The sequence below is a fragment of the Dromiciops gliroides genome, chromosome 6, assembly GCF_019393635.1.
Source record: "Dromiciops gliroides isolate mDroGli1 chromosome 6, mDroGli1.pri, whole genome shotgun sequence".
NCBI classification, from domain to species: Eukaryota; Metazoa; Chordata; class Mammalia; order Microbiotheria; family Microbiotheriidae; genus Dromiciops; species Dromiciops gliroides.
The window spans coordinates 198,517,210-198,629,069 of NC_057866.1; the positions used below are offsets into that span (position 1 = coordinate 198,517,210).

Consider the following 111,860-nt stretch of genomic DNA (forward strand, 5'->3'; position numbering starts at 1 on the left):
ATTTCTAGTGGATACAGATTCACTGAGCTTTGAACCTTTCTCAAGGCCTACCCACCCACTCCATGTGAGAGGAGGTGTCTCAGGTACGGCAAAGGATGGGTGATACCACACCTATAACCTAAGTTCTTACAATTTATAATCTTGACATCTGAAGGTCTTTAAGAATACCATATGTGGGGGTAAAGGGTTCTTGGTGGCTATTGATTTGTGGGTGGTAGTAGCTACACAACAGGTCTAGTTAGAGACAAACTGAAATGCTGAGTGTGACTTAGCTTTTCTAAACTAAGTTGCTGATCATTTGGTAGTTCACAAAATAACTGATAGTATTTCTCAGGTGTTTTGCTAGCTAGAAAAATCTGAAATATCTATCCACTCGGAACTGACCAAGGTCCTTATTCTTGTTCAACCCTTGAACCTATGCCATTAACTAAAAAACAAACAAAAAACCTTATGATTCATTAACACACACACTAAACCAATAATACAAATTTTTGAAAAAAAAATCAGAATTTATTAAGAATATTTTACATTTCACTCAAATATACTTACAACTCAAGGGATGAATACAGTCATATTTACCCTTGCAGGCACCACTGGCATAGAAGAAACTCCCATATTCATAACACCCCCCTTTCTCCCACCCCCATCCCATCCATTCATTATTGTCTATAAATATAGCAAACACTACCTTTTATTGTAAACAACAATATGCCATTAATGAGGTTTGGATACAGTGTTGGAGATTTTGATGTTGTTTAGCCTATTAAAATAATATCCTACTGGTATTTCTTTTTAAAACTAAGTAATTCTCTTTTTTAACCAATTTCTTCTAAAAGGTGTATCTTGCATTTTATTCAGTGCTGGACTGACCTGTTCCCTGGAGACTGAGGAGTGTACATCACGGCTTCTTAATCAATTTTGCCAAGTGTCAGTCCTACCTGTTTGGCTTACCACATCTACTTCACAATTCCTGAAATTTGCTCCTCGGTTTCTAAGCTGATGTATCTAAACATTGAGGAGAAATCTCTGGTACATAAGTCTGTCCCTCAGAAGGAGGAGGTGTGACAGGTGAGTGACAGGTAGCTCTAAGGGCCAAGTTAGTATTTTAGGCCCAGTCCACCCTGGATAAACAACACCTATTGTTTTGTTTCTTTAACAAACCCTATTTAGGCTCTTAGTGGCTTTCTAAATGTTTAGTACCCTTTGTAGGTTCTTTAGGGTCTTTATCTTGTTTTTCCTTTTCAACACGTTCCTTAGAATGAAAAAGTAAAAAAAAAAAATCAATAAAGGGAATTTCCTTTAATACAGTACAGCTCAGATCCAAGATCTCTCCCTGTTCTTTCCAAAGCATGACTCACAGTCTACAGTTGTGTAAAAACAAACAAACTGCAATAAACAGTTTTAGTAGATACAACTATGTCACTAACCATATACGTGAAGAGAGATCACATTTTACAGTGTAATGTAATCTGAACAGTTTTAATAAGTTTGCATTTTTGTTTCTGTTTGAAGATTAGATTACATGAAAGGTAGAGGTTTTTTGTTTTTTTGTCTTACATCAACAAAGGTATTCTGTGGACTAGCTAATGAAATGTAGACCATATGGTGCCTTGATACATAAAATACAAAAGATATTTAACATCAACCAAAATAATTCAATGTCCAATCAATAGATCTCAAACTAGAGCTACCTACACATCTTCCCCACAGGTATTTTACCTCATCCCTAGGATATTTAGACAGGAAACATACAGCATTCTAGAAAACAAACATCAACATTTGCTTCCGCAGTCGTCAAGGGTGAGTTTACTGCTTTATCGGTATTGTAGGAAGTCTTTCAGGAGCGTTGGAAGCTGGAGCTGGGGAACGAGATGGAGCCTTGCTCTTCCTATGCAGTTGCGGATACACAGCCGGCACAGTTGGCACAGAGAGCTCGGGGTGGCTATAAATAAAGCACAACAGAATTCTGTCAACCGAGGCCCATGTAGGTTTTCTGTGCTTCGCATTTTATCAAACCCTTCAACAAAATATTACACAACTGATGAAATGCTCTGTGGCACATTTTATTGACAAGAGGTCAGATCCCTGGAAAAAAATTGTCTCTCAAAGCTGAAATAAAAGTGATGGTTTATACTCCTAAATTTCTGGCTTCTGAAGTGCAAGATAAGGGGGTAACTTTGCTCTTAGGAATGAGGCTAGTATATGAGCCAAAGAAAGGATTGTGAAGGGGCCTGAAGGGGAAACTTAATCAAAAATAGTACTTTTCCAAACTGGGGAGAAGCATGTGATTTGAAATGAGATTTACTATAACATCTATATCTCAGAAGGGGAACATGCTGTTACATTAAAAAACAGCATGAAAAAAGAACAACAAAAAAACAGCATGAGTAACTCCATTTTGCCCTTTATCCACCATTTTGTGAAGCTAAGTTTCAGTAGCTTGTAAGTCACCTGATTTTGGAGAAGTCACAAGATCTAACTCCCAAATGTCTGCCTACTTAAGGAATGTCACAAAACTACCCCTTTCTCTCTCACTTCCCAATCTTCCACCAATAAGAAGCCAGGTGTCTCAATCCTTATACGGCTGTTTTTCTGTCCCTCTGAATTGTATATTAACTGTGTAGAAACCAATAGCCATTGACCTTGGCTACCATGAGTCTTGATCACTGTTTGTTTCTGCAAGCACATGGATTGCTAAATCAATCATTATATACATTTAACTACATGGTTTCTTTATTCCATAAACATGTATAAATTTTTACACATGGGTAAAAATGCTTCCTCCATGTGTTTAGATTGAGCTGATGAGATTTCAGGCTTTGGGAATGAAGGTGGGACCTACCTCCCATCACCCCCTTTTTATTATTGGTCTTGGTGTACTCAGCACGTAACACAGGGATGAGCACATTTTGGGGGTGTGGGGGAGAGGGAAGACCTGGACCTGTGATTTCACTGGTTTGCAGACCACCCTATATGTAAATTCTTTCTAGTAATATGAATTAGTCAAACTTGTATGCAACTTCATTCATAATTTACATCTTAGAGAATTATCTGGAACACTGAGAGCACCTGAGGCAGGTCTTGACCCCAGGTCTTCCTAACTCCAAGTTCAGCTCTCTGGCTATTTCTTCTGGCCTTTCATTTTGCACATAGTAGGCTTGTTGAATTAAAGCAATACAAGCTTCTGTAAACTACTAAGCAAAGACTAAAGCAGAACCACATGCTATTCTTTTCCAAAACTAACAAACTGAATTAGAGGTAGCTGGGTGGTACAATGGAGAGAGCAGCAGGCCTGGAGTCAGGACAGACCTGAGTTCAAATCCAGACTCAGACACTTGCTAGTTGTGTGACCCTGGGCAAGTCACTTAACTCATTTGTCTCAGTTTCCTCATCTGTAAAATGGAAATAATAATAGCATCTAGTTCCCAGGGTTGCTGTGAAGATCAAATGAAATAATAATTGCAAGGCACTTAGCATAGTGCCTGACATGTAATATTCATTATTATCATTCAGTGGAAAGACCATGACAAAATAATGCCAACAAGAACAAAATAAATCAGCACTAGGAGTATAGTATACACACTGATTACAAGGATATTTTAAAAGATACATGAAAAAAAGTATAAGCATAGAGATTAGAAGAGAATTGAGCCTGAGCTCATAAGGTTGCATATTTAAAGCTGGAAGGGGCTTTATAGATCAACTACTCTGCCCCCTTTAGACTGTCAGCCTTTTAAGAACAAGGATTGTCTTTTACTTTTTTTTCTTGGTATTCGCAGTGCTTAGCACAATGCCTAGTCCATAGTAGATGCTTAATAAATGTATAGTGACTGACCCCTCACTTTACAGAGGAAGAAAGTGGATCCCAGAAGCAAAGAGATTTGCCCAAGGTCACACAGGTGGTTGGTGTTATTGATATGTTGGTAATAAAAACAAAGAATAGTAAAGTTTTTGGTGAGCTAAAAAATGAGAAAATCAATCAACAAGACATCATTATAGCCACAGTCTGAATCCAGCTGTTTGTCTATTTTATCAGAAAAATAGCATATTTCCTAGAAACTGTGTTCTTCAGAAAATAGTTCTTATATTTATGACAGAAAACTACTTATACTTCAACAGGAACATTTTTATTCACTACTACATTTAATATTTAAAATAAAACATAAGCCATATTTTACTCTCTTCCTCAAAATTACTTCCTTTCTTTCTCCAGCTTTTGTCACAGCCCATTAAATCATTTTGCACTTTAATACCATTTAATTATATATGTGTGCATTTTTTCTTCTTTTTCTGTTGTTGTTTTTAGTATATGACATTGTTGTGCATCTACACCGGGAGTCTTGCTCTGTGTGACCTTGGGACTCCATCTCCATGAGTCTCAATTTCCTAATCTGGGAAATGAGAGGGATGGACCATAGGATCTCCAAGGTCACTTCCAGTTCTAAAACTCTTAGGACCTCTGGTGTTTCTGTGAATCATGTACTTCCACATGGGAGAAGATTAAGAAGAGAGATGGAATGAAGTTCAGAATGAATTCCACGCTGGATTTATGAGGAGTTCAAAGAATCACAGAATCCCAAGACCTTAGAGTCACAAGGGACTCCAAAGGCCATCTGATCCAACCCCTACATCACTAAAAATCCCCCCCCCAATAATGACTTTAGCAATTGGTAATGCACTCTCTGCTTGGAGACCTTGAATGAGGACAAATCTATAACCTGTTCTACTTTGGGGTTGTTCTAATTATCAGGAAGTTGGACATGTAGCCCACCACTGCCTCTCTGAAACTTCTGACCTTTGGGAGCAAGAAAAACAAGTTAATCCCTCATTGACAAGACAGCCTTTCAAATACTGAGAAGACAGTTTTTATGTTTCCCTTACGTCTCCTCTTCTACAGGCCAGACAACCAATTTTATCCACCATCAGCATGATCATAAGGCTTTTCATTATCCCAGTTCACCCTGTTCTGGATGCTTTCCAGGTTATCGGGGTCCTCTCTCTCCTAAAATGTATTGCCAAGAGCTGAACACGATATGCCAAATATGGTTAGAATCACTTAGAGAAGAAAGGAGGTCCCTTAACTGATTGTCTATATTCAGGAAAAAAACAAAAGCAACAACAAACAACAATGAAAGGGGTATAAATGACAATATATCCCATATTTATTAGTCCAGTCCCAATTTCAAGAAAATCATATTAGCTTTTACAAATGTTTTGCAAAAGTAATCTTTTTTTGGCTCATGTGACCCAATTTTTATTTGGAAAATAAAAATATAGAATATAGATTATGATAACAATGTAACTGACATTCCACAAGGAGCAGAATCTGAGGAAATCAGGTAGTTCAAGTTAAAAATAAGCCAGGTTTCCTTAAACAATAATTGCAAAAGTGCCTGTTTGTTTAGAAAGGCTGTGGAATATATTTCCTTGAAAATCTTTAGATACTTGGAAAGACTTAAGTGGATTTATGCCGAGAGAAGTAAGCAGAACCAGGAGAACATTGTATACAGTAACAGCAACACTATGTGATGATCAGCTATTATAGACTTAGCTTTTCTCAGCAATGCAATGATCCAAGACAATTCCAAAGGACTCATGATAGAAAATGCTCTCCACATCCAGAAAAAAAAAGAACTGTAGATTCTGAATGCAGATTGAATCATACTATTTTTACTTTTTCTTTTGTTTTTTTTCCTTGTGGTTTTTTGCTTTTGTTCTGATTCTTCTTTCACAACATGACTAATGTGGAAATATGTTTAATGTGATTGTACATTTATATCGGATTGCTTGCTGTCTTGGGGAGAGGGTTGGGAAGGGAGGGAGAAAGAAAAATTTGGAACTCAAAATCTTATAAAAACGAATGTTGAAAACTATCTTTACATGTAACTGGTAAAAAATACTATTAAGGAAAAAAATCCTTAGAAAAGAGTAGACTTTCCTTATCTATCTGTGATAGATAGATTTTCAGTAGGAGAGGGAAATAAGAGGGACACTTTAGAGAAGACTCCTAAGGTCATTTAATCTTTTTTTTTTTTAGTGAGGCAATTGGGGTTAAGTGACTTGCCCAGGCATTTAATCTTAATTGGGTAAAATTCTGTGAGCCATTCATAATTTCCATAGAGAATTATTTGCTTAAATCATTTACTTAAATAAACCTAAGACTAGTTATAAGATACAAGTATAAAAGTTTAGTTTTTCTGTACCCAGATGAACCAAACTAAATGACCCCTCAATCTATGGAACCAGAGTATCCTTGAGTAGTTAAGAACAATGGAGGCCATTCTAAGCTAACCTTCTATATGATAACTCTATGAAAACAGGGTCCAAGGGTTTCTGATCCAGTATGTGGCCAAGGATGATCAATATCACCTTCGAAATCTCTCTTCGGTACTCCCCCTTCTCTCCTCTGAAACAGCCACCATCTGTTGCAAGCCCTCTTGACCTCACACCATGGACTATTGCAATATTCTTGGGTGAGTTTCTCTATATCAGACCTCTCCTTGATCCAATTCATCAACCACTGAGCCACTAAAATGATTTTCCTAAAATGCAGATTTGATTATGTCACCATCCTATTCAATAAATTTCAATGACTCTCTATTGTATTTGTATCAAATACAAAATCTTCTGTTTGGCATTCAAAGACCTTCATAACCCAGCCCTCGATCCCTCCAGTATTTTTATACCATACTCCCAGGACATATGCTTTAAAGCAGGGTAACTAACCTCCTGTCTTTTCCCCTTATCTCTCAGCTCTGGGCATTTTCTCTGGCTGTCCATGATATTTTCCTCCTCATCTCTACTTCCTAGTGTCCCTGACTTCCTTTAAATCCCAACTAAAATCCCATCTTCTACAGGGAAACATTTTCCAACCCCTCTTAATTCCAGTACCTCCACTCTGTTAATTATTTCCTATTTATCTCATATATAGCTCTTTTGTGTAGTTTGCATGCCATTCCCTCCATCAGACCATAAGCCTGGGAACAGGAGTTGTCTTTTGCTTCTTTTTGTTTCTCTAGCACTTAGCACAGTGGCTGGTACAAAGTAATTGCTTAGTAAATGTTTATTAATTGACTGATTGATTGATGGTTTCGACAAAGGAACTTCTCGTGTTTGGGGTGTAATATAATTCTTCCTCATTATATTTCTGTTCAACTTCTCCACTGGGAGAGCCCTGCAATATTATGTTTTTCTTCAAATCTGAAAACTGCAAAATACACTTCATCACATCAACTTTCCTGCTCAATGCAATTCACACGCACACACAGACACACAGAATAAACCATGGACTTAAAAATTCCAAACATTTTCAAGTGTATATATAAAAACCGTCCATCTCTCCCCCTGCTCCCCCTGCTCCCCCAGCCCCTTACCTTCCTGCTGCAGCAACATTCTCTCTACGTTGCTGCTGGGAGTAGCTAAATCCACAGGCCGCTGGAGCTCTGTATTTTTAGCATTGATGTCAGCCCCAAATTCAAGCAGAGCACCCACGATCTCTAAACTGGACTGCTGAGCAGCAGCGTGTAATGGAGTGTCCCAATACTTGCCTTTTTGTACATCAGCACCTACATATGGAAAGGGAAGGATGCAGAAAGGACTATTAAAATCCTAAAAGTCCTACTAAACTTTTATACTTGTATCTTATAACTAGTCTTAGGTTTATTTAATTAAATGATTTAAGCAAATAATTCTCTATGGAAATTATGAATGGCTCACAGAATTTTACCCAATTAAGATTAAATGACCTTAGGAGTCTTCTCTAAAGTGTCCTTCTTATTTCCCTCTCCTACTGAGAATCAATCAGTCAACAATCAGTTACTGTGCTAAGCCCGGAGGGAGACAGAGGAAAAACAAAAGCAGTCTCTGCCCTCAAGGAGTTTACTGGGGAGCCTACAGGAATGAATGTATATGCATACACACATTGAGAAATGTATGTATGTGTGTTTATATTCACACACCTCTTTGTTCAATTTCTCCATTGGAAAGCACTGCAGTTTTATATTTTTTCTATTAATTTGAAAATTAAAATATCATCAAATCAACTTCTTACCTGAGGGAATTCACACACATGAATAATCAATGCATTAAATAGATTTACATATGTGTAAATATAGGTATACGTATGCATGCATGTATGTATATGTGTGAACATATAAAATATATACTGACTAGATGGATGATAGTGTTGGAGGGAAAGGAAGAACTAGAAAAGGCTTCCTTAAGGAGGTGATGCAGTAACTGCATACTGAAAGAAGCCAGGGATTCCCAGAGGCAGAGATGGGGGGGGGGGGGAGGCGGGCATTGCCGGTATAAGGGTGAGCTAAATAGAGGAATGTCTATTTGATCTTGGGGTATGTCATAGAGAGCCCGGGGAGTTTGCTGATTAGGGAGGGTAGAACCACTCTGACGCCTGTGTGGAGGATGTTCTAGAGAAATAATCACAAGACTTTGGTAAGAGACTGCCCACGTGAGGTGAGAATGAGAAGTTGAGGACGCTATCAAAGTGGACAACCTCGGTGGATGAGAGGACGGTGGCGCTCTCAACAGAAATAAGGAAGTTCTGAATTGGCTTAGAGAAGAAGAAGAGACATGGGACGGTAGCTTTCTGGCCTAGTGGTTTTAGTGAGGAATTTTTAAGGATGGGAAGAGACTTTGGCAGAGAACTGTACTAACCTGGGAGGGAGTTCCAAAGGGCAGAATAGTCTTAATGATTTTTTGTTTATCTCCCCAGCACAATGCTCTGAATGAAGTAGGTGCTGAATTAATATTTGTTGGATGACCTTGCCTGGAATCGACTCCCCCTCTTAATTTATAATACAGATAATTTTATCTTGAAAACTCACAAAAAATGAGCAGTTTAAACAAAAAAGTCTTTCCTATTGCTGTATTACTGTCTTGTTTAGGCAGATAAAGCATAGATTTCTTTTTAAAATGGCTTAATATACTCAGCATCATATGTGGAAAAGCAAAGTTTATTACTACAATGAAAATAAAGCATATAGAAAAGCCAAACAACAAAATTATTTAAGAGGCAGACTTGAATTATTCAACACTAATGCACTGTGGAAGGGTTACAACAGTACCCCAGCAAAAAGAATAACCAATCAGTGAGATCAGAGCTCCATCAGAGTGTTTCGTGAATAATGATAGCCTGGAAATACTTAGGAAGGTGGATTCCAAAAGGAGATGTCCCTCAAATGGGGGCCACAGGTTGAGCCATACATCCTATCCTAGCTGGAAAACTGAAGGTCTTTATTCTACTTATGATCTTGGAGTCTACTGGCAACTCACTTCCCTTCTCCAGTTTTTTGTCCCCTTTGATCTGCAAAATGCAGATACTAGCAGTTCCTGCCCCATTCTGCCTCATATAGTTGTCCTAAATATCTAATTAGGTAGTGTGTATGAAATTACTTTGAAATTTAAAGTACTACAAGCAAGCAGGACAGTTTTGAAAGTTACGCGTTAAACTTACTGTAGACTTAAAAGGGAAGGCAAACTATATGTAACAGAAATGTCCACTTTTATGTCTTGTTCTTTTCCATATTGTATATGGATATGCCCATTTTATTTGGTGTCTATAAAACTGAGAAGAGACAAAAAGTGTGGGGGGAAGCAAAAGAGAAGTAGTGAGGGGGGGAGGACAATGTTTCTGTTTTATTTATTGGGGCTCTTTCTGATATTTATAAGTCTTGGGAAAATCTGCCAGACCATTTGTAAAAGGGGCCTAACATCCACTAGCCAATGGGGCTGTGTTAAGACTTAATATTTTTGCTTTTTCTTTTCTTTTCTTTCTTTGTTTTTTTTTTGCAGGACAATGAGGGTTAAGTGACTTGCCCAGGGTCATACAGCTAGTACATGTCAAGTTTCTAAGGCTGGATGGTCAGGAAAGGCTGTTCAGAGATTGGGAGGCTAGAGCTAGGTCTTTGTTTTGTTTTTGTTTTTTGTTTTTGATGGGCAGTGAGGGTTAAGTGACTTGCCCAGGGTCACACAGCTAGTGTCAAGTGTCTGAGGCCGGATTTGAACTCAGGTCCTCTTGAATCCAAGGCTGGTACTTTATCCACTGTGCCACCTAGCTGCCATCTAGCTGCCCCCTAGAGCTAGGTCTTAAAGAAAGGAGAGGGCATTCCAAATGAAAGACAGCTGAGGTGGGACCCATAGGAGAGTGTGAACTCCAGTTTGGCTGGAGTGGAGGATTTGTAGAAGGTAATAGTGGAAAATAAGGTTATTTAAGCAATGGATCACCCCCAAACTGCATATAGTTGATTTTGTTTAGATGCAATCTGAGACAAAAACAGCTCCGGCCGTGTTATACTCAAATTTAGGCAACCTTATTTGGCTTCCTTTCCTAAGCAGCCATGACCAGGAAATACAGGGCCTATGCCCAGTATAACTAAAAGCAGTACTTAACTAACTGCTGATCATATTTGCACAGATCGAGAGAAGGATTATGTTTTCTTGTTCAAACTTTGATATTAGACTCACTAAGAATGAGAACACATATACATAGTAAGAATGATTTAACTAAAGTTTCTAGTAAAATAAGGCATTAGGTAGTTCAGTGCAGAGTGCTGGGCCTAGAGTCAGGAAGACCAGAGTTCAAATCTGACCTCAGACATTTACTAGCTGTAGGACCTTGGGCAAGTCACTTAACCCCTGTCTACATAAAAACTGGAGAAGGAAATGGCATACTACTCCAGCAGCTTTGCTAAGAAAACCCCATGGACAATTGATCCACAGGGTCAGGAAGAGTCAGACACAACTATCAACAAAAAGAAATGCTCAAAAGCAACAAATATATGGCTAAATTAATGACTGTCAAAATGCAAAACAAATCATGGAAAGCACTTGAATAGTACATGTATATATACATATAAATATATACATGTGAGTATATATACACACATATATGCACATGTGCATATACATGCACACAAACACACAAAACAACAATTTACCTGCATAAAGAAGCTTTTGGACACAATGGTATTGCTGTGCCATACAAGCCACATACAGAGGGGTGCCCAGGTGAGGAATGTCTTGGTCAACATCTATGCCCCAGGATATCAGAGCTTCGAGACATTCACAATGACCTGCCAATATAAAATATGGAAGAGTTCACTCTTCTTCAGAATGTCCTTCATTGCCCACCTCTCTCTTCTTGAAGCCATAAAATGCACTGAGTTCTTTGAACTGGACTTCCTTCTTCCCCACTGCACCACACATGTCTGGGATGGTAACAGTATACCTCTGCTGGCTGCCTCATGCATCGGTGAGGGAAGGCAGGACTCCAGCTGAGCTTTGGCACCGTACTCCAACAGTAGCTCGATGCAGCTAGCACTTCCTCGGGAGCAGGCATTGAATAATGGGGTCACACCATCGATTGTGGTTGCATTCACCTACAACGAATCAGAAAAAGCTGATAATAGGGCTAAGAAAACGAGATAAAGACTTAATTGTAAAAAACAAAAACAAAAACAGCTCAAATGGCCCTTTTAGAAGAAGGAAGTCCTTTTTAGAAACTTGAGAACTACAAAGAGGCCAATTTTCCAATGATAAATAAAATGCTTGATGGGAAGAGAGGCATTTAAAATTCCTATTGTTTTCTTTTTTGTTTCTCACCATTCGGGGCCAAGAAAAAAGCAATGATTTCAGTAGGGCATGACTGAACACTCTTTGCACCCCCAGTATATTCCCTTTTTTGTAGACTTAAACAGCAAAAAAAGTATCTTAGAGATACAAATGTAAAGACCAGTTTTAAAGTTAATTTTTGCAATAATCCAGGGTTGATCAAAAGAACAATGCAGACATTTCTGAGTCAAAGAGAGGAAGGACCTGGTTAAGGACTGTGAAAAAGATGACCACTTAAAATGGGTAGAATAACCAGTGCAAGATTGGAAAAGCTAAACTGGGGAAGGAGACACTCATCTATCCAGAAGGAAGTCTGAGAATCCAACTTGATTTAATCTGTACTGATTGAGGGCCAACTGTGTGCAAGGTATCAATCAGGTCCAGTGCAATGGGGCTAGAAAAAATGAGTTAAGACTTGGCTCCTGTATGCCTTCAGGGAGGTTATAATGAGGTTGGTGACCTTGCACAGCTCTCCCTCACTTAAATCCAATTCAGTGCAAGTCATGACATCACCCAGATGTCATGGTCCTTTTTGAGAACGAAAGACAAACAGCAGCAACAACAAGAAGTCTAGTAAAGCATTTAAGAAATACACATAAAATACAAGGCAGATTGTGGTCGATTTTGCTGAGATTTTGTCTTTTCTTTTGACTGGTCTGTGATTTCATTGGAGTACATACAGTACTTTCATGGCAGAAATTCATTTTACCAATGCAGATCAGAACCAGCTTGATTAACCAATAAACATTTGTTATGTGGCTATTACACACCAGGCAATGTGCTGGGGATAGAAACGGAGGCAAAAGCATAAGCTTTCCAACTTGTTATCTTAGAGAGCTGGCTTTGGACGCTGAGAGCTTAAGCGACTTGCTCAGTTTCATAAAGAGATAGATAGTTCTCCAAGGAAAATGTTACTGGGGAGAGGAGAGACTGGAGGAGGAAGAGGTTATGTTAGATTGAGAGAGTCAGTGAACACTTCATGGAGGGAATAATAATGACAATAATAGCAGCTAACATTTACATAGCGCCTCCTATGTGCCAGGTACTGCCTTCATTTAAAATTATCTCACTTGATTCTTACAACCCTGGGAGGCAAGTTCTGTTATTTGTCTCCATTTGCAGATAAGGAAACTGAGGCAGAGGTTATGTGACTTGCTCAGGGTCACCTAGTTCATAAGTGTCTGAGGCTGGATTTAAACCTGGCTCTTTTTTTTTTTTTGCGGGGCAATGAGGGTTAAGTGACTTGCCCAGGGTCACACAACTATTAAGTGTCAAGTGTCTGAGGCCGGATTTGAACTCAGATACTCCTGAATCCAGGGCCGGTGCTTTATCCACTGTGCCACCTAGCCGCCCCCTAAACGTGGCTCTTCTTAACTCTAGGCCCAGCACTCTATCCACTGCACTCCTGGCATTGGAGGTGGAACCGAATGATGAGTAGGCTTTTGAAAGGTAGAGAAATGAGACTAAGGTATTCCAAGGAGATGAAATAGTATAAGGAAAAGAAAGACAGCAGAAAAAATCACAGGGATCAGTGAAACAGTTGGAAAAGAAGAGAGGGTATGTATAGAGGAGTTGCAGGTGAAGGTAAATGAGGGGTCAGAACTTGAAGAGCCTTGAATGCCAAGCTAAGGAATTTGTGCTCTGTTCATGAGGCAAATAGGAGCCACTGATTTTAAGAAGAAAAGTGCTATGATCAGAGCTGAACCTTAAGAGGAATCTAGCAGCAGCTACAGGAAATGACAAGAGTGGATGGGCTTCAGGATGTTTTCAAAAAAGATACTTACATTGGCTCCAGCTTCGAGAAGAGTCCTAGCACAGGCAACATGATCTCCCAGGCACGCCTCATGCAGGGGAGTGACATGGTCGATTGTCACTGTATTTACATTATATCCCTAAATGTGATAGAAATAACTTTCAAACATGAGATGGAAAAAATTTAGGCAAAGCCACTTATTAAACATGAGAGTTGAGAGGAACAATGCAACGGAGAATCGGAGACTTGTAAAGTTCCTGTGCAGTCGTGATTATTTTGTCTGATAGGGAAAGAATGCCTGATGAAACATTTAAGTTAAAGATAAGATGGTGCCTTGTACCCAGTGGGTGCTACGAAACCGCTTTTGTCCCCACCCACCCCCACCAGACTGAGCCATCTTTATAACTTCACACCTATTGTGACGGCACTTTTGAAACCAAGGCTTGACATGGCATTAAATCCAAGTGTGATGCTAATACTTTGAGGAAAAAAATGACATTTATGATGGACTCTTTAGATCCCCTATTTTTTTTTTAACTGTTTCCAACAGAATGTAATGCTGCTCTGAAGCATCTCTAGGGATTTGCTGAAAAGGAGAAATGTTTAATTCTTTAGAAATAGGGTGCTTGACAAAGAGAACACTGCCATGCCCTTCAGCTGTCAGTGTCGATTATATTGTCTTTAAAGGCAATGTAAAATCATCTTAATAAAATTTGACATTTTTCTAAATGTTGTGTGTTGTGATTTTGGGGATTCTATCATTTTTTTCTTCCCTAACGGGCAGGGAGAGAGTGCTTCTTGGTGGTTATTTCTTGGTTTGGTGAAAGCTATAAGATATAAAAATAATGACAATAATGATAATAATAATATATGATATCAAATATAATAATAATATAATAACTACCCCAGGCAATCCAGGAGGGAGAAAACATCTTATGTAGAGTCCATTCCTTTTACAATGACAATAAAGGCCAAATAACTGAAGCATTCTTTAGCCCTAGCAAACGGTGAATTCCATTCAGAACAACTTTAGACGTGGTGCATTGCTTTGATGAAATCCCTGCTCTTTGACTGCCCAAAATAACTATCAAAACCTTTTCTAGGTTTATTTTGTGAAGCCAATTTACAATTATAGGACCTATAACTGGAAGTAGAAGGGATTCATAGGGTTATCATATTGGAGCAGGAAGAGACTTTCAACCCAATCTGCTCCAAAACCCTTATATTTTACAGATGAGCAAACTGAAGTTCAGAGAGGGAAATGACTTGCCCAGGATCACACAGCTAGTTAGTGGTCAAGGTAGGACAGAACCCAGTTCTCTTGACTCACTTTTGACAATCCTGTTTCTGCTACTGTACAGGCAGCTAGATGACGCTGTAGTACACAGAGTGTCAGGCCTGGAGTTAACAATACTCCCCTTAATGAGTTCAAGTCTGGCCTCAGATACTTCCTTCCCAGCTGTGTGGCCCTGGGGCAAGTTACCTAACCCTGTTTGTTTCAGTTTCCTCATCTATAAAATGAGCTGGAGAAGGAAATGGCAAACCACTCCAGTATCTTTGCCAAGAAAATCCCAGTATGAAATAACTGAACAACACTACTACCATACCACCAGTTATTTTCTCAGAATTTCACCAAAGATCTCAGACAGGGCCTACTGATAAAGGGGATTTAACTCTTCCAACCTCTTAAAAATTGCATACAGGCCTTAATGTGAAATGAGTATAAGAAACAAACTTTATCAGGTGGACATGTGGCTAGTGTAAGAAAAGTACTGTGACATTTTCCCCATCCAGAAGCCCTTCTCCTGGCTATCTGGTGAATCATGCCATCTTCTAACCTATCCCTGACGTCTTCTAGCCTATCTCCAGTAGCACCAGACACCACACTAGGATGAGTCATTCTCATGACTCCATTCTCAGAATGGAAGAGGAGAGATTGAAAACAGTGGAAGACACTAAGCTGTGGGGTATCTTAGTGTCCCTTTTATTTTACAGGTGAAAAAAGTGAGTCCCAAAGGCTAGGTGACTCACCCACAGTCACACAGATAATCAGGAGGATAAGAGATAAGATTTGAACCTCCATTCTCTGACCCTCTCTGCAGTATTTGGGGGCGGAGGCTCACTGCATTACACCGTCTCTTTCTCACTAGTATACGGCAGGCAGTTTGGACTGAGGATTCCTCAACTCTCCCATCAAACATTTCAGGCTTCACTGGGAAGGAACTGAGGGGAGTGGTACCAAAATGCTCATCTACCATAATGGCAGGTTTCAGTAGATATGCTAATGTAACGATTGGAATGACGCCACCTGCTGGAGACTTACTGTAGAAAAGCTCTGCCACGAAGTGAAGGTATTTGAGGACAAGAGCAGGAGTCTTTTCTTTGGCATCAGGAAGTGACATCTGCTTGTGGGAGGAAGAAGGGGGGAGCCTGCCACTCTGACTGGGGCTCTTGCCTGAGGACTCTGGTAGAGAAGGGAGCGAGAAATGCGCTCTCCCTTTAATAGATGGATGAATGTAGGCTTTTCTCTCTCTCTTTACCAAATTCTTATTTTCCTTAATAAATGCTTAAAAGTCTAACTCTTGGGGCAGCTAGGTGGTGCAGTGGATAAAGCACCGGCCCTGGATTCAGGAGTTCCTGAGTTCAAATCTGGCCTCAGACACTTGACACTTACTAGCTGTGTGACCCTGGGCAAGTCACTTAACCCCCACTGCCCCACCAAAAAAAAAAAAGTCTAACTTTTGCTTAAGCTTATAATTTATTGGCGACCACTCATTAGATATTTTAGACAGACTTAGCTAGAATTTTAGCCTTTAACACTAAGGAATACCTTAAGCCGGCTCTCCTCTTTAAAGGACTATGTGACTCTTTCTAGGGAATTGCACTTCAGAACCTACTGACCTTTCATGGGTTCCTTTGTCTAATCAAGTATTATATAGAGCAAAATCTCCATGAGGTTCTTCCCTATTCAGAGGTGATAAGGACCTTAGCAATCACCTATGCCAAGCCCATCATTATATGGGTTCATAAGTAGGGGATGATGCTAAGGGTTGATGGTTCCCCTTAAGGTCACACAGCTAATTAGTGGCTGAATCAGGACTAGAAAGAACCCAAGTCCATTATTCTACTTCACCTCCTCAGCGTTAGAAAAAAATTCCTGAGTGGCAGGTTGGCACAGTGGGAAGAGTATTGGGCCTGAAAGTTGAGTGGAGGTCTCAGAAGACTACAAGCTCAAAAAATGTCAGCTCTGCAAAGTGACACAAGGGTGGGAGCACAGGCTTTGGGCATTATAAGCATAGTGGCCAAAATGAAAAAAAAATTCTACTATGTTTTGGCTTGGTACAGCTAGGTGACTCGGGATAATGCTGGACTTGGTAGTCAAGAAGATCTGAGTTTGAATCCTGCCTCTGGAACTTACTTAGCTGTGTGACCCTGGGCAAATCACTTAACCACTCTCAGCCTCACTTTTCTCCCAGGGTTGTAAGGATTGAATGAGATAATAAATTGTTTTGCCAACCTTAAAGTGCTCTATAAATGCTAGATATGGTTATTATTGCTGCTGCTGCTGCTGCTGCTGCTGCTGCTGCTGCTGCTGCTGCTGGTTGGTCAGACTGAACCTGGAGTACAACGTTAAGAGTGCTAGGTGTCATATTTTAATAAACATATTCATTGATGAACTGCAACATTTCAGCAGAGACTGGCTTGGGATGGCAACGAGACTCAATAGCATGTTTTAGCAGGATTGGTTGAAAGAATGAAAGATATTTAGCCCAAGGAAGAAAAGAATTGGTGGAGGGAGAAGAACATGACTTGTCTTCAAACATAGAGAAGGGCTACAGTATGGAGTCATGGACTGGACTTGTTTTTCCCGGCCTCGGAGGACACAACTAAAGCCAAGTTGCAAGGGCAGATTTTAGCTCAACAGAATAAAAAACTTCCTGATAATCAATCAGACCCGACCAAAAGCTGCTTGAAGAAGACCAAAGTTCATTATTTCAAGAGCAATTATGAAGAGGTTAAACTATATCTATCAATCCACATTTATTGAGCACCTACTAAATGTGCTAAATGCTGGGGATACCAAGAAAGGCAGAAGTCAGACCCTGCTATCAAGGAGCTTACAATCTAACAGAGGCTCTTATCCGAAGCCCCTTCGGACTATCAGGGGCCATGATTCTGAAGGTTCTAAACAGCCTAACACACTGAGCATACTCAATATGGTACTTTAACATACGGGAAAAGAGATCTCTTTTCAGGATTCATGTCATCTCTCACCTGTGACAGTAAAGTCTTCAGAGCAAGAAGACGGCCTTGACTTGCTGCTTCATGGAGTGGTGATCGATCTGCCCAAGAACCTACGGGAAAAACACGAACAAACAAAAATCCATGAGTCAAACTAATCCCTGTTACTCCTGTAGTACCCCCAGTGAAGGGGCAACAGAGTACCCCAAATATCTCTGCTAGTCCTAGTGGATCCTGAGAGTAAGCCGCTGCAAGTCTGCTCTAACTTTCTGGATGTGTTCCCAAACTGGGAAGGATGTGTCAGGCTCAGACCTGTTGTCTTAGAACCACAGTAACATCACTTGGACATTATTCACTAGAGTGCACTGACTTTCTTCAAAAATATCTCAGTTGTTAAGAATTAGTGATTTACACCGGAGAAAAGCACTTCTCTACAACATTTGGTAATGGTTAAAAAATAGAAAAAAAGCAAGTCAATCGAACAAATGAGACAAAGAAGAATCAGAAACAATGAAACTCAATAACTGAATGTTCAAAAAATATAGATTACCTAGGGAAAAAATTCACTATTTTATAACTTCTAGGAAAACTGGAAATCAGTCTGGTGGAAATTAGCTGTCAGACCAACATCTTACAACATATTGTACAATAAACTGAAAATGGATACATGACCCCAGCTTTTAAAGGTTGTCTTATAACAGATGTATCCTAAATAAACTCTCCAGCCTCTTGTGGGAAACTCAGGCTCAGGGATATGTAATTGGGATTTTTTTTTAACTGTATCATAACATTTTGGCATTAACAAACGACATCCTAGACTGGGATAATGCACGGTCAAGAGAACAAAGGAATCTCGTGTATCTCCAGAGCTGAACTTTCCCATACAAAAAGTGACATTTTAATGTATACTCACTTCATGGCTTGACTCTTTCTTTCTTTCTTTTTTTGTGGGGCAATGGGGGTTAAGTGACTTGCCCAGGGTCACACAGCTAGTAAGTGTCAAGTGTCTGAGGCCAGATTCCTGAATCCAGGGCTGGTGCTTTTATCCACTGTGCCACCTAGTTGCCCCCATGGCTTGACTCTTAACCAACTGCTTCCCACTTCTCTCTCATTAGCCATTTCTTTATCTCAGTAACAGCTGCTCCGGTAGCAGCAGCAGCTGTAGGGTAGAGCTCAGCTCAAAAACCAAGCTGACACCTATTTGAAGGAAGATTTTAATTTTTATCCTTAAAAGGTCATTGCACATATAGTAATAGGAAGGATGTCAGCAGTTCCAGGGACGAGTAGCTGACCCTGTTGCTGTTACCACTTGAGTAACAGCAGATTTTTGGCAATGCTTGCTCACTTGAATTATCTCCAAGAGTATTATTACACTTTATGGTGTTAGTGGTAGGAAGGAGGGGAAGAGGCAGGCTTCACGGTCCTGAAGAAAACTGGGACCTTCTGGGCACCAACAGGCATGCCCTGTGACATTTGTGATGTGGACTTTGGCTGGTGAATTTGAAGCAATGTCTCTTGGGTTTCTCTTTGTCTTTGAAGGACCAGATCAGAAACACCAGCCTGAATGATCTTCTTGAGGTCCCCCCTCCTTTTTCTATAGAAAGTCAGTCTTGTATACTGGATAAAGTGATAGACTTAAGAGTCAGGAAAACACTTCGTGGCTGTGTGACCCTGAAAAAGTCACTTAACTTCTAAGGGACTTAGTTTCCACATCTGTAAAATGAATGTGATAACCTCTAAGGACTTCTGCAACTCTATATGTATGATCATATAGAAATTAGTTATTTCTCCTTAGCTTAAGGAAAGTAAGACAACTTTTCAAAAATCTTCCCAATTCTGGTATGAATCACCTCCATGAAAACTCCTTAGACTTTTGTGGACCTGAGCAACTACTGAAAAGCAATTTTCATAGTCATTTCAAAGTCTGATGAGGGCACCAGCTGGGTAGGGCAAAGTATATTGCAGTTTGTTTCCTTTCTTTCCACACAGTCTCACAGACTCTTAATTTCTACATTCCCCAGGGTTTTTCCTTTAAAAAAAAGTTTTATTTTCCCAAATAATTCTAAAATTTTTGCAGCTATGTGACATTGCACAAACTAATTTGGCTACAGCAACTTTGGGGCTTGAAATAAATTAGTGAAGCCAGAAACACTGCTCTGAAGAGGCTGGGGTTATAGAAAATCCCTGGGATAAAGGATAACTCAAGGAAATTTCAAAGTAGAAAAAAGGAAATTCAGTCTATTTTTGTAATGAAAAAAGGTCACATGAAATAAGTATGTTTATACTTATATAATTTCATATTTAGGGGTAACTAGGTGGCACAGTGGATACAATGCTGAGCCTGGAGTCACAAAGACTCATCTTTACTGACTCAGCTGGCCTCAGACACTAGCTGTGTGACCCTGGTCAAGTCAATGTGATGAAATAATGAGATTTAGCAGATACTCAAAGACCCACCTGGAGATTAATCTAGACTGATTGAATCAAGTAAGAGTGATTAACTGCTGATTAGCCTACTTCAAGTTAACTGGATTGTAATCACATCTTGAGAACCAATGGATTTTGAGGATGCCAACCAATCAGCTTGAAGCAGTGTGTAAGGACCGCCTCTGTTCCAGACCTATAAAAAGCTTCCACAATCAGTTTGCTAAGGAGTTCCTGATTAAAGCAGGCTCGTGGAGGAGGACTTGAGGAAGAACCCAACCAGGCTGGAACTCTATGTAAGATAGGCTTTTTCTTAACTTTCTGAACTCCTTGTGAATACCTCTATGCTTTAATAAATGTTTAATGCCCAAAGACTGGTGCTGAAGCTTCTAATTTAAGGCGACCACAGTTTAGATTTTAAACATCACATCATTTAACCCTGTCTACCTCAGTTTCCTTATCTGTAAAATGAACTGGAAAAGTAAATGGCAAGCCAATTTCCAAGAAAACCCCAAATGGGGTCACAAAGAGTCAGACACAACTGGAACAACCACAAATTTCATATATAATATTTTAAATATAAAAATATCAGTGGCCAGGCACACAATAAGTGACTAACAAATGTCTGTTGATCAACTGATATCAAAAGGGCAGGTAAACTTGCAGGAGGAGACAAGAGAGACAGAAGGTAGCATTGGCCAGCTGGGTCAAACCACAACTTTTCACTGGACTGTGGTGGTGACAGCAGTAACTGTCAGAGCCCCCCACAGCCATCCTTGAGCGGAGCAACCCTGCCTCTGAAGACACAGCAGTCCTCATCCCCTCTCTCTGCTCCTCAGTAGCCACATCTATAGAGAACCTGGAGAAGAACGTTCTTGCCCCCCAAATCCCTGCTACCATCAAACAGCTCATCACCAGACAGTTTTATTGATGAAAGATGCTTTGGCATCAGCCTTGCCGCTTTCACCCTAAGGACCACAAAGCCTTTCCATCTGACTTGAAGCCAAAATCTCCCATGTGCGTTGGCTCGTCCCATTACAATGTGAGCTCCTGGAAAGCAGGGACCGTCTGTCCGACTTTTCTTTGTATTCCCAGAACTTAGTACAGAGTTTAGCACATTATAAATAATTGACCAATGCTTTTCCCTTCTTTCATTCTCAAGAAATGTCTATTCATATCATGCAGAACAGTGGGATTCCCAGGAACATAGTTTGGGAAATGCTCATGTAAAGGAAGGACTCGGGTCTTAGAGCTATGTGTCTATTTCCTAGGTGATAGGGGGCTTATTGCCCAATTCAAAAGCAGGGGATTTTATTTTATCTTTTCTTCTTTGTACTCCCTACCTTAGACAGCTGTTCTGACAAAAAAGCTCTACATAAAATAAAGGTGATCTGTGAGTTGCTGTTCTTTGGAATACCAGGAGGCCGGGATAAATGGTCAATTTGTTTACTCAGTTATTTTCTAGATATGAACCAAAATAAAAATCGAGGGGTAGGCAATTCAGTAATTGTACCAAATTCCTGTGTGTTTCTCTTGGCACCATTTCTTATTTCACTTCCCCTTAAGTAAAACCCTATATTTCAAATAGTAATTATCAGAAGGGGCAGTAATCGGGGCAGCTAGGTGGCGCAGTGGATAAAGCACCAGCCCTGGATTCAGGAGGACCTGAGTTCAAATGTGGCCTCAGACACTTAACACTTACTAGCTGTGTGACCCTGGGCAAGTCACTTGACCCCAATTGCCCTGCAAAAAAAAAAAAAAAAGAAGAAGGGGCAGTAATCATCTGTTTTGTGCCAGAACAGGGACTGAGATTTATACAGGAAAGCAGAAACATGGAGAGTAATGGTCCCTAAGACACAGCCAGGGATGTACTGCTGCTGGCTTGCATAGGCTTTTGGATAACAGCTGATGGTTACACAGGCTTAGAATAATAGCTGATTGGTAAATTTTCAGTGTGAGCATTTATATTTCAGAAATCAGCAAATGCAACAAATACAGGCCTGATCTATTGTTTTGTTAATTGTCTGGACTTAAGAAAGTGATGGAGAAAATGTTAATAATGTAAATGAAACTTAAAAGTGTGTTGTATGTACTAGCATACTAATCCTCTGTGTATGCATGTATATGTGTACATGTGTATCACACACCTGTGAAATCATAGATATTTTCAAGTATTCGAATTATTAACTTGAATTATCTTCCTTAACAGGTGAGGATAATTACAGATAGATTAAAAACTTTTTTGGTAACTTGAGCCTAAAGCACACTTTAAGTGTGTCAGTTATTTAACTCAACATCATTTAAGTGGATGCTAGGTAGTGCAGATCACTGGACCAAGAAGCCCTGAGTTCAAATTTGGCCTCAGATACTTACTAGCTGTGTAACCCTGGGTTAGTCACTTACTCCCTTAATTTCTTCATCTGTAAAATGAGCTGGAGAAACTAAACAGCAAACTGCTCTAGTATCTCTGCCAAGAAAACCCCAAATGGGGTCACAAAGCATCCAATAGACTGATACAACTAAACAACATTATTAATTTTATTTTACTTTATTTTATTTTTTTGCAGGGCAATGAGGGTTAAGTGACTTGCCCAAGGTCACACAGCTAGTAAGTGTCAAGTGTCTGAGGCCGAATTTGAACTCAGGTCCTCCTGAATCCAGGCCCTGTGCTTTATCCACTTCGCCACTTAGCTGCCCCCTTAAGTTCACTTTTGATAAGTACTCATTGCGCCACCTAGCTGCCCCCAAAACAACAACATTTAAATGGTAGATTAAGTTCTCAATTAATCAGTCAATAATCATTTATTAATCGCCAACCATGAGCTAGTCCCTGCGCTAAGTGCTGATCAGCATTAGTGAAAGGGGTTTCCACACATCCATGAAATCATGCACATAAAAACCAAATAAATCCCTTTAAGTAGCTGCTTTTATCATCATGATTATTTTAGATACATTTTTAACAAATGAGAGAAAGTTAAAAAAAAAAGTTCCTTATTAACCATTAATCAGCCAAAGAATGGAATTCATGAGAAATCACCTTGTTTCAGTGTTCTGGGTAATCAAGGGTTACTGTCACTAGTTTTTATGGGTACAGTGCCTTCTTTTCAGTGTAAACCCCCCCATCAGGTAGCAAGTGTTTTGAACACCAGTAAATGTTTCATGAATGATGAGATGTTTTTTTAGACCCACGTGCTAAAAAGGGAAATTATAGTCACAATATTAAAAATAATTTAAAAAATAACCACTGTGATATAATTTATCTTTTGAGAGCTGTTGTGGCAAATTTTCAGCCTCCATAAAGATATTTTTTTAAAGTAAAGCAATTTGCTAAATAAGGTGAAAATGATTCATAAGTATCTGGCTCTTGTGTATACTATTTGATTGCAATAAGAAAATTTCAAATGGCACATTATCTTTTTTCTTTTTTTGAGGGTGTTTCTTTTATTTAAAAAATTAAAGCACAGAAACTGGCACATCAGTTTTCATCAAAAAATAAAGTCTGTTTATGGGGAAAATTCCATTAAATTACAGAATAAATATATTGATGCCAAGTCTCTGGAAATTTGTTTGTATGGCATTTGAACACTGAAAAAAAAGTTAATTAACTTGCCCAGGGCCATAAAACCAGTGAGTGTGCAAGGTGGGCCTCGAAGCCAGAACTTGCTGGCCTATTTTCTTTTCATTACTCCACACTGCCTCTATTGAATCACTGCAAAACCACAAAGTTCAATCACCAAATATTCATTAAGTGCTTGCTATGTAAAAAGCACTGTGCTTAATAAGTAATAAATAATTAATTCTAAAGTATTTCTCTTAATGAAAAATGCATATTGTAATTATGGCATTTTTTTAGGGCTGGTGTTTTTCTTCTGTTGTTAAAAGAGTAAAACGATTTAATTATCTCTAAACTGGGGCTAAGGGATGTATGGCATCATACTGTACCATTCATATAATTTATTCTTCTGTTGTCCCTACCCAGTGTGGCAACTAACCTGCCCTGGGGGAACAATTATGTAGATGAAGTACTGGGAGAAATGGTGATTTCCCCAAATATTCCTTCAGAGACTATTATGAAGATCTGAAAATGACAGTAGGTCTATAGCCGTGATATTTGTAGGGAAGAGGTTCCTGACATTCATCTCAGCCAGCCCTCATCTCTCGTTTCTCTTGTCAGTCAAAGAGATTGGGTTTGACTTCTCCATAATATCAATGTGGTCTGTAGGCACAAGATAAGAAATTGAAAGGGGGGGAGGGGGACTTATAGAACAATTATTAAAGGGGACACAAGAAAATATTTTAATTCGTTCTTCATTTCCCTCCCTCCCCCAATTTTTTTCACATGGTTGCCAGCCTCACAACTCGATTTGAATTCCCTCTCTCCAAAACCAGTACACATCTATGGGTCCATGAGCCTATGCTTGGTATTGTATCTGAGAGCACTGCGTTCCACAGTCAAGAATGGATAGAGAGCTGGATATAGAAAAAACAACAAAACCAACAATATGTTGAACTGGTTGAGCAGAAGACCACATTTCCATAAACCTGAAGTTATTATATATGAAGGTTTCTAGAGAAGTGGCACGGTTGCCAGGGAGGGTCATCCTATAAGCTCCTAGGGGCTGAGTCAAACTGAGTCAAACTGTTGTTCTGTGGAGTTCTCTCAATACTATAGAGGCTGATGGTGGGGCACTGGAGAGAGAATAGGGTGATAGATCTTAAGTCAGGAATATCTGAGTTAAAATCTGGCCTCAGACACTTAGCTGTGTGACCCTGGGCAAGTCATTTAACCTCTATATCTCTCAGTTTCTTCATCTGTAAAATAATTGCAGGATTATGTGAGGATCAAGTGAGATAATATGATTATTCTCCTCTCCTCCCCTACTACTTCCCTATATTCTCAGAGATACATGAGACATTTCCAGGGACACAGCTGGGTTGGTGGAGGTGGGGAGAGGAGGCATCTTATGGATATAAATAACAAAACAACATTTACTGACCCCAAAGTATTTTCAGCACTCATTCAGCACTCAGAAAAATGAAATTAATCACACAAAGTCAGAGAGTTATTTTTTGAATCTATTTAGGCTAATGATTGGCAGTTGCTACTCCAAATGTTATTTAACACCAGAGAAGACAAAACTATATAAATCTAATAGATGAATAAATTATAGTACATCTATTACATGTATTTGTATACACATGCTAAATCACTGAAAAAAAACCCACAACAAAACCCTTGACATTTTTCTATCCTCCCCTCATATATACTTACCTGTTATCCATCAGAAGAAAAAAATGCCTGTCATTGACATGTGAGAATCAAATGACATTCTATCCCATTCCAAGTTCTATTTTGTACCTTGGCCCTCCCTTCTCCCCTCCAAGAATACCCAAACATAGTAGCTAGTGGGTTCTGTTCAACCTTGTCCAGAACCAAGTCTGTAAGTCCTTTCAATTGTAATACGCTTCATGCAATAAGCATGCACAAGTTTGCCCAAGACCATACATCGGATGAACCACAAACCCGTAAAATAATGGATCGGTTTCGAAATTCCATTTCCCCTTCATCAGGTGAGGATTTACTCTATTGTGCTCCCTGAAGTTAATATCAAAAATTCCAAAGAACAGTCTCCCCCCACTTCCTCCTCCCCCAACTTAACTTGATAACAGGAAACTTTAAATTTTATCCATTTAGGATAAATGACTCATAATGGAAACATTTTACAAATAACGGCTGTTTCTCAAAACCCTAATGCAGCCCCTACTGTTCTGCTCTCTCTTGAAGTTACATAGGAGGTAATTCTGCCTATATTTAGAAACAGCACTGGTTCCAGGCCATCTGGTATATAATTTTCAGGCAACAGCTCGCTGCACTGTTCTGTAAACATTACCTTTCTAGAATAAAAACATCCACATGAATAGAAATCATTTTTACCAGGGTCCGGGCCATACCTAAATCTCCATCTCCCCATGGTACTTCAAGCCAGCCACTATTTAGGTAAAGCCGACTCATATCACTGGATGAAAATAAAAATCCCTTGTCCTCTGCTAGCCTGATTCGATCATCCCGTTAAGGAGACAGGAGCTCAATTTAATATGACCTTTCACCTCATAAACTCTTGGTTGGAAAGAAAAAACAAAACAAAACCCAACCCTTCGGATGAATACACTACATTTGAAAACAAACTGATCGTCTTCCTTTTTTTTTCTTATTTATGAATTATTCCTGATGATTTCACAGTTTGACAGAGTAACTCTACATTCACAGTCACTGTGAAAACTGGATTCAATCTTTATGAGCTGTTAGACTTTATTCACAACTTGGTTCCTCCTCCCGCAGAAGCAAGATGGAGAGAAATCTAGGGGGTTCATCCCAGGGAGGGCAATCATTCCTTATGCAGACCAGGATCAATCACAACCACCTGGCTCTGGTTTCCCCCACAGGAAAAGGGATAATACTTGTCTCACTGAGGGCTTTAGAGAGATTTGTGTGTCTAGAAAGAGGGTAGATGGCCACTTCACAGGTTGATAGAATATTGGAACACTTGACTTCAAATCCTTCCTCCAATACCTAACTTGCTATATGATTCCTGGGCAAGTCAATTAACCTTTCATAGACTCAATTTTCTCAACTGTAAAAATGGGGATAAAAATAGATATGAAGATCAAATAAGATTTTATTTCTTATAAAATAAGTATAAAATATACTTAATAATAATAAATGTAAAATATACTTACACGTATGTGTACTATAAGTACCAAAAATACAATCCATCCATCCATCCATAAACACAGACACACACACGCAAAGCACTATAAATACCAAATTTTCAAGGGACTATATAAAAGTTAGCTATTATTAGGTTGTGGTCAGGATTTCTTCCTATGTATGAGTTGGGCTTGATGACCACAAAGATCCCTTCCAACTCTAGAATTCTGGGATTCTGGGATATGGTTGAAAGAATGCCTTTCGATACCAAGATTTCAGTCACATGCCCACAGAGCTGCAATGTTTCTCAGTCTGGATTAGCTGGCTTAATTGGTTTGAACACGGTGCTTATGAGCTTGCCCTTGGGTGACAGGCTGGCCCCTACATGGTCCAGATGACTGGCTTCTCTCCATGCACAGGTTTTGTCCTTGAAAATGAGACCATCCTGTAAATGCAGGTCAGGGGAGCACATGGGGGGATCACTGTGAATCTATCACCACCAACTAGAAAAGCAAGTCCAAAAGCATACAACAGATCGCATGATATGCCCTATGACAGCAGTATATGTATGCATATATGTATGTCTATGTACATGGGTATACAAACATATGCATACATCATATATCTGTGGAAAGAGCACTAACCCTAGGGTCAGAAGAGCTGGGTTCAAATCTTGCTTTTGATATCTATTATGTGGCCTTGGGCAAGTCACTTACTTGCTTCCTGTTACCTCAATTACATTATCTGTAAAATGAGGGGTGGGAGTAAACAGCCTCTGAGGTCTCTTCCAACTCTAAAGCTATCACACTGATCCTCTACCAAGGCCTGACTTCAGTCATCATTGTGACCAGGAGGTGGCTGCTAAGAACAGAGTCTGAGCTCCGGCAAGTCCTGCTCCTTTGGATAGACTTTGATGACTGATGCCCCATGAAGGGGCAGTGTGTCTATTGCCTGAGGAACAGCTTAGATTGTTTCTCAGAGGCAAGTCACTATAAAGTTCATGACTGGCTCATGATTTTTGTTTTTACATCACTACTCAACATCCCGACCAATTGCCACCAACCAGCAGATGAAGCCCAAGAGCACTGGGAGTGGTGGTACCCTCCCGACTAGGGGTCTTACTCCCAGCCCAGCTCCAACAGTCAACACCTGGGGGAGCAGATGTAGAGATGGGCCAGCCACCTCCACCAACTGCCACACACAGGACTGGCAAGCCTGCCCAGCTGAAGCAGTGGAGGCAGCCTGAGGGAGAGACCAGAGCCAGCAAGTACCAGGCAAGTCAAACTACTTCCATCACTTTGACCACCAGCCCCTCTCAGGTCCTGATGAACATCCTCATGAGCCTGAGCCAGAGGGCCTTGGGAAGAGCCCTCCCACATCATTCTGAAAAGTACTCAATGGATCCTGCTTAGGGCCCCAGACACAACTACTGAAGACCCGGAAAAGGAAGTTCTTAACACCAAAAAACCTGGCACAGGCATATGGTTCTGCACCAGTGGAAATGACCCTGATGAAGAAGCACCAACCTTTGCTTTGGCACAGAGCCCTAATAAATTCATTAATATTTGTGCTGCTGTGCATGTACAAAGACACTACTGCTGCCCTACCATTAGAAAGTTCTGTACATGTTGCCATATCGATTTGTGGAACTCTTCTAGGGAACTGACTGAGTCACAGACTGGGTAATCAATTCATTCAGGATCATACCACCAGAAAGCCTCAGAATCAGGATTTGAACCTTGGTCTTACTGACTCCAAATCTAAAACTCCTTCCACCATGCCAAGCTTCTGCTAAAAAAAATCATGTCAATCGGAACAAATCCGTAACCTCTACTGGAAATGAGTACCTGAGGTCCATCAACTGGACTATTGGACCATTAGCAAAAGAAGCTGAGGCACGATTGCTTATCATTTATACAGCTGGGTCACAGAATCATTCTAGTTGGTTGTTTTTTCAATTTACTACAAACCTCAAACCTATCAGGTTTCAAAGCCAAGATCCCATTTTTACCAAAAGCAGACCTAGGAGTTTAATTATGTTGGAAAGTGTCTCTAAAATTCCAGACAGCAGACTGTCCCCAAGTCCTAAAAACATTATGGAAAAATAATAAATATCTGCTCTCTCATTTCAGCTCCCCCAAATTCAGTTTGCTTCATATATTCCCTCATATTTCCTTCATATATTCATATACCTGAATCATCTGCCTTTGGAGAAGAAGGGAGTAGCAAGAACTGAGCCAGCATCCTTAAGAAACTGCCAGGCTAAGAGCTAACTCCCCCACGCCTGTTGCTGTTGAATTAAGCATATACCTACCTGCTTCCTCCAGGCTATTTTCGGAGAGATGCTTGTTCAAATGTGAATACATGGATTTTAGGGGGAGTTGGAAATGCTATTGGGATCTATGTAGATTTGAAAGGAGATCCAATTTAGTGTAATCAAAACTTTGTTTCTCTGACCCTCTAAACCTTATTTAATCTAACTAGTTAAAGGGATTACCCTTGAAGAGAATAAATGGCAAAAAATAACTTGCTCTGTTTTCATCTGAAAGAAGAAAATCAAATAAAGCAAGAAACTGTGACTTCCCACAGGGATATACATGCACAGATCCTCAGCAGAAATCTGAGAGAAATCAGCAAACTCTAAATCCTCCCCCGTGGAGAGCTGAAAAACACAGATAAATCCAACTTTCATTTTAACCAAAATATCAGATTCATCCCCCCACAAACCTTTGATTATCTAAGGAAAATCGGCTTCTACTTGCTTGCATTTCCCCTTCCTTTTGTCTTACCTAATCTTTGGTAGAGATGAATTTGAGCAGGAGAAATTGTTATTTCTACATATCAGTGGTTATCAAAGTATGGTCTGTGGACCCCCTAGGGGTCTCAAACATCCAATTCAAAACTATTTTCCAAATAATAGGAAGACATTATATGACTATTAAATACTCCTCCTTTTTCCATATCTCTGAGGCCAAATTTTCTTCATAAACCAACCAAAAATATTGCAACAGATTGAACAGAGAAGCAGATATGAGAATCCAGCTACATTCTATTAAGCCAGACATTAAAGAGATTTGCAAATATATATTTTAAAATACCACTCTTCTCCCTGGTTTTTAAATAAAATGGCTACTTTTCATTTTAAAAACTACATGAAATGGATGTTATTTTTAAATGAATTAATTTTAAAAATATCAGTTTTGATTTATAATGAGATAAAGAGATATAACTTACATAAACAAAAGCTTTTGGGGTCCTCAATAATTTTAAGGGTACAAAGAGGTCCACTGACCAAAAAGTTTGGGAACCTTTGCTATAGATTAATGCTTAAATCTTTATCTCTAGTCTCTCCCAACCTGGAAGTTACTTCCAGTAGCCGATTGGACATGCTCACCTGTGTGTTCAGGGGTCCCCACAAATTCAAAATATTCAAATTATACTCATCATCATCTTTCTCTTCAAATCTGTTCTTTCTCCTGTCTTCCCCAGGACTGACATTATCGTAGGTACCACCCACAGTCAAAAATGATCAATCATAAATAGCATAATGTTATTTACACAGCAAGTCCTAATTTTCAAGGTGTTGTCATTCATAGACTTTTAGAGGCATTATCTTCACTTAAAGGACAGGGGTCCCCTAGGAAACCCCTAGCACAGGAGGTTTTTGTTTTTTGGTGGTTTTTTTTTGTTGTTGTTGTTGGGCAATGAGAGTTAAGTGACTTGCCCAGGGTCACACAGCTAGTGTCAAGTGTCTGAGGCTGAATTTGAACTTAGGTCCTCCTGAATCTAGGGCCCATGCTTTAACCACTGCGCCACCTAGCTGCCCCATGCACAGGCGTTCTTAACCTTTTTTTGTGTCATGGGCCCCTATGCCAGTCTGATGAAGTCTATGGACCCCTCATAATCAAAATGATGTTTTTAAATAATTAAAGGAAATGCTGTTTCCACCATTAGAGATTAGTGGAAAGAAAGACCTAGTCCCCTCCGCTCCCCTGACACTCAAGTTCATAGACCTAAACCTCCAGGTTAAGTAATAACCCTTACTTTTGAAGGGCAGAGGAAACACAGATATAGTTATCCCATTTTACAGATGAGAAGAAATAGTTTTAGAGAAGTTTTGTAATTTGCTCAAGAACAGTTAGTGAGTGGCAGAAATAGGGCTAGAGTCCAGTGGTCTTTCCATTAAGCCACACTATCCTCCTGCAATGGTCACCATGTCAGTCCAGACCTTTATTATCTCACACCTGGTGCATTTCAATATCTTTCTGGTCTCCAGCCCCCTTCCCTACTTCCCTGCAATCCATGCTGCAAGGGTGGTGGTAAAATACCTCCAGATAAGCCTTTGTTTTGATTGTTACTTCCCTAATCAATGTCTTATTGTTCCCCCTTGCCAAAAATATAAAGTCCAAGTCTCCTTAATGTAAAATTCAAGATCTGCCACAATTTGGATCCCACTCATTCTCATAGCCTATTGCCAAATTAAACACAAGTTGTTATTCTCACACACACACACACACACACACACACACACACACACACACAGAGTTTCTGCTTCTCACACCTTTTTTCATGATGGCGCCTCTCCCTGGGATATCTCCTTTGCTTGTTAAAATCCAAATATTCTTCAAGAACTTGCTCAAATGACTTCTCTTCCTCAGAGCCTTTCCTGAATTTCTCAGAATCTTCGCAGACAGCTAGATGGCGCAGTTTGTATGACACTACCAGGAAGACCTGGAGAAGACTTGAGTTCAAATCCAATCTCTGATACTTCCTGACCTTGAGCAAATCACTTAACCTTTATTTTTCTCAACTATAAAATGGGGCTATAATAGCACCCTACTTCACAGGGCTGTGATGAAGATCAAATGAGATCATATTTGTAAGCTGGCTCCTTCCCCACAATAGCTCCTTTTTTAAAAATAACACAATATTTATTTGTTCTTTGTTCTCTGCTAGATTGTAAACTCCTTAAGGGAAAAGATTTATATATTTTTAAAAAATACATCTTCCACCATCTAGTACAGTGCCTTGAATTGCTCATGAACTCTATGATTTGGGGGGGGGGTTGCAGGCAATGGGGGTTAGGTGACTCAGGTACTCCTGAATCCAGGGCTGGTGCTTTAACCACTGCGCCATCTAGCTGCCCCTAGAATGATTTTTTAAAAAGTGGATCAGCTCCTAAAAAATAGTAGATAGATGACTGTATTTTGCAGAGTTTTGATAGCTTTCTACAACCTGATGACATGTATATGTTGACACTTTCAAAATAATAATGCCATTTTTTTGGTTAGTCTTTTCCAACAAATGGGCATTTGGTCTTGGTGACATTATTTTATTATTACTTTGGTTATTTGATTATCAACAATAATGAAAAACCCTTTCTAAATACAAAATGCAATAGTTCTCCAAAAATTCTCCCCAATAATTTTCAGTATGCTTCTTTCCATTTGCCCAAGAGAAAGGCTGAACAACAACAAAATCTTTCCTTTATACTACCTCTATTTGTAACCTAACAGGATGCCCCCTTCCCCCAGAATATGACTCATCTCTTTCTTCTATCTCAATTATTTTATCCCCCCACCCCCTTTGTGGAAAATTATATAAGCTATTCCTGTGAATTGCTGGTGCCTACCCATTACTGAGCTGAATGCTTATATTTTTTCCACTTGCTTTCTTTGAACTTTAAATGGCTTCCCTTATGTTATTTTGCTTGATTTCTTTCTTCTGTAATCATTAAAGTAGGAAATGGAAAACAAAAACAAAAACAAAACATTACTGGGCCATTACCAGAAACTCATTAGAGAAGGCCTCCCACTGAGATGCATTGAGGGAAGGCCTACATCAATTAAATCCGCCCATCTTTGAGAACCTGAATCAAGTCTTTCCCAACCAATATTAAAAAATACATACTTTATGCCTGGACAAAATGTAATGTTATTCAGAGAGGAGGACCCAGGCTCAAGCTCTGCCCCTCATATACACTAGAAGTGTGATCCTGGGCAAATCACTTAATCTCTGTAGCATCTCTGTAGTAAGCAACATTCTAAGACCAGAGAGAAATTAATGATTTGTATTAGTGCAGGGAGTTTATAGACCCAGAACTCCCTAGGCAAATCATGTGTCCAGAACCCCTAAAGGCAAATAATACTTGATGTTGTTTAAAAACAATAAAACAAGGCTGTTCTGTAATCCTTTATAAAAGTCTTAAATATAAAACGATCATGTGGCATTTCAAACCTTTGTGTAATTATTGTTGAATTTGTTGGAATAGTTTACCATTTCCCACTTAGGCCTTTTTTCAAACTTTTCATTGTTTTCTCCAGAAATAGATAACCCCCCATAATGGTCTTTGTTTGTTTTTTGAAAACAGTAGTCTCACTGAAATCAGCCTTTATTCATTTCTTTTTTTTTTTTTCTGTTTGGAACTTCCGGTCAGTACAGTGTAGAAAAGCAATTGCAGAAATATTTATGGCTCAGATTATTCTCTTCCTCTCTGGATCCAAATTACACTGACCCCCTTTGGGCGGTCCATATTGTTTTGTTTGTAAACCCACGGGGCCCTGCTGAAGGAAAGAAGAACTCTTTGCTCTCCTTGCCCCGGTTCAGGTTCAGCCAGAAGCAGAAAGGTGAACAGCAGGGATGCATAGAGTTGGCCACAACGATCAATAATATGCACCCCCCACGGAGAGGAGAGTCGCGTCAGCTGATGCATCTTCCTGGTTAGGAGTGCAAAACAAGCAAAACCAAACCAAACCATCGCTGCCTCCCTGCCCGGAGCCTGCATTCTCTAAAGCATCCCCCGGGGAGCATTTTTGCAAAATCGAGGGGAAGTGGACGGGCCCCAGGAGCTGGTGAAATTGCTGCTCTACTAACCTTGACTGGTCAGAAGACCCCAGTTAGCCTTCCGTTTGGAAGGGCACTGCTCCCCGCTCTCTAGCCTTCTCTTGGGGAGCATCTGCTGAACGCCGCTCCCACACCCCGGGGGCTGGATGCCTGCGGACATTCCGGGGCTCCCGGTCCTTCCAGCTTGCGCTCCGGGCGCATCGGGGCACGCGCGGCTGGGCGCAAATAGCCCCGGCCCCGGGATATCGGGATATCGAGGGACCGCGCTCCCCCTCCCCTACTCTCCCCTCCTGGATGTTGGTTGCACAAAAGAGCCTGTGTGCTTACACCACGCAAAGGCCACGACACAGAACGAGGTCCGGGACCACTTCGGGGCGGGCTAGTGGGTGCGGGACGGGGGATGGGCAGCAAGCATTGCACCAGCATCGGCTATTTTTAAAAGCAGGGACTCAGCGGAGCCTCGGCGGGAGAAGGGTTGAACCACTGACTCGAGATGGATTTTCTTGCGGGGGAAGGGGGGGGGGGTGTTGAGGGAAGGAGGAAGGGAAAAGAAGAGGCGCGCAGAGGAAAGACAACCCGCCCCCAAGTCGGGAAGAACGAGGGTCAAGTTCAGCCTGTGATGCGCATTCGCCAAAGACAACTGTGGACAAGCCACTCACCCCCTTAAAGTCACATACCCTTTTCAGAGCCATCAAGGTGATGTGACCTCGGCAAGACGTGGCGTCATCCAGGTGCTGTGTGACCATTTACTCTCAGTGACCCAGGACACACTGCTCACCTTTCTCAGTGTCCCAGGTGTAGTGTAACTCTAGGCAAGACACTCCAGTCAATCCAAGTCATCCAGGTGCTGTGGGACCCTGGCCAAGTCATTTACTCACCCTGATCCAGGCAGGGCAAGCCACTGACCCTTCTAAGTGTCACAGGTGCTGTGACTTTTTAAACCCCCCCCCCCTCGGTGCCATCTAGGTGCTGGATAAGCCAATTTCCTTAGTGACCCTGGGGACCTGGGCAAGTTACCCTTACTGTGCCATGGAGGTTATATATGTGATCCTGGACAAATCCTAGCTTCTCAGTGCCTCCAGTTGCAACCCTCCGAAGAGTTGCAGAACTGCATGGACAGAGGTTTCCTCTACTCCGATGAAATCACGACTCTAGATAAAAATTAACGGGGTGGAAGGCGGGGAAAAAGGATTGTATGGCTTGGGGCCCCAAAAATCTCAGCCGGGAGAGAAACTGTTTTGACTGCCCTTCACCAAATAATCTCACTATAGATGAAGTCAGCTGGCCAGCTCTAGTTGTCAACCAGTAAGAACCTTATTTTAGAATTGGTTCCAGTCCAAATTCGCAGCCTTCTTCCTGATGTTAAGGTGGGTCACGGTGGTCCAGTTCCTATGCCAGAGATAAAAATTGCAGAATGAACGTGTCTTTCACTTATGTGCCACGGATGTGGAGTGGCTATTTTGGGAAGTCATTTCAACACCTTGAAGAAGACTGCATTCAATTTGGGTGCAGCTGGGCCACACACACTTTTTAAAAGCCAGGGGGGGGGAAATCTTAATAGGGACAGGGGAAACCTCTGAGACGCATGTGATTGCTACTACTTGCTGGTATGTAAAGTTTGAACCAGATATGTTGGCCTCTGAGTCAAGAGCTGTGACTGATCCTGGACATTACACCCTGGATTAACTGGGTTGGTGATCATATTACAAGAGTGATTTATTTGGGATGTGTTTTGATGGAAAAAGGATAAAGGAGAGGGGGAGGGCTTGGCAGAGCTCTGATGTATTCTGCTATCTGTTATTATTAATGCTCTGAGGGCTTTACCCATGCTCTGGTTGTATATGCTGATCAGAACAAGATCTTGGGATTGGTGCTTTCGAGTACTAAACTGGAGAAATAAAAAAAAAAAAAACCTTTGGGGAGTCTTTCTCCTTTACCTTTTTTTTTTTTTTTAGGCAGGGGTGCATGAGGACCTGTGATTTCATAAGTATGAGGAATTCCTAATGTGGGAACTCCTACTGATAGAGAGTGGCAACTAATAAACAGTTTTAGAGTTTCCTGGGAAGACTGAGAGTCTAAGTGATTTATCTGGGATCACACAGCTAGAAAGTGAAGGGCAAGACTTGAATTCCCTCTTTACTCCAACTTTGAATCCATTACATATAAGGTAATAGATTTAAAGCTGAAAAGCAATTTAAAAATTATCAGGGTTTTCAAACTCTTGCATCTTACCATAAAGAAACTGAAGCTGAGGGAAGTTAAGCAATTTAATGGAGATCATATAATTCCTATGTGTCTAAGGGAAGACTTGAATTCAGGTCTTTCTAATTGCAAATCCAACAGTCTTTTATGACAAAGATATACACACTTCATACTCCCTCTTTTCTCTGAAATTACACAGTAAGTATTCTCCATCAATTCAAATCAATTCCATTAGATTCATTGACTCAATTTTACAGAAATATATTATATTTCAGTGTTAAGGTTTATTTCACTAGTTCATCAAAAGAATTGTCCAGTGAAAACCAAGGATGTGAGTTCCTCATTTTAAATTGCCAAAGAAAGGTTCTTGCACCAGTCATCAAACTCGAATAAAATTGGGGGCCACTAAACCATAGATAAGGATCCCTGTTATTGACTTAAGAGAACCACATATTAATGCTATCTGTGTTTTATTGTATTTTTATTTATTTTGTTAAATATTCTCTAGTTACATTTTAGTCTGGTTTAGGCTGCACTGGGCAGTGTTGTGGACCACATGTTTAACCCCTTAGCAACTTCCCGGCAACTTGTAGACTAAAAAAATCCCTATATAAGCCCAGAGAGGTTAGGTTACATGCCTAGGGTCACACAGTGAGTATATGTTAGAACCTAGGTGTTCCTGGTTCTGAGATACCTCTTTCCACTGTTCTAGACTGCCTGTGTCTGGCCAAAAAGGCTAACAAAATTCTGGGCATCATCAGCAAAATTCATGACATCATAAGATCATCAATCTAGAGTTGGAAGAAACCTCAAAGACCTCCTCATTCTAAAGATGAGAAAACTGAGACCCAGGAGTGGTTATGTGACTTGCTCACGGTCACATTGAGAGTAGGTAACATTTATCATATTGTTCAATAAATTTGTCCATTCATTTTAGTGAAAAATTATATTAAAAAGCTGCAAGGTTTTGGGCAGTCACATTATAGTATAATGCTTCACTTTATTATTTTTTTAATAAATACTTTTATATGACGTTCAGGGGAAAAAAAGCGTTGTTTCAGAAATTATATCAGTTTGCAGGGGCTGTTTGGGAAGCTTGTTTTTTATGAAATTGAGGATTATAGGTTTAGATGGAAGATGGTTTTTATAGATGTGGAAACTGAGGCAGAGGGAGGTAGAATGACCTGCTCACAGTCACACAGGTCTTAAGTGGTCATCACACTTTATAAAAGGAAATAATTTAATAGTCAAATCCATACATAGTCAACATATGGTTTATTTGTAGGTAAAACAGAATTGGAATAAGACATGATTTAAATCTCAAAATTGTTAGAGATTCCTATTTTACCTAAATGATTCCAAACTTTCACTCTGGTGTGGTAGCATGTGGGAGAAGCCATGCAGGACTGTTTTCCTCTGGGGCTTAGAAAATAGCCACAAACACCAAGAGTTAAGGGGCCTCTTTGAGGTGGTCTATCCTTCCTGCCATCTTTCTTGTTCTGGCTTAAACATGGCTACCTGAATCAGTTGACTTGATATTGGTGATGGTAAAGGGTGGGTGAGGTCTAGGGTTGGATTTGACTCTGCACAGCATAGCGCCTTGAATGGGGGAAAGCAGAGAATAATTATTATCCAACAATTAACCCTTGCCTCAAAGTCATTTACCACTTATATAAATAAAGGTTGCTTGGAAACCTTCAGTGACATTTCATGGTCCATGACATAGCTCTTATTTGTCCTTGATTTTGCATTTAATGAAGGGTCACAAATATCTGGTAAGCGGCCAGTACAGATATGATGATAATTATAAACTTGTGTAACAGCCATATTGAAATAAGGTTAATAGGACCATCTATATAGACCTGGGAGGGATGTCAAAGTCCAAACCCCCTCCTTTTACAAATAAGGAAAGTGAGGCTTATAGATGACTTATCCAAGATCACACAGATAATAAGTAGGAGACCCCAGGGTCCTCTGATTCTAGCATTAAGCCTTCTTCCACTGCTATATTCTATAAAAGGTTAACTTATTACTGTGCACTCTGGAGCTATAAGTAAGAACCATTATAAAACTGATTCATACAATATTTAGGTGATTTTAACCTTTACTAACACAAGTAATAGAGATGAAAGAAATGAAATCTAAAAGGAAATTTATACAAGTTTAAGACAACTCTTATTATGTAAATTATACCTAATTTATTCTTATTTTGAATTCTGTCACAAAAAATAAATGGCTATTGCAGATGAGAAATTTGTGTCCTGCCCATAAGTGAGCAAAATGTATGGCCACGCCAGCTGTCAGAAAAAAAAATCTTATTTGCTTTTAAATGTCCGATGGTTTCTTCTATACAAAAAAAGAGGTACTAAAGTTTAAAATGTTAAAAATGTATAATGACACAAAGACTTTATGAAGACAGAATATATTGCTGCAAGACAGAATAATTGAAAAACCTTGTTTTTAGATTCCTCAAGCAATGCTGAACAAAAAAAAATTGATAAGTGGTATGAGTAATCCTACTATTAGGATTAGAAAAAGGCTCAATTTTGAAATGCTCCTTAAAATTAAAGGTTTCTTAATTATTGAACTCTATGTACTTTGGGATTTAATTTTAATATTAAATATTTAAAACTAGATGGGACCATAGGAGATCATTAAGTCAGTTACCACCTCTCATTTTATAGTCTTGGAAGTGAGGACCACAGAAGGCTTTGATTTGCTCAAAATTCTCAAAGGTAGTAAGTAGAAGAACCAGGGTTCAAACTCAAGTTTTCTGACTATAAATCCATCTCTGGGGGTTCCCATAAGCTTAAGAGGTTATATTTCTCAGCTGTGACATTTCATCATGAACATGCTGCCCAAGAAGCCCCTGAAAATTTCAAAACAAACACCTGCAAAACTCCATGAAACCAATCCTGAAGTTGCCATTGCATAGGTTAGGTAATAGATAGGTCCTGACTATGGGGCAGTTTTTAATTAAGCTCCCCTCAGTTCCCCTCCTTCTCCTCCTCAAAACTTCTTCATATCATCAGTCAATCAACCAGAATTTATTAAACCCTTATTATGTGGTAGGCCCTGGGTATACAAATACAAAAAATGAGATGGTTCCTTCTCTTCAAGGAGCTTACATTCTACTAGATTCTTTCCTCTTTTATTACTGTCTCTGAGGAAGTCTTACAACTCTGGCCTGACCTTTTTATTTTTTTTAATAATAATTTTCATTTAAAGTTTTGAGTTCCAAATTCTATACCTCTTTCCCTCTCTCCCTTTCCCCCCTCTCTGAGGCGGTGAGCAATTAAATACACTTGTGTGTGTTCTTCTCTAGGACCATGCTTCTTCCAGCCTTCCCTCTGTTCCCACCTTCCCTTCAGTCTCTCTTTCCAATGACTCTTTCCTACCTGAATACAAACATTCAGGTCTTCCCCTGATCCTGGTATTCCATCCAGTTACCATCCCATTATCTTCCTGCTCCCCAGACTTCTCGAGTTGCCTACACCTGATGCCTCCACTTTCTCATCACCACCCTCTCTCTCCTCAACATCTTGCAATATTCTACTACTCCCAGTGCACTGAAATTTCTCTCTCAAATGTCACCAGTGACTTCACAACTGCCCAATCCAATGGCCTTTATTCTGTCCTCATATATTTTGTCCTCTAAGTGACACTCTTGAGCATTCACTCTCCTGGTTACTCTCTCCTCCTTAGGCTTCTTAGACATCATGTTCTCCTGTTTCCTTTCTCTAACTGCTCCTCTCTGTCTCCTTCAATAACTCCTTACCCTCTTCCTGAATATTTATGGTGCTTATTATCCAAAATTCAGTCCTTGGCTCTCCTGTTCTTGCCCTATACTTTTTCCTTCAGCAATTTCTTTCACTCCTAATGCTTCAGCTATTACCTCTACACAAAGAAGTACCAAACCATTGTTTTTTTTTTAACCCTGACCAGTCCCTTTCCATGGACTGTCCCCCATTCCTGGAACACACTCCCTCTTCCCATCCACCTCTTAGAATCTCATTTCCTTCAAGATCAAGGTCAAAAGCCACCTTCTATATGAGGCCTTTCCTTATTCCCATAGTACCTACTGCCTTCCCTTCCCCCAACAAAATAGTGACCTTGTATTCATTTTGTATGTACATTCATGGATTCTCCCCTGATGGAATATATATTCCTTAAGAACACTGAGAATTCTCTATACTGATTAAACCACAGATCTCGTCCCTACCATCCACCCAGGCTCCCATGTACAAAGCTTTGTCATCCTATTCACAATAATACAATGATCCAAGACAATTCCAAAGGAGTATTGATGAAACCTACTATCCACCTCCAAAGAAAGAACTGATATTGATGGAACAGACTGAAGCAGGCTATTTTTCACTTTCTTACATTTTTTTCTTTTAATCAAGTTTCCTTGTACAAAATGACAAAATATGGTCATGTTTTGCATAATCATACATGTTTAACCCATATCTGATTGTTTGCAGCCTCACGGAAGAGGAAGGAGAGGGAGGGAAAGAAGGATAAAAATTGGAACCCAAAACTATAAATAAAAATGTTTATTATTTTAAAAAACCTTTGTCATCCTAATTATTGTCTCCTGAAGATTCTAAACATTTCTCGCAACTGTCCCATTCTGTCTACTTTTACTACCACCTTCTACTCTCTCCTCCAGTAAAGGCCATTGTTACTATTTGCCTGAATGATTGGGATATGCTCTTGGAAAAACTTTCTGCTTCTCTTTTCTATCCTCCTCAAATTATCTAGCATACTGTTGCAGCACTGAACTTTTTATGCAGACCAGACCATGTCATCACTCTGCTCAAAATCCATGAATAGCTTGCTATATTGCTTCCTGAATAAAGTTTATGCTAGTCTGTTATCCATCAGTCTGGTGCCACACTGTCTTTTCAGCCTTTTCTAATATTGTTCCTTTCCACATAAGCTAAAGATCATCCAAAGAAAATTACTCACTGTTTTCCAATCCATGACTTGGTAGAGGGGTTCTTCCATCAGTGATGATCATGATGAACACAACCTCCACTTCCTAGCAAGTGGGTCTCCATATGATGGCATGGTCAAAAAACATCATTAGCTGTAGAGCCACGCCTTCTAGCGATGAACTTTCCCCACCATAGCCATATTTTCTAAACTCGTGGGCTATATTTTCCTAAATATTTTGCTTATTTCAGTTAGTAGCTTTAATCCTATTTAGGAAACAGGTATGGCCACAGACACAAGAAAAGATCAGTCACAGTCCATCTTCCTTACTACAGTTCTGGGGAGTTATCTTCCTGAATTATTTTATAGCTAAAAGAAAGTAAGCCTTGCTCTACCCCCCCAAAGAGTTTTTGCATTGATCGTTTAAGTCAGCAGCGCTTAATCTTGAGGTTATGCCAATCATGAAGACTGGACAAAGTAAGGAATTCAGATATCCATGTCCCCAAAGAAAGTTTTGAAACATTTTAATGGATTATCCATGGAGATTTCCCTGGATATCCCTCTGATATAAACAGATAAATTATAGAACTCAAAGAAAAAAAGAAAATGACTTCCCAAAAACTTCCCCATTTTCCCCAGACTTCTTAATGGTACTACCATTCTTCCAGTCATATTGACTGGAATCCTTGATGCTTCCCTTTCCCTCACCTGCCACATTCCATGGACGACAATGTCAATTCCATCTCTACAATGACTTTCACATCTACCTGCCTCCTTTCCACTCTTATTGCCACTACCCCTGAGCTCACTCCCTTTTCTCACCAGGATTATTCTAAGACCCTCTTTATCTGGTCTCTCCCTAGTTTCCATCTTTCCAGCCCTTCCCTACACACTCGGTGGCCACAGTAATCAGATCTCAGGCACTGTCTTCCCTTCACTTCTCCAATACCTTGAGTTGTTTCTTAGGATCAAGTCCATGCACGTCACCTGCCATTTAAAGTCTTCTATAATCTAACCCTAACCTACATCTCTAACCATATTTCACTAAGTCTACTTCATGGACTCTGCATTCCAGCCAAATGGAGTTTTTTTAATCTCCATTGCTGTTCTTCCATTTCATTGTTCTCTTCACAGCCATCATGCAGGCTGGCCCCCTTCCTCCCCTGACTTCTGTCATCAACAATCCTTTCTCATGGCTTTACTCTTCTTAAGCCATTTCCCCTGCTGGTTTCCCTGGGTCAGCAGTACCTCCCTCAGGAGAAAAAAAGTCCTTGCTGACCCACACTAGACTACCCCTCTCCCCAAAATTGGAGGATTTCACTAAGGGTTCTGGTTAATCAAGAGGTTTGTACACAGACATTTTCATTTGTGCAGAGGATATACATATATGTGATCCTGGAAATCCTGGAGGCCATGGGGAGCTCATGGAGTTTACTGAATGGAAGGGGGAAAACACGGAGGGTCCACATGATCGGACTCACAATTCTCCTACTGAAGAAATTCAGTGGAAGTCTTTCCTCCTTTATCTTTACATTAGAAACCTTTCTATATGAGTAATGGTTGGTGCCAGATACTTCTGCCAGGGTTAAGGCTTCATTTTATAGAAGGAGCCTGCATGACCGAATAGTTACTATTGAGCATTTTTTTTCCTTTTAAACCAGAAATATAATCTTTTCCCCTGTGATATAGTATGTGCTCACAAAATAATTTAACAAATCTCCACTTTTTCTTCCAATCAACAAGTCAATCCATAAACATTTATTAGGTGTGCCTATATAGGCACTGTGCTAGGCTCTGAGAATAAATACAGCAGCAAAAATTAAGCAATTCTTTTCCTCTAGGAGCTTACAGTGTGTGTGTGTGTGTGTGTGTGTGTGTGTGTGTGTGTGTGTAGTGTGGTTGTCCTGTATTGGGGGTGGGCTTGGGAAGGACTGACCAGATTGTAACGTAATGCATGTGGTGAAAAACGTGCTCTAGGAATCAATCTAGAGGTGGTGTTCCATCCGTGCTACAAATTAGCTATATGACCTTGGTCAAGGGTCAAGTTGGTCCTTGGTGCTGTTGCAGACACTGCTACCATCACTGATGTTCCTGGCATTACACTAGGACAATAATAAAATGTCCCTAGAGGGAGACCCTCTGAATATTACAAGGCCAAGGCAGAAATGAGAGAAATTCTCTCCTATTCTTTTCCCCAAGCTATTCTCTCCCAGGGTTTGGCCGGTACTATACTTTCCTCTGGCCAGAAAACTCTGTGTTCCCAACCAGCTTGCTATTTTATAGAAGATCCATGGGGATTTGGCCAAGTCACTTGTTACTTCCCCTCAATCTCAAGAGCCTTCCCTCCTTTAAAGCTGATTCAAAAGTGACTTCATACTTTAGTTAAAATGCTTTTAATATATGGATTGATTGATTCAAAAGAAACCCTCTAGGCTTTCTTCCTTCCAACTTTATACTTCTGGTTGATTGATTCAATCAATAAGTTGGTCCTCTGTAATAATTATGGAAGAGGTATGGAATTATCTCTTACTATTAGATCATGGGATTTTGAGCTAGAAGGGAGCTTAAAAGTCATCTTACATTTTAAAAGTGGAACTTGTTTTTCAGTCATGTTTGACTCCTTGTGACCCCATTTGGGATTCTTTAGCAAGATACTGGCATGTTTTTGCCATTTCCTTTCCCAGTTTATTTTCCAGATGAGGAAATTGAGGCAAACAGGGTGAAGTGACTTGCCCAAGGGTTACATAGCTAGTAAGTGTTCTGAGGCCATATTTGAACTCAGGTAGGAGACTCTTCCTGGCTCCTAGCCAGGCACTCTACCCACTGTAACACCCTAGTTACCCCACAAAGTATGGTGAACAAGGCCCCAAAGTGTCTAAGTAACTACATAGTATATAAGTAGGAGAATTAGAATATTCAAAATGGAACTAGATGAACTTGGACTATTTTTTTTTTTTAAATGAGGCAATTGGGGTTAAGTGACTGCGCAGGGTCACACAGCTAGTAAGTGTTAAGTAGGTTGGATTTGAACTCAGGTACTCCTGACTCCAGGGCCGGTGCTCTATTCCACTGCACCATCTAGCTGCCCCTGACTCGGACTTCTTTATGCCCAATTTTATAGTTGTTTCAATCAGATAGATAGCTACTTTTGATGAGAATAATTGCTATAACCATCATGAAAATAAACATTATGTAAAGAAAAGAAATAAACTAAGGCCACATTTGTATTATTCGCATATAAATAAATATTAGTAAATAACAAGCGCCAGAGTTAGAGAAGGAAATAAGCAATACGGAGATAGTCTGAGTAATTAACATTTGGCTAAGACCCATGGTGCCTACTCTTTCTCTTTTCCAGTTCTCCTTTCTCCCTTGTCCTTGTCACCCATGTACCCATCCATCTTCTACTAAAATACTCAGCATGACAATTCATAGATGGTCACAGATTCATACCTAGGATAAAGGTCTTGTGTGTTCTTTCCAAGACAACAGCTGCTAGGAAAAAAATTCAGCTCATGCTAGAAGGAGGACTTAATATATACTAATTAATCTTCCAAAGAAGACTGCCCCTCCCTACGGGCCCAGACACAAATCGTTTTATCACACTGATGGTAGGCAGCAGTGATAAGATTGTTTTGACTGTTGACATTTTCTTTGGAAGACTGGACAAAATTATTACTGAAGTTGGTCCTGCTATAATGAAACTCGTGACAGGAACTCACTGAGACCCCCAAAATCAAAAGGAAGTTTGAAGCTTCTCCTATGCTAGCTCTAACTCAGATTTTGTCACAAGAACATGAATAGATTCATTAGCAAAACCCACTGGTTTTCCTACAGGTGACTTGGTTACACCTCTAACAGATTCTAGGAAGTGCTTTACCAAAGAAAAGGTCTGGACTACACTCTGCTACTGCTCTCTTGTTACTTTAACCCATTAACCCGAGATTTAATGTTTTCACTTTTATAGATTCATGGAATCTCAGAGTTGCAAGGGACCTTGAGATGATCTCAGCCCCCATCCATACTCCAGAAGGAATAATCTTTACAATATCCCAATGTCTGGTGATAGAAAACTTTTCTACGTTCTTGATGCAGTTTATGTAATACTTAATTTAAAGTTTGTATAATATTAGTCAACACCATTTATATGTGTAAAGGTCAGGGGCTCCATTGATTATCTCACTCCACCTTTAAAGCTAAGATGAAATAAATCAATGGAGTCATCTTTGTTAATAAGAATACGTCTTGTCTTAATTAATCATAAATTGAGTGTGAACAGAGTCTATTCACCTTTTTGAATGAATCAAAGCCACTGGTAAAAAGTAAATCATGTCCTGAGAAATTTGTAAATAAAGGATGAGTGCTCATATCTCAGAACCAGGTAGACATTCCAAGGGTCTTGAAGTGGAGAGAAAGGAGGATGGTTAGTCAGAGTTGAGCCAAGAACCAGCAGCCCAGGGAAACCAGAAAAGGGCTAAGAGAAGACAGACAGGACCAAAATGTGGGAGAGATACTGAAGCTCTACATGCATCTCAGAGCAGAAGACCTGGGCTAATGCCAATGGTGTGCTTATCTACTTAAGGACTGAGGGAAGTCCTAAGAAAAGCTCTTCTTTTCCCTCACCTTCCTCTCCTGGCTCTTGTTGATCAACAGACAGAATAATATAAATCTCCTGTTTTATTTCTCAAATATTCCTGGTAACCTGAATTTTGCCTCAAACAAAAAGAGGTAAAAGTTTAATTAAAATTGGATATAAATGCAAAAACTAGGTGGAGAGCTGAACCTCTGCCTAAATGTTAGGAATTTTCCTAAGTAGGGTCTAAGGGCATTGTAATTGAGTTCATAAATTTTCATTTAAAATAAACTTCCAGGGCAGCTAGGTAGTGCAGTGAATAAAGCACCGACCTTGGATTCAGGAGGACTTGAGTTCAAATCTGGTCTCAGACACTTGACACTAGCTGTGTGACCCTGGGCAAGTCACTTAACCCTCATTGCCCCACAAAAACAATAAAAAACAATAAAAAATTTGAAAAAAGAAAATAAACTTCCTAGAGCCATAAAGAAAGGAACCACATGGACCTTAAGATCCATTATATTGCCACTCAGCTTAAAATAAGCTAATTATTCTGACAGGCAGTTACATGTAGAACACAAAGCCTTCTCCCCAAAACATCTGTGTGACTTGCATAGTTCAAGCAATTGTGATCATAACTTCATAGATAAGAAAACTGAGGCAGAAGAAATTAAGTGACCTGTCCAAGGTCAAATTGATAGTAAATGGTCTGTCTGGCCTATCCCATTTGGCTACAAAGCCATGATTTAAGCCTTAATCTCCTGACCAAGAGTCCATTGTGCTTTTCACTACATCACACTGCCTGGTGGAAAACTTTTTTCTTTTATACAACCCAAATCTTCCTCTTGACAATTCCTATTTCACCCCCTGTGGTGGTACAAGTTAGATCTCTCTTCCCCACTTCAAAAATTTGAAGACTCCCTTGTTTTCTCTTGTACAGGATAAATATACTCCTTGTACAACCTGATCTCTTGTCTTCTTACCGTCCTTGGTCACCATCTTCTAGATGTTTTTCAGTTTGTCAGTATGAATCCCAGAGCTAAATACAGACGAGCTCTGACAAGAATACAGTGAAACTGTCACCTCCCTCGTTCTGGATTCTATACCTCTCTCAGCGCAGTCAAGATAACATAAGCTTCTTTTTTAACTACCGTGTCCCAACTGACACTTATTGAACTTATCTATACCTCCATCCAAATGATAGAATGCTGGACTTGTAGACAGGAAGACCTGGGTTTAAATCCTGCCTCAGACATTAACTGTATGACCTTGGGCCAATCAATGATTATTATCTAGACCTCAGTTTCCCTATCTGTAAATTGAGAGAGTTGGCCTTGAAAACCTCTGAAGTCGCCACTAGCTATAAATCTATGATTTCATGCTAAAGAACACAGACCCTGGCTGATGAATTAATGCCTGCCCTTTGGGTCTGACCATTCCACCTGTTATGAATTCACCTAATTTTGCTAGCAAAGTAGCCCAGATCTCTCCATCTTGACAACAAGGATATACATATAGTAGTTATAACTACAACACATAGAGTACAGTGGAATTCTAATGTGCTCCACCCCCAAAAAAATTTTTTAGATGCTGTGATTTTTTTGGTGTAGTCTATGATTGCATTAACTTTTTTTGTCTAACATATTGTACCATTTATTCAAAGTGAATTTGTGATTTACTAGAGTTACCAGCTTGTTTTCTCCCTTTTGTATTTGTATAATTATCTTTTATTAGATTTGGCCCATCTAATCTTTCAAGATCTTCTTTGGATCCATTTTTCAGTTATGTAACACATTAGCTACTTCTCCCAAATTAGTGTCATCTGAAAATTTGATGAGTGTTCATAGCCTTCATCCAAGTTATTGGTCAAAATGTGGAACAGAAAGAGGCCAGTAGCAGACCCCATGGCATTCTGATAGTAGTAACTTCGAAAGTTATCATCAATAGATTATCCTTCTTCACCCCTCCTGCTTTGTCTTTGGTCTTTCAACCAACTCCACGTGCATCTCTCTGATATTCCAGAATTCATTGATTCAGGAGTTTTGTCCAGTGATGCAGATTTCAAGCCATTTATGCCTGTAATCCTGTGTGACTCTAGTCCATGAACTCCTACTCCTATAAGTTGGTGACACAATATCCACCCAGTATAATAGAGGCTTTCCTTGCTTTCTCCTGACATTGTACAAGTACTGATGGAGCACTCTATTATTCCTCATTCTTGCTATATCTTCTCTTCCTCTGATACAATTCCTTGATAATATCTTTTATTCCTTTTCTTTGGGTGTTCCTCACTGGTTGTATGTTGCAATCTACTCACATCACTAGGTACTTCTCCATTGTCCACTGTGTGATATTCCTTTTATTTCTTTGGAGGTAGTTGTGTTCCATGTCTCCCTACCCTTTTTACCTGGTAAAATGTTAAAATTAAAAACATAAGCCTTGGTTCAGCTGTGTGGTACAGTAGATAAAGCACTGGCCCTGGATTCAGGAGGACCTGAGTTCAAATCTGACCTCAGATACTTGACACTTATGTAACGATTGGAATGACGCTACCTGCTGGATACTTACTGTAGAAGAGTTCTGCCCATGAAGCGAAGGTCTTTGAGGGCAAGACCAGGCATCAGGAAGTGACGCAGACTAGTGGGAGGAGGAAGGAAGAGACTGGCGCTCAGTCTCGCGCTTTTTCCTGAGGACGCTGGCGGAGAAGGGAGCTAGAAATGTGCTCTCCCTTTAATAGATAGGAATCTAGGCCTTTCTCTCTCTCTTTCCCAAATTCTTAGTCTCCTTAATAAATGCTTAAAAGTCTACCTCTTGCTAAAGCTTGTAATTGATTGGCGACCACTCATTAGATATTTTAGACAGACTAGCTAGAATTTTAGCCCTTAACAGATGGGCTCTCCCTTTAATAGATAGGAATCTAGGCCTTTCTCTCTCTCTTTCCCAAATTCTTATTCTTCTTAATAAATGCTTAAAAGTCAAAAAAAAAAAACAAAAAAAAAACAGATGGCGACCACGAAGGGACAAGCTAAACCTCAGTCTTCTTCTGATCTTCTGGTTGGGTAAGAAATTTCCCCTCCCTCTCCCTTTAACTGCTAAGTACTGGTGTACTGGCTGTGTTTTCCCTTTAAATTTTTTCGAATGGACCTTTTAAACTCCCTAATTATCCTATTTTTGATTTTAGTCTGTTTAACCAGACAAATGGGAGATAAGATCATGTTAATGCTTTGTTTTTGTGGATTTTCTATTTTTCTTTTTATTTTTGTTAAAAGAGCCAGCAACTTACTCACACAAGGAAATATCTCTCCCTCTCCCAACCCTGCTTTTTCAGAGAAACCTGAAGAGATTCCTGCAGCTTTTCCCAGTTCTAACAGTAATTGTTGCTTTAATTTTGCATGCCTGGAGGCAATGACCCACCCTCTAGAAGCTTTTAATCCCCTAGCACCTGGAGGCAAAGTGGGGGAAGAGGAATCCAGGCCTGAGTTCAAAATCAAGTCCGATTCAAATTGTGCTGGTCCCTCCCCTCCTCTCCAGACCCCACCCTTTACTCCTCCCATGGCCAAGCCCATTGCTTCTCCTGCCTGGGAAGTCCAGAGAACTGATGCCCATGCTCAACTTTCTCTAACTACATTTGCAGCTTCAGGCTCAGCTCTTCCCCAGCCTGGCTGTGATTCTGAGACAACCTTAGAAAACCCTTTAAATTCCAGATATGCTCGTTTTGTTCATAATTTTGCTAACCTGCTTTTGTCTTTAATTAGTAATCTTATAAAGCATTTGTATGGTGAAAAGACTGACAGACAATATAGAGGGGTTAAAGAAGAAAAACTTAAGCCGAATAAGAATGACAATCATCAACATAGTTCAAGACTCTGCTTCTTTTGCCATGGAAGGGTATATATTTTACAGAAATGTAGAAGTAAACAGCAAGGTATTGATATGAGTATTGGGGATTTTAGATATCGGAATCAAAAGTGTTCTGAATTCACTCAGAGTAATAGTATCAGTTCAGAGGTTACATAGGATTTCTATGCTATTATATATACATTTTGAAATTAATGGTATGGGTTTATTTTCATAGAGGTTTTCATGGTTTTGAGATTGTGTTTTATACTTAGTTTTTAAAACAAGGAGAATATTTGTAAAAGCTTTTTATAGTCATGTGATCAAGTTTATATTTTATAATACTCTTATTAATATTAAGTTCATATTCATTTAGATTTCCCTAGTTTGAATTTCATTGTCTTTTATTATTCCACGTGTATTTTCTTCTATTCATTCATCTATCTAATTTTGAAACATGGTTTTGATTTCATAATACAATGTTAATTCTAGGAGTATTGTGCTCCCATATTCTGAGTTATTTGTTTTTGCTATTTTTCTCAACTGATTATTTGATCAAACTCTTTAAAGCATTTCCCTGGCAAATTGTTTGCCATGGCAAGTGTAAATTGATTCTAGAAGTATTATTTTTGATAAGCATATTCCAAAAAAAAAAAAAGAGAGGAACATTTGTAAAAGTTGTCTTTGAGATTGTGTTGTGCTTTAACTTGTATTCAAATATGTTCTGATTTTTCACAAAAGTAATTGTATACTAAGTAAAAAAAAGGGGTATTATTTGAAATTGTTGCATAATTATATATTGTGTTCTGAGTCAAGATGTATTCACATTTTTTGCAATCATTTATTATCCTCAATTTTTAAATCCATATGAGACTTGGATTATGGGAACTTATCATTTAAGACACTAATTGCCTTTATTCTGAGTTATCAGATGCCACTTGGCCAAGATGCCATCCAATCACAAGAGGAATACATGCAAGAGCAGACACTGAACTGTCACATGAGGGGAGACATGCATGAAGTCAAGGTATGGCCGAGGGAACGGCTTTTGACTAATGTTGAGGTTGGATTCTCTTGGTTTAATATTTTATTTTATTTTTCCCCACAATATTGTACAGATGGCTGGAAGTATTCATCCCACCCATCTCACTTCTACACCTGGCTTCTATGCTCCCTCCTATATGCCTGATGCCATGGACATCTCAATCCCATGCATCTGATTAAGTCTGACTCAGTTTCCTCCAATATGTTCGGTGGCATGGACATATATTCCATCCACCTATTTTAAGCCTGGCATACTGTATGGGCAGTACATATTGCTCAAGTGTGGGAATGCTCATATCCCATCATTTCTCTGTTCTTTTATGGTAACCCCCATAATTATCTCAGGTGTCATGATAAATACAGTGTTGAATTTGGCCTTGACACCTGTTACCAATTATATTAGATTTTCTAATTTCTCATAATGGCATGAGGATAATTAGGCAGATGATGCAAAAAGTGATGAAACAAAGATAAAAATTATTTTTAAAAATTAATATCGCAGCAATTGTCTTCTCAATTACTCTCCATAAGGGGGGACTATAATAATAATGTAATTTTAAAGAATGGTTCGATTTTTGTTTTATTGTATGTTTCACGTGTTAACAACTAAGATTCTGTATTCCCTTAGACATGTTTTTGAGAACTTTCATTGTTTGATTTGATTACTGACAAAGCTATTTTAAAGTTGTGTTAAGCTCAATTTTGTAGGAAATTTCCTGGCTGATTACCAGTATCCACACATCAACCCCTGAAAAGACTTCCATTCCATGACTACACCTAGAGGACATCTGAGAAAAGACTTTCAGAGACTTTAAATGAACAGTTTTGATTTGTTGTTTTTGTTGTTTTTTTCTCTTTCTGTTATAATATACACCATCTGTAACATGTATTCTCTGCAGAGGCCCTCCCTTTGCAAGACTAATGTCAAAGCGTCGGTTCATGAGGACAAAAAAAATCGCCCTCTGGACAAAACTTTCCTCTCTTCCTTTTCTATATTGTTGTTCACATATTATTAGTTAGCAATAGTTATCATATTGTTTTTACTGTTCCGTCAAGGAAACATTTTGTTTCTTGAGGAACAACAGGGGGGACTGTAACGATTGGAATGACGCTACCTGCTGGATACTTACTGTAGAAGAGTTCTGCCCATGAAGCGAAGGTCTTTGAGGGCAAGACCAGGCATCAGGAAGTGACGCAGACTAGTGGGAGGAGGAAGGAAGAGACTGGCGCTCAGTCTCGCGCTTTTTCCTGAGGACGCTGGCGGAGAAGGGAGCTAGAAATGTGCTCTCCCTTTAATAGATAGGAATCTAGGCCTTTCTCTCTCTCTTTCCCAAATTCTTATTCTTCTTAATAAATGCTTAAAAGTCAAAAAAAAAAAAAAACAAAAAACAAAAAACCACTTACTAGCTGTGACCCTGGGCAAGTCACTTAACCCTCATTACCCTGAAAACAAAACAAAACAAAACAAAACAAAAAACCATAGGCTTTTGCTTTCAAGGGAAGCTTGTAGTTAGTAAAGGAGTTTTCCAATATCCTGAAAGCAATCCAGCCCACTTTGCTTCTCTCATTCAACTCTGAGCCCTTAACTCACTGCCCATCTGTAGTGTCTCTTCTAGATAAAACTTAGCATTGGAAAACTCTCTAGGATGTCTATCCAAATGCATATTGAATGTAACTACTGCAATTAAACTTTTATTCAGCTCCTATCTTTCCATCTCATCCACAAGAGTATTATGATAGACTTATAAGATGTCTTGTCTATGGTAGGCTCTCTTTTATCAGTCTAATAACCCAGACAAAAAAGCAAATGAAACTAATTAGGAATGACTTCTTCTCAACGAACTCATGCTGACTCTTTGTGATTTAATTGCTAGTACCCTACCCTTTTTTTTTTTAATTTTTTTTTTAGTGAGGCAATTGGGGTTAAGTGACTTGCCCAGGGTCACACAGCTAGTAAGTGTTAAGTGTCTGAGGCTGGATTTGAACTCAGGTACTCCTGATTCTAGGGCCGGTGCTCTATCCACTGCGCCACCTAGCTGCCCCGTACCCTACCCTTTTAATAATGTGTTTTAGGATTTTGTCAGAAATCAAAGTCAAGTTTAATCACCTATTATTTGAAGAATTCATCTTTTTCTCCATTTTTCAAAATTGGGACGAAATTTGCTTTTCTCTAGTTCTGTAGCAATTGTCCTTTTCTCTGGAAGAAGGATAAATTTTGTTTCATTTTTCTAGGGTTTCATTTCCTTCTTGGCTATTTTGGGCCTATATTATATTTTCCGTGATAGAATTAATAAATGGATGAATGATGGGGGGGATAAGAGAATAGCAATTTGACTGGTAATTTCATTGTCAACTATTTGATAAGGTTAGCACCTTCTCTGCAGTTATGGTCTTAGAGAGTTGCCTAGAACACTGAGAGATCAAGTGACTTTCCAAGAGATACAGATGCCATTATGTGTCAGAGGTAAGGCTTGCACCTGGATCTTCTTGGATTTAAGGCCAGAAATCTATCCACTAAGCTATGCAGATCATGGCGTTCATTACAGATATAAAAGTGAGACAACTCCTGCCCACTTTTCTATTTGGGGAAGAGGAGTGGTATGGCAGCTAGAAAGGTGCCTGGAGTAGATAGAGGAAACAGAAGCAAAATAGAAATATTTTTATTCAGCTTCTTGGATTTGCTGTTTTGATTCACAGTTCCATTTGTTGATTTCCTAACTGGTAACAAGGATTAATCAATGAACAAGTATTTACTGAGTACATTCTGGGAGCCAAGCTCTGTTCTAAACAACAGGAGGCTTACAGAAAAAGCAAGTCAACCCTGTTCTTAAGTAACTTACCAGCTAGTTCAAATATAAGACTGAAATTTGTTTTTAAAAATAGTAAAAATAGGGGCAGCTAGGTGGCACAGTGGATAGAGCACCAGCCCTGGATACAGGAGGACCTGAGTTCAAATCTGACCTCAGACACTTGACACTTACTAGCTGTGTGACCCTGGGCAAGTCACTTAACCCTCATTGCCCTGCAAAAAAAAAATAGTAAAAATTCATTATTTCACTGTTGGTGGACTCATTTGATCCAGATGTTCTGGATAATAATTTGAAACTGTACCCCAGAAGTCATTAAAGTTCTGCATACTCTTTGAACCATCAACAGCATGACCATTAGATTTATTCCCCAAAGAGGTCAAAGAGAAAAGGAAAGAACCCATGTATACAAGAATGTGTATAGCAGCATTTTTGTTGTTATAAAGGACTGGACACTAAGGGGATTGCCCATAAATTGAGGAATGATTGAACAAATGATGGTATATGAATCTGGTGGAATATTACTGAGCCATAAATAAATGATGAAAGCAAGAAATTCAGAGAAGTGTAGGAAGATTTGTATGACTTAATGCAGGTTGAAGTGAGAACAACTTATAAAGTGACTACAAAGGAAAACAAACAAGAAACACAAGGTCTATGAACAACACTGACAAATCACCTCTCCACAAGATTGATGAATCAGGCTTCTTACCTCTTGGCAGAGAGGTAATGGATTAGAGGTAAAGAATTAGGCATACATTTTCAGATACAGGAAATATGTAAATTTGTTTTGCTTGATTACACCTTATTTGTTACAAGAAGACTTGGTGGGGTGGAGCTAGGGAGAGTACGGGAAGGTAATAATAGTGATTCACCAAAAAAAAAAAAATGAATAAAAGAAAAGATCAACCAAACATTTAAAAATTAGGACAATTTTAACATAGAAAATCTATGAAATATAACCTGTAGTTTGATATAGACTCTTCTTTTTTCCTGTTGTTTGTGTACTGGAATATTCATGTTTGTTAAGTTCGTAGAAATCGTTTATTTTGAATTGTGGAGACACAAAGACAGTATACACTGGGATACATCAGGAAGTGATTAGTTTGGAGTCAGAGGACCAGCGCTTGGATATTGGTTCTGTCTCTTCCTGAGTGACCATGGGCAAGTTCCTTAACCTCTCTGGGCCTCAGTTGCCTTAGTCTGGAAAAGGAGAAAGTTAGAGAGATGGCCTCCAAGGTCCCTTCCAGGTCTAAATTAATGATGTGATGAATAATACAGTGTATGTTAAAGACTACAGAGTTGTAAGAGTTTGGAGGAAAGGGAGATTAATTTGAACTTGAGTAGTCAAGGAAGGATGGGGGTGAAACTTGAATTGAGCCATGGAAGATGGGTAATGTGGATAACTGAGAGCCAAATCAGGCCTTGAGGGATGAGTAAAAATTGAGAGGGAGCCTCAAATTATAGTGAAAAAGTTACTAAAATTTCAAAAGTATCCTAGGTCTGTTACTAGCCCCGTATAAGGGTGGGGCTGGTGATTTATTAAACTCCACCTTGCTCAAAGATAAGATGCCCAACCAATCAGTTCATCCATATTCCTTAGATGAAGCTCAGAAAAGATATTTCAGCTAGAATGACTTCATGTGTGATCCCTGATTCCATGCTGAGGAAACTTGGCCACAATTCAGGGATCATCAGTAAATTATCAAGCAATTTGAAAAGGGATGGAATTCCAGGCATTGGACCAAGTTGGCCTTGAAAGTTCATCCCTTGAGGAAACTGCCTAGGAGGTGGGAAGGAGAGGACTAGGCTCTTGCTTTGATCAGCTCTTCCCCACCCCAACTTCCACTTAGGCCCACAGAAGCATACTGGGCACTTCAAAATTTTGGACTTCCCATCTTCACATTGGTATTCTAGCAGTATCTACAGATTGGCTCGTAACAGTGCTTGTAGAAGAAGCCTAAGTCAGAAGGACAGATTCACCATACTGAAGAGGAAGTAATTGAGCCTTCCACAAATGGGAGACAAAGGATTTTCAAGAACCAAGAGCTGGGAGTAGCCCCTTTGTCACTTGTGCTCTCTAAGTCCGAGGATCATTTTTTTTCCTCCCTGGACTCTGTATGTACTTGTGAAATGTGTCACAGATTTTGGGGGGAATATTTTGTGTCAGGTGCTATTAACGAAAATACCACTTTCTAAAAGCTATTTAAGGCTGGCTGTCCCCAGTACGATGCAGCACAGTATAGAACAGTACAGTCCAATACAATTCAGCATAGTACAACACAACACAATACAATTCAATAAGCATTTATTAAGTGGCCACTATGTGCTAAGCATCATGCTAAGCACTGTATAATAAAAAAGACAGTCCCTGTCCTCAGGGGCCTCCAGTCTAATGGGGGAGACAATGTGCAAAAGGAAGCTGAAAAAGGGAAGGGGTAGAGAGAGGGTAACCATGATGGTGGTGGGGTCGAAGCCAAGCCATGTGGCTGATGGAAAGGAAGAGGTGGCTAAGTTTCTGGACCCTCCTTAAAGGGAGGTTCTGGGAGTTTTTTCCAGCTCTGTAATCAGAGGGACAGAAGTAACTGAGGGTACTGATGTGGTATGAGTACCAAAACTGAAGCAGTCTTTATGATCAAGAGTTCCCTGAGGATGAGCTTATCCTGAAGAGTGACAAAGGAGTGATGGTAGGGTTAAAACCAAGCAGAGGGGCAGCTAGGTGGCACAGTGGATAAAGCACCGGCCCTGGATTTAGGAGGACCTGAGTTCAAATTTAGCCTCAGACACTTGACACTTACTAGCAGTGTGACACTGGGCAAGTCAGTTAACCCTCAATGCCCCCCCCAAAACAAAACGAAACAAAACGAAAAAAACTAAACAAACAAACAAACAAACAAAAAAGCCAAGCAGAGCACAAGTGATAGGAAATGGTGACTAAAGGATTCTCAGTCAATGATCCTGGAAGTTCACTGGTGGGGGCTTGAGACAATGGCAGTAGACAATGACTCCGGACACCTCAAGAGTACCCCTAAAATCCAGAGGAAGTGACATAGTGAAGTTCTGGGGACCTGTCTCATCAATGGGGGTGGGAGTTAGAATAAGGACTCTCAGAACCTACAGAGACTACATTGTGACCTTAGGTATATCGCATAACTAATCAACAAGTATTTATTAAGGGCATGCTATGTTCCACGCACTGTGCTGTGTGCTAGGCATGGAAATATGAATAATGAAGTGATCCCTACTAGAAAATGACAGCAGGAGGAGGAGGAGATGACAGCTGCCTAGAAAAATGTATACAGACTACATATAAAGTGAATACATACAAATATATTGTAATATGCTGTATGTATCAAGTTTAAATTTGTTCTATATGAGTTATATTTTGAAGAACTCTTACTGTTTAATTTGATCATTGACAATGCTATACTAAAGATTAGTGGAAATCCAGCAGTTCAACAGTTAAAGAAGTAAAAGTATCCAGAATCCAGAATCCGGACCACAATCCAGTCCCCCTGATGGCATCTTAACACTCAGTGAAGACAAGATTTCAAGGACTCTAAATGAACATTTTTGTTTTTTCCTTCTGTTACTATATACATCATCTGTAATATGTATTTTCCCTTTCCTATATTGTTATTAGTATATTGTTTGTTAGCATAGGTTATGATATTCTGTTATTATTTATTGTTTCATCAAGGAAACACCCTGTGTTTCTTGACAAAACAAAGGGGGGAATGTAAAGAATTAATTGTGATTTGAGGTTTCTATGACCCCATCTTTGCCTAAAATTAGAAACCCCATGCACACTGACCCCGGCGCACACTGGTGCATCCTGACCTCGCTCCAGCAGACACCCACGCACCTGCATGGACCTGGCCAAATTATAATAGAAACCTCAAATCACAATTAATTCTTTACAATATGCTTAAATACAAGGGAAGGAAGGCACCAACTTTTGAAAGGATGAGGAAAGGCTTCATGCAGAAAATGGTGCTTGAGCTACACCCTGAAGGAAGAGAGAGAGAGATTCTGTGAAATAGAAGAGAGGAGACAGTGTGTTCCAGGCATACAAGACAGCCACTACCAAAGGCTCAGGAATGGGAGAAGGAACACTTTCCTTCCTCTCACCATCTGATTTTCAGCCAAACCGGCTTTGAACAGAGAGAAGGCCGGTTTGGCTGAAAATCAGATTGCGAGAGGAAGGAAGGAGGGAAGGAAGAAAGAAAGGAAGGAAGGGAGAGAGAGGGGGAGGGAAAGAAGGAAGAAAAAAGGAAAAAAGGAAGGAGGGAAAGAAAGAAGAAAGGAGAGAGGGAAGGAAGGTAGGAAAAAAGGAAAGGAAGGAAGAGAAGGAGGGAGGAAAGAAGGAAGAAAGGGAAGGAAGAACAGTTTTAGTTGAATGAAGAGGTCAGACTACAAAAGATTAAGAAGTGAGTGAAAGGAGAGGAATTGGAAGCAATGAATACAGACAGCTTTTTCTAGTTTGGCCTCAGTTTCCTCATCTGTAAAATGGGGGTACTAATACAATACCACTCAGGGTTTTTTTGAGAGAGTATTGCTTTGTAGAATTTAATTTTAAAAATTGCTTAAAATGGGGGCAGCTAGGTGGCACAGTGGATAAAGCACTGGCCCTGGATTCAGAAGGACCTGAGTTCAAATCTGTTCTCAGACACTTGACACTTACTAGCTGTGTGACCCTGGGCAAATCACTTACCCATCATTGCCTCCCCTCCCCCACAAAATTGCTTCAATGTAAGTTATATGTGAGGAATACAAAGAGCGGGTATTTCAGATAAGAACATTATGTAATTATTCCACATATAGTAAACCTTAATATAGTTTTCTTCTTAATAGAACTGGGAGGTAGGAATGAGGAGGGCATGATATGGGACAGCGGAAAGGCCAATCTCCAATAACCAGAGAGCACATGGTACATGTTGGAGGATAGTAGGAAATAAGTTTGAATTTCAAAATCAAGTCAACTTAACAGATATTTATTAAGTACTGACTCTGTGGTAAACATTGTGCTATTTGAGGGGTGGGGTGGGTAAAAAAATCAAACCAAATTAAATAATGGAGCTAGGCAGAGAACTCCAGATTTAATGTCATAGGAAGAAGCATGGATGAAGATTTTTTTTAGTAGGGGAGTAATATATTGAAAATAGATCTTAATGTGGAAATATGTTTAACATGATTGTACATATATAACCTATATCAGATTGCTTGCTGGCTTGGAGCGGGGAAGGGAAGGAAAGGAGCAAGAAAAATTTGGAACTTAAAATCTTACAAAAATGAATGTTGAAAACTTTAAAAAATATTATTGCTTGTAAAAAAAATGTAAATCTTAAGGAAGATATATCTGGCAAGATGAGTTGCCATGAGAATGGATTAAAATCAAGGTGGTCATCTAGGAATTATTTGCATTAATTTAAACCTGATGTGAAATTCCAACTAATCAGATTGGATATTGGTATAAGCAGATATAATCAATTTCAAGTATTGATTCTAAGATTTGCACCACATGGGCCCTGAACTTTTTCCAGCAATCTAAGAAGATGTTTTTCTTGAATGCATCAACAAATTAAAAAATACCTCTAAAGTTCGTTATGATTCTATTAGGGAGGAAATTTTGTTGTTTCTCTTTTTTATCAGCTATAAAACTTTTGAAGTGGAGTATACAATTGTGATTTTTAAATATGCTATAGTTTATGGCCTACCTATTGATTCTGAAGTGGCTGAAGATATGAAATATTAAAAATAGCATTCAATTAAAGTAAGAAGCCATGAGATGAATTTATTGCAGGAGCCACTGAAGATTTTTGAGTGTGTGAGTAATATGATGAAAGTAGTTTTATGGAAGATAACTTTGGCAGGATGATTTGCAGTAAGGAGAGATTAAAGTCAGAATGGCTAGCTAGGGAGTGATTTGCATTTATCTAAGCAGTAGGTAAAATTCCAACAAATCCAAGTATTGGTATAATCACATACCACCAATTTCAAGAGTTGATTCTGAGATTTGTATCACACTGGCATAGAACTTTTCTGAGTATCTTTAGCGGATATATTTCTTTTCTATTAAAAAAAATAATAATTAGGAGCAGCTAGGTGGCGCAGTAGGTAAAGCACCGGCCCTGGATTCAGGAGGACCTGAGTTCAAATCCGGCCTCAGACACTTGACACTAGCTGTGTGACCCTGGGCAAGTCACTTAACACCCATTGCTCTGCCCCCACAAAAATAATAATTAGGGATAACTCTCAAGGTGGTTATTCTATTAAATAGGAAATTATGGTGCGTTGCTTTTTATATTTGCTACAAAATCATTAAAATGATATGTACAATGATGATTTTTAAAAAAATGAATTAGTTTACAACTTAACTAGTGGTTTTGAGCTGCTTGAATATGATTTCTGACATTAAAAATAACTAGTTTACTTAAAGCAAGAAGTCATAAGATGATCATATGATAAGACATGGAAGCACCAGTCACTTGTGATTCAGAAAAGGAAGACAATCAGTTCAAGTCTAGATATTGTCAGCCAAGATAGTGAAAGGCCTGATTAATCTGCAATCTAAAGATTGCTTAAAGACACTGGGGCTGTTTAGCTTGAAGAAGAATTGAGAATCAGGGCAATGTAATGAGTTATTACATACATACACACACATATATAATATGTCCAATAAATATTTGTATACATGGATAGACACGTATAGACATATGTGCATGTATATTCATTTACATATGTACATATATTTACATATACACACAAATATACATATTTACACACATATGTATATACGCAAATGAAATATAAGCATACCTTGGAGATATTGCAGGTTTGGTTGCAGACTGCAATAAATCAAATATCACAATAAAGCAAATCACACAATTTTTTGGTTTCTCGGTGTGTTATAAAAGTTATGTTTACACTATACTGTAGTCTATTAAGTGGGTGATAGTATTGTGTCTAAAAATAATGTACACACCTTAATTAAAAATACTTTATTGCTCAAAAATGTTAACCATTATCTGAGCCTTCAGCGAGTCATAATTTTTTTGCTGGTGGAGGGAGGGTCTAGCCTTGATGTTCATGGCTGTTGACTGATCAAGGTGGAGGTTTGTAAAGGTCGGGGTGTCTGTGGTAATTTTTAAAATAAAGCAACAATCAAGTTTGCTACATCTACTAACTCTTCCTTTCACTTGAATACTTAAGAGGCTATTATACTGTTATCAATTGGCCTACTTTCAATATTGTTGTGTCTCAGAGAATAGGGAGGCCTGAGGAGAGGGAGAAAGTTGGGGAACAGCCAGTTGGTGGAGCAGTCAGAATACTTACAACATTTACTGATAAAGTTTGCTGTCTTATATGGGCACGGTTTGTGACTCATTTTACAGATGAGGAAACTGAGGCAAACAGGGTTAAGTGACTTGCGCATGGATTTGAACTTCCTGATTCCAGGCTTGGCACTCTACTGCATTACCTAACTGCCCCATGAACATTATCAATTATTTAATTCTCAGAGTCCATGGCACTGTGCTAGGCATGGTATGTTGGGGTACAGCTCATGAAGAATACTCAATTACTATGTTTAGGATCTTAAAAAATTCAGTTTCCTTCCTTTGTTTTGAATCTAAAACTAAATTGTTTAAGTCAAATCTTTACTTCAAAAAGCACCACAGATTGGCAGACCTAACTAAGCACAAAGGTCAGCAGCACCAAGGGAATCCATTTTAAATTAGGATCCTATCCTAATTGATTAATATCTAAGCATTTGCTTTTGCCTGTAGGGGACAGAGGAAAGATACACAGCACAGAATGTATTGGCTATTTCTAGTTCCAGATAGGACAAATACAAAATCCCCAAGGGCAAGACAATAACACCCAAGGTAAGAAAAGTAAGAAATTAAACAATGTTTATTACATGGCATCGAGGAGACAGAATTCCAGTTGTAGAAAATGTGGGGTCAGCCAAGCCCGGGTATATTTATAAGTGTGCCAAGTCAGTTCTATATGAAATATCATAGGATCAGTTAGAGCTGGAAGGGACCTTAGTGACCAGCTAGAACAACCTCCTCGTTTTACAAATGACAGGACACTGAGGCCCAGAGCGGGGCAAAAGGACTTTCCTGAGGTCAAACAGCTAGTAAATAGTAGATGTTAAAACTTGTAGAATATTACCTCTAGAAGGGCCTGTTAACTCTGCATAGATGTATCATGGATGACCTTGGGATATGGGGCATTCAAAATGGCCTAAAATGTGTGTCTATGTTGAGGAGGATGGTGCATAGAGAGGGACATGAGAAAAACAGAGGGTTGTAAGAAGCAGCAGCAGAGAATCAGAAGATTCAGGAATGGGAAGAAAAGACAAGAGAAAGGAAGAAGCAGAATAGTGTAGGAAAAGAGAATAATGTGGGCAATGGGCCTTCATTTCCCAACACCTCCTCCCCACTATTTGACATGTCCTCTTAAAATCTGGCATGGAAAAAGAGGCAACAGGCACATAGATTTAGAATTGGACGGGCCCTCTGAGATTATCAAGGCCAATATCCTCATTTTATAAATGAAGAAAACCAAGGCCCACAGAAGTGACATGATTTTCACAGAATCACACAGTTTGGAACCCAGTTTATTCTTACTTTAATCCAATGCTGTAGACTCTGCTCAGAGATCCCTACTTATTTGTGTTTGGGGATAGGGCCAGATTATCTCTCCAAGATATTAGTACATAATACTTTGTTCTCTGAAGTTTGAACATAGGCATGGAGCCTAGAGGTTGAAGTCAGGACTAAGGCCCTGGCCCTCTCTATGCACTTGCCATTGCTAGAAACATCATGAAACCTTTGGTTAGCCTGAATCAGTAATAGGAATGTCAAGAGGTTCTGTCCTGAGAGAATAGGCTCTCTTTGTGGAAGTTAGGTGATTCCAAGGATCTCAATGTTTCTGAGACTGTTGGGGGTGATACATCAGCCTATATAGTGAGCATAGTTGTTTGAGGAACAAGCTAGGAATCTCTTCTATCTTGATTTCCATTATCAGAGGTAAAAACCAAACATAGGTTAGCACTAATCCATTGGCCTTTTCTGTGTTCATCCATATTGACCTCTCTTTGATACTGTTGACCAATGGTCTATTTACTCTCTTCTTAGGGGGATTTTCTAACAAAATGCTTTTCATGTTCTTCCCCTAATTCATGTGACCCTTTCTTCTCCATCTCCTTTGCTTTATCAACATACATGTCCGATTCCTTATGTGGGTGTTAAGGATTCTGTTCGGGGCTCTTCTTTCCTCTATACTCTGTCTTCATGAGCTTCCAGATGTTCTCTTATTATCTCCGTGTTGATGACTTCCCAGAGCTTCTTATCTAGGTTATCTTTCTCCTAATCTCCATTTCTGTATCACCAACTTCCAACTAGATACATACTACCCCACTGTCAGTCCTTTAGGTATCTCAAAATTCAATATGTCCAAAACAACTCATTCTCTTTTCCTAAATATTCATCCCTCTTCCTAAATTCCCCAATTTCTTTGGAGGGTGTGACTATACACTATTCCAGGTTCTCACCTGAAGATTCATCTTTAACACTTTATACTCCCTCATTGCCCAAGTCCAAACAATTTCTAAATCTTGTTAATCCTACTTCCACATCATCTGTCAAATCCATCCCCTTCTCTAGCCTCAGAATATTTATCCTAAAGTTCAGGCTCTCAGTAGCTTTCATTCACTACCTTTGCATCTTCCTACTTGAAGTCTCTTCCCTTCTTCCAGTCTATCATCCACATCATTGTCAAACTGAGATTCCCAAAGTACAGAGAAGTATATCATGTTTCTGCAAGAAGCATCAGTGAGTGATTCCTGGTTGTTTCTGGGTAGAATATAAACTCCTTTCGTTGGCATTTAAAACTTTTCTTTATCTGGCTCAAACCCATTTTTCTAGACTAATTTCACATCTCTTCCCCTCAGATGTTACTCTATATTCCAATCACATTTACCTACCACCACTCACTTCTATAACTTTATCTCAGCTCTTGCCCCTTGTTCCTAGAATGGTCTCCAGCCCCCTCCCCCATTGAAAATCCTTACCTCCATTCAAGGCTCACTTTTAAGTGTCATCACCTACATGAAGCCTTTCTTGACCCACTTCCCATCTGTTGAGCATTGCCTCCTTGAAGTTGCAGTGTATTTATTTGTATACAATTTGTACTTACTTATCTGTGTGTATGTTGTTTCCACAAAATAGAAGGTGGGCTCCTGGAGGGTAAAAGTTTTCTTTTCTCCGGTAGTATCCAGCATACAGTATACAGGACAATAGTAGGCACTTAATGTTTCCTGAATAGACTTAATTGTTATTGAAACAAACTGACAGCTCAGAGGATTATACCTTAGAAGACATCAAATCCAACTCTCTCATTTTATGGATGAGAAAACTGAGGCACACAGAAGTTAAATGATTTTCCCAGGTTCACAGAGCTTGTGAGCTTCTGAGAGATGATTTAAACTGAAGTCTGACTCAAAGCCTACCATGTCACCTGGTTGTCTAATTGATCAAGAGCAGCATATATAGGTCCAGAGCTATAACTAGGTGTTGTTTTGTTTTTGTTTTGTCTGTGCCTGGGAAACAACACAAACCATACCCAGGGCAAGTGGTAGGAAGTCATTTTTCAATGAGGGTAGAGTGAAATACAGAATCACTATCCTAGGGGCCCCTAGATTAGGCTGGATGAGACATTTGTTGGGGAGGATGCTATGTGGGGATGGAAGTATGTTCAGTCCATCATCTTGTAGCTTCCTATGCTAACTAGGTACTAAACTGTGTTTTTTCTGTGACGATGAAGGTCCTGGAGTACATTACCAGTGCCCCCATCTAAGTTTTAGTCCCCTTGAGCAAAGGTCTCATCTCCCCACCCAAGTTCCAGCTCTGTATAAATGTGCCTCACTTTAAGCAAATACCATTTGTGTAAATTCAGATTCACTAATTAGATTAATTAGGAGCTAATGATTTGCTTTTATAAGGATATGTTTGCATCCTTTGCCATAATGCTTTACTTAGTGGAAACACTTCCTGTGAGTTACAATCATCCTGGGGTTTTCTGAGTAGAGTTCTCTTAAAGCTTCTGACTATAAGGGGCAGCTAGGTGTCGCAGTAGATAGAGCACCGGCCCTGGAGTCAGGAGTACCTGAGTTCAAATCTGGCCTCAGACACTTAACACTTACTAGCTGTGTGACCCTGGGCAAGTCCCTTAACCCCAATTGCCTCACCAAAACCAAAAACCAACCAAACAAACAAACAAAAAAAGCTTCTGACTACAGAGCCTTGTAGGAGCATTTGTCTCTGGAAATGCTGAAAGGCTATAGACTCTCTGCATCCCCTTGGGTTGGCCTTTGATGGGGGGCACTCTTTCCTATTGCCCCTGGGTTTCTGGTTGCCTTATTCTGCAGTTCTTGGGTGGAAAAAGCCATTTAGTCGATTTCTCGTTGGATTTCTATATCAATCTGGTGTGATTTTTAGGTTTTTGTTCGAGCAGGTTTTGGGGAGATGGGCTTCCTTCTTCCATTCATGCAGCCATCTTGGCCAGAAGCCCCAACATATGCTGTTTGACGCGGCCTGCTCATTCCTACCTTCTTGTTTTTAGCTCATGTTGTTCCACCTGCCAGGAAGCTTTTCCTTACTTTTTTCTATTTATCTCAATTTTAGCATTCCTTAAAAACCATCTCAAATCACATCTTCCCTATGAAGCCTGCCCTGATAACCCCAATGAATATCTTCCCCTTCCTCACTACTAACAGCCCACTTTTTTGCCATTCTATATTAACATGTAAGATTATTTCAATTTGGCACTTTTATTGTGTACAGTCTTAACAGGAGAGCAGCTAGGTGGCACAGTGGATAGAGTGCTGGCCCTGGAGTCAAAAAGACCTGAGTTCAAATGTCACCTCAGACACTTATTAGCTCTATGACCCTGGGCAAGTCATTTAGCTCTGATTGCCTTAAAACATCCAAGGCCACCTCCAGTCATCCTGATATATATTTTGCCATTGGACCCACATGGCTTTGGAGGAGAGAGAGTGAGGCTGGTGACCTTGCACAGCCCTCCCTTACTTAAATCTAATTCACTGCAAGTCATGACATCGCCCCGATGTCATGGTCCTCTTCAAGAACGAAGGACAAAAAACAACAATTTTAACAACGGTTCCTGCTTCATATCTAATTCTTTAATGCATGGAAAAATATTACCCAAAGTTCCATGAGATCAGGAACCATACCAGTTTCTCTTTTATACCCTGAAAGGCCCAGTCCATTTCAAGGTACATGGTGCTTCCCTTTGCTATGCCATCATCTGTGTCCTAACCCCTTAAGTGTGGATAAAACCCACGGGCTTTATTCCTAGGCCCTCCTCTCTTTTCCTCTCTTTTTTGTCTGTATTCCTGGATTCTTGGAGAATTTCCTGGGGCCCTAGGAGATTAAATGAACATCCAGGATCACCCACCCAATATGTATCAGAGTAACATTTGAACTCAGGTCTTCTTTAGTACAAAGAAAATTCTCTATCTAATATGCTTATTTCACCTCTCTTAAACTGAAATGGTATTAAGGAATAAGCTCTGATCTGATCTGAAATTTTACATTAGAAATGTCCTATACCAGTGAAATCACAAGGTGTGATTGAAAAACAAATAAACAAACAAAAATCAATTTCCAGTACCTACCATAATGCCTGGCTTTTTGTGGATGAAGTGAATGAATATTTGCTGAATGACACCAAATTCTCTCTCCTCCTCCTCCTCCTCCTCCTCCTTCTTCTCCTCTTCCTCCTCCTTCTTTCCTTCCCCCCCTCTCTCCTCTATCCCTTCCTTTTTCTTTCACATTCTCTTTCTTCTACCCCTTTTCATTGTCTCTCTTCCTATCTCTTTTCTCTCTCCTTCTCATTTTCTCTTTCCTGCCTCTTTTATTCTCTTCCCTTCTCTCTCATTCCCTCTCTCCTTCCTGTCTTTTTGTCTGTCTCTATCTTTGTGTTTCTCTTTGTCTCTGCCCCCTCTCTCTGTCTCTCTCTTCTTTCTCATTCTCTCCCTCTTTCCACATATATAATATATAAATACATGCAACTCCTGTGCATGTGTGTGAGTGTGCACACACGCACATGTGAACTTAAATGAAGTTGAAGGAAGCTGATAAATTGACATCAAAGAAAGGGAAAGGGAAGGGGGAAATAAACACCTCTAACAATTCACTATAGCCAAAAGAGATAGTAAATTAGAAGCAAGAAGACAACATCCAGTTCCCGTGTTTATTGCTGGGTGTTTTTTTTTTTTTTCCATGATTGGAAAGTAGTTGATGCACAAGACAACTACGAACATTTCCTGTGAGAACTGAGCCTGGGGGCAGCTAGGTGGCGCAGTGGTTAGAGCACCGGCCCTGGAGTCAGGAGTACCTGAGTTCAAATCTGGCCTCCAGACCCTGACATTTACTAGCTGTGTGACCCTGGGCAAGTCACTTAACCCCAATTGCCTCACTTTAAAAAAAGAAGAAAGAAAGAAGAAAGAAAGAAAGAAAGAAAGAAAGAAAGAAGAACGAAAGAAAAGAAAGAAAGAAAGAAAATTGAGCCTGAAGGAACACTAGGCATTCTGTTGAACTAATTTTTCTACTAAATAGACATCATATTTCCTAAAGATTTATAAATATGGAGACAAATTCTGTTTTTTCTGGTACTGAAATTCTTTAGCAGTAAAATTGGCCTCGTACTGTGGAAAGAGTGCTGACTTTGGGATCAGAATATTTAGATTCAAGTCCCATTTTTAATGCTTACTGTCTAGGTGACCCTGGAAAAGTCTCTTAAGTTCCCTGTGTCTCAGTTTTAACATCTGTCAAATGGGGAAGTCAGACTAAGTTATGTCTAAGGCCCCTTCCAATTTTAGATCTCTGACAGTCTGACATAAATGCCCAGAAAGGAATTGGAAGGAGGAATTTAATGGGGGTGTGGGGGGGTGTGGGGGGGTGTGGTGGTGATAAAGAAAAGCAGCAGGGAGAAAAAAGAGAGAAAATAAAGGGATAGGAATAGAGAAATAAATAAAGGAATAGGAATAGATAATAAAGAAATAATAAATAAAGGAATAGGAATAGAAAATAAATTGGAATATGAAGAAATAGATCCAGGTACATAAGTTTAAAAAGGAGAGCAAATGTATGTATAAGGGGTGCAGCCCCCATTCTTCAGTAAGCAGGGTGGTCCTGATTCCTTCTCCCTCTCTCCCTAGCCCCCAAATCACCAGCTACCACAAGTTACTTTGACATTCTCTGATCAAAACAACAGTTGTCAAGACATTTCTCAACTTGATCCTTCCTTCCCAGATGCCTTCCTTAATTTAAAATGCTGTTGAGTGTGTCAGCCAACAAAGTGCTTCTGGAGCTGCTGGGAAGGGGGTGGGGGGGAACAGAGGGGGAGTGTATAATTTTAAATAAATTAAATCTTTTCCCCATTTGGTTACAACATTTATTAGGGTATTGAGTCTATACAGATGAATATTTCTATTGATGCATGACCATACTTTTTTAGTTGCCTGCTCCTAAGTTTTTTTTTAAAAGTCTAGCACTTCCTGGTATTTTTCCTATCTTTAGATAATGAAAAGGGGCACAAGAGGAGGGAGACTTCATAGACACTTGCTTTCTGAAGTAACTTTTCATTACAGCAGCACTGACAAGTCTCCCAGCAGAGCCAAGCTCACACACAAATCAACACCTACCAGCTCTTCAGAAACAGCACCAACCAAGTTGCTGCTTAGAAACAGACACACTGAACGCCATTGCTGCTGCTGTTGGCATCTGCTGCTATATAAATTCAGATCTGTGGAGCTGTTTTTAAACCTTGGCTGGGTTTTCATGATAGGGAAACAAAGAATGCTAAATTGGCTTTCCCTTCAAAAGAGATTCCCCTTCTCCTCCCTTCCCTCTCCCTCCCCCAATGTTCCCCCCCTCCCACCCCAGGCTGACCCCTGACCACTATTCTCCGAGATGAACACCTATCATTGGTTGTGGATTATCTTTAGATTTTTTTAGTTGAGATATCTTTACTGCATCACACTTTAGTTAGAAAACAGACCTGGGGGGCAGCTAGGTGGAGTAGTGGATAAAGCACCTCCCCTGGATTCGGGAGGACCTGAGTTCAAATCCGTCCTTTGACACTTGATACTTACTAGCTGTGTGACCCTGGGCAAGTCACTTAACCCCCATTGCCCTGCAAAAAAAAAAAAAAAAAGGGAAGGGAAGGGAAGGGAAGGGAAGGGAAGGGAAGGGACCTGGCCAAAACTATGACACAAGACTCTAAAAAAGCTAGGTGGCAGAGTCGATAGAGCACCAGGCCTGGAGTCAGGAAGAGTCCTCTTTTTGAGTTCAAATCTGGACTCAGATACTTACTAGTTGTGTGATGCTGGGCAATTAAGTTAGCCCTGCCTGCCTCAGTTTCCTCATCTGTAAAATGAGCTGGAGAAGGAAATGGCCAACCACTCGAGTATCTTTGCCAAGAAAACCCCAAATGATGTCACAAAGAGTTGGATACAACTGAATAACATCAACAACAAAAACCAAACAACTTCAAAAGACTTAAAACCTCTGATTAATGTAATACCATGATAGCATAATGAAGCATGATACCCAGAACAGAGAAGTGATCCATTAAATATGCGGAATGAAACACATTTTTGGACATGATCACTATGGGAATTTGTTTTACTTGAGTATGCATATTTATTACAAGACTTTTCCCCTCCCTTTTCTTTTCCATTACTAAGAAGAAGGGAAAGGAGAAAAAACTTAATAATTGAAAAATATACCAATAACAACCTTAAACAGACAGGAGCACAGGTCTTTTTCAGGTTAGAGAATCTATCTTCAATATCATTTATGGATAAACTATTATTGCTGAGATACTGAGCCTAGTCCCTGTCCTCGAGGTATATGCAACCTAAAGGAAGGAGAGATCAAACCTGGGCTGTCAGGAGAAAAGGGAACCTGATCTAGGTCTTGAAGAACAAGTTATCCTGGTACTTAGCCCAAGGCTTCTACTGAGGCACATAGTAGGTACTTAACAAATGTTACTTGATTTACTGACATTTAGATGAGTAGAGATCAGATGGAAGGACATTACAGATAGGAAAAAAACTGGAGCAAAAGAGGCAGGACAAGTATTTGTTGTGTCAGGAGTTGGAAGAGTAGAGACAATGAACAGAACTACTTTGTTGGAGTGATGAGCTTGTATCCTTAGGGTGAAACGAAAGTTGATAAAAGGGGGGCTTTATTATGGAACAAAAGTTTATCAAAGGCTTCATTGTGGGCCAGATAGTGGTAAGCCTTGAATGCCAAGATTTGGAAGATAGATTCTATTCTCTAAGTAATGGAAAGAGACTGTGGCCTTTCTGATTTAGCATGCACAAAGTTTTACTTTAGTAAGATTAATCTGTCAATGCATGTGGGAGGGATTAGAAAAGACCATCGAGATTAATTTCGAAGTCAGGTAATAAAGGATGGGAACAGTAGTAGGGAATGGTGGTAAGCAATAGGAATGAATATTTAGTAATAATTAAGGGAGATAACATGAAGGAAGCATTCATGGGTAGGACTTGGGTGTGGGTGGTGCAGAAGAGAAAGGAGAGTCAAGGATAACTATACGGTTTGGGGCTTGGATGACTGGAAATGATTATGCCATTGGTACAAATGGGAAAATGTGTAGGGGGAACTGGTTTGGGAGAGAAAGTTGATGATCAGAGCCATAATTAGCATGCTTTATACCTTAGACAAGCTTTCCAAAATGCAGCTGGGGTAAGGGGCACAAGAAGCTCCTTCCAATAAACTTTTTTTTTTTTTTTAGTGAGGCAATTGGGGTTAAGTGACTTGCCCAGGGTCACACAGCTAGTAAGTGTTAAGTGTCTGAGGCCGGATTTGAACTCAGGTACTCCTGACTCCAGGGCCGGTGCTCTATCCACTGCGCCACCTAGCTGCTCCCCCAATAAACTTTTAAAAATAAACTCAGTTGGGCTGTGTTTGTTTGTGTGTGTGTGTATGCACGCGTGCAAGGACAGAGCCCCAAGGACATAGCAAAGCCACTGTGGTAATGGGGACAGGGCCGCCTGCATTGCAGCTGACAGGAGGAAGAGGATGAAATTTAACTTCTTTCTTTTCTTCCTCTTTTTCCTCCTCTCATCTTTCTCCATTGTTGCTATGCTTTTTGGTTCAGTGTGTATATTATATATGTGTGTACCACACATACACTTGTGGGGTGAGTGCATGTAAATATGTATATGTATTTGTACATACATGCACGTACCACGTACATGTGTTTGTGTATATATGTATGATGTGTATATGTGTCTGTGTGTATGTATATACATATGTGTATATGTGTATGTGTGTGTGTGTACACACACACACACACACATAAATTGGGGGGGGGACCCTGAGGCAAAGAATTTATTACTTTGCCTTAGTCATACCCTTGCTGAAGAGTTTAGTTTTAGATCTAAATGCTTAGTTTGAAGAGATTGTAGGACATTCAAGTACACTTGTCCACCCTAGCAAACATTAAAGAGATTCAGCTCAGGAGAGGGAGGTTGATATTGCAGACAGAGATTTGAAAACCATCTATCAATCAATCAACCACTTGACAAGCATTTATTAAGCACTTACCACATGTCTGGCACTTAAGGAAGAGATAGTATAGGGTGATGCATAGAGAACTGGCCTCAACAATAGGAAAACCTGGCTTCAAGTTTCTCCTCTAACACTTTAAATAGGCATATCACTCAATCTCTCAGGGCCCCAGGTAACTCTAAGACTATAAATTGAAGAACAGGTACTGATTTGCTTTGCTATAGGGAGTTTCCTCAATAAATGCTTATTATACCAGGAAATCCCAAGCCCAGTAAAAGAAAAAAATGTGTTAGGCCCTGGGGACACAAATATGAAAGTGTGACAAAAGTGTTCCTGCCCTCAAGAAGCTTACATTCTAGTGACGATGAAAATAAATGACATGTAGTTATTTTGCTCTCTGTATTCAGGCAATATGATGATTTTTAAAAAGGGAAGTTAGATTTGAATCCCTTTCAGGACCTTAGATGTAATTATAGTAGATGCCCCGAATTGTCTTCTCTTCTATTTGCTCCCACTGATGCCTAAAGTTCTTTGAATGAGGGAAAGTGCCATTTATTCTGCAATCAGAAATAAATCAGGAAATATTTATTAGGCACCCACTATGAACCTAATTTGTGTGAAGGGCTGAGAATACAAATTAGCAAAAACAGTCCCTGCCCTCAAGAACTTATAGTCTGATGGCAGTAAGGCCAAAAGCACAGTGATTCTGGGAGAGGATGACAAATCTATATTAAAGTTTTAAAGGCCAATACTGACAGTTTCTTGAGATTAGCTTTTGATCAGGGTGAGAAGAGAACAAGGGATGATAAGGAGGGTATATGAAATTGAGAAGAATAAAGGAACAAGAAGGGGAAAGCCGGAAGCACCAAAGACAAATAACTACATCACAATTTTGCCCACTAGTGGCCTTGTCCACTGTCTTTCTAAAGAGTGGTCATGCTTATTTCAGAGCCTGGGTTATCACTGGAACAACATTACTCATAATGGAGGACAGGAGTTCCTTGTCAAGGTGTCATTAGGACGATAAAAATAGAGAACATAGCTTTATGCCTTTTCCACTGATTGTACAAATGTCTTGGGATGGGGCACAGCCTTTATGATAACTAAATATCAGTGCTCTGAAGGACAGGAAGGTGTGTCACACTCTACTTTCGTCCCTCTACAAGTTAGTAATAAAGTTCAAAGCTGCCTAGAATTCCTTGGGAAGCTATCTAATTTTCCAAATGCCAGTCTCAAAAGCTAATGACAACTTCAACAACATTAAGAATAGATTTTTGATTTGTAGAGGCTAGGGGTCCAGGAAATATTCCAGAAGAGAATAAAGCAAGGGCTACTCATTATATAGGAAAGAAGGGGGAAGGCAAGAGGTTTTTTTCTTTAGGATGGTAGAGAAATGAAGGGTTTTTTCCTCCAAAGGTGAAGTTCAGTGAAATAATAAAATGGATTCTGAAGAAATACATTTGGGACCTGTATAATCTTTTCCTCATGCTCTTTGCATCACATTTTGGTGTATATACTGATTGGAAGGAGCCTAGGAAATCATCAGAGCATAAAGGTTGTGATTTGGTTAGCACCTGTCTCAGGATATCCTCTGTCCCCTCCAAAGGGTAGATCTGATAGAGACAGTATCTAGCAAAATTAAAGGTTTCATTGATTTCATATCAAACTACTACAGTTCTCATGAAAAGGACATCCAGAATGTCAGCAGCAGCATCTACTGTGGTTATGAAAGAAATGAGTCCATGCAGTGACACACAATAACACCTCAGATTTCAGGGAATTTGGAATATCCATTTCAGAAATGGCGGGGGAATGGTTTGGCTGCTTTTGAACGTCAGAATGAGAAACCTAATTCAAAAAGGAATGAAGGTGATAATCTTCTCCTAGGAAGATGGGAAACAGCTGCATTATACAAAAACAATCAAGGCTGATTAGTTGCTTAAAAAAAGAGAAGAACAAGGCATTGAAGACTGAACTGAACGGAGAGACTGAAGGGCCAGAGAGGGTGTGGGAGGGGAGAGAGAAAGGGAGAGAGAGAGAATGATCGTAACAGAGTAGAGATTATAGTGATTTACTAGATAGGGTAGAAATGACTCCTTGTCAGCAACAAAACAAAGAAAGATTGTGTGACTCAGGATTGGGTCACATTATTATGAATAAATTTTACAGATTAGGAAACTGAGGCCCAAGGAGGTTGAGTGATTTGCTCAACACCAAGGCCACACAATTTTGAATGTCAGAGGTAGGCACTGTTATCAGGTGACTTGAAATGCTTTCACTAGGAAGGAAACAAATACTATTAAGGGTCTACTAAGTGTCATGTACTTTACCTCTTGCTATGATTATCCCCATTTTACAAATGAGAAAACACAAGTTAAGTGACTTGTCCAGGATGACACAGCCAGTAGGAGTCTGAGTTCACATTTGATTTCAGGTCTTTCTGACTCCATGTTCAGTGCTCTAACTCCTGTGCCACCTGGCTGCTACTAATTAAGAGGATAAAAAAAAAACCAAAGATCATAATAAAGCATAATAAAGCAAAGATTAACACTTTTCTACCTTTATGATTTCCAGGGTGGGAATAGAGAAGAGGGCAGGTAGTTTATATATGAGGTTTTTTTAATTTACCTGTAATTTTACTTAATAAAATCAAGAACATTAGAGGTCATTTAAGCCATCCCCCGGTTTCAAACAGAATCCACTTAAGCCATCCCAGAGAGATGAGAAACTGTTCTATTTTTAAGGACCTCCAGAGGTCTCTCTTGCAACCTATTTCAACAGTCAGAAATTCTTTGTTTCTCAACCAGGCCTTCCTCACTGAAATTTAAGATAGGAGTGGCACTCAAACTAATACCCTAGTTTTACAAACCACACACATAAAATTACTCTCATTACTTTAGAGTCACACTGGATACTTAGATCAAAAATCCAGTCAGTTATCTACACAGTTCACTTACGTCCAAATATCTAGACTTTAAAAAACAAACAAACAACCCACTGGTTTCCTGGTGTCTCGTGTCATGTAGACAAAGTTTCCAAATAGGTGACTGATTTTTTTTCCTCCTCTTCATTTGGAAAGTTAGGACACTGCTGAATTTTCTTTCCTCTAATCTTCTCCTTCAGGGAAATCACACATATTCACTCACTAGCCTTTGTGGAAGAGTATCCCACGGTAATAGAGAGGTTTGCCTCACCGACAGAAAACCTCTCAATTTTTTACATCTACCAAAACCTGGGGCAGCTAGGTGGCATGGTGGACAGCCTGCTGGGCTTGGAGTCAAAAAGACCCAAGTTCAGATTTGGCCTGTGTGACTCTGGACAAATTTCTTAACCTTGTGGACCTCACTTTCCTCATCTGTAAAATGAGCTGGAGAAGGAGATGTCAAACCACTCCAGCATTTCTGCCAAGAAACCTCAAAAAAGAGGTCACAAAGAGTTGGATATGACTGAACAACAAAACCTACTTTCTTAGCAACAACAAATTCATTGCCTCTTTTCCAGTGAGAAATGCAGTACTATTACCAACTTTATACATTGTTCGGCTTCACGCCCCAAACTTTACTTAGGGTTCTCCCTCTTGCATTCAACTTCCTACACAAATGTTCCTTGACATAACCTACATTTGAAAATAGACTCTGCTACCCAATGACAAAAGTTAGTACATTGGATGCTAAGAATAATATGTTCTTGACTTAAGTCATTGTGAAAACACACACACACACACACACACACACACACACACCACTGTGCTTCTACACAAATGCCAGTTTTAAAGCTGAACTTCTGCTGATTTACAGTTATTTGGAGTTTTCAAAAAATTATGCTTTTCAAACCAGATATTAGTCTAAAAGACTGTGATATCACTGTGGAGACTGCCACATAAACCCTTTGATTATACAGACTAATTGGACTGATGGCATATGCGAACATAGTTTCATGACACTCATTAAAGTCGATCATTGATACATGGGGTCAAAAAGTTCAACTTTCAGAAAAGTTCTCAGATAAATTCTGATTATTTACATTATCCCATAGCTTGTCATCCATTTTACACAAATTGAAGCAACAGCAAATAGCCATTTAAAAAACAAAACAAAACACCTGCCATGAATTCTGGAAGCTGAAGGTACTTTCACTTTATTTGGTCGTTTTATGCTTCAGTATATACTTACAGGAAAACATTCTGACAAATAATCAGCCTCTCTAGCTACACTTCTAAGATCTCTCCAAGTTTAGTAACTTTGTACATGCCTCAGTGTCAGTTGAATGAACTTGAGGTAGAATATGATTAAAGAAGAAATCCAAGATTCACTATCTAGGTAAAATGGGTTTGAATATTTCTATCAGCATTAAACTCTTATGGTTAGATGAAACAGAATGATTAGACTCTCTTGGTGTTAAGTGGAAAAATGATGCAATTTGTTGTTGGTTGTTGTTACACCTCCACTACATCTATCTTGGCATGAATTCACTGTCTTTCCTAGCAGTAACACTTATCAGAGGGGTTGGTGTAACAAACCAAATCTTTCCTTCATGAAACAATCCAGCAGTGAGCTCACAAACATATTCATTAATAATCAGAAGTCTGGCCTTGAAGCCGGCCAATGAAGGAAATGTGTGAAGAGCAAAGGATCCCCAGGAGTAAGGCTGGAGTCAAAGCCTGCTCGATGGGAATCAGAGGTTAGCAGAACCTTACCTTGGCCTTGGGTCACTCCGTAGAACTCAGCTGCTATCCTCGCCGCTTCCTTACGGTTTCCTTTCACAATGTAGAAGTGACTGAGGATGGCAAGGCTGATTTTCACAAAGAGTTTGAAGCAGAAAAGCGAAAGGATTGTGAAGTAGACATTGGACAGCTGCTGGGCAAAAGGACGGCTTTCCTCTTCCACAGACATGGCTGCTGGTGATTGTGTGCTCCCACCGAGATCCCAGTCTCAAATGTGCCTGGCTCTGGGCACACACGGCCCCCAAGCAGCTGAGCCTGAGGAAAGAAGAGATCAGGTGGTCATGATGCCTGCAGCTCAAAATATTTATACTGTCCATAAAAAGTTCACTGGGCCCTCCTATTGGCTTCGCAGTCCTCCACAGATGCCGACTTATCACATGCCCTATTTCTAGAACACTTGGCTATCCAGTCTCAATTTAAAAAAGAGAGAGAGAGCAAGAGACATCAATTCCAGCCCTCTGCAAATGTGTGCCATTTAATTTTTGTTATTTTATAGTGGGAAGAGCACTGTTCTGGGAGTCAGGATGCCTAGGTTCTAGTCACATGCTAGCTGGATGAATTTGGATGCTACTCTCTCAATTAAACCTCACTTTCCTGAACTCTAAAATGAAGGAGATGAACTAGATGCCCAATTATAACTCTATGACTATTAGAACTCTGACCAGTTCTAATTCTGTATAAAAAAACCTTATCAATAATTTTGAGAACATTTTGCATAGGGTCCTTGCTTATTGTTATTATTATTATTAATGATGATAATAAGTTACTAAATTAAAGCTAAATTACATACTTTTCCCCCCAAGAGCATTATTTGAGGTTAGAGCTTTTTCTGAGACTTGGTTCATACAACCATAGGTTTAAGTCTTGAAGAGACTTTTGAAATTCTCTAGGCCAAGGGTTCTGTGGATAGAGTTCAAGGAGTCCCTGAATTTGAATGGGAAAAAGAAATTACATCTTTTTTTTTCATCAACTGAAATGTAGCCTTTCCTTAAATTATGGATTAAAAATAAACACAATATCTGAGGCATCCATAGATTTCACCAGACTGTCAAAAGGACACATGATACAAAAAATGATTGAAAATCTGTACTCTATAACATTTTCATTTAATGGGTAAGGAATGTGAGGCTTATCAAGAAGAAGTAACTTATCCAAGGTGACAAAGGTAGAAAATGTCAGAAGCAGGATTGGAACATAAATCCTTTGACTATCGCTATTTCCATTTAAGTCAACCTTCTAAGGGAAGGGGACCAAATGAAATACCTCTGGACTAGATCATCACCCACCAATAGTCAATATAACTTGGGTGGCCACAATGACTCTTCATCAGTCTGTCTCTTGGTATTTTAACTGTTACCAGAGATAACAGGTTCGACCTACAAATATCCAAATTTGGATGCCCCACTAATACCATATTGACACTGTTCCAGAAGAACTAAGAACTTAGTAATGGAATGTTTATTAATAAAATCAAAAGTGCTTTGTTTGGACTTTTCAAAAAGCAAAACCTAACCAAAAAACCCCACATATTTTAAGCCTATAGTGTGTAGCACTACATTTATGGATTTGTTTTATAAATGAAGTGAAAGTGGCTTCCTAATGGGTTCTATTTATAGCTGAAAGAGTAATGGAGTAAAATATTGAATAAAAGAATGTTAAATGGCAGCTCCTGTTATTTAAACTAAAAAATGTGCCAAAAATTCAGACTGACATATTACTCATGTGGAATTCCTGGCATAATGTGATGGGGTTTAGGCCATGCCTCTCATCCTCTTAGATTCTTTAGAGCAATAGATTCCCAGAGCAGCAGCCAGAACAGAAAGATCTGAGACTTAATGCTATTGCTTTGAAATTTGTATCCAGGGACAAGAAGTATATCATAGCAAGATAGAATAGGATTAAGTCAATCTAAGGATAACTTTGCTTCCAGATTTACTTTTGTATTACAGAAAAGGATTAGAAATTTCGTAATTAAGATATAAAGTTAGTAAACAAAATGTTTCCTCTTTTCCCAAAGGCTCAACTTATTTTCGGTGAGTAAGTTCAGATACTAAGGTCAATGTCACAAAAATAATGATGATGATAAAACATGTGTATGGTTCTTTATGGTTTACAAAGAATGGTCCTCACAATAATCAACCCTGTGTGATAGCTGTGTTAAGTATTATTATCTTGTTTGTATAGTGATAGCTGTGTAAGTATTATTGTCTTGGTTATATAAATGAAGAGGCAGAGCGGTGAAGTGATTTATCCATAGACAAGGAGGATGGAGTTATTGCCATCTTTGGTGTCACTATGAGAGAGGAAATTAGTCTGGATCATTGGTCCAACCAAGTTTGCCATTATTTATGAGGATGGAGGCAGAGGATGAAGACTATAATCTTTCTATATTTGGGGTTCTTAATCTGGATTCTGTGAACTTGTTTGGAAAAAAATGTATTTCAATATAATTGATTTCCTTTTTGATCCTATGTATTTTATTTTGTGTGCTTATAGACATTAGTCTGGGGTGAGGTTGACTGCTAAAGGGGTCACCTTTTTTGCTTAGAGCTAGAGTGGGCATACGTAGGAGATGTGATTATTAGCTCCAATTAGCTTCTTGATGGGCACAATGATATTTGATTCCAAATTTCCAGAAAGCTCAGAATGCTGTGAGTCACTCTGCTAACCAGCTCACTGATGTACATGTAGAAATAATCCTTTCCTTAGTCATATTTCTGGTGCCTGTCTAAGGTTTCATCTCTTCCGCTTTACCGGTAAATGCTATTAAAAATAATCATTTCCACATTAGTTAGTCAGGAGTTTATATTCTTCCATATTAGAAATAGTTATTTTTCCAAGGTTGTTGCTATTGACATTTTTACAGTAAGCTAAAAACTCAGTTGATTTATTGGTCAAGAAATTTTATTTTGGGGGGATTAAAGCTATAGGAGATTTCCTTTGAGTGTTTTTCTTGATTCTCATCTCTATCCCCTTTCTCAGTATACCCTCTCTCTGTGTGTACTTCTCATTACCTCCAGTTTCATGAATCATCAAATAAAAATGAAAGCTTCCTGGAGTAATTCATAGCAATAACTCATATGCTTTTCAGTAGGCAGGATATGTTTCATTCAACAAACCCTATGAGCATAAATATGTTAATTATAACTGAGAAGGAAACTGAGGTTCGGAAGAATTATATAAGAAAGATCTTTTAGCATCACTGATAACCACGATGGTGTGGTTACTAATCTAGAGCCAGACATCCTGGAGAATAAGGTCAAGTGGGCTTAGGAAGCATTGCTAACAATAAGGCTAGTGGAGGTGACAGAATCTTAACTGAGCTATTTAAAATCCTAAAAGATGATGCTGTTAAAGTGCTGCACTCGGCATGCCAGGAAATTTGGAAAACTCAACAGTGGTCACTGGATTGGAAAAGATCAGTTTACATCCCAATCCTAAAGAAGGGCAGTGCCAAAGAATGTTCAACTCACTGAAAAATTGCATTTGTTTCACACAGCAGCAAGGTTATGCTTAAGATTCTGCAAGCAAGGCTTCAGCATATGTGAATGAAGAATTACCAGAAAAACAGTCTGGTTTTTGAAGAGGCAGAGGAACTAGAGACCAAATTGCCAACATTCACTAGATTATGGAGAAAGCAAGAGAGTTCCAGAAAAAAAAAACCCATCTACTTCTGCTTCATTGACTATATGTATCACAACAAAATGTGGCAAGTCCTCAAAGAGATGGAAGTACCAGATTATCTTATTTGTCTCCTGAGGAACCTTTAATGTGGGTCAAGAAGCAACAGTTAGAACTGAACATGGAGCAACTGGTTGGTTTAATATTGGAAAAGGAGTATGACAAGCCTATATATCACCTTATTTATTTAACTTACATACAGGGTGCATGATGTGAAATGCCAGGCTGGATAAATCAAAAGTCAGAATTAAGGTTGTCAGGAGAATTATTAACATTCTCAGATACGCAGATGATACTATTCTTATGTCAGAAAGTGAAGAATTAAGAAGCCTCTTAATAAAGGTGAAAGAGGAGAGTATAAAATCTGGCTTGAAGATTAACACTAAAAAAGTCTAAGATCTTGGCAACTAGTCTCATCACTTCTTGGCAAATACAGGGAGATGAAATGGAAGCAGTGTCAGATTTTATATTCTTGGTCTCAAAGATCACTGCAGATGGTGACACAACTGGAGATGTTCCCAGATATTGAAGGCAATAGGGGTTAAATGACTTGGTCCAGGGTCATACAGCTTGGTCCAGGATCACACAGCTGGTAAGTATCTGTGGTGAGATTTGAACTCAGGTGCTCCTGACTCCAGGGTCACATAGCTGCCCTAGGTGTGGGAAAACTAGGACACTAATGCACTGTTTGTGGAATTGAAAACTGATCCAACCATTCTGGAGAGCAATTTGGAACTATGCTTTTTGATCCAGCAATGCCACTGCTAGGTCTATATCCCAAAGACATGCAAAAAGAAAGGGAAAAGGAACTATTTGTACAAAAATATTTAGAGCAGCTCTTTTTGTGGTGGCTAAGAATTGAAAATCAAAAAATGTTTATCAATTGGGGAATGGCTAAACAAGTTATGGTGTATGATTGTAATGGACTATTATTATGTGTGCTATAATAAATGACAAACAGGATGATTTCAGAAAAAAATCTGGATAGACTTACATGAACTGATGTATAATGAAGTGAATAGAAACAGGAAAGCCTACATAGTAATAATAATAATATTGTACAGTGGAGAACTGTGAATGACTTGGTTATTCTCATCAATATAATGACCCAAGAAAATTTCCAAAGGACTAATGATGAAGCATGCTATCTGCCTCCAGAAAAAGAACTGAAATTGATTGAATACAAACTGAAACATGGTATTTTTTACTTACTTTTAAAAAAATTTTATTTGAGTCTTATACAAAATGACTAATAGAGAAATGTTTTATATAATTGCACATGTATAATTTTTATATGATTGCTTAACACCTCAGGGAGGTGGGGAAGGGTAGAATTTGGAATCGAAAACTTTAAAAAAATGTTTAAAATATTTTTAAAAAGAAAAACTGGGGGGGGGGGCAGCTAGATGGCGCAGTGGTTAAAGCACCGGCCCTGGACTCAGGAGTACCTGAGTTCAAATCCTGCCTCAGACACTTGATACTTACTAGCTGTGTGACCCTGGGCAAGTCACTTAACCCACATTGCCTGCAAAAAAAAAAAAGAAAAGAAAAAGAAAAACTTGGAAAAACTTACATGAACTGATACATAGTGAACTGAACAGAACCAGAACATTGTACACAGTAACAGAAATATTGTTCAATGAAGACCTGTGAATGACTTAACTATTCCCAGGAATACAATGATCTAAGATAATCCCAAAGGACTAATGTTGAAACATACTCTCTACCTCCAGAGAAAGAATTTATACTATTTGAATACAGTTTGAAGTATGATTTTTTAAAAACTTTTTTCTTTCATTTTTTAAATTTGAGTCTTCTTGTACAAAATGACTAATGTGGAAATGTTTTACATTATTGCTGATTGCTTATTATCTCAGGGAGGGGAAAGGGGAGGAAGGAAGGATGGGATGGAATTTGGAACTTAAAACTTTAAAATGTTAATTTTTTTTGTTAAAAATTGTAATTGGGAAGTATTTAACCAAATAAATAAAAATATAATAGAACAAAAAAAAATGTAATAGCAAGTTGTACATGAAAAAAAGCAAGGAGATCAAATCAGTCACTACTGAAAGAAATTAATTCAAACTATTCACTGGAAGGTCAAATACTAAAACCAAAGCTTAAATTCTCTGGCCACATAATGAAAAGAGAAGACTCATGGGAAAAGACCCCAATGTTTGGAAAGATTGAAGGCAAAAGGAAAAGAGGATGACAGAGGATGAAATGGATAGATGATGTCATGGAAACAATGAATATGAACTAGGACAGACTTTGAGAAATAGTAGAGGATAGAAAATCCTGGCTGGCATCCTATGGTCCATGAGGTCACAAAATGTCAGACATATCTAAACAGTAACACCACAACCACCACCACCACAACAAGCAAGTATATAACTGAGGGATTCACAGAGTGGCATGGATCCTAAATGCTAAAGAAGTCAGAAAACCGTATTATTATATAAAATTTAAAAGTTTTTGTACAAACAATGCAACCAAAATTATAAGGAAAACCAAAAACTAGGAGAAAACTTTTGCAACAAATATCTCTGATAAAAGTCTCATTTCTCAAATATACAGAGAACTGAATGAAATGTATAAAAATACAAGTCATTTCCCAGTTGATTGACAAGAAAGGAAGGGATAAGTATTTATTTAGCACCTACTTTGTGCAGGCTAAGCCCTTTACAAATATGTTATTTCATTTGTTCCCCATAACATCCCTAGAAGATAGATGCTATTATCTTCATTTTACAGTTGAGGAAACTGAGGCAGAAATTGGTTAAATGACATGCCTGGGGGTCACAGCTAGTAAGTATTGGATTTGAACTTGGGTCTTCTTGACTCCAGGCCTGGCACTCTACCGCTCCATCTAAATGCCCTACTGACAAAGCCAGTCCCTATCATTATAAGGGAGGTTACTGAACTGGAGTCCTGGAACAAGGTTAGGTGTAGGGGGATGCTACATTGTCACCACCACCACCACCACCATCATCATCGCATCCAAAATTTATATAGCATTTCCTATGTGCCAAACGTGGTGCTGAGCAGTTTATAATTTTCATTTCATTTGATCCTCTCAACAGTCCTGAGAGGTAGGAACCTCTTAGTGACACTGGTGGAAATGCACAGAGAGCTTGGGTGCTCTAGTCACTTCTCAGCTGTGTCCCTACTCTCTCTATTATCTTTTCCTGGTCACTTCCCCTTTAGAGCTTTTGGCTTGGGAAATGTCCAGCTGGAAGGACTGTGTATAAAAGTGGCTTGGCCACTTCTCAAAGCAGAGAAGTAAGTAAATTACACACACGGTCGCAGTGGTGAGCTGTCTGTTGCTGACATGGTACCAAATGGGACTAAATGGTACCAAAGTTTCTGGAAAAGGAATCTGTTTTCCCTTGGAAAATCCAGTGAGTAGAGGTTCCTTTTCCATTTACTTCTAGAGAATGACCATTCTTTTATGGAGAAGGGAAAACAATTCCCTGAAGGTTAAACACCTAATAATTATAGGTTTGCCTAAAGAATCCTGTCTAGAGGTGATTCTTCTAATGTCCGTGATTTTTTTTTCCCTAGTGCCTTGGAAAAAAGAAGCCCAGACCCTTCTTTGATAGTCTCCTTGGCCTTTTTGTTGTCTTTTGCTTTCTTCAACTTCATTCTAACCTTCTGTCTTGGGTGACTTACCTTGCTTAAATCTTCTCTGTAGTCTTTTAAAGAATCTGTTAGTCTCCTATGCATCTACATAGGTCTCTTTGAATATTTCCTGATTTTCTTCCTCACTAAAATCATTTGTTTGTGTGGCTTTGAATTTAGTAAGGCCAGGGGACAGTCTTATCTAAATTTTCCATCTCCCACGCCAGCAAAGAAATCTGCACAAAGCAGATATTTAACAAAATTGTTTGAATTTTATTGAAATGTAGCATGTCAGAAATGCCACTTTCTAGAGATTTGTTTGGCCCAGTGTTGGATACCTGTGTTTTTACAATATGCAAAGAAAATATGAAGTATTTTCAGTAGAGATTTGAATTTTCTTGTGAAAAGGCAAAGTATCTGTTCATTGCCTGACAAAAGATCTAAAGCCTTCATCTAACTTTCTTATTCCTGATATGACTCCACAGAACAAAAATAGATGAGTACGTTTTCAAGCAGTTGGTATTAGGTTGCTCAGTACAGTGCCACGTACCCTCTGGGTGTTTAGCAAGTGTTTGTTATGGATGATTGGCTAGCCACACATCTGATGCACATTAAGAAGCTTCGTTTGAACCTAAATCTCTGAGGCTGATAATCATTCAACAGGAAAAAAAACCAAAACCAAAACAGCTCACCCTAGTCTGAACAGTCCTGTGAAATCTTTTCTACCTGTGCAAGAAATTTGTCTGGTTGGTGTTTGGATTCTGTCCTAATTAGAGCTCCAATCCTTTGGAGCAAAAATTCGTTACCATCATAGTAAAAAGTAACCCCCCTTGGGTCTAAATATTAATTATTTGTTGAGAAAGAATTTTTTCCATAACCCCACTTGAAGTCATTTCTGATCCATCCCATCTGTCCTTAAATTTGGGGGTTCCTATTAAGGGAGCAGCTAGGAGGTGCAGTGGATAAAGCACTGGCCCTGGGTTCAGGAGGACCTGAGTTCAAATTCGGCCTTAAACACTTGACACACTTACTACCTGTGTGTCCCTGGGCAAGTCTCTTAACCCTGATTGCCCCACAAAAAAAAGAACTCTATTAAGTTTTCAAGTATTTGTCTAAAGACTACCACACCAGTGGAAACTCCAGGGACTGGTTATTTATTGACCATCAGGATTTTCTGTTTAAGGTAAAACAGTGTCTATAAACTTCTGATAGTAAGAAGTTTTCTCAGTATTCTGAGAGGTATTATCTTTAAATGTGCAGGGTAGAGAAAGTGTAGAAAGAGCACACCTGAGCAACAACCTTAATTCCATCACTAAGTGACCATGTTAACTGTGTGACCCTAGGTAAGTCACTTAACCCCGATTGCCTCAAACATCTGGGGCCATCTCCAGTTGTCCTGATATATATTTTGCCACTGGACTCAAGATGGCTCTGGACGAGTGAGGCTGTTGACTTTGCACAGCCCTCCCTCCCTTAAATCCAATTTACTTCGTCATGACATCACCCCGATATCATGGTTCTCTTCAAGAACAAAGAACAAACAACAAGAACTGACCGTGGGGCAAAAATCATGTACCCCATCAGAGCCTTGGTTTCCTTATCTTTAAATTGGGGAACATGATCTTCCTAGTCTATATCAGAAGAAAGCTTTGGCAAACTGTGAAGCTCCATGTGGCCAGCTAGGTAGCTGAGTGAACAGAGTGCTGGGCTTGGAGTCAGGAAGACCTGAATTCAAATTCAGCCTCAGACACTTCCTGGCTGTGTGACCCTGGCCAAATCAATCAATCCTGTTTGCCTCAGTTTCCTCATCTGTAAAATGAGCTGGAGAAGAAAATGGCAAATGACTCCAGTATCTTTACCAAGAAAACCCCAAATGGAGTCATGAAGAGTTGGACATGACTAAAATGACTGAACAACAATAACAATGTTCTCCCACAAATACATATTTTATCGTTAGATTGTAGGCTCCTTGAAGCCAGGAACTGTCCTTTGCCTTTTTTTTGTATCCCCAACAACCATATGGTCAACACTGTGGCTGGCCTATAGGAAGCGCTTAATAGATGTTTGTTGGTTGTTTGATTGACATCATCAGTGAGAACAGTGGACAAGGGTAGGGCACACATGGAGAGGAACATGTGGGAAGTATAGGTGTCCAGGACACAGTGAGTAGAGGGATACACATAGATTATATGTGGAAGGGCACATATGAATGAATCATGTGTGGCCAGGGCCCTTGTATGGAGGGGCAGCTCTGCAGGGCTGCTAATAGTGATGTTATTATTATGCCACTCTGGCCAGACTCGCTTCCCACTACATTTCTGCAGCATGCATGGTTTCCATTGCATATTCCTCTGTTGGATCATTGCTCCACTGTCTGCTGCTTGGCTGGACATTGCTCCAACTAACCATGAGGTCTGTGTTGGGAACTGCTGGGCACAGCCCCTCTGGGCACATCGCCATAGAACTTCTCTCTATTTCCAGCTTCTGTCTTCAGCTGAATCCTTTGGCAATAGTCTCCCTGTTGTCATGAGAAGAGTGGGCTTTACAATGCTCTTTTCGTTCAGAGCCAGACTTGATTAAAAAAAAAAATAGCTGTTTTAGAAAAGCAGCCATCCTTGTGCCTCTTATATAGGATCAACAACAGCCCTGGGGGGAGGGGAGAGGGAGATTTTTCTTTTTTTCTTTTTAGAGTAGCCTGCCTATTCTTTTCCAGAATCTTGACTAGAAGGTAATTAAATAGGGGCAGCTAGGTGGTGCAGCAGATAGAGCACCGGCCCTGGAGTCAGGAGTACCTGAGTTCAAATCCGGCCTCAGACACTTAACACACACTTACTAGCTGTGTGACCCTGGGCAAGTCACTTAACCCCAATTGCCTCACTAAAAAAAAAAAAAAAAAAAAAAAAAAAAAAAAAGAAGGTAATTAAATTATTTCCCCCAAAACACCTCCCCACCCAAGATGTGTCCTCCTAGCTAACTGACACCCTCAGGTTTAATCTTTTCTTTTAAATAAATTTCCTGGTCACTGGGTTTTGGATATCCATGAGCAACTCCCTGGAGGATCATGGTGAACATTCCTTCTACTTCCTCTTTTTAGCTATACCTGGTAATTATTCATGTAAGGCTATTCATTCAATAACTGCCAAATAGTTTTGAAGTTTGAGGTTCCCCAGTTGTGTTTTTTTTTAATCCAAACAATTTATGTAGTTTCTATTTGTAATAAGGGAGTAGGGGAAAGGCACCTGAATAAAATCTAAGCCCAGGAAGTAAGTTCAATTATTTTTTATTACCTTTCTTAGCTACATTCCCGGCCATTCATAAATACATACAGCCAGCTGAAGCCTAAAGAGGTTTAAAACTCACCTTTGCAGAAATAAGTGGCTTCTCTTGAGAACAATTTCTTGGGAGAATGGAGAAACTTTTCTTTAATATTAACTCTTTGACATCTATAACTTTCTCTGCCTGGTTATAGACATGTTGAAATTTCGACTCAACTCAATTTCAATTTATCATATAACTCTAGGGACTTAACTGAAGAGATCCCATACTTTCAGTTAAAGTAGTTGAAAGAAATTAATAACTTAATCCAGCTTTGTCTCTATTCAGTAGACGCTAAAAATTGGAATTTTCTCTCTAAGGGCTTCATTATTGGGGTGGTTTTACTGCTGGAACTTAAGAGGGAAAATTATTAGATGAGTGAGTCAATGCTATTAAAGATAACGGTCTCTTTTATTTGGCACATTTAAGAAAAATTCATGTGGCTTAACTGGAGCCACTGAAAGGAGAAGGGAACCCCAAGAATGGTAATATTAGATATTCCTACTTAAAGCATTTTGGTTTGAATTGTGTAACCTTTGCCAGGACCCCTCACAAAGTCTTTGAAATGAACATAGACATTTAATCTTAAGGTCCTTACCCCTTGAGGCTCAGAATTTTTTCTCTGGCTTAATGCCTATTCTGAGAGTACTCTAGGAAATTTTCTAACTATATTCCCCTTTAGGTGCAGTTGAAACAACAATTAGGGAGACAGGGCACTTTAACAATGGGAACAAGAAGATAGAAACTATATTAACATCTATTTTGAGGACAATATCCAATGTCCCACTCTGGGGCATTCTCTTGTGTATTTGGTGTTTCAATTCAGGTTTAGGCCAAAGTCAAAACTCCTGAACATTGGGATACATCACAGTGCATCATCTGCTTTGGATGAAAGCCAGGGGTTCTTCAACAAAGCACCTTTATGCTCATTTATGGACAGCCAGTGATGTTATTGCTCTCAGCAGTGTTATATATAGTTTGATCAGGAGTCCAGCACCACTGGGGATTTTTCTCTGGTATTGACTAGTTTGGCACTCTTTGTCCAAGACTAAGAGAAACAAAGGAATTGAACTTGTAGGCTTTTGTATCATATCCAGGAACATGAAAAGCCAGTCTTGAAACAATGAGCCTTTAAACATTACAGGATAATCCAGTGGCTATCTTTTAAAAAGCATGTCCTAGGGGCAGCTAGGAGGCACAGTGGATAAAGCACTGGCCCTGGATTCAGTAGGACCTGAGTTCAAATCCAGCCTCAGACACTTGACACTAGCTGTGTGACCCTGGGCAAGTCACTTAACCCCCACTGCAAAAACAAAAAAACCCCCAAACCAACCAAACAAACAAAAAACGTGCCCTTGCATGGTACAGCCAACCCAATCACAGTATAAAGTTGAACCAATCAAAGCATGGAACCATAGCTAATAGGTTACCAAATTATAACAAGTCCACTCCAGAGGTGGATCAATAGCTGCTCTCAGGGTATCTAGAGCAGATGTAAAGGAAAATAATAATGAAAATATTAACAATAGCAACCACAATAATGATAATAGCTATTTATATGTTGCCATTACATATAATAGCATTTATATACTGCTTTGCTTGCAAAGCCCTTTACATAAGTTATCTGATTTGATTCATACAACTCTCCTGTGAGATAGGTGATATCATTATCCCCATTTTACAGATGAGATAATTGAGAGATTAAAGGATTTGCCCAGGGCTACCCATCTACTAAATGTCTGAGGCCAGATTTGACTTGAGATTCCTGATGAGTTCCAGCACTCTAAACACCTCATCACCATGCAATTCCAAAGATACCAAGTGGGGTAGGGGATATTGAGACAGGAACAGGAACAATTCTGAGTAATGGCAGGAGAGGTGGCCATGAGTATATCAAATTAGGACATGGACTCTGTTGAAAGCAAGGTACATGGGCCTCTGTTGCCTATGTTAGGTCTTTGGGGCCATACAACCTAAAAACACTATATAAAAGCGGGTCAAACTGGAGCCCCTTGATGGGGTAGCTTGTCCTATTCTACTGTGGCAGCAGAAGTGTTTTAGATGCCACATGAGACCTTTTTGTGGGAGAATGGTGAAAGTCTGAGGATGTAGTATGCACGAATGATATTGCCTTTATGTCTGTGTTTGTATTGTTTTCCCCTGTGATGTTTGTAAGCTTGCTGGAAATTTTGTGCATCTGACTGTATTATGAGCTTGCCTGAGGTCTTAGCAGAAAAAAAATACCAAAGGGTTTGGTGAATATGTCTCTGTCACAGTTACTTAGAGGAGAATCCCTGAGATCACTTTATTAGCCCTTTTGTATTCCTGGGTCCCTAAAATAGTACTAATGAGAACCATGTTTTCATCTAGCTCAGTTAACCTCACAACAAGAAAAAATATACATCTGCAGCCACATGCCGCACCCATAACACCTGTCAACCATCTCATAGACCTGTACTCTTGACTACAGAGAGAGCGGAAAAATCTGAGAATTCATGTGGTTTTAATAACAGCCTATCACTGATACTTCAAATGTGAAAGCCAGTTGCCTCTTTCAAGTGCCTCTTTTTACAAAGGAGGAAATTGAGATCCAAGAGAGACCAAGAGAGGCCAAGGCCACATAAATGCTAAGTATCAAATCCTGGGCTTTGAGCTCAGATTTTCTGATTTTAAACCCAGTCCTCTTTCTACCACATTTTCTTCCCTTTCCCTCTACCTGGCACCCCCTTCCTCCCAACCTGGACCTGCTCAACAGAAGCTCAAGTGAATATATTGTATTTGTTGTTTGGGGTTTTTTTTTTCAGTCATGTCTGACTCTTCATGACTCCATTTGGGGTCTTCTTGGCAAAGATACTGGAGTGGTTTGCCACTTCCTTCTCCAACTCATTTTACAGATGAGGAAACTGGGGCAAACTGAGTTAAGTGACTTGTCCAGGGTTTCACAGCTAACAAGTGTCTGAGGCCAGATTTGAACTCACAAAGAGGAGTTTTCCTGATTCCCAGCCCAGTGCTCTATCCACTGTGCTACCTAGATGCCCCAAATATATTTTATAACTGAATATAAAAATAAAATTCTTTTGAATCTTAAATGAGAGAATCTGTAAAGTCCTCCACAAACCTTAGGATACTATACAAAAAGTAACTAAGTGGTCCTTCAGATAGAGTGCAGGATGAGGAGTCAGGAGGATCTGAGTTCAAATTCTACTTCAGATACTAGCTGTGGGATCCTAAGCAAATCATTTTTTAAAAACTCTGCCTCAGTTTTCCTATTTGGAAAATATGTATACTAAAAGCACCTGCCTCTCAAGGTTGTGAGGATGAGTTAATATTTGTAAAGCACTCTATAAATGCCAGCTATTATTGTTATAATCATATAGCATTCTACCAATCACAGATGAAGGTAAAGAACCAAATGACCTGCTAGGGCCCTGCCATCTGATTGATTTTTTCCTCTTACTCCTTAAGATGTCAATAATGTTTGGAGAACATCATCAGCTGTTTACTCGTAGACATGGAAGACTAGTTCATAAGAATGGAGTCTGTGAATGATCCTGTTTAGAATTCTAAGATTATGGTTTCTATGACAACTATAGGCACTGTTTCATGGTTTTGTCTCTCGCCACCTACTTTTAACTACCATTATGGGGTTAAGAATGTACAAATTTATAAATCTAAAAATATTTAGCTCCATAGATTTAAAAATTGAGGGGCAGCTAGGTGGCGCAGTGGATAGAGCACCGGCCCTGGAGTCAGGAGTACCTGAGTTCAAATCCGGCCTCAGACACTTAACACTTACTAGCTGTGTGACCCTGGGCAAGTCACTTAAACCCAATTGCCTCACTAAAAAAAATAAATAAATAAAAATTGATTGCTATTCATGTAATAATGGTAGTTGTTTATTATTATTGCTGTTATTGTTATTGCATGCTTCTTCTTTCACTTAGGAAATTAAACAGTAAATTGGTATTCCTTCTTGAGGGTCTCTGATAACTTCTTAGTGTCAATGACCTGAAGGAAGAATGGTAGAGATTGTATAGTCCATTAGCTAGGGACTGGCCAGGAAGTACCCTTCTTTCTGCCTCAGTTTCCTCATCTGCAAAATGAAGGAGTTTGACTAGTTGGTCTCTATGGTCACTTCTAGCTCTTGGTCTATGATCCTATGCTATGGCTGCATATATCCCTGGACATATGTCCATATGGGATAATAGAAAAGTGTCTTTTAGATAGATTAGGTTTGCATAAATTCACACTTCATACAAACTCAGGAAAGGGGAAAAATTTAGGAGGGAAGAGGAATTTTTTTCTCTGTCTGGGGAATTCTTGCTTCTGTTATGATGGAAAGAGTTGAGTTGCATTTTTTTGGTTGCCATGTAACCGATACAAGCTCATCAAAAACATATCTAAGCAGATTTTTCTGTGTGAATCCTTTAATCACACTTTGTAAGGTCCATTGGGGCAGGCATAATTTTTGAACTTTGGGGGTATTTGATATATTTTGTTCCAAGGACAATTAGATATGAAGGAAGAAACAAGATGAATAAGATACAGTATCTGACTTCAAGGAGCTTATAATTTAGTGTTTGGAGGGAATACTATATATGCATATGTTATATCATATATTATATATGTCTGCTAGCTTATAGCACTTTGTATATATTATTATCTCATTTGATCCTCACAGCAACCCTGTGAAGTGGGTGCTATGACCATCTCCAGTTACAAATGAGGAAACCAAGATAGATTGAATTCTTTGCCCCTGATCAAACTTCTTGTAAATTTCTGAGGTAGGATTTGAACGCAGACCTTCCTGATTCTGAGTCCAGTGTTCTATTCATTAAGCCACACTGCCTTTCAGGGTTGTGTGACCTCCCCCCCCCTCCCCCCAGGGCAAGTCACTTAACTTATCTCAGCCTCAGTAAAATGGGAATAATGACACTGCCTATCTCACAGTGCTGTTCTTGTCAAGGATCAACATGAGATGACATGTTTTAAGTGCTTTGTAAGCCTTAGAGAACTATATGTAAATAGCTACTACTCCTTCTCCTAACAGAATGAAAGAAATAATTATGATGATATAAAGTAAGATGTCAAACAGGTATAAAGAAAATAAGAGTTCAAAAGGGAGAACCTGCTCCTGGCTGCCATGGCTCAGGAAAACTCTTGTTTCCCTATTAAAATAACTTATCAAATATTAAACCTACAACCCAGCCTATCCATAAGTGAATATAAAGTCATTCCCAAACCAATCGCTGAATGCTAAGGACACCCAGAGCATCCGAGGGGGAGATCAGACTCCCTCTGCTGTTCAAAAATATATCCCCAATACTGCCACTTGCATCCTTGATAACTCATGCATAAATCCAGAAATAATCATTCACTTTCTTGGTAGCAATAATTTGCCATTTTAATTCTAACTTTGTAAGTATTTTCTCTCAGTGACAAACCTCCTGAAACATCTGATGTGTATTCCCAGACACCAAAATGGAGCCACTGAAGCATTAGCAGTACAGTTTGGCACCTTGGGGTCCCAGAAATAGACTGAATCTTACCCTAGGATGATTGTAGCTCAGGATGGTAGAGAGCAACATTCTGAACCAGTAGACAGGTGCTCCCTTCTCCCAGCTTCTGATATCTGCATGTGATATGGCAAGAGAAGTGGTAAGAAGATCTGACTTTGACCTTCCTTTACTCTCTTATCTCAGGCCAGATGTCAGTCTCTGGCCCTGGGACAGGTACAGATGAGAGAGTGGTTGAATGTAGATAATCAGCCTACAGTGCCACCTTCAAGACCTACAATATACTTTGACTGTGACCTAACAGTGGATATTATGAACATCTTGGGCTCAAAAAAACCCTATTGGTCTGAGCTTGCCAAGTGATTTCTCTGCTTTTTAATGCATATTATCATCTCAATAATCAGAGGATTTTTTAAGTTTTCAGGATTTTTATTTTCTTCAGTTCTTACAGATCTTGGTGATCTTTTCCCTCCTCCATCACTTGAGAGATGAAATCCACTTATAGCCCCTCCCTGCCCAGGGACAATGTATTTTGATATTCAGCCAAAATGTCATTTCTAAACTCCATTTTAACCATCTAAGTGGCACATGACAAAGCAAAAATGGATACACTTGTCTTCCTGCCCATCCTAGCTCATCAAGATTCCCATTGGTACCTCCCTGTGTATTCTGCTCCTGATTTACTAACAACAAAAACCACAATGAATTTAGTAAGCTTAGTCATTCTGAGGTATGTACATTCTAAGGAACTCAGGGTACCATCTAAATCTTATACAATGGGTAGCAATTCCCATAAATCTCCTATGAGGTAGGAAATGTATTTTTAATAAATCACAGTATTAATTAACTTGCCTTTGCTTCAGTCTTAGAATAGTACTTCAACCTGGCCAACACCACTTACTTAAAACCATTTTCCCTACAGTGGGATACAGAGAACAGGGACATGATAGAATTTTTATGCATAAAAAAGAATAAGAAAAGTAAACATTTTGCAGAACAATATTGATATCTTTGAGGAACAATTTGAACATCAGATAATACTAACTGGCATTCATGGTTCTTATATTTTTAGTGTAGCTGCCTCAACTATTTTTTTTAACATGGAAAGGGATATATAGGCCATTTGGTTAATGGTCTGATAATTATCTTGTAGGTTGGATATGATATATTGATAAAATGTCACCTTATCCATTTCTGTGGTAGACGATCAATCCAAAAGGTTTTCTTCATTCTTTAGAAATCATTCTTCTAAAAGGTAAATAATTATCATAAATTTTACCAGATATTTCTCTTCTGGGAGGCAATAAAAGAAACCTTGAAACTTTGATAAATTTTGAATCACAATGATGCGGGTAATTCTCCTAGTGAGGTAAAGTGGAACCTGTCCATGCCTAAGCATTCTGAGTAAACCTTGACCATGCCCTACAAAAATAGACCACAAGGAGCCAACACAATGTGACAGGCCTTTTTCTATTCCTTTCAGTATTATGAGGATATAGATGCAACACACAGGCTAACAATGGATTATCTACACCCCTTCCAAGTGATAAGTTTCATTTTTTGTTCCAGTTGTACATTTATTTGATGTCATCTTTTATACCACATCTTCATTCAATTAATATAGTTTAATTCTTTGTAATGTGTTGCAGCCTTCTCACTTCTATCATCAGACAAGAAGCATATAGTAAGCCTCTGCTGTGTGCTAGTCACTATGCTAGGCACTGGAGAGACAAAGAAAAAAATGCAACAGTCCTTTCCCTCAAAGAATCTATATTCTGTCATGGGAGAAAACAAAAACCCACAAGAAGTATATATAAATGCATAATATATACACATATACATGCATGCATACATATATGTGCATATATGCATTTATTTACATATATATGTAATTTTGGGAGGGAAGGCACTAGCAACAGGAAATAGGGAGAGGGATGATCATGCCTAAGGAATGGCCTTATATAGAAGGTGAACTTTAGTTGAACTTTGAAGGAAATCAGTTATTTTAAAAGGCAGAAGTGAAGGGGACATGAATTCCAGAATTGGGGATGCCTGTACAAAATCATAGAGATGGGAGATAGGATGTCGTATGTGAAGTACAGCAATAAGACCAGCCTCTAGACTGGGTGAAGAGGAATAATGTATAATAAGGCTGAAAAGAATTGCTTCAAGTCAAGTTATGAAGAGCTTAAATGCCAGAGAGAGATGTTTGTATTTGATTTTTAGATATAAAGCCACAAGAGTTTATTTACTTGGTTTCCCTAAATCGAGTCTCTCTTCTCTAATACATCCCTAATCCAGTTAATTCTTTCCATCTTTGTTTTCATGAGTGCAATTTTCCCTTTCTGATTCATGACTGTGGTGAGAGCATCTAAATGTCGGGACTCTATTATAATTGATAATTTATAAAGTTTATCATACAGATCTTTATAGAGCTCTGTTCTCTCTTTATTAGCCCCTGTCTACTTTCATCTTTGACCTCTCAGGATGACTTTGCTTAGGCAGAAGTCTTGCCAAATTTTCTGTCATTTTTTGTTCACTACTTCTGCTGTTCTATGAGCCAGTATTGATCACAATTTTCTACTGTCTATATAGTATATGTGTATACACACATAAATGATGGTCAATGCTAAAAATTGCTTTATTACAAGGGTTTTGTTTTTCTTTGCATTGTTGTTCAGTCATTTTCAGTTGTATCTGACTCTTCAAGACCCCATTTGGGGTTTTCTTGGCAAAGATACTTAAGTAGCTTGCCATTTCCTTCTCTAGTTCATTTCACCCATGAGGAAACTGAGGCAAACAGGTTAAATGACTTGCCCAGGGTCACACAGGCCAGCTTTGAACTCAAGAAGCTGAATCTTCCTGATTGCAGGTTTGGTACTCTATCCACTGCGCCATGTAGCTGCCCTATATTCATACATTCTTTGCATAAAAGCAGCTAAATGGTATAGTGAAGAGAAAATTGGGCCTAGAGTGAGAAAAACCTGAATTTGAATCCTGCCTCAAATATTTGACCACCCCTCCCCGTCTCCTCACAAGCAAGTCACTTGATCTCTGTCTGCCCGAGTTTCCTCAACTTTAGAAAGGGGATTGTAAAAATACCTACTCACAGGATTGTTTTGAGTTTCAAATGAGATATCAATAAAAAGCCTAGTGTAGTGGCTGACACATAGTAGGTACTTAATGTTTATTGCCTTCCTGGTTTTAGTGAGGGAGAAGAAGTTTGGAAGGAGAAAAGGTAGATTTTAATTAATTGAAAAGTGAAATTAATTTTTTTAAAAAGCAAAGAAAATATCTGTTATAATAGGTATAAGGGTTCTGTTTAGTTTACAAATCTTTGGACTTTTATTTTTTCTTATCATAAAAATATTTTATTATTTTCTAGTTACATGTAGAGATAGTTTTCAACATTTGTTTTTATAAGATTTCTAGTTCCAAATTTTTCTCTCTCCCTCTCGTCCCTTCCCCCTCCCCAAGACAGCAAGCAATCTGATATAGGTTATTTATGTACAATCACATTAAACATATTTCTATATTAGTCATGTTATGAAAGAAGAATCAGAACAAAAGGGGAAAACCTAAAAAACCAAAAAAACAAAAACAAAAAAAAGTAGAAACAGTATGATTCAATCTGCATCTCGATTCCACAGTTCTTTTTTTGTGGATATGGAGAGCATTTTCCATCATGAATCCTTTGGAATTATCTTGGATCATTGTATTGCTGAGAAGAGTTAAGTCTATCACAGTTGATCATCACACAATGTTGTTGAAACTGTGTACAATGTTCTTCTGATTCTGCTCATTTCACTCAGCATCAGTTCATGTAAGTTTTTCTGGATTTTTTCTGAAATCCATCTGCTCATTGTTTCTTACAGCACAGGAATATTTCATTACATTCATATACCACAACTTATTTAGCCATATTCCAATTGATGGGCATCCCCTAGATTTCCAATTCTTTGCCACCACAAAAAGAGCAGCTATAAATACTTTTGTACCTGTGGGTCCTATTCCCTTTTTTGTGATGTTTTTGGGATAAAGACCTAATATTGGTATTGCTGGGTCAAAGGGTATGCACAGTTTTATAGCCCTTTGGACATAGTTCCAGATTGCTTTCCAGAATGGTTGGATCAGTTCACAGCTCCACCAACAATGCATTAGTGTTCAATTTTTTTCCCACCACTTCTCCAACATTATTTTCCTTTTTGGTCGTATTAGCCAATCTGATAGATGTGAGGAGGTACCTTGGAGTTGTTTTAATTTACATTTCTCTAATCAGTAGTGATTTCCTCTTTTAATTTTGAACCACATTTCATATTTTTCAACATCTTCCCCAATGTTCATTTTTATGTTGAAGTCACCTACCATTAAAATACATATAAAATGAGAAATATGGGTGATGTAAAAACAAATCAATAGAAATTTATTTTATAAATTTTACACATTGATTTAATTTGGAGGATTATACTGAGTTTTTCAAACAAATGTTCTTCATTTAGAAATAGATGTATGTGCTGTATGAATTATTATGGTGATGACATTTTTTGCAAATATTTATCATATTGGAATGATTGGAATGATGCCACCTACTGGAGACTTGCTGTGGAGAGCTCCACCATGAGGAAAATGCCTCAAAGGCATTGTGGCTTTTCCTTGGCGTCAGGAAATGACGTTTGCTCATGGGTGCTGTCTATCAAGTCTACCAGCCAATCAACTGGAGGAGCCTCCTATGGTCTGGGAGGAGACAGGAAGGAGGAAAGGGAGCCTGCGCACAGAGCGCTGGCCTTTTTGGCTTCCGGACTTGATGGTGGTGGCGGCAGAGGACTTCACAGGAAATTTGAGGAAAGATAGGAACGCCAGGCTGTTAGAATTCTGTTCTCAATCTTTTTCTTTCTATTTTCCAATAAACCCCTAAAAACCTAAACTCATTTTATCAGTGATTTTTAGTCAGTTTCCCCCAAACTGGGGGAACAGATTAGAATCCACATTTAGAATCTTAAATTACACAATATTTCAATAGGAGATAGTCAAATGCTTCATGAAATGATATGTCATTACCTTTGGTTGCCCAACAAAAACTATTCCACAATTCCTTTAACTGCTTCTCCAAGGAAAAACTGTGAATAATTCTTTCATTTAGCTTCAATTACTTAAATAGTCCCACTGCATCCTGGGTCATTTGCAGTCCTCCTGAGCCATATCTTGCCAGTGGATCCAGATGGCGCTGGAGAAGAGAGTGAGGTTGGTGACTTTGCTCAGCCCTCCCTCACTTAAATCCAATTCACTTGAGAATCAAGACATCAGCTCCCAGATGTCATGGTTCTCCTCCAGAACAAAGAACTAACAACAAAAGCAACAACAGCAAACAGCTATTTAAATAGTACTAGATGGATGGACATCCAAAAATACATTACAAACTTTAATAGATCCATGATCTCATCAATGTGGGCATTTCCTTCTCTGGTACAGATGACCATCTATCTATGTGTAATGATGGGAGACTGTCCAATGAGGGTCCAGACCTAAAAGAGTATGCAATAGGTTTGCTTGGTTCCAATTCACATGAAGGCTTGGTAAGACTGCTTCTGAACATGAAGAATGGAGAGGCCTTCCTGGGCCCCCTGCCCCATGCCCTGCTTCAGAGCATACAAATATATCTTGTGATTTTTTTCACCTCCTGTGTATTGATGAAAAAAATCTTTTCATTGATTGCTGAGCTGGAAATGAGTGTCTACAAATAAGGTTGAGCAGAAGCTCTCTCACACTCTTCCCTGTCACCAGCAAGGCAAGAATTTCTGTGGGCTTCAAGGTGGGGAAGCCTGTCTCCCACTTGGATGGCATGTGTCTATGAATACATGGAATTCTTCCATCTTTTTCTTCTTTTTTGTTCATACTTTCCTGATTGTAAATGACTGAATAGCTGGATGTTAAAAGGGACTGGTTTTCAATTTTGTGAGCTTTGAAGGGTCAGGAAAACCATCTGAGGTGATGCAGCTGAAGTGGGCAGCAGAAACTTCCACTATCCCTAGCAGCTGTATCCCGTGAGGAGCCATCCTTTAGGAGCAACGTGTTTGACTCAGACAAGCAAAGAGTCAGCCCCGCTGAGCAAGGGAGAGAACTCCTGTCCACTGCTATACCACACCCAGTAGTGAACTTTTGTAGGGACTACACAAAGGGAGAAATGAACTCCTAAGTCCAGGAAAGTAGCTATCTCTGGGTTTGGAGATGGGGAATATTTGTATCAACTATTACTCCATTCTCTTCATTAGCTGTGTGGCTGTTCAGAGGGAAGAATGGGCTTCCCATTTTGGGGTGTGTGTGTGTTGTTGTTGTTGTTGTTTGGTCTTTGCTATACCTTCTCAGTAATTATCTCTTTGTAAAAGCTAATGCTAATTGGTTAAATGATATTGGAGAATGTATCGGATAGGGCCTATGGGCAATAGTATTAGTAAGTCACAACTCTACAGGGTTACCCCTAGAACCCTGAGGAGAAAAGTAGTAACAGCCCTGCCCTCTGGGAGCCTGATCCCCTTAATCCTAGAGTGAGTTGGGAGACTGAACCTGGAGCCTGTGTTACATGTTATTAACATGTGCTTTCTCATCCTGTGATTCTTATTTATGCCTCCCATAAGTTCTCTATAGAAGATGTGCCCAACTAGATGCCTTCCTCTAGGCTTTTTAGTATTTTGAAGGCAAAAAGTGCTGCATTTGGGTGACTCATCTTTCATCTTTCAATCTTCTCCTATGCCTGGTCCACCCACTTTTTCAATTATACATTTCTGATCGACATTCCTTATGCCTTTTGTTTGAAGATCAGCCCTATGCATCTTTCCATTGTCTTTTGATTCGCCTGTAATGTAATTCTTCAGAGACTGTGATATTTCATGGTTCACAACCACGCAGCATCAGTAGGAATCACTGATGTTAAAAAGACAGGGTTTTGTGTTGAGGAACAGCCTGGGATTGTTGAAAGATGCTAGATGATTTCTCACATGCAATCTAGACTGTTCCTTGCCTCTGATTCAATTCCAGGTCCAGCTGATTGTCTCTAGGAAGTGCCTAGCCAAAGTATACGCATTCCGAAAAGATGGTGAGGCCCTTTAGATGCTCTTGGATAATAGAATGACAGTTGGAAGGGAGCATATAGGCCAATGCCCTCCTCTTACAGGTGAGGAAACTGTGTCACTTCTTCTCCCACAAAGGTGAAATGACTAATGTCGCATGGGTATCAAGTAGCAGAGCCAACGTTGGGGTACTAATCCTCTGATTCCACATCTTGGGCTCCTTCCATTGCCCCAAGATTCCTCTCTCACTGGCATTGGGATGATTAGAGCAAGTCCCAGAGTACTGCCAGGCCACTCAATGGCAATTATCCTACCAGTCAATACTAGAGAAACAAATGGATGAAGATGATCATCCCCCAGTCTATAACGTGTAAGGGAGATGAATTACCCATTGAGAAATCATCATGATAGAGAAAAGTGAAATAATTCAGAAGATCCGAAGAAATGCTGATGATGAGATGACCTGGGTATGATACAACTATTCCAACTAAGTTCATGATGCATGTAAGAATGTCTCCTCATGGCTGCCTGTTTACTTTTTAACATGCCAGAACTAAAACTTCTGCCATCTAGTAGGTCAAAATAGAAAGGTAACATTTTGTGAATCAAATATAAATGTAATCAAGAATAATAGGACAGACATAGCAAGAGTACTGGGTTTTGAGATAAAGGATGTGGGTTCAAATGCTGACATTGTCACTTGTTAATATCGTGACTTTGTGCAAGTCTCTTGGGCCTGTTTCCTTAGCTACAAAATGAAGAAAGGAATTGGACTGGATGACCTCTAAAGTCCCTTCCAGATTAGAATCTATGGTCCTATATCACACTCATATTCAGCCTCCTCAATGTATATCAATCCCTCTTTTGTTGTTTGTTGCTCAGTCATTTCAGTTGTGTCCGACTCTTTATGACCCCATTTGGGGTTTTCTTGGCAAAGATAGTGGAGGGGTTTGCTATGCCAGCTCATTTCACAGATGAGGAAACTGAGGCAAACAGGGTTCATTTGACTTGACCAGGGTCACAGAGCTAGTAAGTATCTGAGGCTGGATTTGAACTCAGGTCTTCTTGATTCCAAACCCAGTGCTATATCCACTTTGCCACCTAGCTGCCCCTATCCATCCCTCTACAGTTTGTTATTTTATGCATACAGGGTTGCCTGAGACTCAGAGAGACTGACTTTCCTAGAGACACACTGGTAGTAACAGTCAGAGACAGAATTGAACCTGGTGCTTCTGACTCAAAGTCTAGCACTCTATTGCTATGCAATGCTAACTTTCAGCCTCAACATAGCAAAGTTCACTTTGATTAGGACTTTAGAAAATGATAGAGGTGGTTCCCCCTTTTTGGTGAGTATAGGGAGAGGGAATTTGCTCAGGCATTTGGAATGGACTTGTTGTTCATTTATAAGAAATAATAAGAATTTGGTCTTGGAATCAGGAGACTGAGTTTTAATTTTGACTCTGACCCTCTCCAGTGGTGTGTCCCAGAGCAAGTCACTTTAATCTTTTAGAACCTCAGTTTCCTCATCTGTACAATGGATAACAGTTTCATTACCTAGCCCACAGGGTTGTTACAAAGGAAGCACTTTGTAAACCTTAGAGTGCTATATAAGTGTGAAAAACCGTTATTATTATTTAATAAGAATAATTAAACTTAACTATAGGTAAAACCATGACAAAACCTGAAGATGATGAATATTGTATAATAAAATAGTCGAATTGTGTATTTCAGAGTCATATCAACTCTGCTGTTGTCATTCAAAATGAAACCTTTTTTGTGGGCTGACAAGTAATGACAGTAAACAGAGGGTGCTATCGTTTGTATTGGAAGATTCTGTCACAAATGCCACATCTATCTCGTCTGGAATGTGTTTTTCCTAGCACACTTTGTGGGCAATCCTCCCCCTCTCCAGATTTATTTTGTGGCGTGTATTGTAACTGGTTTCTATGTAGACAATTGTAAAAAGTAAACGAAAGCTTTAGATATGCCAGTCTTTGTAGTAAGTATGGATGGATTGATTAACTGAGTGCTACCCAATGGGTCTGTAGGGTCAGGACATAGATACATGAACTGGCTTGAGGGAAAGGGTAAAAAAGAAAGGAAACTTTTAGACCAACTAAATCAGGCAGCACAATGATTTGATGTAGGTTATCAGACAGCAGTGGACAGCTAGAGATGAATATTTTAACTGATCCTAGCAAACAAATTAGAAAAAAAGACCGACAGTGTAGAAAAGCAACTCATTTAGTCAGGGAGGACAAAGAACCTTTCTATGTCATTGCCATACCTTACACTTGAGAAGGAGACAAGGGACAGTTCAAACCAGACAAGCCAAACCACTGCTACCACCCTTACCACCACCTTTCCTTAGACCCCAGTGAAGACTGTTGGGCACCTCATGGACCCCTGCCTTCTGTGTATCCCAGTACCTATAGCCAGCAGCCAGGAAATCAGCCGTTGTAGAGATGTGATGTGCCAATTGTTTCTGCAGCTAGGTGGTACAGCAGATAGAGTGCTGGACCTAGAGTCAGGAAGACCTGAGTTCAAATCCCACCTCATACACTTACTAGCTATCACCTTGGATAAGCCACTTAATAATCCTTGTCTGCCTCAGTTTCCTTATTTGAGGATAATAATAGCACCTACCTCCCAGGGTTGTTGTGAGCACCAAATGAGATAGTCATGGTGAAGTGTTTAGCACAGTGCCTGGCACATAGTAAGCAATAATATCTCTTAGCTACTATTATTACATCATACCTCCCCTTGTTAGTAAAACCCTTGAAAAATCCCTCTATGATCAGTACCTCCAATTCTTCTTTCCTCAATATCTTCTAAACCCTTTGCAGTCTGGTTGCTGATCTCATCATTCAAGTAAAACTGGCTTCTCCAAAGTTAACAAGGATCTTTTATAAAAATAGATTTTATTAATATCTTTAGCAAACATATTTTACAGATTTCCCCCTGTATCTGTCCTTTCTCAGAGATCATCCCTTATTAAATATTTTTTATGGAAAAAAAAAGAGGAAGAGAAAAAAATTCTGCAGAATTGAACAATACATAAAAAATGACATTATATGCAATGTTCCACTTCTGTGGACCCTTTCCTGTAAAAAAAAATGGAGGGGCAGCTAGGTGGCACAGTGGATAGAGCACCGGCCCTGGAGTCAGGAGTACCTGAGTACAAATCTGGCCTCAGACACTTGACACTTACTAGCTGTGTGACCCTGGGCAAGTCACTTAACCCCAATTGCCTCACCAAAAAAAAAAATGGAGAGGAAGGAGGTGTGTTTTCATATCTCCTCTTCGGGGTCATTCTTGTTCTCTGTCATTTTACAATATTCATTTTTATTATTTTTGTGCTTGATTTTCTTTCTGTGTATGTTACTGCATGTAGCTGTGGCACCTGGAGGGGGCAGTTGCCAGGCTCCTTCCTCACAAGGGTTATTTCCAGGGTGATGATGATTGGAAGCATTGCTCCTCTTGGGTCCAGAGTCTTGAATCATCTCCACTGGGCTTTTTTTGGTTTTGTTTGTTTTTTGTTTTTTGTTTTATTTTTTTAGTGAGGTGATTGGGGTTAAGTGACTTGCCCAGGGTCACACAGCTAGTAAGTGTTAAGTGTCTGAGGCTGAATTTGAACTTAGGTACTCCTGACTCCAGGGCCGGTGCTCCATTGGGCTTTCAAGGGAGAAAATGATCAAGGTGGTAAAGGTGGTCTGACTTGCCTGCTGCTTTAGCTAGACTGGCTCACCTACCCTATGGATGGTATTTGCTTGGCTGTTGGTAAGGAAATCTGACTCCTTTTCCTCAGGATGATGGCTATGAAGTCCAGGCTGAAAGCGGCAGCTTCTTGGAAGATGACAAGTACATATGCAGAACAATGTAAAGACAATGCATACAAAATAAATTTAAGGTAGTTAGACAGGAAGGCACTACCGGTTTGCTGGGTTGGGGAAGAGATCAGGGAGAAACTTCATTTAGAAGGTAGTATTTGAGATGCTTCTTGAAGGAGGAGAGGGATTGTGTGGCAGAAGTGCATTCTAGGTATGTGGCATGGCCAATGTGCAAAGTCATAGGCATGGGAGATTTAGAGCAATGTTTGAGGAACCGTAGAAAGGCCAGTTCTAATTATAGAGCACAAGAAAAAGGGTAATGTGCAATGGGGTTAGAAAGATGGGTTGGGCCCAAGCCATGATGAGTTTTAAAAACTGAACAGAGGACTTTACATTTTGTACTAAAGGAAACCGGGTGTCATTGGTGCTTGTGGAGTATGAGACGGAGATAGACCTAGACTTTAGAGAAATCACTTTTGTGGAGCTGTGTGGATGGAGTATGGTTTGGAGTGATGAGGAAACAGGGAAGCAAAGGAGGAGGCCACTCAGTAGTCTACACAAGGGATGATGAGGGCCTGAACTGAGACTTTCATCTTTCTATCTTCTTGTCCATTCAGACAGGAGAATATAATTTCACATACATGGATTGCCCACCTAAGTCCTAGACTCTTCCATGTTCCCCTTGAAGTGTTGTTATGTGTACTCTTTGCCTTGATGATGCTCGTTCCTCACTGTCATTTACATTGAATTACCTAATGCTTTGTTCTGGGTAACATTCCCTTTCTCTCTGAAGTTCTTGAAATATGAGGTACCTATGGAATTGAAAATTATAAATTACTTCTTGTAGAACATTTTTATGCACAGGAAAAAAAAGCTCCATTACATTTAGAGGAATCATAAAATCCAGTATCATATCCAATGATAAAATTCTGGGCACCTTTTCATGAGTTTATTGAGATAAGCTGGGGGACCTTTGGGGTCCATAAGCAGGATTCATTGCTTAGCGATTTCCCTCAGCTGCAGCTGTTTTGTCATACTGGAGGTAGTGTGAAGGACCATGGATGGTATAGTTGCTATTCTCAAACCATAGTGAAAATCTACAGAAGGGTGATGTGATAAAGAAAGTAGTTTTCTGGGTGATAACATCCAAGATATGGGCAAAAGATGATGGTCAGATAACAGGAAATTAGCTAACATTAGCACACTGTAAAAACAAAAAAGTTTGTCCAACTAAAAATTATTGTTCATAACTTGTATTTAGATAATATTCCTAATCAGTCTGAGAACTTAATAAAAATTATGCTGAATTATAAAGATCATGCAGAAAAATAGAATGAAAAAAGACTCCAGTAATTCTTTAAGAGTTCACAAAATCAATTGGAAGAGTTAGGAAAATAAGATTAATTATAATCCTGCCCAAGTGTTCTATCCATCAGTCTAATCACTTCTCTGGCTATTTTCAGATGGGATGCATGGACTCTCTTAGCAAGAGAAAGTCCTGAGGTTTGATTCATGGATCTTGCATATTCGTGGATTAAACTGATTCTTCGGGGGCAGCTAGGTGGTACAGTGGATAAAGCACCAGCCCTGGATTCAGAAGGACCTGAGTTCAAATTTGACCTCAGACACTTGACACTTACTAGCTGTGTTGACCCTGGGCAAGTCATTTAACCCTCATTGCCCTGCAAAAAACCACCCAAAACCAAACCCCCCTGATTCTTTTCGTGGCTGGAGTAAAATAGGCTCATGATAAAACCATGAAAGCAGATTTATAGTATAACAATTACAGCCTGGCAACATGCCCACACAGAGCTTCCAGTACAATTTTTCTCATTTTAAAATTTCTTCCAAGAGGGATTATCTACATAGGAAACTGAATAGCAGGAAGTAGTCTCATCCTGAGCCGAGCTCTTACATATTCTTCTGAAACTATTGGTTAAAGTTTGTAGAGCAGACATTTCAAAGAAAGGCTTCTTTTGCTCTTCTTCCCCCTCCTCCTGAATATGAGAAATAATAATAGGGTTTGCAGTTACTTTTCAATTTCTCCTTTTTAGTATCTTCAGCAATCACATTATTGTATCCAGGGCTTTCTACACCATTCCATTTTTTGGCAGGTATAAATTTGTTTCCTCTTTACAATCCAATCACTTGTATATACAGCCTTAGAAAATGGTAGCTGGTGCATTAGAGAACGCACTTGACTATGATAATGACTTCATAAATGCTTCCAAAGATCTGTAATTTTGTCACTTTGGGTACTTCTACCAATACTGATCACACTCCTTTTACTCCTCTGTAATGATTTCTTACAGAAAGGGAAACTGAAAATGAAATGGTGTTTATGCAAATCACTGACAGAATTATAATGCCAACAATAAAATCTTATACCTCTTCTATGCAAAAAAAAAAAAGCCCATATCTGGTGAAGTTGTAAAAGATAAAAATGAGCAAGGAGCAGAGTGGCTTGTGAATTATGCAGATACCAAGGCCCACAAAGCTTTCCTTGGAAGCTTTGAAAAAGCTATGATTTTGTTAGTGTGTGTATGCCTTTTCTTTACCAATGCAAGATCAAAACCCTTTACTCTCTCTCATCTTTTGGGATTCTTGTCCATATTTTTCCATAAATTCTCAAAAGGGGATAGGCCCAATACATTGAAATGTTTTTCATCATCTGTCCTACACAATTTGTGGCTGCAGTTAATCTGTTACCTTGTTCTTTTAACTTTTATTTTTTTGGCACAGGGAAGAGGAAAGGGGGTGTTGGGGGAGTACCAGTGTCCTGTACGTTTGTTTTCTCTGATTCTACTGGTCCACAATGAAATTTCCCTCATAACATGAAAAAGCTAAGCAAACAGACTGATAATTGCATCTGACAACACGTGCAACAACATTCAACACCCAAGAGCAAAGAAGTGTCTCATCATTTGTTCTTTTTTTTTGGGGGGGGGGAAACAATGAGGGTTAAGTGACTTGTCCAGGGTCACACAGTTAGTAAGTGTCAAGTGTCTGAGGCCGATTTTGAACTCAGGTCCTCCTGAATCCAGAGCTAGTGATTTTATCCACTGCACCACCTAGTTGACCCCTCATCATCTGTTCTTAAGAATCCAGGCCTGTCATTGCAATTAATTTGGATTGAGATGCATTTTAATATTGCCTTCATTTACATTATTTTGCCCTCTTTATTTCAGTTTCAATTCCCGTCTTTCCATGTTTCTCTGAATTCCTTGTCATAATTTCTTACAAAAAAATAATCATGCATATACTACAATTTGTCCGGCCATTCCTAAATTGATGGGTGTATCCACTCTCCCACCATCACCACCAAAGTGATGCTATGAATATTTTCATGGCTACGGCAATTTTATTTCTATTTTTGACCTCTTTGAATAGTAGTAGGATTGCCAGGTCAAGGGCATAAAATTACTTTCCCTCTGTGTGTTACCTAGAAAGCTTTGAATCAACCCCCACGTAGTTAATGAGTGCGTACTTCTGTGGCCATTACTGTGTGATGCTCTGAGGATTCAGAGGAAATTTAATGCACAGTGCTTTCTTTAAGAAGTTTACAGACTAATCGAGAAAACAAAATCCAAACCTGTAGAACAACAGTGAAAAAAATAAGGCTATATTATTAAAGTACAAAATTATGTGATAGAAACTCTTAGTACATGTGAGTTTGGAAGAAAGATAAAACATGGATGATTGAAGTAGCTAGGGAGGAAGGAAAGCTTGAATAGAGAATTAAAAAGGAGAATAAGATTTCAATATGCAAAGTGCAGGAGGAAGGGATTTTTTTGGGGGGGAGGGCAGGGCAATGAGGGTTAAGTAACTTGCCTAGAGTAACAAGGCTAGTAAGTATCAAGCGTCTGAGGCCAGATTTGAACTCAGGTCCTCCTGAATCCAGGGCCAGTGCTTTATCCACTGCACCACCTAGCTGCCCCAGGAAGATTTTTTTTTTTAATGGGAACAGCATGAATGAAAGCATGGAGGCAGGAATGAGTATGTCTGGTTGCTTCCTGGAAGAAACTAGGGTGAGCAAGGCAGAAGTCATGGACTGGAGAATCTTAAAAAATGGATTTTCAGGAAAAATAAATTGATAGCATGTGGGCAGCATAAAATGAAACTTGAATAAACAAGCCAGAGAGTTTAGACTGGAGAGGGGAAAAAATGATATCATAAGAAAAAGCACTGAAACAGGACCCAGGAGATCGAGGTTCTAGTTCTAGATATGCCACTTAATAGTAGTAGCATACAACCCACTAATAGTAATAAGGGCAGCTAGGTGGTAAAGTGGATAGAGCACTGGGCCTGGAGTCAAGAAGACCTGAGTTCAAATCTGATTTCAGACACTTACTAGCTGTGTGATACTGGGCAAGTCACTTAACCCTTTTTGCCTCAGTTTCCTCATCTGTAAAATGAGCTAGAGAAGGAAATGGCAAACTACTATCTCTGCCAAGAAAGCCCCAAATGGGACCACGAAAAGTCAAACATGACTGAACAACAACAACAAAAAATTAGGGGGGGGGTCTCATTACATGATTTATAAGATCTGCTCCAGTTTGAGGTTGTTTTCCTTATTGAGTGCCTATCATAGAGCCAAGCATAAAGTAGATACTCAACAAATATTTGTTAAGGCGATAATGGCCTCACGGAAAGAGTATGTGACTTGAAGTCAGGAAGACCTGAGTTTGAATCCCACCTCTAATGTGTACTAGCTTTGTGACCATGGATCAGTTATGTAAGCTCTCCAAGCCACGTGGCTACCTAAGGAATGAGACATCCATCTCTTGGCTCTAGGCATTTTTCCCCATGCCTGGAATGTTCTCCCTCCATGCCGACTGGCTGACCTCCCTGATTTTTTAAAAATCCCAACTAAAACCCCACCTTTTACAGGAAACTTCCCCCAATACCTTTTAATTCCACTGCCCTCTCTCCTTCTATTTATTCTGTTTATAGCTTGCTTTGAATACATTTGCTTGCATGTTGTCTCCCTCATTAGATGGTAGGCTCCTTGAGGGCAGGGGCTGTCTTTTGCCTCTTTTTGTATTCCCAGGGCTTTGCACAGTTCCTGGTACATGGCAGATTATTAAAACATTTTTTTAAAAATGTATTTTTATTTTTATTTTTTTACATAGCAGATTCTTAATAAATGTTTATTGACTGATATGCAATTCAGGTATTATACAGAATTGATTCTAGTTTGCCTGTTGAACATGGGTTGGCATAGTCAGGGACGCTTTCATGGAGATGATATGACTTAAAACAGAAAACATGATTTGGATTTAAAAAAAATAATTTTTTTTTCAGTTAATAAAAATCTATTTTCTTCTGCTCATTGGGAAAAACAACAACCACAACCACCCCAAACTCTTGTAAAAACTTCCAGTCAAGCAAAATAAATGATTGCATTGGTCATGTCCAAAAATGTGTCTTATCTTACATACTGACTCCCTTACCTCTGTGTCAGGAGGTGGATAGCATGCTTCATCATGAAATCTCTGGAATCAGGTTAATCGCATTGATTCAAATTCTGAAGTTTTTCAAAGTTGTTTGTTTTTATAATATTGTTTTCCTGGTTCTCATTTCACTCTGCATCATCGCATCTTCCCAGGTTTCTCTGAAAGCATCCTTTTCGTGATTTTTATGGCATGATAGTATCCCAGTCCCATGCCCTAATTTGACCAGCCATTCCCCAATTGATGGTTACCTCATTGGTTTCCATTATTTGCCACTGCAAAAAGAGCTGCTATAAATGTTTGTACATATGGGTCCTTTCCCTCTTTCCTTGATCTTTTTTGGGAGATAGAACTTATAGTGGAACAGCTGGTTAAAATTTGAACAGGTGGAAAAGATGGGGGAAGGTATTCCAGGTAATGGAAAAAAGTCTAAAGATAGGTAGAGAATATGTTGGGCCTAATAGCTGGCCTTCTAAAACAGAGAAGTCACATGTAGGTAATATGGGAATAAGAAGAAAAAATGTTGGAAAGGTCGTTTGGGGAATGATTTTTTAAAAGAGTTGAATGCCAATTTAAGAAGCTTGAACTAATATGGAGCCAATATGAACAGGGGCAGCTAGGTGGCGAAGTGGATAAGGCAGCGGCCCTGGGATTCAGGAGGACCTGAGTTCAAATTTGATCTCTGACACTTGACACTAGCTGTGTGACCCTAGGGAAGTCACTTAACCCTCATTGCCCCGTCCCCCCCCAAAGAAATAATATGAACAGGAGACTGACATGATAAAAGCAGTGTTTTAGTAAAATTAGTCTGGCAGCAGTGTCCAGGACGAATCGAGGGGGAGGGACCCTAAAAACAGGGGACATCAGTTAAGTGGTGGGTGAATGACAGAAAGAAAGAGAATAGTGGGTAGGATGTCTTTTTTTTTTTTTTTTAAAGCAAGGAAGCCCTCAGCCTCTCCCCCCTTACCTTTGCCTCTTGCAATTCCAAGTTTTCTTCAAGAAAGTCTCCATTCATGTGTCGCTTTTTAAAAGCTCTTTCTCAATTCCCTCCACCACCTACACTCCCACTGGCTGCTAGTGCACTCCCTCCCCAAATTACCTTGCATTCATTGTTCATATGTAACCCAAGTCCCCAGACCTGCCATCTAGTGCTTTCTCCTCCCTGCTGGAAATCAATGGACGACAGGCTGGGCAGGGTTAGCAAGAGCTCTAGGCTCTTGGAGTCCCTTTGGTCTTCCTGGGTTTCAGGGGATTCTGGCCGCCAGCTACAGGAGAGAAGACGGACAATGTCAAACCCCACTTCAGGTTGCTGAAGGGAAAATAAGACAGGAAAGAAGCTGACACGAGGGTAGCTGGCAGTCTCCATCACAACCAGATTCCCAGCTTGCTACATTAGAGACTTTGGGGAGTTTCCCCTTTGGTGAGAACTGGGCCTCTCCCTCTAGGTCGAGTGGAGTTGCCTTGCTCCCGATGACTCTGTGTTGTCTGGTGTGTCTTCTGCGGACGCCTTCTCTGATTTTTGTTTTGCTATCGTCTTGGATAACTGGATTTCTCTGCTACCTGCTATTTGTGTTCATTGTGGAACTTGTATTTGGTGGGAAAGGACTCAAGCTTTGAATTGAAAGCTGAGATCCTTCTTTCCATTTTAAGAAACAGTGATCAGAAGTTTAGCTGGAATCTGAAAACCACATCTCCTACACTAAGGGAGTAGATAAATCTAATTCTAGCCTGGTATCCCCTCTCTCTAAGGAGAACAGAGCAGTCTCTGTCCCCAGACTCCTGGTTCCCCTCAGGTTAAAAATGAGTCTTTGCTCGGGCAGCTAGGTGGTGCAACGGATAAAGCACTGACCTTGGATTCAGGAGGACCTGAGTTCAAATCCGGCCTCAGACACTTGACACTTACTAGCTGTGTGACCCTGGGCAAGTCACTTAACCCTCAGTGCCCTGCAAAAAAAAAAAAGTCTCCTTTGGGGAAGGGGTTACACAAGACACACCCTGCTACAACTCTTCTAACAGATACATTAAGCATATATTTACATATGTACTGCTGTTTTGTCCTATTTAAATATAAGTCTTTGGTTTTTAAATTTGATCTTTTTGTCCACAGCTTTAGGGCAGTGCCTGGCATTCAGTAAGCACTAAATAAATACTTGTTTATTGAATGATCTTTAAAGGCAAAGAGGTACAAGAGCTGGTAGAGAGGGAATGAATGGAGATGAGAGGGAAGGGATAATTAAAGAATCAAGGTCATTGTTGTTTGTCCTTTGTTCTTGAAGAAGACCATGACATTGGGAGCTGATGCTATGAATTGCAAGTAAATTGGAGGGAAGGCTGTGCAAGGTTATCAGCCTCACTCTCTCCCCCAGATACATCTGGATCCAGTGGCAAGATATGCATCAGGATGACTGGAGATGGCCCCAGATGTTTGAGGCAATTGGGGTTAAGTGACTTGACCAGGGTCACATAGCTAGTAAGTGTCAAAAGTATCTGAAGCTGGATTTGAACTCAGGTTCTCCCACTTCCAGGGCCAGTGTTCTATCCACTGTGCCACCTAGCTGCCCCAATAAAGAATCAACATCACGGAGGAAGTGGAAAGTCACTAACAGAGTTAGCCTTGGAAAGCAAGAAGACTACCTCTACTTCTAAAATAGATTTGGGAGATGGACTAAGGAGACACTTTGAAGTGGGAATAACAGAAGATTGAGAGAGTTCTTGTTGGAGGGCCTCCAATTTTGAAAGAAAGTAGGAGGTCAGATCACTTGCCAAGTTAGAGAGGATAGAGTTGGGGACTTGAAGAGGAGGAGGTTTGTAACAGCTGCTGTGGGGAGCATACTGTGGAATTAAGAAGTTAAAAATAATGATAGATGAATAAAAGGAATGCTAAGCAGTAGTAAAAGCTTGGCTGAAGTTAGACAAACACAGATTTGTGACAGGTCAGATTTTCACGGTTTTGTTACTTTTTCCTACAAAACTGCCCAGAAGAGGAGGGGAAGAAATAACTTATGATAGGAATTGTCCAGGGTTGACAATTAACATAGCCTGATTATATGGGTGGCTTTCTGGGAGTAAGAAGGGTAAGAAGGAGCTAATATAAGGGGAAATTTAGGTGATGTAAAAAACAAAAAGCATCAATAAAAATTTATTTTAAAAAAACAGCCTGAAATCTACCAAGCATTGTCTAAAATTCCACTGATTGGGAGTCAAAGTTAAAGATATATCTTTGACAGTTTCTGGATGTGATGTAATTTTAGGAAATTAATAAACTCTATGTAATTCAATATTTTTTTCATTTTAATAGGTGGATGATGCTCATACTTGCACTATCTACACATATTTGTGAAGAAAACACTTTGTAAATCTTAAAGCACTGAATAAATGTGTTATTACATAAGACTTTTCAAGCTTAAGGACTTCCATATTAAAATACAAGAATGACGCAGATCATTCTTATTGCAGCTAAAAAGACCTTCCATTGAAATCTTTCTCTCATAATGTCTCATTGGCATGCGAAGACACTGACTTCTTAAAGGCTCTGCAGTGGAAAGATGCAGGGTAGCTGTAATTAGGGTACAGCATATTTCCAATGATTACTTGTTCAGAAGAAGCACCTTAAAAGCCAACATCAAGGAAATGTATGATTAGGAAAGAAAGAGGCCTGATCATGTAGCAAGAATGAGGGCTGATGGACTGCCTATGGGCTGCATTGGTGTACACAATATATCATGACAACCTGGGGGAGGCTACCAGCAAATTTTCTATCTATCCATCTACCCATCTACCCACCTATCCACCCCTCCACCCACCCACCCATCTATCCATCTATCCATCTATCCATCTATCCATCCATCCATCCATCCATCCATCCATCCATCCATCCATCCATCCATCCATCCATCCATCCATCCATCCATCCACCCACCCATCTATCTATCTATCTATCTATCTATCTATCTATCTATCTATCTATCTATCTATCTATCTATCTATCTATCCATCCATCCATCCATCCATCCATAAAGGT

The 111,860-nt window shown here is 39.4% G+C and overlaps 1 protein-coding gene across 2 annotated transcripts; it reads right to left on the bottom strand.

The window, feature by feature from the left end:
• Positions 1-514: 514 nt before the first annotated feature.
• On the bottom strand, positions 515-75,621 carry ASB5 (ankyrin repeat and SOCS box containing 5). 2 transcript variants are annotated; one of them, XM_043972865.1, is made up of 7 exons: positions 75,333-75,621; positions 17,657-17,736; positions 13,413-13,520; positions 11,246-11,396; positions 10,956-11,090; positions 7,374-7,565; positions 515-1,942 (listed from the first exon to the last, which is right to left on the bottom strand). In XM_043972865.1, exons 1-7 carry the CDS (start codon positions 75,526-75,528, stop codon positions 1,815-1,817), a joined length of 990 nt encoding a protein of 329 aa, XP_043828800.1. In that variant the 5' UTR covers positions 75,529-75,621; the 3' UTR covers positions 515-1,814. The 2 variants fall into 2 exon arrangements, with proteins under 2 accessions (XP_043828800.1, XP_043828801.1); XM_043972866.1 differs by lacking the exon at positions 75,333-75,621 and adding an exon at positions 26,000-26,127 and having other exon boundaries at positions 516-1,942.
• Between the last annotated feature and the right edge of the window lie 36,239 nt (positions 75,622-111,860).

Excerpts from the sequence above, each read along its gene's own strand:
- ASB5 (XM_043972865.1), bottom strand. The coding sequence starts at position 75,528 with ATGTCTGTGGAAGAGGAAAGCCGTCCTTTTGCCCAGCAGCTGTCCAAT. Across the intron at positions 11,091-11,245 it reads GCATGAGGCAGCCAGCAGAG|GTCATTGTGAATGTCTCGAA; the intron begins GTATACTGTTAC and ends TTATATTGGCAG. Across the intron at positions 1,943-7,373 it reads AATGTTGCTGCAGCAGGAAG|CCACCCCGAGCTCTCTGTGC; the intron begins GTAAGGGGCTGG and ends CTTTATTTATAG.